Source organism: Colossoma macropomum, unplaced genomic scaffold, assembly GCF_904425465.1.
Source record: "Colossoma macropomum unplaced genomic scaffold, Colossoma_macropomum, whole genome shotgun sequence".
Classification (NCBI taxonomy): Eukaryota; Metazoa; Chordata; class Actinopteri; order Characiformes; family Serrasalmidae; genus Colossoma; species Colossoma macropomum.
In genome coordinates this window covers 39,820,925-39,928,310 of record NW_023494802.1, presented here as the reverse complement: position 1 = coordinate 39,928,310, position 107,386 = coordinate 39,820,925, and the positions used below count along the sequence as shown (strand labels likewise).

At 38.7% G+C, this 107,386-nt stretch overlaps 4 protein-coding genes and 3 pseudogenes across 5 annotated transcripts; all 7 read right to left on the bottom strand.

Annotated features, from left to right (window-relative positions):
- Window positions 1-7,640: 7,640 nt before the first annotated feature.
- Window positions 7,641-16,975, bottom strand: LOC118822217 (cytochrome P450 2B4-like). Of its 2 annotated transcripts, XM_036591156.1 has the most exons (10): window positions 16,929-16,975; window positions 16,527-16,757; window positions 13,976-14,135; window positions 13,659-13,811; window positions 13,349-13,509; window positions 12,943-13,116; window positions 12,533-12,674; window positions 12,123-12,310; window positions 11,456-11,597; window positions 7,641-7,923 (listed from the first exon to the last, which is right to left on the bottom strand). In XM_036591156.1, exons 2-10 carry the CDS (start codon window positions 16,719-16,721, stop codon window positions 7,733-7,735), a joined length of 1,506 nt encoding a protein of 501 aa, XP_036447049.1. In that variant the 5' UTR covers window positions 16,722-16,757; window positions 16,929-16,975; the 3' UTR covers window positions 7,641-7,732. The 2 variants fall into 2 exon arrangements, with proteins under 2 accessions (XP_036447049.1, XP_036447048.1); XM_036591155.1 differs by lacking the exon at window positions 16,929-16,975 and having other exon boundaries at window positions 16,527-16,806.
- Window positions 16,976-19,812: 2,837 nt separating this feature from the next.
- LOC118822210 (cytochrome P450 2B4-like) lies at window positions 19,813-27,832 on the bottom strand. The gene is made up of 9 exons (XM_036591149.1): window positions 27,638-27,832; window positions 25,568-25,727; window positions 25,305-25,457; window positions 24,798-24,958; window positions 24,416-24,589; window positions 23,979-24,120; window positions 23,564-23,751; window positions 22,232-22,373; window positions 19,813-20,525 (listed from the first exon to the last, which is right to left on the bottom strand). The coding sequence occupies exons 1-9, from the start codon at window positions 27,830-27,832 to the stop codon at window positions 20,335-20,337; spliced, it is 1,506 nt and encodes a 501-aa protein (XP_036447042.1). The 3' UTR covers window positions 19,813-20,334.
- A 3,812-nt stretch (window positions 27,833-31,644) lies between these two features.
- On the bottom strand, window positions 31,645-41,638 carry LOC118822222 (annotated as a pseudogene).
- Window positions 41,639-44,110: 2,472 nt separating this feature from the next.
- On the bottom strand, window positions 44,111-54,229 carry LOC118822211 (annotated as a pseudogene).
- A 249-nt stretch (window positions 54,230-54,478) lies between these two features.
- Window positions 54,479-64,437, bottom strand: LOC118822208 (cytochrome P450 2H1-like). The gene is made up of 9 exons (XM_036591147.1): window positions 64,170-64,437; window positions 61,711-61,870; window positions 61,386-61,538; window positions 60,738-60,898; window positions 60,319-60,492; window positions 59,829-59,970; window positions 59,446-59,633; window positions 58,841-58,982; window positions 54,479-55,107 (listed from the first exon to the last, which is right to left on the bottom strand). Exons 1-9 carry the CDS (start codon window positions 64,362-64,364, stop codon window positions 54,917-54,919), a joined length of 1,506 nt encoding a protein of 501 aa, XP_036447040.1. The 5' UTR covers window positions 64,365-64,437; the 3' UTR covers window positions 54,479-54,916.
- A 5,617-nt stretch (window positions 64,438-70,054) lies between these two features.
- On the bottom strand, window positions 70,055-82,924 carry LOC118822934 (annotated as a pseudogene).
- Window positions 82,925-90,960: 8,036 nt separating this feature from the next.
- Window positions 90,961-103,816, bottom strand: LOC118822224 (cytochrome P450 2C15-like). Its single transcript, XM_036591163.1, has 9 exons — window positions 103,586-103,816; window positions 99,896-100,052; window positions 98,781-98,933; window positions 95,866-96,026; window positions 95,554-95,727; window positions 95,155-95,296; window positions 94,739-94,926; window positions 92,244-92,385; window positions 90,961-91,599 (listed from the first exon to the last, which is right to left on the bottom strand). Exons 1-9 carry the CDS (start codon window positions 103,778-103,780, stop codon window positions 91,409-91,411), a joined length of 1,503 nt encoding a protein of 500 aa, XP_036447056.1. The 5' UTR covers window positions 103,781-103,816; the 3' UTR covers window positions 90,961-91,408.
- Between the last annotated feature and the right edge of the window lie 3,570 nt (window positions 103,817-107,386).

Genomic DNA, 107,386 nt, shown 5'->3' with positions numbered 1-107,386 from the left:
GGACTGTGGAAATGTTCCACTGATTTGATTCCAGAGGAGGCTAAGGTAATGTAGGGTTCATCAAACTTTATAAAGCCAGGGGCCCCTTCCAGTATAGAAATAAATCTATGGACCCCGACAGATTCATTCTATTAATAAAAATCCAAATAATCCAATGATTTATATATTCAGCACATCAGGCAAATTTGTACAATCATATTTATTTGGTAAAAGTTGGTGCTCTTCTCCAATTTCATGTGGCTTTTTTGCTTTTAGTAATCTGCTGAGCTACTAAATATAAAGCCCTCAGCCACAACTCAAAAGTTGTGTCCAGACTCAATTTAATTATTTTACCTTGGCTTGACAACCTGAGAACCACCTGAAACACTACAGTAATAATCAATCAGCAGTCAATGTAACGTGTGACGTTAATGACAAGGGTGGCAAGTATTGAAGCACAAGTACTTTGTTACTGTTCTTAAATAATTTTTGAGGTATTTATACTCTACTTCAGTAATTCTGTCACTTAATACTTTTTACTTTTACTCCATTTAAAAGAAAATCTGTGCTTTTTACTCACTACATTTTCAAAACAGGCTTGTTACTTTAGTTTTAATGATTATCTATTTAATGTCTGTACTTATTTTTTTAAATAATCAATTGTATAAGAGCACTAAATTAAGTGCAAATTGGCTCCCTACTGGATGTGAAGCTGGGGAAGAGTGAACCCGTTACTGGCTATGTCACGGCTTGCAGGCCCCAGCAGTGAGCACACGTTAAAAGGAAGAAAAATAAACGGATGAGGCATTCAATTCACAGAAGGTGACAGCATCTAGCCAGCCAGCCCCCCATCTCAATTAATACAGCCCCAGTTGACTGACTGTAACTGAGACTCGTACCATGGATAGAGACTAGATGAAGCTGAAGTTAGCTTTATTTCCCATTCCACCTTAAATGATGTAGCGGTCACATTCAGATGCCTGTGTGGACATTACTTCAGTGCATCGAGTCATTACAGGTAAGACATAAATGAACCATAAATGTGTTTCAGGCACGCCGTGACAATATGCTGTAGCCTACAATGATTAGGTTTAAGTGTTTAAGGTTGTTTTGTTCTTCCTGGGCTTCACACATCAGCTGGTTTTTTTAACTTTCGCCTCACAGCAGGAAGGGCCTGGGTTTGATTCCCCGACCAGGCGACCAGGGTCCTTTCTGTGTGGAGTTTGCATGTTCTCCCCGTGTCTGTGTGGGTTCCCTACCACAGTCCAAAGACATGCAGGCAGGCTAAATGGACATGCTAAATTGCCCCTAGGTGTGTGAGTGTATGTGTCTGTCTGTCTGCCCTGCGATGGGCTGGCGACCTGTCCAGGGTGTATCCTGCCTTCTGCCCATTGAACACTGGGATAGGTTCCAGCTCCCAGAAGGATAAGCGGCTTAGAAAATGTGTGTGTTGTCTTCATTTGGGTCGGCCTGCTGTTGCAGTAACCTGTGATTGTGGCTGTATATCAGGTTTTAAGTTTGTACATCTTTAAATTTGTGGCTGTAACATTAAAATCTGACAGCTGGGATGTACAAACTTTTTAAGTTTTTTAATTTGTCATTTTCTCTGTGTCAAAGTTGTGTCTGTGCTGAGTGGAAATTGCTGTGTGTTGGTTGTTTGTGTAAAATCCAGCTTTCTGATTGGTTGCTGTTGTTTTGTGTCAGGATGGAAGTTTGGAATATGTAGGGTGATGATTACACTGATATAGTGTGTGTAGTAGTGTGAAATTTGAGTGTAAATACCTTTCACATACTAAATCACCCCCTTATCACACACTTGCACACACGGAACTCCCTGTAGCCTATTCACTTTTACACACACACACACACACACACACACACACACACACACACACACAACCTGTAATCTCATTATCTTTGGACTCATTGTCACTGTTCACCTGTATTCCCTTCAGCCCAGAACTCTCACTGGGAGACCTGATAATAGAGTTCATTTATTAAAGCTGTGGTTTCAGTAACACTTCAGTATAGGATGATATTATAATGATCTTTTTAAGCCTTAGCACCCAGTAGCTGCTAATTAACTGGTTGTTTATTACTACTTTATTAGCCAATAACTTTTAAGGTTTTGCATATAATTTTTAGATGATTTTATGTCTTTATTAACCCTTAAAAAACAGAATCTAGTAACCTATCAATCCATTAACTGCTAATTAACTGGTTAATATTTTCAATAGTAATAATAGTAGTAGTATATCTTCTAAGCCGCTTATCCTTCTGGGTCATGGGGGAAGCTGGAGCCTATCCCAGCAGTCATTGGGTGGAAGGCAGGATACACCCTGGACAGGTCACCAGTCCATCGCAGGGCAGACATAGTAGTAGTAAAAGTAGTAAAATGTACTACTTTATTAAGCAGTAATTACAAACAATTACACGTTTTACAGAACAATTTTATTTTAATATTACATCAAATCTTGTGCCCAACCTTTAATTGATTATTGGGGTCTATAAGATGCTTACTTTCTTTTGATTCTTCTGAATACCTCAATCATAAATCATAATTGTAGAATCTTAAGTGTCTTATTCATTTTACTTGTCACAACTTAATTTTTTTAATTAAAACTGAAACTTAAAATTCATTTTGTAGTTTATTTCAAAGTTTAAATGAAAAACATTTTAATGTGTTTTCAGATGTTTGGTCTCCAGTGTAAGAATAGATTTGGCCTTTTTTTCATCAACATTTGTTTTAAACAGTATAAGTTCTCTGTTAGGAAAACTTAATAAAAAATAACCATAACCAAATAACCATAGGTTAAATTTAATGTTTACATTTAAAGTTCTCTAGGTTTCATTATATACATTTAACAGAATCATACTTGTTTCAGAGAAAAAAAAGTTTTAGTGCAACATCAAACTGGTGGTAGACTCTTTGTGTAGAGAAAGATTGGAGAAGAATTCCAGCCAAACTGCACTAACAATGTTTTTCCAATGAACATTCAAAAACAAGTACTGACCTGAATGGGAACTGATGGGACTAAATCATGACACCAAATTCTTTACAAAGTAAAATTCTTAAAAACAGCAATTCACCCACCAACATACCATTCTACTTTACACTCTGGAGAGCTTATTGGTGACATAATTGTGCTTGGTGATTTTATCTTTACCTGTAAAGAATTCACTAAATTGACATTGGCCTTAATTGGAAAGTGTTACCAAGGACAGAGGACATCACCCACCATCGGGGACTGTAGGTACCAACCACAAACACCAAAAACAAAAATACTGGAACCTGTAAAATGAAAAAAAGACAGTTACAGTTTTCTGCTGCCACAGGTTTTGGTCATCTCTGAGAGGTAAGGATGTCAAATCTGGGGATGTTTGTCTTTCAGTGATGTCAGTAATTAGATCGTTAACTCAGAAGTGCACAAAGTTATTTTGAATGCAAACCTGTAGAATGCCCAAATACTTTTGGGGACTAATGTATAAACCGTATATACTGTATAAACATATGGTCAAACGTTGTCTGGTTCTATGAATTTAGGGCTGGTTGACACATCATGAAGTGTCCTACAGTGTTAAATGTAGACAGGGACTTGATTAGCTGATGCTTATAGCTTAATCACAATGTTTTTCACTGTTAAAAAACTTGTAAATTCAACATTGTGAAAAAACACTGTAATCCATTTGTAACAGCAATTACATCACAATTAGTTACACTGTGGTTGCATGGATGGTTAACATTTAACACTAAATTTCTTAGAGACACCTTATAGAAAGTAAGACCAACCAGGAGAATCATTCAGATTTGCTGGACATAATCAAGGCATCATTGCTTTTACAGTCAGGTATTGGCTTCTGTTCAAACCTGAGCCTTTCCAGAACATTTACAGTGATTGTGCTAAATAGAGGTTGTGCAAGTAGATTACCACATCAGTCTTGCTGAGACTTCAACTCTGGTGGGTTTTCATACTTCACACCTTCCCATTCAGTGACCTATTTTTGGATCCAAAACATTAGAAAGTTTATGTGTGGAATCTTAAAATTGAATAAATCATTTCTCTTCCCCAGGAGTCTGAATTCGAGTTGAGGCCAGAATCTCTGTAATCAAACAACTCTTCAATTTAGTGTTTTTTTGGTGTTGGATGGTCGACATCACAAGAAAATGAGTCCTACTCCGGCTGTCCCAGTGCTGATACTCATATAAATCTTATTTTTCAGATAGCACTGTTGCACACAGACCCTCAGGTAAACACCAGCAGCAGACTCACCCAGAGAGAACGGCAGAAAGGAGTCATTTTTGCAGAACTGTCCTGCGTCTGGATACTTCCAGTGCTGTCTGTCAGTCATGATGGCCAGTAAGTTGACCGTGATTTCAGATCCCTGCCATGGGAAACAGAATTCCATAAATAACACATGTATTAATGTCAATTAAATGTCTTGAACAGTGGAAGGGGCACTCGGTTTTCATTTTTGTAATTTTAGTCATAAAAAGAAAAGAGGTAGATATAAATAAATATAAATTGCTCAACAATTTGTGAAATATGCAAGAAAGCAAGACATGATAAAAGATCTGTGATGACATTTCATTGTGTCTTGCTGCCTTGATATTACATTGTCTATTTTGTCTGTGTACACATCGTCTTGTTTTCATGCCACAAAAATTTGTTATTTAAAGTTTAAAGTTTAATATAATTAAACTTTGTGTCTTTTTGGCAGCTTCTGGTTTAGTAACCCTGTGGTTGCACATCCATTCATACTTTAATTCATGTATTCAGTCTACACTGCCTCTGTCCCTTCATCACCTTGGCCAGGTGGTATCCTTGTAGATCTCGGTCAAAACCCAGCACTCAAACAATCTCTTCATGACAGCACTCTGACAGGTGGTTAACCAAGTGCAAGTATGGGGAAAAAACAAGATACCCATCACTTTACTTCTTGCAGACACAACAGTTTTCCACATTCTCCAAGGACCTTAAGTTAATTCCATGGCTATATTCAATTAAAGTATTTTCAAAATTGGAAAACAATCAATCTGATGTATGCCAGTGGATATACCACCTAAAAAAAAAGGAAACTGACCGATCTGATGAAGGCCATTTGATCTTTTGAGAGCTGGGGCAGCTGGGGCAGGTTACTCACAAAGGGCAGTGGTTTGGGTAGCGGCTCCTGGATGAATTCAACCTGAAGATCTCTAGCAGAAGCAGAGAGAGCAGACCACCCAGCAGGGCCAAGCCCACTGACGTCCAGTCCAAATATTTCAGCACAGACTCCATTCTGAGAGAGATGCAGGAGAGCTCAGTTACTCATACCTTTATACCAGAAGTGGAGTGGGGTGAGAGAGAGAGAGAGAGAGAGAGAGAGAGATTTTTTTGATAACAACCATTTATCATTTCCAAAGAGGTGCATCATGATGGGCGTGACTAGGGAGAAGTTCTCTTACTGGTTCTCAGGGCTCCCCACAAGGTTCAGAGTTTTTCTTGCATTGCAAGTTGTAGAAATAATTGTGGACCATATTGAGGAACCTGCAATTTGAAAAACACTATTCTAGAAAATAAATGTTTCTAAATGATTCATAAATATATGTAAGTAACATGTTTAATTGGTGTAGAACATTTATATTATTTTAGAGGTTCCTTACATTTGAAAAATGTCCATTTTATTAACCATATTAATATGAACCCACACACGTCTTCTGACTTTGCTCTTTTCTGCGGTGTAAATGGCAGTGAAGGCATCTTGCCTGATATATATATATATATATATATATATATATATATATATATATATATATATGTATATATCGCTGTTGTCAGAAGAAAACCTCGTATCTCCAAAATGGTAACTTTACAGGAGAAGGAAAAAATATATTTTACTTTTAACATAAGTCAATGGAACCAGGCTTTTTCCAAGTCATTTGGGCCATTTCTTTTAGTCCATTCATCATGAAATTTACATGCGTGTTAAGGGCAGAAGGACTTTTCAAATTATGTCAAAAACTGGAAAATGTCAAAAACAGTGATATATATACACACACATACATATATATATATATATATATATACATATATATATATATACATTATATATATATATATATAAATATATACATTATATATATATATATATATATATATATATATATATATATAATCATTGTTGTTATAATAAAGAGACTCAAACAAATATCAAATAATCTACTTTATTATCAAGAAGCAAACACAGCAAGCATAACAGGCAGTGTAAATCTTAAGCAACTTAGCAAATGCGTGGATAAAACTTCTGAAAGGATATTAGTAATTATTTAAAAGAAAAACATGTACGTTAGATAAAAGTTATACAAACATTATTTAACTATTATAGAAACAGCATACACTTTAAACTCTATAAAAACTGTAATGGATCATACATAAAAAGACTAACTACTGTGCTTATTATTTTGGTAGACATTTATGTGCATTAACCACAGACTGGTCCTGGTACTAAAATACAAGAAGTCCTCCAGGTCTAGTATTGAATGTTCACACAAGGACCTCAACCAGAAAAAAATTTGGGCAGCCCTGGTTGATTGGTGATTTTCTAAGAGTGAAGAAGTTAATGCATCCTCTGCATGGAATAAATTTGACCCTGTAGATCAAGGGTTCAGCTTAATGTCTTGTTCAATCTCAATCTAATGTGCCCAAAATAGTAACTCATAGTCTTCTTCTATGGGAAATCGCCAGTGTTGGCCCCTGTGATAAACAAATATGTTTAACAAAAACTTGTTTTGCACACATTTCCCCCCGATCATCACTCTATTCTCTGAATTACACAGTCATTAAAGAGTCAGAATTATACAGTATTGCAACATGCATGCTGAAACTGCAACACACTGCAAAATACAACAAAACAATACAAGCAGAATGAAATAAAAGCATAGATGTCTTTCTTTTTTAAATCCTGTGGGGGTGAAAAATGATTTAGTTTTGGCCATGATCCAAGCTGCTGGCATTAACTGCATTCATTTGCTTTTCAAACTTTGGCTCTAATCTTTGGATTTCACTCATTAAAGCTGTGGTTTCTGTAACACTTCAGTGTAGGGGGACATTATAAGGGTCTTTAAGCCTTATCAAGTGAGTAGCTGCTAATTAACTGCCTGCTTACTGATACTTTATTAAGCAGTAAACAGACTGAACGAAGCACTTTTTAGATCATTTATATTCCTGTATTATACATTTTAAGCTTTTGCACATTATTTTAAACATCCATTATTTTGCTTTTATTAAGCCTGAAATGCAAGAATCCAGTAACATATCAATTCAATATTTGCTAATGACCTGGCTAATATTTTTAGTAGTCATAATAGTTGCAGTGAAAGTAGTAAATTACTTCATTAAGCAGAAACTATGATCAATTAAACATTTTATGAAGCATTTTAAATTGTATTTTACACCTTTTTTTGCAGAATCTTACATATATCTTTTCCATTTGTCTTGTCAGAACTTATCTTTGTTTTGAGTCCAAATTTAAACTCAGACGTTTGAGCTGCAATATAATATTATAGAACTGGCCTTTTTTTCTCGACATTCCTTTTAAACCATCTAACTCCTTTGTTTTGGTGGAATATCATGTTTTGTACATTCACCCCTGATTGGTCCTCGTAGAAAGAAAGAGCCTGATAATGTGTTCTTATTGAGATTTATTAGATGTGTTAAAGAAGAGGAACTTCTCCTGGGGTGATGTTGCCCATTCACATGTAAAGGGCAAACTTGATTCAGTGAGTGGTCTCTCTGCTGTGGCAGATGGTATTGAAGGGGAATGGAGAACGAACTGTGCCCACAATGCCATCCATGTTTGGGCGTGAAGCTCCAGCAGGCCATGAGAACTTCAATCGCTGGAGCAGAGAGGTGAAGAAGATGAAGAGCTCCATCTTTGCTAGAGACTCACCCAGACACACCCTTGGACCTGCAGGACATGCATTAATAATAATGATTTCACTGCCAGATTGTTTAATTAGCAGAATCAGCAGACTTTCTGGTGGACCAATGATGTTTTGGGCCAGTTACTGTGGGCTTACATATACAGTAGTCACAAACAATATTTGGACACAAACTATTGGTTAAATTTAATGACGTTTTCTAGGTTACTTTAAAACAGAATGATATTTGTTTCAGAAAAAAAATACATTTTAGCACAAAATCAAACTGATGGTAGACTGATGATAGTTTTGACCTGAATGGGAACCAATGGGACTAAATTATGTCACTATACCAAACTCTTTGCAAAGTAATAATTCTACAAGAAAAAAAAAATGCAATTCACACATCAACATACCATTCTACCTTACATTCTGGTGTGCTTGCAGGTGACAAAATTGTGCTTGGTGACTTTATTTTCACCTGTAAAGAGTTCACTAAATTGACATTGGCATCAGTTGCAAAGTGTAACCAAGGGCAGAGGAAAACACCCCTTGTGTACAATTAGGTCCTGTTAGTACCAATCATAAACAGGTACCAAAAACAAACACTGGAACCTGTTTAATGAAAAAGCACAGTTCCAGTTTTATGCTGTCTATTAATCTCCATGAGGTGGAGATGTCAAATCTGGGGCTGCTTATCTTTGTGTGATGTCAGTGATGGGATCAACTCAGAAGTGAACAAAGGCGTTTGCATTGCAAATCTGCAGAGAAAATATAGACCGCCCGGTAAACAGAGAGCTTTGCTTTATGACTCAGGTCCCTCTTCACCACCACAGTCTGCTACAGCAACCATGTTACTGCTGCCACCTGACCCAGCCTGCGGCTGATCTCACGATCCTTCTTTCCATCACTCGTGAACAAGACCTGGAGATACTCAAACTCCTCCACCTGTGGCAGGTCCTTTCCCTTTACCTGGAGTGGGCATGCCATCCTTTTCCAGGCTAGGACTCAGACTTGGAAGATTGTGAGATCAGCCGCAGGCTGGGACAGGTGGCAGCAGTATATATATCAGTCTATATACCAACCTTCACCTATTATCATGAGCTCTGGGTAATGACCGAAAGAATGAGATCTCAGATACAAGCGGCAGAAATGAGCTTTGTTTGCAGGGTGGCGGGCTACACTCTACTTGATTGAGTGAGAAGCTTGGTCACACTGGAGGCATCCATGTGATGGATCCAAAAAGACATCATCCCCAAACAGCAGAGACACCACCCTCCAGCTTGCACACATAATGCCCTCCTGACATACGCCTTGACACCCTGTGCATAAATATCATGAACAGGAGTGGAGACAAAGCACCTTAGTGGAGTCTCACACTGAACAAGCCTCTCTGAATGCAGAATTTATGGAGACAACTCTAATTCCGGGAGCACAGAGACTGAATGGCCCAGAGTAGTGGCCCCGACACCCCATACTCCTGGAGGACCTCCAACAGGATATCTCGGGAAACACAGTCATAAGCCTTCTCCAAGTCTACAAAACACATGTAAACAGGATTGGCAAACTCCCATACACCCTCAATAATCTGCGTGAGGGTAAAAAGGTGGTCCATTGTTCCAGGGCCTGGGACGGAATTCGTATTCTTCCTACTCAATCCAAGGGTTGACTGTCGGTTGGAGTCTCCTTTCCAGTGCCTTGGCATAAACCTTCCCAGGGAGGCAGATAAGTGTGACACCCCAGTAATTGGTACACACTCTCTGGTCCTCTTTCTTAAAAATAGGGACCACCACCCCCATCTGCCAGTCCAAAGGTTCCTGAGTTTCATGTAATATTGCAGAAGCATGTCAGCCATGACAGCCCCACAACATTCAGAGCCTTAAGTACTTCTGGGTGAATCTCGTTTACCCCCGGTGCCTTGCCACTGAGGAGCTTGCCAAATACCTCAGTGACCTCCACCAGAGAAATACAGTCTGACACCCAAGGAGCCTCTGGCCCTGACTCCCATGACTGAGGCAAGTCTATCAGGTTTGAGAGTTCCTGAAAGTGCTCTGTCCACCAACTGACAATATCCTCATTTGAAGTCAAAGTTTCTCCACCCCACTGAGTACAGCTTGAGTAAAGCCACTCTGAACACTCCTGAGTCGCCAGACAGTTGTCCAGAGCCTCTTTGAAGCCAACCCAAAGTTTTTTCAATGGCCTTGCCAAACTTCTGTCATGTTCTGCACTTTGCTTGAACTGCTGCCGCCGCCTTCTTTGCCTGTTGGCACCTATCCGCTGAGTTGGGAGTTCTCTGGGCCATCCAGTCCCTCAAGACCTCCTTCTTCAGCTTGAAGGTCTCCCTCACCACCGGTGTCCACCAGGGGATTCTTGAGTTGCTGCCCTGACAGGCACCAACAATCTTTTGGCCACAGCTACGCCTGGCAGCTTCCATAATAGAAGTTTACAAAAGAGTCGACTCCATGTCCACTCCATGTCCACTAGCTCCTCCGAAACATGACAAAATTTCTCTAGGAGGTGGGAGTTAAAATCATTCCGAACAGAGGCCTTTGCCAGCCATTCCCAGCACACCCTCACTATTCACTTGAGCCTACCAGGTCTAACCCCCAGCCTTCCCTGCCATCTGATCTAGCTCACCACCAGATGGTGATTGGTTGACAGCTCAGCACCTCTCTTCACCCAAGTGTCCAGAACATATCGTCCCAAGTCAGATGAAATGATAACAAAGTCAATCATTGATCTTTGACCCAAGAAGCTCTGGTACCAAGTACACTTATGGAATGTCCTTGTGTTTGAACTTGGTATTCGTTATGGACAATCCATGACTGGCACAGACGTCCAATAACATTCCAATGACCATTCAAGTCCAATAACCATTCAAGTTTACTTCAGGCAGGCCATTCTTCAGATTTACCCACTTCCAGGTTTCCCAGTCATTGCCAACATGAGTATTGAAGTCTCTCGGGCAAGACTATGGAGTCTGAGGGCAGGTACCTTTCCAGAACCCCAACCACTCGCTCCAAGGACGCTGCATACTCCAAACTGTTGTTTGGTGCAAAAGCACCGAAAGTCTGAGTTTATCCACCGGGACAAACTCCAATGGCATGGCAGCCAGGTACTTGTGAGTATCCTCACATCCACCCCGCGCTTCTCACCCTGTGTAACTCCTGAGGAGAAGAGGCACCAACCCCTATCAAGGACTTTGATTCCAAAGCTGACAGTGTAGGTGGAGGTGAGCCCAACTATATCTAGTTGGTACCTCTCAACCTCCCGCACAAGCTCCAGCTCCTCCCCCTGCAGTGAGCTTACATTTCACATGCCAAGAGCCAGTGTCTGCTGCAGGGGTCCTTGGCGGCATCTCCCACCACCTATACAGCACTGCACCAGAAACAACTGTTAAAATTGATTTCATCATTTCTCTTCACCAGGAGGCAAAATTATAGTCTCACACAACTCCCTGACTAAAAGCAAGTCCTACTCCAGCTGTCCCCAGTGTTGATGCTCAAACAAATCTTAATGAATTTTTTTTCTACCACTGTTGCTCACTGACCCTCAGGTAAACACCAGCAGCAGACTCACCCAAAGAGAACGGCAGAAAGGCATCATTTCTGCAGAACTGTCCTTTTTTATCCAGAAAGTTTTCTGGGTTGAACGTGTCTGGATACTTCCAGTGTTCTTTGTCAGTCATGATGGCCTTTAAGTTGACCATGATTGTAGATCCCTGCCATGGGAAAGAGAAACAAATAATTAACACATGTATTAATGTCAATTACATGTCTTAAACAGTGGAGGGCCACTCAAACATTTCCTTGAGAAAAGAGACTGATATAAATAAATATAAATAGCTATGGAATTTGTGAAATATGCAAGATGGCAAAAAATATTAAAAGATGTGCAATAACATTTCAGTAAGTTTGGCCCAGATAATCTGAAAACTCATATTCATTCATTGAATTGTTATTAATTTCTCTGTTTTGCATTTGAAAGCTTCATCTTGTTTTCAAGCCACAAAAAATATTATCTTTTTATAGTTTAATTTACTTTGTTTATTTTTTTTGGCAGAGCCTGTTCTCATAACCCTGTTTCTGCGGTTAAGCATCCATTCATACTTAAATTGATTCATACTTCCATTGATTCAGTCTCCCATCCATTAAGAGATCCATGCATTCAGCTTGTCATACATTCAAATGTCTATCCATTCAGCCTGTCATGTATGCAGTCCACAATCCCTCTATCCCTCCATCACCTTGGGCAGGTGGTATCCTCGTAGCAGTGCTGGTTCAGTGGTTTGGTGAATCAGGCCAAGAGGAGTGATGCTAGCACAGCGCTGGATTTCATAAACAGTGGCGTAAGTGTATGGGAGCTGTGGGCGGTCTTCCATGCAGGGAGAGCGGTCAAAACCCAGTACCTGAACGATCTCCTCATGACAGCGCTCTGACATGGTCACATTACACAAGCATGGAAAAAAAGGACAAAAAAGTAGGTGATGTTACAGGACATACAAGACATAACAGTGTTCTAACTGGGTCATTAACCAATTAGTAAAACAAAAATATCAATTGAAAAAATGAAGTAACAAAAGGAATAACAAGCCTTACACCACACCTAGTGTAAAAATGAGATCAGGTCAATGATATTGGTCACCAACAATCATACCTTGCACGTCAGGGTGGTCCATCATGTAAATGAGGCCCCATCTGAGGGTGGTCGCTGTAGTTTCCGTCCCAGCTACGAACAGGTCAAAGACTGACCTCATCATGTTCTCCACATGGAATGTAGAGTCTTCCTTTGCCTCTTGCTGCTCAACAAAAGAAAAGTTTAAATTCTGTTACTCAGAGCTACCAAAGGATACTGAAGGCGGCTCAAATGATTGATTCTATATAATCTACAATAGAAAACTTCAACTCCGCTGTCCCCACATTGTCAACCTGAAAATAATGCATGTAGAAAATGCTCCACACCAGTCTTTTGAGTGCACAGATAACTAGGCCTACTGGATGAGTTACTGTAAAGTGCAGGGTCTCTCTCTATTTTCTACACTGCACTCAAAAGAAAAAGCATCTCACCTTGGTCATCTGGATCAGGTAAGCGTCAGTGAAGTCCCGGGGGTTGTCTGGATCCAGAGTCTTCTTGTGCTCCTCGACAATATCAAGGAGAAATTTTTGTAAGGCTTTGAAATTATGCCATATCTTCTGTTGCGGCCCTGGAAAGTATTTTATAATCGGGAACAAGTTGAAGATCTGAAGATGAAAAGGAAGAATTGATGTTACATTTCATCCTTTAAGTTTAAGCATTTTAAGCACATCATGACAGGATTTTTTTTTGTCATTGTGTAATTTCATTGTAGGTATATACCAGGAAAAAGACCTGGAATTAATTTAGAAGATAAATTATATTGTTTTGTTCTCTAGTAGTTTTTCTACATGACCTGTGAAAATGAACGACATCACCTGGAAAGCTCCTAGTAATTACCTGCAACACAGATGTTCCTCCAAGCCGAAAGCTTTCATTCAGAATTTCAAGCAGCTTAGCAAAGCGCTTGTTGTCGTACTCAAAGCGGTCTCCAAAGATGATGGAGCAGATTATGTTAGAAACAGCATTCATAAATTGGTGGATGGGATAAAAAGGCTTCCCTTCAAGAAGAATTGCAGAACAGTGTGTTTGATTAGAGAAAAGGCACAGAGACAGAACACAATGCCTACCATTGTAGCTGTATATCAGATAAAGATAACCTGATCAGAGAACTGCACTAAGAAGGCATAGACAGTAACTCATCACCCACCTTCTTGTTTGAGCATCTCCTTGATCAGGTAATGTGCCTCCTCAGACACACGCTCCTCCACAGTTTTCTTTCCTAGACCAAAGTCACGCAGTGTGTGCAGAGCAAAGCGGCGCTGCTGCCTCCAAGAGTGACCATAATTGGCTGCAATAATACCTGAGAAAGGCAGAGAGAGGAAAGGAGAAGTAAAAGACAGAGGATGTATCTTTCCCTGGAGAAGGAATGGCACACTTTTTTTTCATTTTTATCAAAAAATTAAGTACAAGTAGCAGTAAATGTATATTAAACAAGTATATCAACATGAGTCATGCCCTACTAACCATAGCCTTTGGTGATCCACTCTTGTAAAGGTAGAAGAGGCCTTCCTGAAAACACGGTCCCATTCTGAACAAAAGCTTCCTTTGCAAGCTGCATGTTGTTCAGAATGATTGTTGGCTTCCTGCCCAGGTATATGGAGCACATCTCACCATATTTTGGCAACTGGAGGGGTGGAAAATGTTTACATCACCTACAGCTTTGGAATGGACAAGTGTATGTGCTGATGCAGCTGTTTCCACATAAGATTTATTGGCTATGTTTAAGTTTTAACTCTTTAAGTTATTATTTTTTGTAGTGTTTAAAAAATCAGGTATTGATTGGCAGGACTATTTTTGACTTCGTAGTCAAACCTTGAGAGGATAACATTTTGAACAAGCATCTGAGAGGCCGATGTAGAGAGAAAGTGTAGAAACCTCCAAGTGTTTTAGAGGAGAAACCTGCATGATGGAGTGAGGTTTGCAGTATGAGCAAAGATTGATAACTGAACATTTACAATTACATCAAGGCTTTGTGCATCTTAAGATGGAATGACCAATGAATGCCCAAAGGAGATGGCAAGATCATAGAATGCAGAGATGTATAGCAGCTCCTTGCTGGAGTTTACTTGCTGCAATCCATGATTAGATGTCAGGCAGACATGCGTAGATGCAACTATAAACCTAAGTGTAAGAAGCTGGAAAGGATTAGTTGAGTGTCGTCATAGTAGTGGTATGAGATGCCATTGACAGCATGTTACATTGCTAAAACATCGAGTGTAAAGGAAAGAGAAGAGGACTCAGCACAAAGCCTTGTGGAGCACATATGAAGAGTCGGCATGTAGTTGATGTGGACGACATCAATGTTACCTAATAACATCCTTCCATGTAAGACTCAATCCAGTTCCATGCAAACATGTTGATTCCGGTTTGCAAAGGTGCTGATTCCAATATGCAAAGGTGGTGATTCCAAAGTTGTTGAGAACAGGCTGGAGAATCTTATGACTGACTGTGTCAAAGGCTGCAAAGCCCAAAAAGAATCAGGACTGTTGAGAGTTTAGCTGAGCTTCCTGTGTGGAGCTTCTCCACATTTGCTACCGGAGAAGTTTCTGCAAAGTGCACCAGTTTGAAGAGGGACAAGCTGGGGTCCTAGAGCTGGTAATGAGTGAAAAATAAAGATTGCTGATCATGGACAACTTATTAAAGACTTTGGGAAAGGAAGGAAATGAGAGATATGAATAGCTGCTGTTGTTAAAGCTGTCTTGAGTGGTCATCTTTAGAATGGGTACTAATCTGGTAGTCAAGATGGCAGATGGTTCACAACTTGATGACAAGAAACTGTTTGTGTTGGAAGTGATTAGGAGTAACATACTGCAAGATTTCACAGGTCTGGAGCGATGTGTATTGGGGTCCAGTGGGCAGGTGTTTGGATGATTGGATGTCGGTAGCTGTAGGATGCTGTCTCTGGAAACTAGGTTGAACCAAGTGCATTTCAGCAGAATCCAGATCGTTACATAAATATGAGACTTACTGAGTTGAATATGGCTCAATGACTTTACTCCTGTAGCCATGAATTAGCTTTTACACACTCAAGACAGGGCCAGCCTCAGCTAATATAGCTGATGAGATCCTCAAACAGAGCGCAAACGACTGGCAAGAGAGATCTGTAACAGTGTTATGCCACTGATAAATACTGTGCAATAGTCCTGTACCTCAGCCATTAACATACCCCTGGCTTCAAGTATAACTTGCCATTTGCTTTTAACATATCAGATAACTGAAGAGTCAAGGTTGGATGCAGCCCTCCTCATGTCCTCTTCACTGTCTGTAAAGTGACCGACCAAGTCAGACGCTCGTGGTCAAAGTGAAAAATGAGGCGTCATTATCAAAGGGTTGGGCAAAACTCAATGTCATATAACAGGCAAAGGTCAAATCCAGAAAGGCTAACAAAAAAAGAAAAACAGTCATCACAAAACCAGATCCAAAGAGCAAAAAGCAATAAGTAAAGTCAAGAGTTCCAGGCAAGATCATAAACAGATGAAAGGCAAATAGACAAAACGCTCAGTAGCTCTCAAAAGAAGAAGCAAAATCTCTAAGCTAAAAGTTAATGAATCATATGAACAGAAGCACAGGTGACTGTGAGCGCTGATTGGAGCTCTGTGGAGAGTCATAAGTGATGTGGTCTCATAGTTGTGTCTGAGCCAGCGGGATGCGTGACACTGTCACAGTGATATGGAGGGAAGGCTTCATTACTTCTCCTTGTGGAAGTTATTAAATGTCTTGTAAAAGGTCTATGGAGCCACATTTGAGCACATCAGGATAAAAGTAAGTTTAAAATTGCAAGTGTAAAATTGCATGTGTTGCATGTTAAAATGCAGAATGTAAACTAAGAAAGCCCAGCACTAACATCTGGCAGACACAACAACAGTTTTCTACACACTCCAAGGACCCATAGTAAATTTTCATGGCTATATTTAATTACAGTATTTTAAGCTTAAAAGTGAGTTTCAAAAAGAGAAAAAAATATCAGTCTGATGTGTGTAAGTGAATATGCCACTGCAAATAAAAGGAAACTCACTGATCTGATGAAGGCCATTCGATCCTTTGAAAACTGGGGCAGGTTACCCACGAAGGGCAGTGGTTTGGGTCCAGGGGGGCTTCGGTTCCTGGAGGAATTCCACCTGAAGATCTCCAGGAGAAGCAGAGAGAGCAGACCACCCAGCAGGGCCAAGCCCACTGATGTCCAGTCCAGATATTTCAGCACAGACTCCATTCTGATTACAGTGCAGAAGAGCTTAGTTGCTCATGCCTTTATACCAGAAGTGGAGTGGGCAGAGAGAGAGAGAGAGAGAGAGAGAGAGAGATAGAGAGAGAAACAAACAAACATTCAAACATTTTTTTCACCTTTTCCATATAATTGTGTCACGATGGGCGAGACTAGGGAGAAGTTCATACCAGAAAATATGTCTTGTAATCTTACCTGATAGGAGGTCAGAGAGCTTCCAGTGTAATAAGGCACTGCAGACAAAGTTCAGGAACAAACAAAGCATTTGCAGCTGTTGGAACATCGTCAACTTCTCTGCATACAGAGACTGATAGCTGAGTTAACTGTTCCTCTACACTCTAGAACAGTGGTTGTCATATTGTTTGTCTCCCCAGACAATTTTCTTTAATTACTATTTTATCTTATAACAGTTTGCATGTTTCCACCATGAATGGTGGTAAATTAGTTTTTTTTTTAAAACATACAGTGCTAAACAGATTGCTAGTAGGCACCTTTAAGCTGATCTCAGAGTAGTTTTATTTATATTATTTATATTAAGCTCTTATGCTTTTTTCAGTCACCTGAGTTTACATACTCAAATCTTAGCTTGGTGCAGGTTAAACTGCTTCTAAATCAGACTGGAAGCACAACAGCCCCTTCCAGTGGAGGACTGAGGAAATGTTCCACTGGCTTGATTCCAGAGGAGGTTAAGGTAATGTAAGGTTTTTACAATGTAAGGTTGTAACATTATGCAGCCAGGGACCCCTAGCAATGTGGAAATAAAACCCATGGACCCCGCACAGATTTATTCTATTAATAAAAAATCCAAATTATCCAATGATTTATATATTAAGCACATCAGGCAAATGTATTATCATACTTATATGGTAAAAGCAGGTGCTCTTCTCCAATTTCATGTGGCTTTTTTGCCTTTAGCAACCTGCTGAGCTACTAAATACAAAGCCCTCAGAGTTATACTCAAAAGTTGTGTCCAGACTTAATTAAAATTTTTTAAGTTGGCTTGACAACCACCTCAGAACAACCTGAAACACTACAGTAATAATCAATCAGCAATTTATGTAATGGGGTGAGGTTAATTACCAGGGGAGGCAAATAATGAAGAACAAGTATGTTGTTACAGTTCTTAAGTATTTTTTGAGGTATTTATACTTGAGTAATTCTCTCACTTAAGACTTATTATTTTTGCTTCGTTTCAAAAGAAAAATCTGTCCTTTCTGCTCTCTACATTTTCAGAACAGGCTTATTACTTTAGTTTTAATGATCAATATATCTATTTAACATCTGTACTTATCTTTTTAATCAATCAATATTATAAGGGCACCCAATTAAGTGCAAATTGGCTCCCTCCTGGATGCGAAGCTGGGGAAGGGGTGGGGGGGTGGGTACTTCACAGCTTACAGGCCCCAGCAGTTAAAAGGAAGAAAAATAAACGGATGAGACAATCGAATCCACAGAAGGTGACAGCATCTAGCCAGCCAGGCCCCATATCAATTAATACAGCCCCAGTTGACTTACTGTAACTGAGACTCGTACCGAGTCTACCGGATAGAGACTCGTACCGAGTCTACCGGATAGAGACTAGATGAAGCTGAAGTAAGCTTTATTTCCCGTTCCACCTTAAATGATGTAGCGGTTACATTCAGATGCCTGTATTACTTCAATTACTTTACTGCATCAAGTCATTACAGGTAAGACATAAATAAACCATAAACGTGTTTCAGGCCTGCTGTGGCAATATGCTTTAGCCTACAATGATTAGGTTTAAGTGTTTAAGGTTGTTTTGTTCTTCCTTGGTTTCACACATCAGCTGGTTGATTTAACTTTCATGTTGTCTTCATTTGGAGCAGCACGGTGGCGCAGTGTCACCACACAGCAAGAAGGGCCTGGGTTTGATTCCCCAGCCAGGCAACTAGAGTCCTTTCTGTGTGGGGATTGTTCTGCATGGGTTTCCTCCCACAGTCCAGAGACATGGAGTCAGTCTGTCTGCACCATGATGGGCTGGCGACCTGTTCAGAGTGTATCCTGCCTTTCGCCCACTGACCGCTGGGATAGGCTCCAGCACCCCCCGTGACCCAGAAGGATAAGCGGCTGTGAAAATCTGTGTGTGTTTGTGAAATCTGTGTGTGTTGTCTTCATTTTGATCTGCCTGCTGTTGCAGTAACCTGTGATTGTGGCGTCTTTAATTATCAGCTTTTAAGTTTGTACATCTTTAAATTTGTGGCTGTAATATTAAATTCTGATAGCTGGGATGTTTTAATTTGTCATTTTCTCTGTGTCAAAGTTGTGTCTGTGCTGAGTGGAAAGTGCTGTGTGTTGGTTGTTTGTGTAAATCCAGATTTCTGATTGGTTGCTGTTGTTTTGTGTCAGGAGGGAAGTGTTGGAATATGTAGGGTGATGACTGCGCTGACGTGGTGTGTGTAGTAGTGTGAAATTTGAGTGTAAATACTTTTCACACACTAAACCACCCCCTTATCACACACTTGCACACACGGAACAGCCTGTAGCCTATTCACTTTTGCACACACACACACACACACACAATATGACCTGTAAAGTCATTATCTCTGTCACTGTTCACCTGCATTCCCTTCAGCCCAGAACTCTCACTGACCTGATAACAAAGTTTATTTATTAAAGCTGTGGTTTCAGTTACACCAGTGTAGGGGAACATTATGATAATCTTTTTAAGCCTTATAAAGCCAGTAGCTGCTAATTAACTGGTTGCTTATTACTACTTTATTAACCAATAACTTTTAAGGTTTTCCATATAATTTTTAGATAAATAGTTTTTTTTTAACTCTTAATTTTTATTAACTCTTAAAAATGCCAGAATCCAGTAACCCATCAATTCATTAATTGCTAATTAACTGGTTAATATTTTCAGTAGTAATAATAGTAGTAGTACATCTTCTAAGCCGCTTATCCTTCTGGGCCGTGAGGGGAGCTGGAGCCTATCCCAGCAGTCATCGGGTGAAAGGCAGGATATACCCTAGACAGGTCAACAGTCCATCGCAGGGCAGGCATAGTAGTAGTAAAAAGAGTAAAATGTACTACTTTATCAAGCAGAAACTACAAACAATTACACGTTTTACAGAACAATTTTATTTGAATATTACATCAAATTTTGTGCCCAACCTTTAATTGATTATTGGGGTCTATAAGATGCTTACTTTCTTTTGATTCTGCTGAATAGCTCAATCATAAATGTAGAATCTTAAGTGTCTTATTCACTTTGCTTGTTTTTATTAATTAAAACTGAAACAAAAAAATACATTTTGCAGTTTATTTTGAAGGTTAAATGAAAAACATTTTAATGTGGTTTCAGATGTTTGGACTCCTGTGTAAGAATAGATTTTTTTTTCATCAACATTTGTTGAAAACAGTATTTTCTTTTCTTTGTTAGGAAAAATTAATAAAAAAATAACCACTGTGTCTATCATTATGGTGGAATATTGTGTATTGTACATTTACCCCCTGATTGGTCCAGGTTTAAAGAAAGACCTTGATAATGTGTTCTTATTGAGACTGATTAGATGTGTTAAAGAAGAGGCAGTTCTCCTGGGGTGATGTTGTCCATTCACATGTAAAGGGCAAACTTGATTCAGTGAGTGGTCTCTCTGCTGCTGCAGATTGTATTAAAGGGGTATGGAGAACGAACCACGCTAACAATGCCATCCATGTTTGGACGTGGAGCTCCAGGAGGCCATGAGAACTTCAGCCGCTGGATCAGAGAGGTGAAGAAGATGAAGAGCTCTGTCTTTGCTAGAGTCTCACCCAGACATACCCTCGGACCTGCAGGACACATGAACACACAAATCATCTCAATGGCACGGGATTGGTCAATCAAAGAATCAGGAGAATTCCTAGTGGACCAGTAATGTTTTGGGCCGGTTACTGTGGGCTAACATATACAGTGGCCCCAAAAACTATTTGATTGCTTTAACCATTGGTTAAATTTAATGAAGTTCTCTAGGTTTCTTTACATACATTTAACAGAATTATACTTGTTTCAGAGAAAAAGAGTTTTAGTGCAACATCAAACTGATGGTAGACTCTTTGTGTAGAGAAAGTTGGAGAAGAATTCCAGCCAAACTGCACTAAGAATGTTTTCCCAATGAACACTCAAAAACAAGAACTGACCTGAATGGGAACCAATGGGACAATGAGAATATGACACCAAATTCCTTTTACAAAGTAACAATTCTAAACAAATGAGCAATTTAAACACTAACATACCATTCTGCTTTACACTCTGATGACCTTATTGTCCATATAATTGTGCTTGGTGAGTTTATTTTCACCTTCATAGAATTCACTAAATTCACATTGGCTTCACTTGCAAAGTGTTTGTCAAGGACAGGGGAGAACCCCCACCATTAGATACTGTCGGTAACAGTCATGAATAGGTACCAAAAACAAAAATACTGGAACCTGTCTAATGAAAAAGGACAGATTCAGCTTTCTTCAGTTTTTTTTTCAGAAGGTGGAGAAGTAAAATCTGGGGATTTTTGTCTTTCTCAGAAGTACACAAAGGCATTTTGAAAGCAAACCTGCAGAATTTTGCAAAGAAACTGCTGTAAAGGCAAACTAGAAAGTGGGTCAGAAGGGTAATGATCTCAATCATTTGCCTTTTGAAAGGTTTTAGAACATTGTTTTTAAAAGAAATGCCATTTGGTTTGACATTTCCAAATGCATGTCCAAATACTTTTTGGGAATAATTTATAAACCCACACATATGAACACAAGAATGCTCAGACATTGGACTATTAAAATTTAGTCTGGTTCTATGACTTTGGGGCTGGTTGACACATCATGAAATATCCTACAGTGTTAAATGTAGACAGGAACTCTAACTAGTGTTTATAGCTTAATGACAATATGTTTCACTCTCAGGAGCTGTAAGTTGATCACTGTAAAAACACTGTAATCCATCTGTTACAGCAATTACATCATGAGTAGTTACATTTTGGTTGCATGTATGTTTAACTTGTAACACTAAATTTATTAGAGACACTTAATATAAAGTGAGACCAACCAGCAGAATCATTCAGATTTGCTGGACATAATCAAGGCATCATTGCTTTCCCAGTCATGTATTGGCTTTTGTTCAAACCTGAGCCTTTCCAGAACTTTTACAGTGATTGTGCTAAACAGAGCTTGTGCAAGTAGATTCCCACATCAGTCTTACTGAGACTTTAACTCTCACACTTAACACCTTCCCAAAAAACACTAGAATTTTTTTGTGTAGAATCTTGAAAATTTAATAAATCATTTCTCTTCACCAGGATTCTGAATTAGAGTTGACGCCAGAATCTCTGTAACCAAACAGCTCTTCAATTTAGTATTTTTTTGACACTGGATGGTTGGCATCACATAGCTCTTGGTCTGAAAATGAGTCCTATTCTGGCTGTCCCCAGTGCTGATGCTCACATAAATCTTATTTTTCATGTAGCTCTGTTGCACACGGACCCTCAGGTAAACACCAGCAGCAGACTCACCCAGAGAGAACGGCAGAAAGGCGTCATTTTTGCAGAACTGTCCTTTTTCATCCAGAAAGTTCTCTGGGTTGAACGTGTCTGGATACTTCCAGTGGTCTTTGTCGGTCATGATGGCCATTAAGTTGACCGTGATCTCAGTTCCCTGCCATTAGAAAGAGAACCAAATAAATAAGACATGTATTAATGTCAATTAAATTTTCATGCCACTAAAAATTTTAAAATAATTTTTTTTTTTGTAGTTTATTTTAATTAATTTTGTGTCTTTCATGGCAGATTCTGTTTTGGTAACCCTGTGGTTGCATACCCATTCATACGTTAATTTATACTTCCACTGATTCCTCCTCCTATCCATTAAGCAAACAATACATTCAGCCTTTCTTGTACAACCCCATTGAATACTAGCTTTTGAACGGTGCACTGATAACAAGCTGAGTGGTCTTTAGCCCGGAGGACACAGTGTCCATGATTTCCCAAAAGAATGTCAAATGTTGATTAGTCAGACCACAGAACACTATTTCACTTCGCCTCAGTCCATTTTAAATGAGCTCAAGCCCAGAGAAGGTGGCAGCATTTCTGGATCTTGATTATTTATGGTTTCTTCTTTGCATTTTAGAGTTTTAACTTGCATTTGTGGATGCAGCGATGAACTGTGGTCAAAGACAGTGGTTTTCAGAAGTGTTTCTGAGCCCATGCAGTCATTCCCACTACAGAATTATGTCTGTTTTTAATGCAGTGCTGTCTGAAGGCCCAAAGATCACAGCCAGCAAATACTGTTTTTTTGGCCTCGTCCCTTACATACAGAGATTTCTCCAGATTCTCTGAATCTTTTCATGTTATTATGTACCGTAGATGATGAAAAGCAAAAGTTCTCTGCTGTTTTACTTTGAGAAATGTTATTCTTGAATTTTTGCAATATTTGATCATGCAGTCTTTCACAGAGTGGTGAACCCCTCCTCATCTTTACTTCTGAAAGTCTCAGCCTCTCTCAAATGCTCTTTTATACCCAATCATGTTCCTGACCTGTTGCCAATCAATCACCAGGTGATTTTTTAGCATTATACAACTTTACCAGCCTTTTGTTTTGCCCTGTCTTAACTTTTTTGGAATGTGTTGTTGGCATCAAATTCAAAATGGGCAAATATTTTTCAAAAAAACAATTACATTTCTATGTTTCAACATTTGATATGTTGTTTTTGTACTATTATCAAATAAAAAGGCTTTAAATGATCTGCACATCATTGCATTTTGTTTTTATTTACATTTTGCACAGCGTCCCAACTTTTTTGGCAACAGGGTTATATTAAATCTACAATGTCTCTATCACTTCATCACCTTAGGCAGGTGGTATCCTCGTAGCTCTGCTGGTTGTGTGGTTTGGTGCACCACGCCGAGAGGAACAATGCTTGAATAGCGCTGGATCTCATAAACAGTTGCACAAGTGTATGGGAGCTGTGCACGGTCATCCATGCATGGAGAGCGGTCAAAGCCCAGCACCTGAACAATCTCTTCATGACAGCGCTCTGACGTGGTCAACCAGGCACCAACGTGGGAAAAACAGAGGACACAAAACATAGATGATGCTACAGGACATACAAGACATAACAGTGTTCCAATCAGGTCATAAAGAAGTTTTTAATACAAAAGTATCAACTGAAAATATAATGTATGAAAAGGAATAACATTTGTTCAACCACACCTAGTGCACAAATGAAATCAGGTCAGTGGTATTGGTCACCAACAATAGTACCTTGCACATCTGGGTGGTCCATCATGTAAATGAGGCCCCATCTGAGGGTCGTCGCTGTAGTTTCAGTTCCAGCTATGAACAGGTCAAAGATTGACCTCATCATGTTCTCCACATGGAATGTAGAGTCTTCCTTTGACTCTTGCTGCTCAAAACACAAAACGTTTAAATTCTGTTGCACAGATGGTTTTAAAGGACAGCTGCTTTTAAAGGCTGCTCAAATGATTGATTCAGTATAATCTACAGTAGAAAACTCAACTCTACCATTTCCTCATTGTCAACTTGAAAATAATCCATGTAGAAAATAATCCACACTAGTCTTCTGAGTGCACAGATAACTACTGGATGTGTTAAAATAGGTGTGCTGGAGAGCTGGACAGTGTGCAGCAGTTAGGGTCTCTCCATTCTCTACACTGTGTTCAAAATAAAGAGCAGCTGACCTTGGTCATCTCAGTCAGGTAGGCATCAGTGAAGTCCTGGGGGTTGTCTGGATCCAGAGTCTTCTTGTGCTCCTCCACAATTTCAAGGATAAATTTTTTTAAGTCTTGGACATTGCGCCAGACTTTCTGCTGCGGCCCAGGGAAGTATTTTATAATGGGGAACAAGTTGAAGATCTGCAGAAAAAAATAAATTTAAAACTTTAATTTTTAAAATTAAAATTTTAAAATCATTATGTAATTTCATTTTAACTATATACCAGGAAACCAGGAAAATGACCTTGAATTAGTTTAGAAAATAATTTGTATTGTTTTGTATTGTGGCGGTTTTTCTACATGATTTATCAAAATGAATAACATCACCTGGAAAGTTCCTGGTAATTACCTGAGCCACAGTTGATCCAGTAAACTGAACGTTTTCATTCAGAATTTCAAGCAGCTTAGCAAAGCGCTTGTCATCATACTCAAAGCGGTCTCCAAAGATGATGGAACAGATTATGTTGGAAACTGCATTCATAAATTGGTGCATGGGATAAAAAGGTTTCCCTGCAAGAAGAATTGCAGAATAATGTGTTTAGTAAGGCACAAAGACGAAGCACTGACCATATGATTTTTTTTTCTGAAATGTCATATATTTCAAATATTCATGTTATATTTACCATATCATTTGTAATATTTATCAGCCAAAAAAAATTATATTATATTCATTCAAACTGTCATTAGGCAGTAATTTCCTATGAAACAAACTACATAATTTGAAATAAATGCTAATTTAAAATGACAGACAACACAATGTAGTAATTCTAGTGCTGCTGCCTGCCACTGTAGTTGTACATCAGACAAAGATAATCTGACCACAGAACTGTGCCACAGGCAAGGACTCATCACCTACCTTCCTGTTTGAGCATCTCCTTGATCAGGTAATGTGCCTCCTCAGCCACACGCTCCTCCACAGTTTTCTTCCCCAGACCAAAGTCACGCAGTGTGTGCAGAGCAAAGCGGCGCTGCTGCCTCCAAGAGTGACCATAATTGGCCAAGATGATACCTGAGAAAGGCAGAGAGAAGTAAAGGGAGATCAAAGGACATAGTGAGAAAGGGTGCAAAAAAGTTTCCCCAGAGAAAGAAAATCAAATATATTAAGAATGTGACACTAACCGTAGCCTTTGTTGATCCATGCTTGTAAAGGCGGAAGAGGCCTCCCAGAAAACACGGTCCCATTCTGAACAAAAGCTTCCTTTGCAACCTGCACGTTGTTCACTATGATCGTTGGCTTCTTGCCCAGGTATATGGAGCACATCTCACCATATTTTGGCAACTGGAGGGGTAGAAATGTTTACATTACCCACAACTTTGGAGCAGACAAGTGTATGTGCTGATGCAACAGTTTCCATGTTTGGTTTCACATGCATTTATGCCATTTATCAAGCCCAGTTATCCATAGCAAGTTGCAATATTGCTTTGTTTTTCACCCACAGAATGTTTCCTTAGACAGAGTCTAATAAAACCCTTGAATTAAGATACTATTGGAAATGAGAGCTGTTACCTCACCAAAGATACACAATACAGAAATAAGATTTCACTGATTCCAATGTTGGGAAAATCTTATGGCTGACCGTGTCAAAAACTACAGAGATCAAAAATAATCAGGATCATCAAGAGTTTAGCTGAACTTCCCGTGTGGAGCTTCTCCACTTTTGCTACAGGAGAAGTTTCTGTAAAGTGCACCAGTGTGAAGACAGACAGACTGGGATCCTTGAGCTGGTTCTGAGTGAGAAATAAAGATCTCTGATTACAGACAACTCATTAAAGACTTTGGGGAAGGAAATACATGAGAGATACTAATAGCTGCTAAGTGGTCTTGAGTGGTCTTCTTTAGAATGGGTACCACTCTGGCAGGCTAGAGGACAGATGGTACACAACTTGATGACAAGAAGCTGTTTGTATTGGAACTGATTAGGAGGAATGGACTATGAGATTTCACACGTCTGGAGCAATGTGTATGGGATGGTGTCAATGGGTCCAGTGGGCAGGTGTTTGGAGTACTGGACGTTAGCAGCTGCAGGATGCTGTCAACCCAAAGTGTCTTGAAGCTGAGATCTACCCTGCCCAGAGTGTGTTAAGCTGTAGAGATTCTGAATCAAAGCATAACCCACTGGCTAGAGAAATCTGTAATAGTGTTATGCAAGTGAGGAATGCTAGGACAGGACTTCCAAGTCAGTACTGTACTGCTAAACTATCTAAATCTTGGCAGTTGCACTCAAAATGTCTATCCACATTTATATGTGTACACACTTCTGTGTACTGATTTTTATCAATCTGGAAAATAAAGAAGAATAATTCTTTTCTATCTAGCTAAATGCTACTGTGACAATAATGAGGCTTTGGGATATATATTGCTGAAGGAAAAGAAACATGAGTGCCCATCTTAACTGCAGCTAGCTATACCTTTACTACTCAGATAGACCAGGCTATGAAATATAACCAACTGAGGTCTTAACCCAGACTGGCCAGACTCCAACCATCACTTATGTGATACACCACCACTGGTGATTCTGAACAAAGGAAGCAGATAAAGAGATTCCTGAGCGTCACACATGGATACTTCCAGGGGTAAATCACATAAGGAATGACCATGGATCAACTTCTCCAAGCCCTCCCTCCTGGGAAAAGAAAGGCTGTGAGCCTAAAGAATAAGGGTTGGGAGAAGGTGGGATGGAGCAGTGTTTTCCCAAGGTTCTGTACAACAGCCATAAACATACCCCTGGTACCCCCCTTCAAGTGCAACTTGAAGCCATTTGCTTTTAACTAAGCAGATAACTGAAAAGTCAACAGTGCTCTTCATGTCCCCTTCACTGTCACAGTGATATGGAGCGAAGGTTACATGGTTTATTGTAGAGGTCTTTAGATCTCTTGTAAAAGGCCTGGGGTGCCACATTGAGCATGTCAGCGTATATAGCAGAGGAAAGGTAGCGTTTGGTTGCATATACGATGGTGAACTTTGCACTTGTTGTAAAGTTTGCATTTCACAACCTAAATGCAGAATGTAAACTAAGAAAGCTTAGCACTGTACTTCTGGTAGACACAACAGCAGTTTTCTACATTCTCAAAGGACCTTTTGTAAATTTTCACAGCTATATTCAATTACAGTATTTTCAGCTTAAAAAAGAGTATCAAAAAGAGGAAAACGTGAATATACCACCTCAAAAAAAAACAAAGGAAACTGACCGATCTGATGAAGGCCATTCGATCCTTTGAGAGCTGGGGCAGGTTACCCACAAAGGGCAGTGGTTTGGGTCCAGGGGGGCATCGGTTCCTGGAAGAATTCAACCTGAAGATCTCCAGCAGAAGCAGAGAGACCAGACCACCCAGCAGGGCCAAGCCCACTGACGTCCAGTCCAAATATTTCAGCACAGACTCCATTCTGAGAGAAATGCAGGAGGGCTCAAATGCTCATACCTTTTAATCAGGAGTTCAGGGAGGAGGGTGTGTGTGTGGGTGGGTGTGTGTGTGTGTGTGTGAGAGAGAGAGAGAGAGAGAGAGAGAGAGACCATCATTTCTATAGAATTGCTTCACGATGGGCGTTACTAGGTAGACATTTATAAAACGTACCTGTTAGGAGGTCAGAGACCTTTCAGTTTGGTAATGCACTGCAGACAAAGTTCAGGAGCAAAGAAAACATTTGCAACTCTTGCAACGTCAGGAACTTCTCTGCATACAGAGACTTACAACAGAGTTCACTGTTCTTTTACAGTCTAGAACAGTGGTCCTTATACTGGTTCTCAAAGCTCCCCAGACAGTCCATATTTTTGCTCTGTTCCTATGCATTGCAAGTTGGAGCAAAAATGTGGACCGTATGGAGGAACCTGACATTTGAAAACTATTATTCTAGAAATTAAAGGTTTGTACAAGATTCTAGAACATATGTAAGTAAAATGTTTTATTGGTGCAGAACTCCACATATGTGTTGGTTCGTTAAACTTAGATAGACTGATTATTAACGTTTTATTTAGGAGCCATTTTACCTTATAATCACCTACATATACCTTCCCACCATGAATGGGTTTAAAAAGTAAAAAAGTAAAACTTGCTTGACCACACAGAAGTGCCAGGTGGACCCTGAAGCAGGCAGTACATGCAAGAATATCCTTGATTTTTTTACAGGTCAGTGAGATCTTTAAGAAAAGTGGACAAAACTTTCTACAAGTTGATCTAGGTACAACAAAAGGCAGCAGCAGCATTGAAAGTGCCTCTATAGACACACACATTTCAGATTTTTCCTTTTACCCAATTTAATTGTGACCAATTCCCACCCACTATCATCCTCTAGCAAGACAGGAGGGTGAAACCTAGCAAGTGCTTTCTCTGAGACACATCAGCATCACATCTCTTTAAGCTGCCACTAATGCAACATCACTGGACAGCTGAACATGCTTGCAGTAGAATTGCCAATTCTGTTACATCAGTTAACAGATACAGGCATTGGCTGGCATTGTGCTGAGTGATGGGGGAGAGGAAGAAACATCCTACCCACCCAGAGAGAGAGAGACGACAGGGCCAACACTTGGATGGAAGTACCTGAAGATAATCAGACTACTATCATATAATCTACTTTATGGACAGAAAACAAACATGTGAAATCTAAGTAACCTAGCAAATGCTAGGATGACATTTCTGAAAAAAAACAACATACACCACATAAAACTCATACAAATATTATTGATGTGTTATAGAAACAACACACACTTTCAACTGTATAAGTTCTCTGTTATGTATAATGGATAACAAACTAAGTATTGTGATAATTATGGTCCTGGTCCTAAGACCTTGCTCTTACTGAGATTAATTAGATGTATTACAGCAGAAGAAGTTCTCCAGGTCTAGAACTACACGTTCACCCAGAGACTACTCCCAGACAAAAGTTTGGGCACCCATAGTTGTTGTTGTTGATAATTTTCTAAGTGCAAAGAAGCTGTCACATCCGCTGCATTGAACACCTTTCTGAACAATTTTAACACACAGTTAACACATATTTGCTGATTTCAACATATTGAAAAATAAAAAAATACAAAATGTGGCATGTGTAAAATCCTGGGCTCCCTTCCATTTGGTCTCCTGCATCCAGTTAGTTTTGTAGCCAGCAACAAATCTTTCTATTCTTGCTTTTGAATGTTTCCTTGCAGGCCGCTTCTGTTTCAGAAGCATGCCTAACATTGAATGCCGTTTCAAAACTTTAAATTTTCTTGAAGTTCCTCATGCTTTTTTTTTATTAATCAAGCCTTCCTTACCTTGCCTTACCTTTATTCCTGCTGTAACATGACAGAACAGACGATGGGTGAAATCAGGAAATGCTTTATTTGTTTAAATGTTACAAAAAGGGCCAAACAGAACAAAGAGAAAAACAGGCGAAAGATCCAAAAGGGAAAGGCAAAATGGCAAAGTCCAAAAGTTCAAAAACACAGTGAGATACACAAGAAAGCAAAAACAGAATTAAACACTCTGTAGCTCTACAGGGAGAAGCAATACCTACATCTAGTCACATGACAAACAGATCAATTTTCAGGTAAAAGGGAGAGCAGTTGGTGGATGGTGGTGGTGCCACAGGCACATGATCTCCCAGGGAGCTCTGGGAAATGGAGTTCACCAGTGAGTCAGAGACGAAGGGATGCATGACACCTGTAACCTTTCCTGTGCCACTGACTGCAACAAATACAGGATAATCCCACCATTTTTTTTCAATATTTCTGCATAATGGTTGAGATACAGACATTCCGACTGGTTTGGTGTGAAATGTTCCATTCTAGAGAAACTTGCTGTCTGTTCATGGGGGTGGTGATAGGAATCAGATGTCTGATGAAGGTCATGCCTACAAATCTGATCAACTTCATGAAGGCCATGGGATCTTTCATGAGAGAGGGCACATTTTCGATGAAAGGCTACAGCTCTTGTGGCCAGGGGGGGCATGGGGGTGGGGGCAGAGTGGTGGTGTTTACCCTTCTGATCATGAGTTCAGCTCAAAGTTTTGTTTAATCTCAATTTGAAGTAGTAACTTTGAGTCTTAGCATTTTTTCTCTATGGGAAAAAAGAATGGCATTTTGAAACTGCCACAGTCGGAATTATACAATATTGACACATGCATGCTGAAACTGCTACACCTTGCACAATACAACAAAACAATACAGGCAGGATGAAATAAAGGCATAGATGGCTTTCTTTTTCAAATCTTGTGGAGGTAAAAATGATTTGATTTTGGTACCTCTTTTGAGCTGTTCTATTTGTTTTTGCATTAATTTGCTTTTAATCCTAAGATTTTGAACATATGATCCAGAGATGGGGCAGGAGAAAGCTGAAAAGTAACCAAAACACACACATAAGAGGCATTTTTATCTTATTATGGAGAGTTTACAGACAGACTTAAAACCAGCAGTTGTCATACAACCCCAATTCCAAAAAGTTAGGATGCCATGCAAAATGTAAATAAAAACAAAATGCAATGATGTGCAAATCATTTAAACCCTATATTTAATTGAAAATTGTACAAAGACAACATATCAAATTTTGAAACTTTTGTAATATTATTTTTAAGAATTTTTATTTATTTATTTATTTTTTTAAATATTCAGACATATTGAATTTGATGCCAACAACACATTCCAAAACAGTTGGGATGGGGGCAACAAAGGTTGGTAAAGTTGTGTAATGCTAAAAACACCTGGTGGTTAATTGGTAACAGGTCAGTAACATGACTGGGTATAAAAAACATCCCAGAGAGGCTGAGTCTTTCAGGAGTAAAGATAGGAGGGGTTCACCACTCTGTGAAAGACTGCATGATCAAGTAGTGCTACAATTCAAGAATAACGTTTCTCAACGTAAAATAGCAAAGAACTTTTGCTTTTCATCATCTACAGTACATAATATCATTAAAAGATTCAGAGAATCTGGAGAAATCTCTGTATGCAAGAGACGAGGCCAAAAAACAGTATTTGCTGGCTGTGATCTTTGGGCCCTCACGCGACGCTGCATTAAAAACAGACATGATTCTGTAGAGGAAATCACTGCATGGGCTCAGGAACACTTCTGAAAACCACTGGCTATGAAAACAGTTTGTTGCCGCATCCACAAATGCAAGTTAAAACACTAAAACACATAGGAGAATCCATATATAAACAGCATCCAGAAATGCTGCCACCTTCTCTGGGCCTGAGCTCATTTAAAATGGACTGAGGTGAAGTGGAAAAGTGTCCTGTGGTCCGGGCGTATAAGGGAATTGTGTAATATCACATTTGTTTGGTGAGAGCAGGTGCTCTTCTCTAATTTCTTTTAGTAATCTACTGAGCTACTAAATAAGAAACGCTCACTGTTTTACTCAGACGCTTTGGCCAGACTCACTTTAATTATTTTAAGTTGGCTTGACAACCACCTGACAACTACCTGGAACACTACAGTAATCATCAATCAGCAATCAACATAACAGGGTGAGGATAATTACATTAAATGAAGTGCTATTTTATGAACAACACTGTTCTGTAACATGATTGTAACCTGATTGTTACCTACATTATGAGAGTACTTACATTGTATCTACACAGGAAACGCCAACTCTCCTGACATTTAGCTAGTGGTAGTAATACGCCTGTTAAAACAGCAGTTCAGCCTATTACACAGTCTGTGTTCTTCAGTGTATTTGGTCATACAGACAGAAAGGCACACAGATGGAGAAGCGACAGGCAGACCGACAGAGAGACAGACAGATGTCATAATCTCTGTACTCCCTGTCACTCTTCACCTGCATTTCCTTCAGCCCTGAACTCTCACTGAGAGACCTGATAACAGAGTTTATTTATTAAAGCTGTGGTTTCAGTAACACTTCAGTCTAGGAGGACAATATAATGCTCAATTATAAATTGAGCCTAATCAGGCCATTAGCTGCTAATTAACTGGTTGTTTATTACGACTTCGTTAAGCAATAAATACGCTGAGTGATGTATTTTTCAGAGCACATCATTTTAGATATCTGTTATTTTGCATTTATTAAGTCTTAAGAAGCCTGAATCCAGTAACCTATCAATTCAATAACTGCTAATTAATTGGCTAATATTTTTAGTACATGTAGTAAAATTTACTTTATTAAGCAGTAATTACAATCAATTAGACATTTTACAGAACACTTATTTGCTTTTGATTCTTCTTAATATATGCAGAAAATTAAATGTCTTTTTAATTTTACTTGTCAGAACTTTTCTTTGTTTTAAATCAAAATTTTAACTCAGACTCCAAAAAACATTTTGTAGTGTATTTCCAAGTTTAAATGGATAACAAAGCCCCAATTTTTCATGTGGTCTCAGTCATTTGGATCCTCAAGTAAGTATTACAGAACTGGCCTTTTGGTCTTATATCATATACATCATTTGTTTTGGTGGAATGTCATGTATTGTACGTTTACCCTGATTGGTCTAGGTATGAAGAAAGAGCTTGATAACTTGATCTTGTTGGGATTGATTAGATGTGTGAAAGAAGAGGGAGTTCTCCTGAGGTGATGTTGTCCATAAACATGTAAAGGGCAAACTTGATTCAGTGAGTGGTCTCTCCGCTCTGGCATATTGTATTGAAGGGGCACGGAGAACGAACAAATCCCACAGTGGCATCCATGTTTGGGCGTGGAGCTGCAACCGGCCATGAAAACTTTAAGCGCTGGAGCAGAGAGGTGAAGAAGATGAAGAGCTCCATCTTTGCTAGAGACTCACCCAGACACACCCTCGGACCTGCAGGACATGCATAAGCACAAATTATCTCAATGCCGGATTGGTTAATCAGGAGAGTCGGGAGATGTACCAGTTGGCCAGTAAAGTTTTGGGCTGGTTACTGTGGGCTAACATATACAGTGGCCACAAAAATTGTTTGGACACTTTAACCATTGGTTCAGTTCAATGAAGTTCTATAGGTTTCTTTATAAAGAGTTTTTATAGAGTTTTAGCACAACATCAAACTGATGGTAGACTTGTGTGGAGAAAGCCTGGAGAAGAATTCCAGGCACTATACAATGCACTAACAAATTACACCAACAGTGTTTTTTTCCAATGAACAAGGGTTGACCTGAATGGGAACCAATGAGCTTACATCAGGTCACCATAACAAACTCTTTACAAAATAATAATTCTAGAATAAAAAGCAATTCACACTTCTTATCATACCATTCTACTTTACACTCTTGTGAGCTTATTGGTGATATAACTGTGTTTGGTGACTTTATCTTCACCTGTAAAGACTTCACAATATTGATATTGGCTTCAGTTGCAAAGTGTTACCAAGGACAGAGGAGAACACCCACCATTAGGTACTTTTGGTATTAACCATGAACAGATACCAAAAACAATAAAACTGCAACCTGTCTAATAAAAAAGCACAGTTTCAGTTTTCTGCTAACAAAAGATCTGGGAATCTCTGAGAGGTGAAGATCAACTCTGGATCTGTTTGTCTTACAACAACGTCAGTGATGGGATCATGAACTTAATAGTGCACAAAAGGCATTTTAAATGCAAATCTGTGGAACCTTTTGAAAGGTCTTAGAATGTTATTTCTAAGAGAAACGTCATTTAGTTTGACATGTTGCTCTATAAGGCAATAAACTTGTTCAAAATAAGTAAAAATAACCACATATTTGGGGGAATACTGTATAGATCCACACGTATGAATACAAGAATGCTCAGACACTGGAGTTTTCAAATTTAGTCCGGTTCTATGACTCTGGGGCTGGTTGACACATCATGAAGTGACCTACAGTGTGAAATGTAGACAGGAACTTTGTTAGCTGGTGGTTATACCATCATGGTGATGTTTTTCCCTCTCAACATCTGTAAAATCAGCACTATAAAAACACTAATTGATCTCTAGCAGTGAATACTTTACCAAATACACATTGTGGGTGCACACATTGTTAATATGTAACTCTAAAGTTATTAGAGACACTTAATATAAAGAGGAACCATCCAGAATCTTTCAGATTTGCTGGAGGCAATTAAGGCGTCTTTGCTTTCCTTGTCATAAAGTGGCTTCTGTTCAAATGCAAATCTTCCTGTTTGAGTAATAAGCATTTAAAATTGTTTACTATGTTTGGAGCCAAAACTTGAGAGAGTTTGTGTGGAAAAACAAATGGATTAAAATTGATTCTATCATTTGTCCTCACCAGCAGTCAGAATTTCTACAGCTTTTTATTTTAGTGGGTTTTATTTTATTTACTTATTTATTTGGTGTTGGATGGGCTCACATAATTCGTAGTCATAGCCTACTCCGGCTTTCCCCAGTGCTGATGCTCACATAAATTTAAATATATTTTTCACGTAGCTCTGTTGCACACGGACACTCAGGTAGACACCAGCAGCAGACTCACCCAGAGAGAACGGCAGAAAGGAGTCGTTTTTGCAGAACTGTCCTTTTTCATCCAGAAAGTTCTCTGGATTGAACGTGTCTGGATACTTCCAGTGATCTTTGTCAGTTAAGATGGCCATTAAATTGACTATGATCATAGATCCCTGCCATGGAAGGAGAAATATATAAGTAACACAATATCAATTTTATACAATATATATAAATATATATATAAATTGTTTACACATTCTGAAATATGCAAGACAGCAAGACATGATAAAAGTTCTGTGATGACATTTCATTATGTCTGGCCCAAATTTGCCTCTATTCTCTATCTTGTTTTCATGCCATGAAAATGTTATTTTTTATAGTTTAATTTGAATAAACTTTGTTTCTTTTTTTGGCAGAACCTGTTCTGGCAACCCTGTTTCTGTGGTTACACATCAATTCATACTTCCATTCATTCATACTTCCACTGATTCCTCCTCCTATCCATTAAGAGTTCCAAACATTCAGCCTGTCATACATTCAATTGTCTCTCTATTCAGCATGTCACGTATTCAATCTACAGTCCTTCTATCCATTCATCATCACCTCGGGCAGGTGGTAGCCTCGTAGCTCTGTTGGTTGTGTGGTTTGGTGCATCAGGCCAAAAGGAAGGATGCTAGCATAGCGCTGGATTTCATGAACAATGGCGCAAGTGTATGGGAGCTGTGGGCGGTCAGCCATGCAAGGAGAGCGGTCAAAACCCAGCACCCGAATGATCTCTTCATGACAGCGCTCTGATGTGGTCAATGAGGTGCAGGCATAGGACAAATCACAGAGGACACAAAAATGAATGATGTTACAGGACATACAATAGATAAGTGTTCTAACTTCATCATGAATAAATTATTAATACAACAATATAAAGTAACCAAAGGATATGATTCCTAACACCACACCTAGTGCACAAATGAAATCAGGTCAATGGTCGCCAACGTACGTACCTTGCACATCGGGGTGGTCCATCATATAAATTAGGCCCCATTTCAGGGTGTTTGCTGTAGTTTCAGTCCCAGCCAAGAAGAGGTCAAAGATTGACCTCATCATGTTGTCCACATGGAATGTAGAGTCTTTATTTGACTCTTGCTGCTCAAAACAAGAAAAGATTAAATTCTGTTACACAGATGTTACCAAAGGAGTGAAGGCAGCTCAAATGATTGACTGAGATTAATCTACAGTAAAAATTTCAACTCTACTGTCCCCTACATTGTCAACTTGAAAATAATCCATGTAGAAAATAATCCACACCAGTCTTTTGAGTGCACAAATAACTATTGGATGAGTTAAAATAGGTGTGCTAGAGGACTGTAAAGTGTGCTGGCTACACTGCTTTCAAAATAAAGAGCATCTCACCTTGGTCATCTCGATCAGGTAGGCGTCAGTGAAGTCCCGGGGGTTTGTCTGGATCCAGAGTCTTCTTGTGCTCCTCCACAATTTCAAGGATAAATTGTTTTAAGGCTTCGACATTACGTCGTATCTTCTGCTGTGGCCCTGGAACGTATTTTATAATGGGGACCAAATTGAAGATCTATAGCAAAAAGAATAATAACAAACAAAATTTCATGTTCTGATGTTTAATTTAACTTTGCAGTTTATTTAAACATAATCACTTCAAGCACATCAGGACAGGGATTTTGTTGCATTCTATAATGTCTTTGTAGGTATATACCAGGAAACCAGGAAAAACACCTGGAATTCGTTAAGAAGATAATTTGTATTGTTTTGTATTGTGGTGGTTTTTCTACATGCTTTGTGAAAATGAATGACGTCACCTGGAAAGCTCCTGGTAATTACCTGAGCCATAGTTGATCCAGCAAACCGAACGTTTTCATTCAGAATTTCTAGCAACTTAGCAAAGCGCTTGTCGTCGTACTCGAAGCGGTCACCAAAGATGATGGAGCAGATTATATTGGAAACTGCATTCATGAATTGATGACTAGGATAAAAAAGTTTTCCTTCAAGAAAAATTGCAGAACAGTGTGTTTGATGAGAGAAAAGACACAAAGACAAAAGACCCTGACAACATGATTTTTTTGTTAAATGTCATATATATCAAACATGTATGTATCTATCAGCCAAAATATTTGACTCTTATCTTACTCTCAGTAGGACTTTTAAAATATTCATTAGATTCAGTATTACTGAACTACAGTAGTGGTCTGATGGGCAAAACTGAGCTCATTATACATTAACTTGCCCATGTTGATTTAAGCAAATATCCATTTAAACTGTCATTAGGCTGTAATTCACTCTGAATCAAACTACTGACTATGAAATAAATACTAATTTCAAATGACAGACAAAATTCTAATTCTAATTCTAGTGCTGCTGCCTGCCATTATAGCTCTACATAAAATAAAGATAACCTGACCACAGAACTACACTAAGGAGGCATATACAGCTCTTCATCACCTACCTTCTTGTTTGAGCATCTCCTTGATGAGGTAATGTGCCTCCTCAGCCACACGCTCCTCCAAAGTTTTCTTCCCCAGACCAAAGTCACGCAGTGTGTGCAGAGCAAAGCGGCGCTGCTGCCTCCAAGAGTGACCATAATTGGCCATGATGATACCTGAAAAAGGCAGAGAGAGGTAAAAGGAGATATAAAGATAGAGATGGTGGGAAAGTATATACAAATGTATATCTATGGTGAAGGAATGACACTAACATTTTTCTATTTTTTCATAAAAAATTAATACATGAAGCACAAGTGGCAATAAAAATAAATCAAACATGTTAATGAGTCACTCTCGACTAACCATAGCTTTTGTTAATCCACTCTGTTAAAGGCTGAAGAGGCCTCCCAGAAAACACAGTCCCATTCTGAACAAAAGCTTCCTTTGCAAGCTGCATGTTGTTCAGAATGATCGTTGGCTTCTTGCCCAGGTATATGGAGCACATCTCACCATATTTCGGCAACTGGAGGGGTGGAAAATGTTTACACCATCTTTGGAATGGACAAGTGTATGTGCTGATACACCAGTTATCACACTTGGTTTCAGATGTGCTTGCAGTTTATTACCGGCTTTCCTCAGTTCAGTCACTTTTTCTGTTCTAATAAATCTGAATCAGTTCATCACAGTTTTGATTTTTGAATTTACATTTATGGCATTTAGCAGATCCAGTTATCCATAGCAATTTACAAACGTGCTTTGTTGTTCACTCATGGAATGTTTCCTTAGATAGTAAAAATAGGAGTCCAAAAACACCCTTGAACTAAGATACTCCTGTGAATGAGAGCTGTTACCTTTACAAAGATACATAATACAGAAATAAGGCATATGCACTGAAATACAAGTCATTTTATGAAGTTCAAATAGGTGTTTGTATAAATGCCCTACAAATAGTCGAGGCTTCATTCAACATTTGGAGACAGCGATGAAAAGCCAAGCGAGGTTTGTCCTACCACATGGTTGCCAGGACAGAGAAGGGTCTTAAAGCTTTTCTTCCAATCATCTTTAAGTATAGCAGGACAAGCTAAGTCATACTTGAAACTCAAAGGCCTTTTGTTATGGATTCATTTATCACTTTTAATATCAGTTATTTAAATGCAGGTCCATTTTTAGCTTAGTAAGCTCATAAGATATTGAACAAGCCCCAGAGGCCTATGTAGACAGAAAGTGAAAAGAGAAGAGGATCCAGCACAAAGCCTTGTGGGACACAGATGAAGAGTCTGCATATAGAATTTGCATGTAGTGGATGTGGACCCCATTAAATGTTACCTAATAACATCCGTCCAGGCAAGACTCAAACCAAGAATCTCACAGAGTTGACAATGGCAAAGACATTAATTCAAATGCGTAGAAGAAGGCAATAGTGAACAACTCCTGTACTTGACCAAGAAAACCACATAGATAGACACAACAGAACGATTGGCGAGGTAGTGCTAGAAGATGGGATTCTCAGGTTGGAAGGCACTGAAGAAGAACTGAGAACTGATTCATCCAAGTACAGCTTATGCGAATGACGTGTCAAAGTCCTCAAGAAGTCTAGTTAAAGTTGACAAGTGAGAAAAGAGAATTCAAGGCTGTGAAAACAAAATCACAGTCAGAACTTAAAATGTACAAACTATGAATCATGGCAAGCTTAAAGCAGGGAAGATGGAAGTTAATCGGTAACCCTTTCTTTTACAGTCCCCTAAGTTCTAGGTATTAACCAGGTAATTGTGAGGTACAAACTGCAAAGAACTAGGTAATTATTTCAGGTGACAAGATGGTAAGTACAAGGATAGTCTAAATTAATTACACTGAAATGTCTCACAGGTTCTAGGTATTACCCAGGTAAAGGTAAGGTATAAATTTCAAAGTACTGGGTAATTATTTTAGGAAATTAGATGGTAAGTGCCGGAATAGTCTAAATGAATTACTATGAAATGTCTCACAGGTTCTTGTGTTTGACACAGGTACTAGATTGTCATTATTAGAGAGAATGTATCTATGTGTTATAATGCATTTACCTGGAACTTCCAAAGAATAAACAGGATGTGAGTAGGAGCTCAGCTCAATCGAATCTGTAGACTCTTAAATAGTATGTATCTGTCTATTACCTAGATACTAAACTGAAACTGAACTGTAAAAGAAAGCAGGGACTCTTTCTATGGTTTTACTGAGTTCTTACCAATTCAGAAAAAAATGCCACTTGTAACGCAAGTGTAAACGGACTGTAACAGAAAGCAGGGTTTGTCACAATGGTAATACCTGTTTATTGAGGCCTTTTGACAACTGTCTTTTGACACAATAATTCCTGTACATTACAATGTACAATATTAAACTTTACCAGGTATCTATGGTCAAACTGTATTGTAAAAGGAAATGGTACAAATGACAGTGACTTTACTCTGTTCTTGAAGCTTTTCTATTGCAAACCATACATACATAACTGAACATTTCAGTATATTTGGTAAGTGCAGGCAACCTGCCCTGTAAAAGAAATCTTTTATCTCAGACAAAATATTATTCACACTTAAGTACTCTGACCTGAGAAGTGAAAATACCATTTAAACATTATTCTACAAATTATGTGAAAAGAAATAAATAGTAATGCTTATGTTCACTTATTTACCAATGGCTTTCTAGATTTTTCATCCTCAAACCTTGTAACATGCCCTTATGTCTTTTAATAAATGGCCAAGTATTCCATTCCTGTGTTGTCTTCCCAGCCAATAATGCCACTCTATACATTTTAAATTCATTTTTAGAGACTTCTCTGTCAAGTTGCCTCTGTACCTATAGATGTCCTCTTTGTAACTTCACAATGATGACACAGTGGAGATTGCAACCAGAAGAGAGGTCAAAATAAGAAGGACAAAGATCTTTTGAGAGAAATAAACCATCCAGAGAGCTGCCAGGAAGAACAAGGACCAATACTCCAAAAACATCTGTGAAGATATTGAAAATGGGAACAAACATGGAAAAACAAGGATTGTTTGTCAAAAGGTAGAGGAGATCAAAAATAAATTTCAGCCACAAGTCACTAATCTGAGAGATGTCAATGGACAAAACTTCACAGATGGAATACACAGAAGACCACTACAAAAACGTCAATTGCAAGACACTTTTGTTGATGCTGGCTACACAGAAGACCCTTTGGTGGTAGAAGATGAAATCAGACAGGCCCTGAGATCATTGCCAAAGAAGAAAGCCACAGGAATCAACAACATTGCAACAGAAATATTTCAAGACTCTCAAGAAGATGCTCTTAAAGTATTTACAACTCAGCAGATTGGAAGAGGTCAGTTTATATCTCAATACCAAAGAAAGAAAACAAGAAAGAGTGTTGTAATCTGACAGAACTAACCAGAGACTTGTGGATGGAATTGGAAAAAGAGGCTTTACTGGTTAAGCCATTATCCAAACTCGTTGTCAGGCATGGGTCAGATTCAAAACAATCCAAAAATACAAAAAGCCAAACAGAACGAAGCAGGCAAACAAGATCAAAAAGGGCAAAAGGCAGAGTCGTAAATCCAGAAAACACAGTCTGATACACAAAAGGCAATACAAGAAAACCGCTTATTAGCTCAGAAGAACAAAGCAATACCTTGCAATGTGCTAACTAAGGCCTGGCCTTTATATACCAACTACTCTAGGTCACATGGAAAAACAAGACAGGTGCAGCATATTAGTATTATGGTGAAGGAGACCGATGATTTGTTGTGGATGGTGAGTCATCAGTCACGTGATCTGCAAGGGAGTTCTAGGCGTTGGAGGGAGCTATTATGAGCACACCAGGATAGACAGCAGAGGCAAGGTAGATGTGGTTACATAAATTATGGTCAACTTTGCACTTGTAAAGTTTGCATTCCAATCTAAATTCTAGATGCTAATTTTACACTTTTTGTAAATGTAAAATTACAGAGTGTTGCATGTCAAAATGTGGACTGCAAGCTAAGAAAGCCCAGCACTATATGTCTGGCAGACAGCACAACAGTTTTATACATACTCCAAGAACCCATTGTACATCTCAGCAATATTCAATTACAGCGTTTTCTGCTCAAAAATGAGTTAAAAAAAAAAGATCTGATATGTGCTAGTGAATATACCATCTCAAAAAACAAAAGGGAACTGACCGATCTGATGAATGCCATTCGATCCTTTGCGAGCTGGTGCAGGTTGCCCAAGAAGGGCAGTGGTTTGGGTCCAGGGGGGCTTCGGCTTCTGGAAGAATTCAACTTGAAGATCTCCAGCAGAAACAGAGAGAGCAGACCACCCAGCAGGGCCAAGCCCACTGACATCCAGTCCAAATACTTCAGCACAGACTCCATTTTGCGAAAAGTGCAGGAGAGCACAGACACTTATACCTTTTAACCAGGAGTGGAGCAGAGAGAGAGAGAGAGAGAGAGAGAGAGAGAGAGAGAGAGAGAGAGAGAGAGAGAGAAACAAACAAACATTTTTTTCACCTTTTCCATTGAATAGCGTCATGATGGGCATGACTAGGGAGAAGTTCATACCAGAAAATCATTCCTGTAATCTTACCTGTTTAGATTTCAGAGAGCTCCCAGTATAATAAGGCACTGCAGACAAAGTTCAGGAACAAACAGAACATTTGCAGCTGTTGGAACATCATAAACTTCTCTGCATACAGAGACTGACAACTGAGTTACACTCTAGAACATGATTCTCATGCAGGATCTCAGGGCTCCTCAGACAGTCCAGATTTTTACTCGCACTGCACGTTGGAGAAAAAATGTGGACCGTATGGAGGACCCAGACATTTGAAAGCCACTGTTCTAGAAAATAAAAGTTTCTGAATAAGTCTTGATCATATGTAAGTAAAATGTAAGTAAAAAAGCAAAATTTTACAAAATTGCTTATAAGTCTTTCAGATGTCTTCAAAATTTATTTACTGGAGTGGTGGTAGGATATTATATATCATTGTGGATATTAATATTATATATCATTGTGGATATATGATAGCATTTTTTTATATATATAAAACTGTCTGTTCCACTCAGACCAGCACAACACACACTAACACACCATCACCACGTCAGTGTTACTGCAGTGCTGAGAATAATCCACCACCCAAATAGTACCTGCTATGTGAGGGTCCATGGGGGTCCTGACCACTGAAGAACAGGGTAAAAGGGGGCTAACAAAGTATCAGAGAAACAGATGGACTACAGTCTGTAACTGTAGAACTACAAAGTGCACCTATATAGTAAGTGGAGCTGATCAAAATGGACAATGAGTGTAGAAACAACGAGCTGGTCATAATGTTATATCTGATCGGTGTATACACAAGACATAATTCAGCATCTATCAGAGTCAGATGCGCAGCAACTATCTGTCCAATACTCAAAACCTATTTCAGTTGAAGAGGTCTTCATCAGTATTAGTAGAACGCATTATTATACAAACATCTCTCATCTCTCATCTCTAATAATAATCTCCCAATAGTGTTGTGTGGAGCAGAAGCGCTCCTATTAACCTCCTGCACTCGCTGTGATATACATGCGTGCACAATTCAGAGTTTACTGGGAGTTTACTGATGTTCATTACAACAACAATAACACACGTTATAGACAATGTAATATTGATTAAAATAGAACTTATTAAGGATTCTTAGTTGTCAGACAACGTCGTCATAACTTTCTGAGTAATTCATTTCAACATTGTGACAATGTAGAAAAGCACCAAGCGGACGACGCTGTGGGCACCAAAACAGTACATTGTCACAACGTAACTTTGTTTGCAGGGCCGTTAGGAATAAAACCTGATGGTTTTGTTTCCTAACGGGAATTGGCTTGATAGTTGCCATTAGAGGCCTTTAGGAAACGAACAAATGTATCTGGAATCTGTCCCAGAAGACCTGATTAAACCATCAGAATCCTTTACACTGTGATATCAACCCATCAGGAAAACACAGAATACCATTAGTGACTACTGAAAACCACCAGGAACCAACAGACACTTTTACTGGCTTCTATGTCTTGTTTCAATGGGGAGTTGCATTTAATGTAACTCTCTAGCTGTGTTATGGACGAAAAATGGATTAAGTGATGATATCGCTAAGCAGAAGCAGCCAAAAGTCATTGTGGCAGAGAGTGCATGTGCATGTGACATCACTGGGGCTGAGAGTGCATCTGTCTGAGAGTGCATGTCTGCAGCCAGAGTCTATTGGAAAAATGACCAAAAAACCCCTAACACAAATAAGAAGCGATTTCAGTCAGTCTTAATATGGAGGAGTTAGAGATGTACTTCAAACCAGTAGTTTTAATATGAAATAATAATTACAAATTTTCATGGTCAAAATGCTAAAAATGCCGTGAAGCTGTGAAGATAAACTGTGCAGGCAAACCCAGGCAAAAGTCAGGTTTGAACTCCTCGCTCAGAACTTACACAACACCGTCTAGCAATGTATTGTTTCTTATTAGTCCATGTTATTAACATTATATTAATTAAAAGATTCCTCCAAATTAAAATGGTCTCGTTTCTCCCAAACATAAAGTAATTTGATGTAAATGAGTTTTTAAAACACAGAGTGCTAAAAAATGTCTAGCAGGCATCTTTAAGCTGAACTCAAACCAGAGTTTAAATACTAAAATCTTAGGCTGGTGCAGGTTAAACTGCTTCTGGACCAGACTGAAAGCACAGCAGCGCCCTCCAGTGGAGGACTGTGGAAATATTTCACTGATTCGAAACCAAAGGAGGTTAAGGTAGCGTATGGGTTCTCAAACTTTATACAGCCGAGGACCCCTACCAGTGTGGAAATAAATACATGGACCCCCACAGATTTATTCTATTAAAAATTAATACAGATAATACAGTGATTCAAATATTAAGCACATGAGGCAAATATGTTTCATCATATTTATTTCTTGAGAGCAGATAATCTTCTCAAATTTCATGTGGCTATTTTGCTTTTAGTAATCTGATGAGCTACTAAATATGAAGCCCTCAGCATTTTACTCAGACATTTTGGCCAGACTTGCTAGACAGCTACCTCGCAACCACCTGGAACACTACAGCAATCATCAGTCAGCAGTCAATGTAACAGGGTGAGGAGTATTACATTATATGAACTGCTATTTTATTAACAACACTCTTCTAATAGTAACAGCGATGTTATCTGATTGTTACCTACATTATGAGAGTAATTACATTGTATCATGTATTACACATGTGTAATTACAAAAGAGAAAGTATGCTATTACAGCTCTGAAGACACACCTGTGTAATTACATGAGTAGAAAATGAATGCATGTGTATTTATGTAAGCTTTACTACTGTAATCCATCTGTATCAGTGAATTCACCAGTACCAGTTACATGTATTTTGTCATACAGACAGACACATCATATGACCTCTAAGGTCACTCTTCCCCTGCATTCCTTTCAACCCAGAACTCTCACTGAGAGACCTGATAACAGAGTTCATTTATTAAAGCTGTGGTTTCAGTAACACTTCATTGTATGGGACATTATAATGATCTTTTTAAGACTTATCAGGCCAGTAGCTGCTAGTTAACTGGGTGCTTATTACTATTTTATTAAACAATATATAGATTGTAATGTTATATATGTCTTTTTCAGAGCATTTTTATTCATCATACATCATTTGCACATCATCTTAGGTGTCAACTATTATGGCTTTATTAAGCATATCAGTTCAGTAACTGCTAATTAGCTAGGGAGTAATTACTACTTTATTAAGCAGTAAGTACAAACAATTAAACATTTTGCAGAGCGCTTTTGTGTATTTCACATCAAATCTTGTGCCCAACCTTTAACTGGTTATTGTGGCCTATAAGGTGCTTGTTTTCTTTTGATTCTTCTTAAAACCTCAATAATAAATCATAAATTCAGAATCTTAAATAAATCTTTTTATTTTACTTGTCTTTCTTTCTTTTCTTCATTTGTAAAAAACATTTCAGCTCGAAGTTGTAGTTGATTTCCAAGTTTAAATAAAAACAAATCACTGATATTTAATGTGGACATATGTGCCACAATTTAAGTATAGAACTGGCTATTTTTTCAACATTCTTTTTAAACCATATAAACACACTTAGGAAAAGTGTATAAAAAACACTTGTGCATATTATTATGCTGAAAGAGCAGGAATCGTACATCCACCCCGGTTGTTTGTAGTTTGAAGAATTCACATGTAAAGGGCAAACTTGATTCAGTGAGTGGTCTCTCTGCTGCTGCAGATGGTATCGAAGGGGTATGGAGAACGAACCACGCCCACAGTGCCATCCATGTTTGGACGTGGAGCTCCAGCAGGCCATGAGAACTTTAAGCGCTGGAGCAGAGAGGTGAAGAAGATGAAGAGCTCTGTCTTTGCTAGAGACTCACCTAGACACACCCTCGGACCTGCAGGACATACATACACACAAATCAACACAATGCTGCCGGATTGGTCAATCAAAGAATTGGAAAAAGTTCCAGTGGACCAGTAATATTTTGGGCTGGTTACTGTGGGCTGACATATACAGTGGCCACGTTAATCATTGGTTATATTTAATGAAGTTCTCTAGGTTTCTTTACAAATGCTAACAGAATGTCATTTGTTTTAGAGAAAAAGAGAGAGTTTTTGCCCAACATCAAACTGATAATAGATTCCTTATGTAGAGAAAGTATGGAAAAAAAATCCAGGTGAATGAATATTCAAAAACAAGTATGGACCTGAATGAGAACAAATGGGACTAGATTATGTCACCAGAGCAAACTCTTTGCAAAGTAACAGTCCTAATTAAAACTGACACATACCATTCAACCTTACATTCTGGGGAGCTTACTGTTGATATAGTTGTGCTTGGCGATTTTATTTTCACCTTTAAAGACTTCACTATATTGATATTGGCTTCAGTTGTAAAGTCTTAGCAAGGACAGAGGAGAACACCCACCATTAGGTCCTGTGGGTACCAATCATGATCTGGTACCAAAAGCAATAAAATATAGCGTTGCATCACATAGCTGTTGGTCTGAAAACAAGTACTTCTCTGGCTGTCTGCAAAGCTCATGCTCGTATAAATGCACTTGGATCTTCAGGTAAACACCAGCAGCAGACTCACCCAGAGAGAACGGCAGAAAGGCGTCATTTTTGCAGAACTGTCCTTTTTCATCCAGAAAGTTCTCTGGATTGAATGTGTCTGGATACTTTCCAGTGCTCTTTGTCAGTTAAGATGGCCGTTAAGTTGACCATGATCTCAGATCCCTGCCATGGTAAAGAGAAATATATAACAAATATGCATTAATATCAATGAAATGTCTTGAACAGTGGAAGTACACTCAAAGTTTTCATTTTTCTTTAATCATAATAAAAAGAAAAGAGACGAATACAAATACATATGAATTGCTTTACCATTTCTGAATTATGCAAGACAGCAAAGCATGATGACATTTCATTAAGTCTGGCTCAAATAATCTGAAAAGTCGTGCCCATTCACTACATTGGTATTCATTTCTCTGATTTGCTTTTCTAATTTCGTCTCATTTTCAAGCCACAAAATTGTGATATTTTTGTTTTTAATTTACTTAAACTTTGGGTCATTTTTTTGGCAGAACCTATTCCAGTAACACTGTTTCTGTAGTTAAACAACTATTCATATTTCCACTGATTAATCCTCCATCTATTAAGAGTTCCAAACATTCAGCCTTTCATGTATCCAATCTACAATCCCTCTATCCCTTCATCACCTTGGGCAGGTGGTATCCTCGTAGCTCTGCTGGTTGTGTGGTTTGGTGCACCACGCCAAGGGGAACGATGGTAGCATAGCGCTGGATTTCATAAACAGTGGCACAAGTATATGGGAGCTGTGGGCGGTCATTCATGCAGGGAGAGCGGTCAAACCCCAGCACCTGAATGATCTCTTCATGACAGCGCTCTGACATGGTCAGCAACAGAGGACACAAAACATAGATGATGTTACAGGACATACAAGACGGTGATGTTCTTTTTGGGTCAGTAACAAATTATTAATACAAAAATATCAATTGAAAATATAAAGTAACAACAGGATTTCATTCCTTACACCACACCTAGTGTACAAATGAAATCAGGTCAATAAGGTCACCAACATAGGTACCTTGCACGTCAGGATGGTCCATCATGTAAATGAGGCCCCATCTGAGGGTATTTGCTGTAGTTTCCGTCCCAGCCAAGAACAGGTCAAAGATTGACCTCATCATGTTCTCCACATGGAATGTAGAGTCTTCCTTTGACTCTTGCTGCTCAAAACAAGAAAAGTTTCATTTCTGTTACATAGATGCTACCAAAGGATAGTGAAGGCAGCTCAAATGATTGACTGAGATTAATCTACAGTCGAAAACTTCAACTCCACTGTCCCACATTGTCAGCTTGGAAATAATCCATGTAGAAAATAATCCACACCAGTTTTCTGAGTGCACAGACAATATGGATAAGTTAAAATAGGTGTGCTGGAAGACTGTGAAGTGTGCAGTGGTTAGGGTCCCTCCATTCTCTACACTGCTTTCAAAACAAAGAGCATCCCCTGAAGTTTGACCTCTCACCTTGGTCATCTCAATCAGGTAGGCATCAGTGAAGTCCTGGGGGTTGTCTGGATCCAGAGTCTTCTTGTGCTCCTCCACAATTTCAAGGATAAATTTTTTTAAAGCTTCAACATTACGCAGCATCTTCTGCTGCGGCCCTGGAAAGTATATCAAAATGGGGACCAAGTTGACGATCTGCAGAAAACAAATAAAAAATTAAAAACTTTAAAGTTCCATTGTTTTATTAAATTTCTCAGTTTGTCTAAACATAAGCACTTCAAGCACACGATGACAGGGATTTTTGTCATTATGTCATTTTTAATATATTGCAGAAAACTAGGAAAACACCTGAAATTAATTTAGAAAATAAATTGTATTGTTTTGTATTGTGGTGGTTTTTCTACATCCTATGTGAAAATAAATAACATCACCTGGAAAGCTCCTGGTAATTACCTGCGCCACAATTGATCCGGCAAACCGAACATTTTCATTCAGAATTTCAAGCAGCTTAGCAAAGCGCTCGTCGTTGTACTCGAAGCGGTCTCCAAAGATGATGGAGCAGATTATATTGGAAACTGCATTCATGAATTGATGGATGGGATAAAAAGGCTTCCCTTTAAGAAGAATTGCAGAAAAATGTATTTGATGAGGGAAAAGTCACAAAGACAGGCAAAACTGAGCTCATTAAACATGAACTTGTCAATGTTGATTTGAACAAATATTCATTCAAAATGTCATTAGGAAATAATTTACTCTAAAACAAACTATTGACTAAAACTATTGAAATAAATACTAATTTCAAATGACAGACAACACAATGTAGTAATTCTAGTGCTGCTGCCTGCCTCAGAACTGCTCTAAGAAGGCATAGACAGCTATTGATCACCTGCCTTCTTGTTTGAGCATCTCCTTAATGAGGTAATCCGCCTCCTCAGCCACACGCTCCTCCACAGTTTTCCTTCCCAGACCAAAGTCACGCAGTGTGTGCAGAGCAAAGCGGCGCTGCTGCCTCCAAGAGTGACCATAATTGGCCATGATGATACCTGTGTTGGGCAGAGAGAAGTAAAAGGAGATAAAAAGAAAGAAGTAAGGGTTCAAAAAAGGTATAGGAAGGTGTAACTTTCCCTGGGGAAGGAATGGCACACTAACGTTTTTTCCATTTTTTCAAAAAACGAAGTAACAGTAAAAGTAAATCAAATGAGTTAATGAGTCATGTGAGACTAACCATAGCCTTTGTTGATCCACTCTGCTAATGGTGGAAGTGGTCTCCCAGAAAACACGGTCCCATTCTGAACAAAAGCTTCCTTTGCAACTTGCATGTTGTTCAGTACGATTGTTGACTTCTTGCCCAGGTATATGGAGCACATCTCACCATATTTCGGCAACTGGAGGGGTAGAAAATGTTTACACTACCTACAACTTTGGAATGTACAAGTGTATGTGCTGATGCAACAGTTTCCATGTTTTGTTTCAGATGCATTTTCAGTGAATTATAGTCTTTCCTCAGTTCAGCAGCTTTTCTGTTCTAATAAATCTGAATCAATTTGTCACAGTTCTGACTTGTAAATTTACATTTAGCAGGCCCAGTTATGCATAGCAACTTTCAAAAGTGCTTTGTTTTTCAGTCACATATTGTTTCATTAGACAGTAAAACTATGAGTACAAAAACACCCTTGAACCAAGATACTGTTGGAAATGAGAGCTGTTATCTTGAAATAGATAAACAATACAGAAATAAGGTTTTCCACTGCAACAGAAGGCATTTAAGAAGTTCAAATACTTGGTCATTTAAATGCTTTACACGGAGACAGGTCTTTATTCAGCATTTAGAGACAGCGGGGGACAGCCAGGAAAAATTTGTTCCACCACATGGTTGCCTGGACAGAGAAGGGTCTTGAAGCTTTTCCTTCAAGCACCTTTAAATATTGCAGGGCAAGCCAAGCCATAATTGAAGATCAAAAGGCTCTAGGTATGGATTAAGTTTTGACTTTTAAAAAAGGGCATTTTTATTTAGGGGCAGGTCCATTTTTGGCTTAGTATTTGATACTTAAGATGATAAGATATTGAACAAGCATCTGAGAGGCCTATGTAGAGAGAAAGTGTAGAAACCTCCAGGTGTTTTAGAGGAGAAACCTACATGACTGAAGAATGATAACCGGCCATCTACAATTACACCAACCCTCTGTATTTTTGATCTTCAGATGGAGTGACTGATTAATGCTATAAGGAGATGGGAAGATCATGGGATCCAGGGATATAAAGCCCTTCCTTGCTGGAATTCATCTTCAGACAATGGGTTGCATTCCATGATTAGATGTCAGGCGGATGTGCCTAGATGCAACTGGAGAAAAGAGAAGAGGACGCAGTACAAAACCTTTTGGGACACAGATGAAGAGTCTGCATGTAGTGGATGTAGACCTTGTCAATGTTACCTAATAAAACATCCCTCGAGACAGGACTCAAACCAATTCCATGCAATGACGCTGATTCCAATGTTGGTGAGAACAGACTGGAGAATCTTGTGGCTGACTGTGTTAAATGCTGCAGAGATCACAAAGAACCAAGACCACTGAGAGTTAAGCTGAATTTCCTGTGTGGAGCTTCTCTTTGCTACAAGAGAAGTTTCTGTAGAGTGCACTGGTTTGAAGACAGACAGGCTGGGATCCTTGAGCTGGTTAAGAGTGAGAAATAAATTTGCTAATTATCAATTTAACTCATTAAAGATTATGGTGGAGGAAAGAAATGAGAGATACAAATAATGGCTGATGTCAGAGCTGTCTTGAGTGGTCTCCTTTAGAATGGGTACCACTCTGGCAGTCTAGAATCCAGATGGTACACAACTTGAAAAGAAAAAGCTGTTTGAGTGGAAAGTGATTAGGAGGAACGGACTGCAAGATTTCATACATCTGTACTGGATGGGGCCAGTGGGGTCCAGATATTTGGTTAACTGGATGTCAGTAGCTGTAGGATGCTGTCTATGGAAACAAGAGTGTCTAAGTTGAACTAAGTGTGTTACAGCACACTTCAGATCCTTGGATCTATATAATCTAACTTTATATAAACCCTGAACCCTCTTCCTAGCATGTTACATGAATCTGAGACTTACAGAGTTGAGTGTGGCTCAATGGCTACAGCAATAAATGATGTTACTCCCGGTTGGCTTGTACACACTCTAGACAGGGCAAGTCTCAGCTTATTGAACTATTGAGATCCTAAATCAGAGCACAAACTGGCAAGAGAGACCTGTAACAGTGTTATGCAACTGAAGAATACTATGACTGTCCTTCCAAATTAGTATTGTATTGCTAAACTATCTAAATCTTGGCAGTAATTAGCTAGTGCTCATTTTAATGTGACAACAATGAGGCTTTTGAATATATATTGTAGAAGGAAAGGAAGAATGAGTGTGCATCTTAGCTCCATTCTTGACCAGTGAACTGCAGCTAGCTGTAGCTTTACTATTCAGATGGACAAGGCTATGAAATATAACCAGTTGAGATCTTAAGTGACCAGACTCCAAACATCACTCATGTGATGTGCCACCACAGATGATTCTGAACAGAGGAAGCAGATAAATAAGTTCCTGAGTGTCATGGATGGATACTTCCAGGGGCAATCTCAGAATGAATGGCCATGGATCGATTTCTCCGAACTCTCCCTCCTGAGAAAAGAAAGGTTGTGAGCCTAAAGAATCAGGGTTGGGAGAAGTTGGGATGGAGCAGTGCTTTCCCAAGAATTTAACAAAGGTCCTGCACATCAGATATAAACATACCCCTGACTTCAAATGCAACTTAGCCATTTGCTTTTAACTAATCAGATAACTGAAGAGCCAAGGTGAGATGCAATACTCTTCATGTCCCCTTGACTGTCACAGTGATATAGAGAGAAGGTTACATTGTTCCTCTTTAGATGCCTTGTAAAAGAATCCAGAGAGCTCCGTTCACCAGGATAGACAGCAGAGACACGGTAGATTTGTGTTACATAAACAGTGGTGAACTTTGCACTTGCATTTCACAACCTGAGCTCTTTTTGTAAGTCTGAAACTGCAGAGTGTGTCACATGTTAAAATGCAGAATGCAAATTAAGGAACTTATGCCAGCACTTTACCTCTGGCAGACACAACGTCAGTTTTCTACATGCTCCTAGGACACTTTTTTAAATTTTCATGGCTGTATTCAATTACAAATCAATGAATGTATTTTCTGCTTAAAATGAGTATCTAAATGGGGGAATTGTCAATTTGTTGTATGCCAGTGAATATACCACCTCAAAAACAAAAAAAACAAAAAGGAAACTGACCGATCTGATGAAGGCCAATTGATCTTTTGAGAGCTGGGGCAGGTTACCCACAAAGGGCAGTGGTTTGGGTCCAGGGGGGCTTCGGCTCCTGGAGGAATTCAACCTGAAGATCTCCAGCAGAAGCAGAGAGAACAGACCACCCAGCAGGGCCAAGACCACTGACGTCCAGTCCAGATATTTCAGCACAGACTCCATTCTGAGAGAAATGCAGGAGAGCTTAGTTGCTCATACCTTTTATCCAGGAGAGAGAGAGAGAGAGAGAGAGAGAGAGAGAGAGAGAGAGAGAGAAAGAGAGAAACAGCCTTCCACCATTTCTATAGAATTGCGTCATGATGGGCGTTACTAGAGAGAAGTTCATACCTGAAAACAGATCTAGTAATCTTACCTATTAGGAGGTCAGAGAGCTTCCAGTGTAATGAAGCATTGCAGACAAAGTTCAGGAACAAACAAAACATTTGCAGCTGTTGGAATGTTGTGTGACTTCTCTGCAAACAGGGACTGACAACTTAACTCTTCCCTTACACTCTAGAACAGTGGTTGTCAAACTGGTTCTCAGGGCTCCCAAGACACTCCAGATTTTCTGCTCGCATTGCAAGTTAGAGAAAAATTGTGAACCATGTGGAAGAACCTGCAATCTGAAAACCACCACTCTAGAAAGTAAAGGTTTCTGCTTAATTATTGAAGGTATGTAATAAAAATATTTAAGTGGCTTAGAACCTTTAGATTTTGAGGAATTTCTTTAACCTTGAAATATATTCTTCATTCCACCAAATTTACAAAGTTGCTTATAATAAAACAGTTGTTGAGATGTTGTTGATATTTCTTTACAGTGGAGGTGAAAGGAACCAGGGGTCACAGTGTCTACAGTGCAAATATAGTCATTTTATTAAAATCCACAATGACCAGTGATCCAACATGTCTTCTGACTTTTCTGTCTTCTGCAGTGTAAATGGTCATCAAGACATCTTGATTGATTGACCAATTGACTGAATGATTAACTGATTTAATTGTTATGTAAGTTGGTAAAAAGTGGTAAATCTGAAGAAATTAGGTTTACTTTAGCGACTATTTTACTATATAACAATCTGCACATATCTTTCCACCATGAGTGGATTTTAAAATGTAAAACTTAAATTAACATAGAAAGGCAGAGTGGTACCTGAAGCAGGCAGTACATGCAAGAAGGTCCTCAATTTTTTTGCAGGTGAGTGAGATCTTTAAGCAGAAGTGAGCAAACAGATCCTACAATTTGATCTAGAGACTACACAAGGCAGTAGCAGCATTGTAAGTACCTCTATAGACATACACATTTCAGATTTTTCTTTTTACCCAATTTAGTCATGGCCAATTCCCACCCAGAGCAACAGAGAAAAGGCTTGGATAAAATATCTGAAAGAATGGAATAATTCTTGAAAAAAAAATGCATGCTGCATAAAAAATGATATAACCATGATTTAACTATTATAGAAACAGCCTACATTTGAACTGTATGAGAACTTTGGTATCTATAATGGATAAAAATTGAATGGTCACACAAAGACTCAACCAGATAAAAGTTTGGGCACCCCTGGTCAAATCACAATTTTTCTTTATTTTTTTTAAGTGTGAAGATGTTAATACATTCTCTGCATGGAACAAATTTGACATATGTCTACACAATATAAATGTACAGTTAACACGTATTTGCTAATTTCAACATATTGGAAAAGAAGAAAATATAAAATGTGGCATGTGTGAAAATCTGGGGTTCCTTCCAGTTGGTCTCCAGCCTCCAATTAGTTTTTGTAGCCAGGTAAATGTCTTTCTATTCTTGCTTTGGGATTTTTGTTTTTATTTTTCCTTGCAGGCTGTTTCTAGTTCAGAAATACTCCTAAGGCTCAATGTCATTTCAAAAGTTGAATCTTTAGTTTCTTGATTATTTAATTTACTTTACCAGGCCTTGCCTTACCTTTATACATGCAACCTTTCCTGTGCCACTGGGTGCAACAACCCCAACAAAAGGATAATGAAAGAGCCAGAATTAAACGATAGATAGATAGATAGATAGATAGATAGATAGATAGATAGATAGATAGATAGATAGAACATCCTGCAACTAATTGACTTTTATGTTCACACACACACAAACACACACAGTAATGTGACCTGTAATGTAATAATCTTTGTCACTCTTTACCTGCATTCCCTTCAGCCTGGAACTCAGACCTGATAACAGAGTTCATTTATTAAAGCTGTGGTTCCAGTAACACTTCAGTGTAGGAGGACATTATAATGCTCTGTTTAAGACTCAACAGGCCAGTAGCTGCTAATTGTAACTGGCTGCTTATTACTACTTTGTTAAGCAATAAATAGAGTGAAGGATGTATTTTTCAAAGCATTTTTGTTCATGTATTATACAAAGCTTTTGCACATCATTTTAGGTGTCAAATATAATGACTTTATTAAGCCTATCAGTTCAGTAACTGCTAATTAGCCAGCTAATAATTAATCCTTTATTAAGGAGTAATTACAAGCAATTAAACATTTTGCAGAGCGCTTTTGTTTGTGTTTTCCTCATCAAATCTTGTGCCCAACCTTTAAGTGATTATTGGGCTTTCAGGTGCTGAATTGGCCTTTTTTTCAACATTCATTTTAAACCATATAAATCCTTTGTTAGGAAAAGTGAATAAAAAATAATTATTATGCCTATTATTACGCTGGAATGTCATGTATTGCACATTCACCACTCATTGGTCCTTGTGTGAAGAAAGAGCTTGATAATGTGTTCTTATTGAGATTGAATAGATGTGCTAAAGAAGAGGAACTTCTCCTGAGGAGATGTTGTCAATTCACATGTAAAGGGCAAACTTGATTCAGTGAGTGTTCTCTCTGCTGCTGCAGACTGTATTGAAGGGGCACGGAGAACGAACAACGCCCACAGTGCCGTCCATGTGTGGGCGTGGAGCTCCAGGAGGCCATGAGAACTTTAAGCACTGGAGCAGAGAGGTGAAGAAGATGAAGAGCTCCGTCTTTGCTAGAGACTCACCCAGACACACCCTCGGACCTGCAGGACACACATACACAGAAATCATCTCAATGCTGGATTGGTTAATCAAAGAGTCAGAGAATTCCCAGTGGGCCAGTAATATTTTGGGCTGGTTACTGTGGGCTGACATATACAGTGGTCACTGTATATTGTTTGGACACTTTAATTTAATTAAGTTCTTTAGATTTCTTCACAAATTTTTTGATAGAATGATACTTGCTTCAGATAAAGAGTGAAAGACGTTTATCACAACATCAAACTGATAGTATACTCTTTGGTGTAGAAAAAGCCTGACTGCACTAAGAGTGTTATTCCAAAGAACATTCAAAAACAAATATTGACTAGAATGGGAACCAATATGACTAGATTATATGAAAAACAAAACAACAACTCACACATCAACACATCAACACATGCAAAGTGTTAGTGTTAATGTTAGGACAGAGGAGAACACCCCTTTAGTACCATTAGGTCTTGGTGTTACCAATCATGAACAGGTACCAAAAACGATAAAACTGGAACCTGTCTAATGAAAAAGCACAGTTTCAGTTTTCTGCTGCCAAAGGTTCTGGTAATCTCTGAGAGGTGGATATGTCAAATCCGGGGATGTTTGTCTTTCAGAGATGTCAGTAATTAGATCACTAACTCAGAAGAGCACAAGGGCATTTTGAATGCAAACCTGCAGAATTCTGACAGACTCAGTCAGACAAAATCCAAAATCCAAGAGAAGAGGCTTTAACACAAAAGAAATCCCCAAGAATTGTCGCCATGGTACAGGCATGGGTCAAATCCAAAATAGCAAGAAGGCAAACCAGAGCAATCATAACCACTAGGGCAGAGACAAAAGTCAAAAATGAAAGATCCAAAAGAGGGTCCAATAAACCAAAAGGGTAACCAAAAAACACAATAGAAATGCTCAGTAGTTCTGCAGTAGAAACAATACTCTGGTATGCCATAGAAACGAAAACATGATTAACCGGAGTCTCAGCGGTCTGAAAAGCTGTAGAGATGACAGAAAACGGGACGAATCTTATGCTGCTGGAAAATCGATCCACTATGTTGAGTATGATAGTAAGGCCCTGAGTGACAAATCAGAGCAATGTTAGACCAGGGTCTATTTGGAATGGACAGGGGCATCAGTATACCGGCCAGCAACATTCTGGGGGTTTTACATCGTGAACAGACCAAACAAGAAGAAACAAACGCGTGTATGTCTCTGTTAATCGTCTCCCACCAGTACAGATTAGCAAGCGGTTGTTGGGTTCCAGTTCACCTGGATGACAAGAAATAAAAGAAGAATGAGCCCATGTAATAAGTCGATCTCTAAACTGTGGTAGGGCATCATTTTTTTTCTGAGGGACACTGTACAGGTATTTCCATGTTTCCATCTCCTCATCTATCTCCCAATTAATAGAAGAAATACTAATGTGAGGAGGCAGAATGTTCTCTAGTGTTTCTTCATTCTCGATCTCTTCTAAACTGGTAAATTCTGGAAAGTGCATCCGCTTTAGTGTTGCAAGATTCTGGTGATATGTAATATTGAATTTAAACCTGGAAAAGAACAGAGACCAGCATGCTGGACGGGGGTTAATATTTTGCAGTACTAAAATACTCTAGGTTTTTATGATTTGTCAGAACAGTGAATGGTTGATTAGTACCCTCTATCCAATGCCTCCATTCTTTAAGAGGGCTGTCAAGGGTGCTGCTTTACTACTAAAATTATGTATAAAGCATCAGTAAAAATTAGCAAAACCCAGGAAACGCTGCAGTTCTTTAACTGAGGCAGGTTGAGGCCAGTTCACGACCGCTTCCACCTTGTGGTCATCCATTAAGACACTGTTCTGACTGATTATATAACCTAAGAAAGACACAGGCTGCATATGAAATTCACATTCCTCTCCCTTTACATACAGGTTAGAAGTCTCTATAGGACCAAACAGACTTGTTTTATGTGAGTATCTAAGTCAGGGGAGTAAATTAGAATATCGTCTATGCAGGCAATAACAAAATGACCAATCACGTCTTGCAGAACATCATTACGAATGCCTGAAACACAGAAGGGGCATTAGACAAACCAAAAGGCATGACCAGGTATTTATTGAGCGTCAGGAACCAAGAAAGATGGGGATTATTTGCTAATTGTGAAGCGCACTGGCACACGTTCTAATAGGTTCAGTTTCTTGAATGATGGATCCTGGTTCCACGGGCTCTCCAACCATTACAGCAATACATAAGGGAACCTTCAAAGGCGTCACAGCAATCTTTAGCTGCTCTACCAGTCTTGCATGAACAAATTTTCTCAGCTCTGGAATCGATAAAGGGCTGGAATGACAAAGGAGAGATTTTGGCAGTAGATAGTCACGGGCAAGAGCAAAGGCTTTGAAACCAACCCCTTTGTGTGAATACTCACCATATTTCCAGGGGTCGGTGCCTTAAATCTGTGCGGACGGGACACTACAGTCTCGTAGAACATGACCAGCATCTCCACAGTAGAAGCAAAGCCTTTCTTTCAACCAACAAAGTCTCTCCTTGGCCGACAAACGGGATGACTCACATTGCACTGTTTTTTCTGGCTCTTGAATCTCCTGAGGTAGCATGGCTGGTGGATTAATTCCTCTCTTGTTTCCTGGATGTCATCGATCACGAATAAGTTGATCAATCCAGATAGTGAGAGAGATAAGTCGATCTAGTTTTAAATCATCATCCCTACAAGCTTGCTCTGTGAGAATTTCTGGGTTTAGTCCTTGTCGAAACATCACTATGAACGCTGGTTCATTCCATCCATCAGTTGAGATATTAGGAAAGAAATTTTAGCTTGATCAGAGCTAGGAGGAGAATTACTAAAGAATATGGCACACTGGAGAAGAAAACCATGGCACTTCTCTGAATTACCGTCAAACCTGTCAGGCTTGCTAACCGGAAAAAAACGAATTAGATATCTTGACAGGCGTGGACACATTAGCCACATTATCCCTCTTAATTGACATACCTAGAGCTTGGAGTTGTGAAGTGAGCTCTTTCACATTGGTGACCAGCTGTATGCGTTGCATTTGCTGTTCTGTCTGTTGTTGAGTTAATGTTTTTAGAGAGTAAGTAACATGTTAGCCGAGCATATGACCCTGATTGGTAACGGCCTTCTGGAGAGCTTCATGATCAGGTGTCTGCATCGATGGCAAGGTATTCTGTAACGTGACAGACCCAGTCAGACGCTCACATTAAAATCCAAGAGAAGAGGCTTTAATACAAAAGGAATTGGTGTGGGTCAGATCCAAAATAGCAAGAAGGCAAAAAGAGATCCAGAAGAGAGTCAAACAAACCAAAAGGGCAAGCAAAAACACAATGGAAATGCTCAGTAGTTCTAAAGGATCTACATTATCTCTCAAGGAGTTCTGGGAAATGCAGTCCTTGTGTGAATCGAGGCCAGAGAGATGCGTGACATCTGCAAAGAAATTGCTCTAAAGGCAAACTGGAAAGTGGGTCGGAAGGGTAATGATCTGAATCATTTGCTAGTGTTTATAGCTTCATCACAATGTTTTTCACTCTCAAGAGCTGCAAGTTCAACACTGTAAAAAAAACCACTGTAATTCATCTCTTACAGCAATTACATCATGAGTAGTTACATTTTCGGTGTTGGATGGTCTGCATCATATAGCTCTCAGTCTGAAAACGAGTGCTACTCTGGCTGTCCCCTGTGCTGATGCTCAAATAAATCTCAATACATTTTTCATGAAGCTCTGTTGCACAGACTCACCCAGAGAAAATGGCAGAAAGGCATCATTTTTGCAGAACTGTCCTTTTTCATCCAGAAAGTTCTCTGGATTGAACGTGTCTGGATACTTCCAGTGCTCTTTGTCAGTCATGATGGCCATTAAGTTGACCATGATTGTAGATCCCTGCCATGGGAAAGAGAAACAAATAAATGACAAACGTGCATTAATGTCAATTAAATGACTTCAACAGTGGAAACGCACTCAAAGTTTTCATTTTTGTTTTTTTAATCATAATAAAGAGAAAAGAGACCAGTATAAATAGATGTAATTTGCTCTGCAATTTGTGAAATATGCAAGACAGCAAGATATGATAAAAGTTGTTTGATGACATTTCATTAAGTCTGGCTCAAATAATCTGAAAACTTAAGTGTTTGTTTAATGCATTAGTATTAATTTCTCTATTTTGCATTTGTAATTTCATCTTGTTTTCAAGCCATCTTGTTTATTAACCCTAATCTGTGGTTACACATCCATTCATACTTCCAAAGATTCATCCTCCCATCACATTCAGACTTTCATACATTCAAACGTCCATCCATTTAACCCATCATGTACTTAATCTATAATGCCTCTATCCCATCATTACCATAGGCAGGTGGTATCCTCGTAGCAGTGCTGGTTCTGTGGTTTGGTGCAACACACCAAGAGGAACAATGCTGGCATAGCGCTGGATTTCATAAACAGTGGCGCAAGTGTATGGTAGCTGTGCTCGGTCATTCATGCATGGAGAGCGGTCAAAACCCAGCACTCGAACGATCTCTTCATGACAGCGCTCTGATGTGGTTAACCAGACGCAAGCGTGGGAAAAAGCACAGAGGACACAAAAATTATATGATATGCAGTGTTTCAATTGGGTCATTACAAAAATATCAAGTGAAAACATAAAGTAAAAAAAGGAATACCATTCCTTACACCACACCTAGTGTACAAAGAAATCAGTTCAATGGTATTGATCCCCAACAATAGTACCTTGCACGTCAGGGTGTTCCATCATATAAATGATCCCCCATCTGAGGGTATTCGCTGTAGTTTCTGTCCCAGCTATGAACAGGTCAAAGATTGTCCTCATCATGTTTTCCACATGGAATGTGGTGTCCTCCTTTGACTCTTGCTGCTCAAAACAAGAAAAGTTTAAATTCTGCTACATAGATGCAATCAAATGATACTGAAGGCTGCTCAAATGATTGATTTAGTATAAATTTAACTCCACTGTCTCCACATTGTCAACTTGAAAATGATCAATGTAGAAAATAATCCACACCAGTCATTTATTTTTTATTTTTATTTTTTTTTGTGATTCATTTTTTATTATTTGACCACACTAGTTATTTCAGTGCACAGATAACTATTGGTCAAAATAGGTATGCTGGAGAACTGTAAAGTGTGCAGCAGTAAGTGAACCTTCATTTTCTACACTGCTTTCAAAACAAAGAGCATCTCCTGAAGTTTGACCACTCACCTTTGTCATCTCAATTAAGTAGGCATCAGTGAAGTCCCGGGGGTTGTCTGGGTCCAGAGTCTTCTTGTGCTCCTCCACAATTTCAAGGATAAATTTTTGTAAGGCTTCGCCATTACGCCGCATCTTCTGTTGCGGCCCTGGAAAGTATTTTATAATGGGGACCAAGTTGAAAATCTAAAGAAAAACAAAATAAATAAATGATACCTTTCATGTTCCACTGCTTCAATTAATTTTGCAGTTTGTTTAATGTAAGCACTTCAAACACATCATGACAGGGATTTCTTGTCATTGTATAATTTCTTTGTAGGTATATACCAGGAAACCAGGAAAAGCACCTGGAATAATATTGTTTCATGCTCTGGTGCTTTTTCTACATGATCTGTGAAAATGACATCACCTGGAAAGTTCCTGGTAATTACCTGAGCCACAGATGATCCAGCAAACCGAACGTTTTCATTCAGAATTTCTAGCAGCTTAGCAAAGCGCTTGTCGTCGTACTCGAAGCGGTCTCCAAAGATGATGGAGCAGATTATATTGGAAACTGCATTCATAAATTGATGGATGGGATAAAAAGGTTTTCCTTCGAGAAGAATTGCAGAATAATGTGTTTGAGGAGGGAAATAGCACAAAAACATAACACTACCAACATGATTTTTTGTGAAATATCATCAATATCAAACACTTATGTACCTATTAGCTGAAAAATTGCTTCTTGTCTTACTATTAGCAGGACTTATATATTTTATTATTATTATTATTATTATAGACTTATTAAATATTCATGAGATTCAGTATTAGTCGTCTGATGGGCAAAACTGGGCTCAGTAAACATGAACTTGTCAATGTTGATTTGAACAAATATTCATTCAAACTCTCATCATGCAGTAATTTACTCTGAAACAAACTACTGACTATGAAACAAATACTAATCTCAAATGACAGACAATATGATATGTTAATTCTAATTAATGCTGCCTGACATTGTAACATTGTATTTATACATCAGACAAAGATAACCTGACCACAGAACTGCACTAAGAAGGCATATACAGCTATTCATCACCTACCTTCTTGTTTGAGCATCTCCTTGATGAGGTAATGTGCCTCCTCAGCCACACGCTCCTCCACAGTTTTCCTTCCCAGACCAAAGTCACGCAGAGTGTGCAGAGCAAAGCGGCGCTGCTGCCTCCAAGAGTGACCATAATTGGCCATGATGATACCTGAGAAAGGCAGAGACAGGTAAAGGGAGAGAAAAAGAAAGCAGTAAGGGTTCAGAAAAGTTATAGGAAGGTGTAACTTTCCCTGGAGAAAGACAAGCACACTAACATGTTCCCCATTTCTTTCAAAAAATGAAGTAGCAGTAAAAGTAAATCAAAGTCATGCCACACTAACCATAGCCTTTGTTGATCCACTGTGCTAAAGGTGGAAGAGGCCTCCCAGAAAACACGGTCCCATTCTGAACAAAAGCTTCCTTTGCAAGCTGCATGTTGTTCAGTACGATCGTTGGCTTCTTGCTCAGGTATATGGAGCACATCTCACCATATTTCGGCAACTGGAGGGGTGGAAATGTTTACACTACTTACAACTTTGGGATAGACAAGTGTATGTGCTGATGCAGCAGTTTCCACATTTGGTTTCAGATGTATTTTCAGTGAACTAGTCTTTCCACAATTAAGCAGCTTTCTCTGTTCTAACCAATCTAAATCAATTCATCACAGTTTTGACTTTCAAATGTACATTTATGGCATTTACCAGCATTTAGCAACTCACAGAATGTTTCCTTAGATAGTGAAATATAGGAGTCCAAAAACACCCTTGAACTAAATTACTGTTGGAAATGAGAACTGTTACCTAGACAAAGATACATATATAGAAATGAGACATTTCCACTGCAAATTTTAAGAAGTTCAGATAGATGGTCGTTTACATGCTTTACATAGAGAGAGGTCTTCTTTCAGCATTTAGAGACAGTGAGGGAAAGCCAGCAGAAATTCATTCCACCACATGGGTGGCTGGTCTTGAAGCTTGTCCTCCAAGCATCTTTAAATATAATGGGACAAGCCAAGCCATATTTCAAGCTCAAACAGTACACGGTATGGACTTTTAAAATCAGGTATTGAGGGGCAGGCTCATTTTGGCTTGATATTCAAGCCTTGAGAGGATAAGACATTGAACAAGCACCTGAGGGCCTATGTAGAGAGAAAGTGTAGAAACCTCCAAATGTTTTAGAGGAGAAACCTGTATGACTGAGGCAGCTTTGCAATATGAGCAAAGAATCATAACTGGCCATCTACAGTGACACCAAGGCTTTGTGCATCTTCAGATGGAATGACCAATAAATGTTTAAAGGACATGGCAAGATCACAGGACCCAGGGATGTATAGCAGCTCCTTGCTGGATGGTGAACTGCAATGAATGATTGGAGGTGGAAAGAATTAGTTCTGAGTCATCTGCATAACGGTGGTATCAAATGCTGTTAACAAGATGTTACATCGGTAAAGTATTAAGTGTAAAGAGAAAAGAGAAGAGGACCCAGCACACAGCTTTGTTAAACACACATGAAGAGTGTGCATATAGTGGATGTGGACCCCGTCAGTGTTACCTAATAACAACATCCCTTCAGGGATCACACTCAAACCAATTCCATGCAAAGGCACTGATTCCAATGTGCAAAGGTGGTGGTTGCAATGTTTGGAGAATCTTGTGGCTGACTGTGTCAAAAGCAACAGAGATTAAAAAAAAAAAATCAGGACCATCAGGAGTTTAGCTGAATGAGTGTGTTAAGCTGTTGAGATCCTGAATCAGAGCACAAACTACTATCAAGAAAGATCTGTAACAAGGTTATGCAACGGAAGAATACTATGACTGGACTTCCAAATCAGTATTGTATTGCTAAACTAACTAAATCTTGGTAGTTACACTCAAAATGGTTATCCACATTTATATGTGTACACGCTTCTGTGTACTGAATTTTATCAATCTGAAAAATTAAGGAAAATAATTATTTTCTATTGAGCTAAATACTAGCTAGTGCTCATTGCACTGTGACTACAGTTTCTTTTGGATATATACTGTAGATGAAAAGGAATAATCAGTGCCCATCTTAGCCCCACACCTGACCAGTGAACTGCAGTAAGCTATAGCTTCACCATTCAGGTAGACCAGGTCATAAAATATAACCAACTGAGATCGTAACCCAAAGTGGCCAGACTCCAAACATGACTTTTGTGATGTACCACCACTTACGATTCTGAACAGAGGTGCCTCTAAGGAAGCAGATAAAGAGGTTCCTGAGAGTGTCAGATGGCTACTTCCAGGGGCAATCATAGAGAAACTGGCCATGGATCAATTTCTCCAAACCCTCCCTTCTGGGAAAAGAAAGGCTGTGAGCCTAGGTCCTGTACATCAGCCATAAACATACCACTGGCTTCAGGTACAACTTAGCTATTTGCTTTAAACTAATCAGATAACTGAAAAGACAAGGTTAGATGCAGCCCTCTTCAAGTCCCCTTCACTGTCACAGTTATATGGAGAGACAGTTACATGGTTTCTTGTAGATGTCTTGTAACAGGCCTAAGGAGCCACATTGAGCATGTCAGCATAGATAGCAGAGAAAAGGTAGCATTTGGTTGCGTATACTTTGGTGACCTTTGCACTTGTAAAGTTTGCATTTCACAACCTAAATGCAGAATGCAGACTAAGAAGGCTTAGCACTGTACTTCTGGTAGACACAACAGCAGTTTTCTCCAAGGACCTTTTTTTTGCATTTTCAAAGCTATATTAAATTGCAAATCAATTATGCATATCAAAAAGAGGAAAAAGTGAATATACCACATCACCAGGGAACTGACCGATCTGATGAAGGCCATTCGATCCTTTGAGAGCTGGGGCAGGTTACCCACAAAGGGCAGTGGTTTGGGTCCAGGGGGGCTTCGGCTCCTGGAGGAGTTCAACCTGAAGATCTCCAGGAGAAGCAGAGAGAGCAGACCACCCAGCAGGGCCAAGCCCGCTGACGTCCAGTCCAGATATTTCAGCACAGACTCCATTCTGAGAGAAGTGCAGGAGAGCTCAGTTGCTCAATCCTTTTAACCAGGAGTTCAGGGAGGAGAGAGAGAGAGAGAGAGAGAGACCACCATTTCTATAGGATTGCGTCATGATGGGCGTTACTAGTGAGATGTTTATACCAGAAAATAGATGACATAATCTTACCTGTTAGGAGGTCAGAGACCTTCCAGTTTTTTAAAGCACTGCAGACAAAGTTCAGGAGCAAAGAAAACATTTGCAACTGTTGCAACATCAGGAACTCTCTGCATACAGAGACTGACAACAGAGTTCTCTTACAGTCTAGAACAGTGGTTCTCATACTGGTTCTCAGAGCTCCCTAGACAGTCCATATTTTTGCTTTATTACTATGCATTGCAAGTTAAGTTGGAGCAAAAATGTGGACTATATGGAGAGAGAGAGAGAGAGAGAGAGAGGAGAGAGAGAGAGACAGAGACACCATTTCTATAGGATTGCGTCACGATGGGCGTTACTAGTGAGATGTTTATACCTTACCTCTTAGGAGGTCAGAGACCTGGAGGTTCTTTAAATCCTTTGGAGGTGAACAATGATTCATTTTTGGTACATGTTCTGAGCTGCTCTCCTTTTTTGCAATCATTTTTTTTTAAAACTTAAAAAAATCAGATGGATTTAAAATCAGCAGTTTTCATAAATCACCAATTTTCATGGTCAAAAAGTTAAAAACACCATGAAGCTGTGAAGATAAACTGTGCAGACAAATCCAGGCAAAAGTCTAGTCTGAGTTGAACACTCAAAACCTACAAAACACTATCTAACAACATATTGTTACTTATTAGTCCGTTTTATTAATATTAATTCATGGATCCTTCCAATTTAAAATGCTTTAGGTTTTCCTACAGAGAAAGTTGTTAGATATAAATTAGGTTTTTTTAAAAATGGCTAGCAGGCACATTTAAGTTGATCTCAGACCAGTTTTATGTATCTTATTCATATTAAACTCGCTTATTTCTGTACACCTGAATTTACATACTCAAATCTTAGGCTGGTCCAGGTAACCTGCCTCTGGATCTGGACTGAAAGTACAACAGCCCCCTCCAGTGGAGGACTGTGGAAATGTTCGACTGATTTGATTCCAGAGGAGGTGAGGTAACCTAGGTTTTCTCAAACTTTAAACAGCCAGGGACCCCTCCCAGTTTGAAAATAAATCCTTGGACCCCCACAAATCTATTCTTTTAAAAAAATAATCCAGATAAAAAATATTAAGCGCATTAGGCAAATATGTACCATCATATTTATTTGGTGAGAGCAGGTGCTCTGTCTTGCTTTTAGAAATCTGCTGAGCTACTAAATAAGTGCTTTACTATGAAGTTTTGGCCTGACTAGTACTGTAATTCATCTTTAACAGTGAATTCAATAGTACCAGTTACAGTGCTGTTACACGTGTTGTTAATTGTTAACACAGTTGTTATGAGTATTTAATAATAATGTGTTCTTTGATGTATTTTGCCATACAGACAGAAAAACACATGTATGGGTAAGTAGATAGGCAGGCAGGCAGGCGGGCAGATAGATTGACAACTCTTCAATAATCAATAGAATTTGGGTAACTTGTTGATTGAGTAGCTAACGGAGCAATTCCTTTTTTGCATCGGGACAATGCAGAGCTGAACAGCATTCTTCCTTCATTAAATAAAATCATCATTTGAAAAATAGCGTTTTGTGTTTAGTTATGTTATCTTTGTCTAATATTAAAGGTAGTTTAACATTTAAGTGTGACAAATATGCTAAAAACAGATGAATATTTAAAAATTAAAAGTAAAAATGAAGTGACCCTTATTAGTCTCACAATGGGGAAATTTCACCTCCACATTTTAACCCTCTATGCAGATGGGAAACACCACATACACACTAGTGAACACACACTAGGGGGTGGCGAGCACACTTGCCTGGAGCAGTGGGCAGCCCTATCCGTGGCACCCGGGGAGCGGTTGGGGGTTAGGTGCCTTGCTCAGGGACACTTCAGTCACATACTGTCGGATCAGGGGATTGAAGCGTTGACCTTCCGGTCACAAGGCTGGTTCCCTAACCTCCAGCCCATGACTGCCCCCAATTTATATGTATGTTTGTATGTATGTATGAACATACATACATACAAACAAATATACATTGAGTGTTTTGATCTAGTAAATTTGAAAATAAATACATTTTACACACTATACCAGCTCCACATAACACACCCTGAACACCCTGTACCTAATTCACTTTTACACAAACACACGCACATCTTATGACCTGTAATGTCATAAACTTTGTACTCTCTGGCACTTTTCACCTGCATTCCCTTGAGCCCTGAACTCTCACTGAGAGACCTGATAACAGAGTTCATTTATTAAAGCTGTAGTTTCAGTAACACTTCAGTGTAGGAGACATTAAAATGCTCCTTTAAGCCTTTTCAAGCCAGTAGATGCTAATTAACAAACCACTTACTACATTATTAAAAAATAAATTGTTAATTAGATTAAATGAAGCACTTTTTTCAGGGAAGTTTTCTTTATTATACATCATAAACTTTTGCACATCATTTTACATGTCTATTATTATGCCTTTATTAAACCTTAAAAAGCCAGAATCCAGTAACCTATCAGTTCAATGACTGCTTATTAACTTAATTATTGATAATTATTAATACTTTATTAAGCAGTAACTACAATCAAACATTTTACAGAGCACTTTTATTTGTGTATTTCACATCAAATATTGTGTGCAAACCTTAATTGAGTATTGGGCTCTCTAAGGTGTTTATTTTCTTTTGATTTTTCTTAAAAGCTCAATAATAAACCATAAATGTAGAATCTTAAATATGTCTCTTTCATTTTATTTGTCACAACTTTTCTTTGTTTTAAATTTGAAACTCAAAATTCATGAAGTAAATGAAAAACATTCCTGATTTTTAATGTGGTTTCAGATGTTTGGACCCCAGTGTGATGTGTTAAAGAAGAGGAACTCAGAAGCGCACAAAGGCATTTCTAATGCAAACCTGCAGAATTCTGCAAATAACTCACTCTAAAGGCAAACTGGAAAGTGGGATCAGAAGGGTAATGATCTGAATCATCTGCATTATAAAAATGTCTTGGAATGTTGTATTTAAAAGAAAAGTTCAATAGTTTGCCTTCTAAGACAATAAACAGATTCCAAATAAGTCAAAAATGTCCAAATACTCTTTGGGACTACTGTACAAACCCACACATATGAACACAAGAATGCTCAGACACTGGACTGTTCAAATTTTGTCCAGTTCTATGACTCTGGGGCTGGTTGGCACATTATGAAGTGTCATACAGTGTGAAATGCAGACAGGCATGGCGTTTATAGCTTCATGGCAATGTTTTTCACTCTCAAGACCTATAAATTATGTCCTATAAAAACAACACTGTAATCCATCTGTAACAGTGAATACATCACAACACTTACATTGTGGGTGCATGTATTGTTAATGTATAATTGTAAACTTATTAAAGACACTTAACACAAGTAGGACCGACCTGCATAATCTTTCGGATTTACTGGATGTTATCAAACCACCACTGTTTTCCTATAGTCATATATTGGCTTCTGTTCAAACCTGAGCCTTTCCAGAAGTTTTACAGTAGTTGTGCTAAATAGAGCTTGTGCAAGTAGACTGTCTCATCAGTTTTACTGAGCCTTCAAATCTGGTGTGTTTTCACACTTAACACCTTCCCACACTTTTTTTGCACTTAACACCTACCTCTGTTTAGTCAGTATATAAGCCCGGGCTTTAGTCTAGCTCATTGTGAGGTATTGCTTCTTTCAATAGAGCTACTGAAAGATACAGTGAAAGATGTGTGAATTTCATTTGCAGTCTGTAGCCTTTTTGGGTTATGTCATTAACCCCAGTGGTGTCATGTTGGATGACCATAAGGTTGACACTGTGTGAACTGGCCCAAGCTAGCTTTGGTCAAAGAAAAACACTTTTTAGGATTTGTCAGCCTTTACCGACACTTTATTAGAAACTTCAGCTGCATTGCTGCACCTGTCACTGCCCGTCTGAAAGGTTCCCGTAGAAAACTGGCTTGGCTTCCACAGGCCGAGAGTGCTTTTGAGACACTAAAAGAGATGTTTACCTCTGCACCAGTATTAAAACAACCTGATCCTTCTGAGCCTTTCGTGGATGCTTCCAAAACTGGGATAGGAGTGGTCTTATCTCAACGTACCGCAAATCACCCTAAGTTACTCCCCATTTCTTTTTACTTGTACAAACTCACACCCATGGAACGTAATTACAGAGTAGGGGATTGTGAGCTCTTGGCCAATAATTGGCTCTTGAAGAATGGAGACATTGGTTAGAGGGTGCTAATCACCCTTTCGTTGTGCTTACAGATCCCAAGAATCTAGAGTACCTGCATACAGCTAAACATCTCACCCCTCAACAAGCACACTGGTCATTATTCTTTTCTAGATTCAGATTCAGTGTTTCTTTTCAACCCAGATTGCACAACACAAAAGCAGACACTGTATCTATAATCTATCAAGATAAGGAGGTAGGAGAGAATATCTTTCCGTCATGTTAGCATTTCTTCTAATCCCTGAACAGTGTAGGGATAGACTTGTAACTTGGGCCCATTCCCCACTCATCTTGGGTCATCCAGGTGAGACCAGAACTAAGCAGCATTATCGAATTGCTACTGGTGGGAATCCATGAACGTGGACATTTATAAATTTGTGTCCACCTGTTCAACATGCTTACACTGCCAGTAAACTCATGCCCTTGCCTGTGCCTGCTAGAGCCTGGTCACACATAGCCAGTGTCTTTATCACTGACCTGCTAGAATCACAAGGATTCACTACTATTCTTACTATTGTAGATAGGTTTTCTCACAGTGTACGTTTCATTCCATTTGCTTCTTTACTTACTACATTTCCAACAGCCAAAACATTAGTTAACCAAGTCTTCCGGTACTTTGGGATACCAAAGGATATCCTGTCTGGCAGGGGTCCCCAGTTTACATCACAGGTTTGGTCTGCTTTCTTCAAGCACATAGGAGTTTCAGTTAGTCTAATTTTGGGGTATCATCTGCAATCTAATTACCAATGTGAATGTGTGAATCAAGAATTAGGGAAATTCCTAAGGATTTTTTGTTATAATAACCCTACTGACTGGTTCCAGGTCTCTGCCCAAGGGATCTCCCTAGGATGGTTTCTCCTAGCTGAAAAGCTGGCCATGGAAGGACCCCATCTGTCCAGTGTTTCAGTGCTAGCTCTTTGTGAGGTAATGCTTTTTTCGATTAGAGCTACTGAGCGTTTCATCCTGTGTTTATTTCTTGCCTGTGTATCGGACTTTGTTTCTGTATTTTTCACCCTTTTGCCTTACCCCTTTTGGATTGTGTTTGACTTTTTCTGTCTTTGTTATGTTTGTCCCTTTTTTGGATTTGGCTTGTGCTGGATTTGACCAACGTTGACCATGAGTAATGATTATGTTCAAACTAGTAAAGCTTCATTTCCTGATTTTACCCGCAAGTGTCTGGCCAGTTCTGTCTCATTATAGAGAGTTGACTCCAGAATACTTGGAATCAAACAGCTCTTTAATTTTGTGATTTTTTGGTGTTGGATGGTATGCATCACATAACTTCTGATCTGAAAACGAGTCCTACTCCGGCTGTCCCCAGTGCTGAGGCTAGTATAAATCTACCTCTGTTGCACACGGACCCTCAGGTAAACACCAGCAGCAGACTCACCCAGAGAGAATGGCAGAAAGGCGTAGTTTCTGCAGGACCGTCCTTTCTCATCCATAAAGTTCTCTGGATTGAACGTGTCTGGATACTTCCAGTGCTCTTTGTCAGTTAAGATGGCCATTAAGTTGACCATCATCTCAGATCCCAAAAGAAACAAATAAATAACACATATGTAATAATGTTAATTAAATGTTTTGACCAGTAGATGTGCACTCAAAGTTTTCATTTTATATATTGAATCCCAATAAAACAGAAAATAGATGGAAATTGCTATAGAATATGTTAAATATGCAAGACAGCAAGACATGATAAAAGTTGTCCAATGACATCTCATTAGGGCTGGGCCAGATAATCTGAAAACACAAATATTCTTTCGTAACATTGGTATTCATTTCTATGTTTTGCCTTGGTAAGCTTTGACTGATCTTCTTTTATTTATAGTTTAATTTATTTACAATTTGTATCAATTGTTTTTGGCAAAGATTGTTCTTTGGTTATACTTGCACTCACACTTCCATTAAATTTATATTCCTATTGATTCAGCATTCCATCCTTCATACATTCATAGATCCATTTATTCCATCTGTCTTTTATTCAGGCTACAATGCCTCTATCCCATTATTACCATGGGCAGGTGGTATCCTCGTAGCTCTGTTGATTGTGTGGTTTGGTGCATCACACCAAGAGGAAGGATGCTGGCACAGCGCTGGATTTCATAAACAGTGGCGCAAGGGTATGGGTAGCTGTGAGCGGTCTTCCATGCATGGAGAGTGGTCAGAACCCAGCACCCGAACGATCTCTTCATGACAGCACTCTGACGAGACACAAAGGACACAAAAAACTAGATGATGGTACAGCATCATTGTCACTGACCAAATACTGATACAAAAATATCAACAGAAAGTTTAAGGTAACAAGATAAATACCATTCTTTACATCACACCTGGTGGAAAAATGAAAACAGGTCAAGGGTATTGGTGACCAACAGCAGTACCTTGCACATCGGGATGGTCCATCATGTAAATGATCTCCCATCTGAGGGTGGTCACTGTAGTTTCGGTCCCAGCCAAGAATAAGTCAGAAATCGACCTTATCATGTTCTCCACATGGAATGTACAGTCTTTCTTGACTCTCGCTGCTCAAAACAAGGAAACATTCAATTCTGTTACATAGATGCTACCAAAGAATACAGATGGCTGCTCAAGTATTGATACTTATAATCTACAGTAGAAAACTCAACTCCGCTGTCCCCACGTTGACAACTTCAAAAAATAATCCACACAGAAAATATTCCACCTTATAAAACGAGTGTTCTGAGAGCACAGATAACTAATGGATGAATTAAAATAGATGTGCTGGAGAAATGTGAAGTGTGCAGTAGTTAGCGAAACTCCATTCTCTACACTGCTTTCAAAACAAAGAGCATCCCTTGAAGTTTGACCTCAAACCTTGGTCATCTCAATCAGGTAGGCATCAGTGAAGTCCTGGGGGTTGTCTGTGTTCAGAGTCTTCTTGTGCTCCTCCACAGTTTCAAGGATAAATTCTTTTAAGGATTGAGCATTATGCCAGATCTCCTGCTGTGGTCCTGGAAAATATTTTATAATGGGGAACAAGTTGAAGATCTGAAGAAAAAAAAGGAGCAAGAATTTCATAATACATTTCATCATTTAAGTTTGCAGTTTGTTTAAACATAAGCACTTCAAGCACATCATAGCATAGCTTTTTTAGATAAATCATATTGTTTTGTGATTTGGTGGTTTTCTACATGATCTGTGAAACTGACATCACCCGGAAAACTCCTGGTAATTACCTGCGCCGCAGATGATCCAGCAAAGCGAATGTTTTCATTCAGAATTTCTAGCAGCTTAGCAAAGCGCTTGTTGTCATACTCGAAGCAGTCTCCAAAGATGATGGAGCAGATTATGTTGGAAACTGCATTCATAAATTGGTGGATGGGATAAAAAGGCTTCCCTTCAAAAATAAATGCAGAAGAATGTATGTGATGAGGGAAAAGGCACAGAGACAGAGCCATGAAAATATGAGTTTTTGTCAAAAATCAAACACTCATGTATCTGTCAGCCAAAAATGCCCTCTTGTCCTACTGTCAGTACGACTTTTAAGATATTAATGAGATTTAACATTAATCATTAATGAACTATTTATGTAGTGGACTGAATAAGCATTAACTTGTCAACATTGATTTGAACAAATATTCAAACTGTCATTAGGCATTAATTGCCTATAAAACAAACTCCAGAATATGAAACAAATACTAATTTTAAAAGACAAACAATACAATGCATTGACTCTAGTGCTGCAGCCTGCCATTGTAACTGTACATCAGACAAAGATAACCTGACCACAGAACTGCACTAAGAAGGCATAGACAGTAATTTATCATCTACCTTCCTGTTTGAGCATCTCCTTAATGTGCCTCCTCAGGCACACGCTCGTCCACAGTTTTCCTTCCCAGACCAAAGTCATGCAGCGTGTGCAGAGCAAAGCAGCGCTGCTGTCTCCAAGAATGACCATAAGTGGCCAACACAATACCTGAGAAAGGCAGAGAGAAGTAAAGGGAGATAAAAAGACAAAGATGGTGGGAAAGAATGTAAAAAAAATTGTCTAAGTATGTGCATCTTTCCCTGGAGAAGGAATAAAACTTACACTTTCCATTAAAAAAAAAGTACAAGTCGCAGCAAAAGTAAATCAAAGTCATGCCACACTAACCATAGCCTTTGTTGATCCACTGAATTAAAGGGTGAAGCGGTCTCCCAGAAAACACGGTCCTATTCTGAACAAAAGCCTCCTTTGCAACCTGCATGTTGTTCAGTACGATTGTGGGCTTCTTGCCCAGGTATATGGAGCACATCTCACCATATTTCGGCAACTGAAGGGATGGAAAATGTTTACACTCCCTACAGCTTTGGAATTGTCAAGTGTATGTGCTGATACAACAGTGTCCACACTTGGTTTCAGGTGTGCTTGCAGTAAATTATATTCTTTCCATAGTTCAGCAACTTTCTCTGTTGTAATAAACTTGATTCTATTAATCACAGTTTTGATTTTTAAGCTTACATTCATGGCATTTATGACACCCAGTTATCCATAGCAATTGCTCTGTTTTACACTCACAGAATGCATTCTTAGATTGTAAAAATAGGAGTCTAAAATTATTCTTGAACTAAGATACTGCTAATGAGGGCTGTTACCTAGACAAAGATGCTCAATACAGAAAAAAGGCATTGCCACTGCAATACAAAGCAAGACAAGCAATTCAAGTGCTCTAAAAAGAAAGAGCTTTTAGAGACAGCGAGGAGCAGCCAGGCAAAATTTATTCCACCACGTGTTCCTGGACAGAGAAAGGTCTTGAAGCTTCTCCTCAAATCAAAAACGATGGATGGAATACACAGAAGACCTCTACAAAAGAGATGCCAATTGTAAGACACTTTTGTTTATGTTGGCTGCATAGAACAACCTATAGTGCTAGAAGTCAGACAGGTGCTGACATCATTGCCAAAGAAGAAATTATGCATCTATCTGGCTCTGATATTCATAAAGACTCCATTTCCCAGAAATCTCTCAGAGATCAAAAGACCAATGAACTTTTAGAATTCACCCGTCACCATTCCCGTTCACCTCAATACTGATCTGTTTGACCTGCTCTATGTATTATATGACTAGATCTAGCTTAATATTTAAGCCTGGGCTTTAGTGTAGGTTCTTTGTGAGGTATTGCTTCTCTCTGTAGAGCTACTGAGCATTTCTGCCTGTTATATTGCCTTTGTGTTTTCTTGATCGTGTTTTTGGACTTCCTGACTTTCCTTTTTGTCTTTGCCCTTTGTATCTGGTTGCCTGATATTGTTTGTTATGTTTGTCATTCTCTGTATTTTTCACCTGTATACTGACTAAGAGTATTGGCAAATCCTTTTCAAGTAAAGCCTCATTTCTTGTTTTTTACCATGAGTGTCTGCCTGGTTCTGTCCCATTACAGAATATCTCGCCTTCAATGCAGATGGCGGACTATGAGGCAGGCCATTGCTAATCAGGGGCCGGATAACGCCAACGAGTTTTGGCAGTTTTGGCAACCCTGAGAAATGCCAGTTTTTTTTTTTACTTTAGTGCTCAATTTTCTTTAATAACTCTCTTCTGAGCTCTGATCAGACCCTGATCAGATCCTTATTAGTATCATGTCTGAGTGATCAAGCTTACCACTATCAAGGCTACTGTTGTCTGGCCCAAGGCCCAGAACTATTTCTATGAACAAAATTTTCATATGGTTTTTGATCACCCTCATGATGGCCAAGTCAATGGTGAACTTTTAACAAAACTCTACCAGGGTAATCATTTAGTTTCAGATTAGTCGCTAGAATTCTGTACCTGGGCAGCTGGTAATGGATGGAATGAACCAGCTTTATTGGTTGTTTCAACAAAGAATGAATCCTGAAATTCTTACTGAGTTTGCTTGAAGAGATGACAACTTAACACTCGATCAACTCATTCACCTAGGCATTCGTCTTGACCAACTTTTTTATTATTGTAGACATCAAAGTACTAAAAGAAGCATTAAACTACCAGTATCAGTGCCTAGTGAAACCAACAAACCGGAAGAAGCCATGCAAGGTGATTCATCATGCCTGTCACAAGAGGAGAGGCTGTACTTGTACTATGGCAGTGCTGGTCACGTTTTGCATGACTGCCGGGCCTGTCCGCATACACCTCAGGTGCTGACTCTGGAAAGCATGTGGAGTAGTCTCCACTCTAAAGTAGTGAGTATTCCCATAAAGGGGTTGGTTTCCAAATCTTTCCTTATGCATGTTACTGTTTATTGGCAGGAGACTTCTCTTGTTGTTGCAGCCCTAATCAATTTGGATGCGGAGGGAAAATTCATTCATGCTTGGCTCATGGAACAGCTTCAAATCCCCCTGATGCCCCTGAGGACCCCACTACAAGTGGCTGCACTGGAGGGAGAACCCATTGGAACTGGATCCATCACAAAAAAAAATAAAAGTGATCTACATGATGAACTGATTTTGTTCTTAGTGTTAGAATCCTCTGAATTCTTTGTCATTCTAGGTCTTCCCTGGCTAGAGAAGCACAACCCTCCATTTCCTGGACCAATCATGAGTTAATCTCCTGGCCAGATTTTTGCCTACAAAACTGTATCACTTATCCATCTGTTACCGTGAGATCTACCTCTATTGAAGGCCCCAATATGGACAGCCCCGGAGCATTCCTAAGGAATACACTGACATTCTCAAAGTCTTTAGCAAAGAAAATGCCAACATGCTATCCCCCTCAACCATCTGTATGATTCCTCCATAAATCTCATAGATTATGCTTCTCTAAACAAATCTAGAGTATACCTATTGATAGAATCCAAACCCGGGAGACTCGATCTGTTTGTTGGACAGGTGAAGCTTATTTGTTGCGCGCGCAGGTTCCAGACATCCAGCCAGCCCCCTTATACAATGGGCTGTCACACTTTTATAGCTGGACTGATGCCAAGATTAGACCCAGCGTATACAGGACAAGTAACAGGTGTGACAACATGACCATATAAGGAGAAAGACAACAATAGGCAACCTAAAATACAACTTCAAAACACACACACACACACAACACAGCACATTAACTTCCTTCACTATTAACTCAGAAGGAGGAATGTGCTATGAATACATACATTCGGGAAGCATTAGACCAGGGTTTTATAAAACCTCACCAGTAGCTTCTGGCTTCTTTGTTAAGAAGAACAATGGTGTCTCCACCCCTTGTATAGACTACCAAGGCCTGAACCAGATTACTTAGAAATATCTGCATTCACTTCCACTCATTCCTATAGCATTAGAGCAGCTGGGAGGGGCACAGTACTTCACGTAATTGGACCTGCACAGTGCTTACAATCTGGTGAGAATTAGAGACGGTGACAAATGGAAGACTGCCTTCGTCAACACTAGACTGCACTATGAGTATTTAGTCATGCTGTTCGGCCTGTCAATTGCTCCCTCCTTGTTTCATGCTTTCATTAATCATTTATTTCATTGCATGATTGGAAAATTTGTTATTGCATATATAGATAATATTCTCATCTACTCTCCTGATCTAGAAACCCATGTACAACAGGTCCGTTCAGTCCTCAAACAACTTCTAGAGAACAGTCTTTGTGTAAAAGGTGAAAAGTGCAGTCTGTGTCCTTTCTGGGTTATATTATTAGTGCTAACGGAACTGCTATAGATGACTACAAGATAGATGCCATAGTTAACTAGCCCAAACCCACTACCATAAACTTTACGCATTTTTTATTTGCATTTTATTCCTAATTTTAGCAGTATTGCTGCACCCCTGACAGCCCTCTTAAAGGGTTCCCCCTGAAAATTGAGTTGGTCTCCACAGTCTGATAGTGCTTTCCTTACCCTCAATGAAACATTTACATCTGCCCCGTGTTAAAACATCCTAAACATCAGAACCATTCATTGGCGAGACTGGGGAGTGCACTGTCCTGTCTTAAAAATCTGGAGAACCACCTAATTTACACCCCATAGCATTAACACCCACAGAATGCACTTATGGCATTGGGGATCATAATCTCTTACAGTAAAATTAGCCTTAGAGGAATGGACATACTGGTTGGAAAGTGCTAATCACCCTTTCACAGTCCTGACTGATCATAAGAACCTCAAATATCTCTGTACCACTAAATGACTAAATTCTTGTCAAGCACACTGGTCCTTATTCTTTTCTAGGTTCAATTTCAAGATTTGCTTTTGCCCAGGATCCTGCAACACTGAGGCTGACTCATTATCCAGAGTTTATCAAGGACAGGAGGAGATAAACAGAAATCAGAAACCTGAGAACATTCTCTGAAGACATTCTGTCTGATAGGGGACCTCAGTTCACATCACAAGTCTGATCAGCATTCTTTGAGCACATTGGTGTATCTGTTAGCTTGACGTCAGGCTATCATCCACAGTCTAATGGACAATGTGAGTGAGTAAATCAGGAATTAGGAAAATTCCTGAGGATTACTGGTCATAACAAGGAATCATGAACCAGCCATTCAGAAGCCATTCAGAACCCAAACAGAAGAGAAGATATTCTGGAGAAACACTATCCATATGGTTGCTAGGAGTCAAAAACAATAATAATAAAATGACAGCAAGACTTTGTGCAACTTCAGACAGAATGATACTCAAAGAACATGGCAAGATCACAAGATCCAGGAACGTAAAGCAGCTCATTGTTGGAATTCATCTTCAGATGGTGAGCTGCCATCCATGATTAGATATCAGGCAGACGTGCCTAGATGCAACTGGAAACTGAAGTGTCAGAAAGTGGGAAGGATTAGTTGAGTGTCATCATAGCAGTGGTATGAGATGCCACTGACAGGAGATTACATCACTAAAATAGCAAGTATCATGAGAAAACAGGATCCAGCACCATGTCTTGTGGGACACAAATGAAGAGTCTGCATGTAGTGGAAGTGGACCCTGTCCATGTCACCTAATAAAACATCCCTCCAGATAGGACTAAAACCAATTCTATGCAAAAGGCAGTGTTTCCAACATGCAATGGTGGTGATTCCAATGCTGTTGAGAACATACTGGAGAATCTACTGGCTGACTGTGTTAAAGGCTGTAGAGATCAGGACAGTTGAGAGTTTAGCTGAACGTCCTATGCAGAGCTTCTCTACCTCTGCTACAAAAGAAGTTTCTGTAGAGTGCACAGATGTGAAGACAGACAGGCTGGGATCCTTTAGCTTGTTCTGAGTGTAAAATAAATATTACTGATCATTGACAACTAATTAAAGATTTTGGTAAAGGGAAAGAAATGAGAGATACAAATTGCTCCTGATGTCAGATCTGTCTTAAGTGGTCCTATTTAGAATATGTACCACTCTAGCAGTCCTGAAGGCACACAACTTTATGACAACTAGATGGTACACAACTTGATGAGAAGAATCTGTTTCTGTTGGTAGTGAATAGGAGAAGCAGACTGCAAGATTTCACATGTCTAGAGCTGTGTGTATTGGATGGGGTCCATGGAGTCCAGTGGGCAGATGTCCAGATTACTGGATGTCAGTAGCTGTAGGATGCTGTCTGTGGAAACAAGAGTGTCTAACTTAAACTATGTGTGATACAGTAGAGTCTAGATCCTTGAATCTACACAGTATAAATATATAATCCCTGAACCCAGTGTCTGTGATGGACTGGCGACCTGCCCAGGGTGTTTCCTGCCTTCTGCCAAATGACCGCTGGGATAGGCTCCAGGAGGATAAGCGGCTTAGATAATGTGTGTGTGTGTGTGTGTGTGTGTGTGTGTGTGTTTGCATGTGAGTGTGTGTGTGTGAACCCAGTACTTAGCATTTTACATGAATCTGAGACTAGAGATGAATATGGTTCAGTGCCTACAGGAGTAAATGACATTACTCACAGTTAGCTTGTACACACTGGCCAGAATGTGTTGACCTGTTGAGATCCAAAATCAGAGCACAAACCACTGGCTAGAAAGACCTGTAAGAGTGCTATGCAATTGAAGAATACTATGGCTGGACCTTCAAATCAGTTAAACGCAAACTGGCAATTCACATGTAATGTGTGGACACTTCTGTGCACTGATTTTTATTAAACCAAAGGTGAACAAGTCCCCTGCTCTCTATGGTAAATACTAGCTAGTGCTCGTTGCACTGTAACAACAATGAGACTTTTGGATATTAATTGTGAAAGGAAAGTGAGTATCTCTCATGGATGGCTACTTCCAGGGGAAATCACAGAGAGAATGGCCATGGATCAATTTCTCTGAGCCCTCTCTCCTGAGCAAAGAAAGGCTGTGAGCCTAAAGAATCAAGGTTGGGAGAAGGTGGGATGGAGCAGAGCTTTCCCAAGAATTTAACAAAGGTCCTGAACGTCATCCATAAACATACCCTGGCTTCAAGTATAACATAGCCATTTGCTTTTAACTAGACTATCAGACAACTGAAAAATCAAGGTTAGGTGCAGCACTCCTCATATCCTCTTCACTGCCATGGTGATATGGACAGATGGCTTTATTGTTTCTCTTCGTAGAGGTCTTCATATGTCTTGTAAAAGGATCCAGGGAGCTATTTTTAGCACACCAGAGCAGACAGCAGAAGCAAGGTAGATTTGTTTTGGTGAGCTTTGCTTTTATAAAGTTTGCTTTCCACAGCCTGAATTCTAGATTCTAATTTTACACTTTTTGTAACTGTAAAATTGCAGACAGTGTTTCATGTTAAAATGCAGAATGCAAACTAAGAAAGCCCAGCACTACACATCTGGCAGACACCACAGCAGTTTTTACATTCTCCTGAAGGATCTTTTGTAAATGGTCATGACTATATTCAATTACAAATCAATTAGAGTATCTTCTGCTTAAAAATGAGTATCAAAAAGAGGAAGAAGATCAATCTGATGTGTGCTAGTGAATATACCACCTCAAAAACAAAGTAAACTGACTGATCTGATGAAGGCCATTCGATCCTTTGAGAGCTGGGGCAGGTTACCTACAAAGGATAGTGGTTTGGGTCCAGGGGGGCTTCGGCTCCTGGAGGAATTCAACCTGAAGATCTCCAGGAAAATCAAAGAGAACAGACCACCCAGCAGGGCCAAGCTCACTGATGTCCAGTCCAACTATTTCAGTACAGACTCCATTCTGAGAGAAATACAGGACAGCACAATTGCTCACACCTTTTAACCAGGAGTGGAGGGGTAAGAGAGAGAGAGAGAGAGAGAGAGAGAGAGAGAATATTTTTGAAAACAACATTTTGACATTTCCATAGAATTGCATCACAATGCGCATTACTAGGGATAAGTTTTCCATAGTAATGCCCATAATCTGGCCTGTTATGTAAGTCAGAGAGCTTCCAGTTTGGTAAAGCACTGCAGACAAAGAAAACATCTGCAGCTGTTGCAACATCGAGTGACTTCTAAGCAAACAGAGACTGACAACAGAGTTAACTGTTCCCTTACAGTCTAGAACAGTGGTTCTCATAATCTCAGAGCTCCCCAGACATTCCAACAGTCCTTTTAAGATCCAATTGTGCACCTTAAATAGGTTTTTCCAGGTGGTACATATCTGTACCTTTTCATATCCTAATGTTTTAAAACAGAACAATAAATTAAAAAGCCTGGAGATGAGACAGGGTGTGACTTAAGGTACCCTGACTTAATCATGTTCCCTGACTTAAGGTACTAAGATGTATCCTTGAGGGTACCACCCCAGTGACAAGAGGGGCACTGCCCCAGTGACAGTTTAGTATCTTTTTTCTGATAGTGTATGGAAGAACCCACTGTCTGTCATTTCTGAAATGATTCATTAACTGTTGAAAGTTTGATTTTAATTTTTTTTTTTTTTACTTTCTAAGACAAGGAGAAATGTTGGTTAGCAGGCTAGCCTGTTAGCATCCGTGTTGCCCTTGCTTTTTCTTTCAGTCCACTGCTGCTCTTATAATCATGCTACCCCAAAGCTTTGCCATATCCCAATAACAAAATCTTGGAAGTTTGACAGTGAAGTGGGTAGCTGTGTGATTTTTAGTTAATAATATTATATGCAACTTGCCACAAACACATGCAGAAGTCCAGTACAATGCCATTGCTAAGCTCATCACATGTGAACATGTTAACTATTAAGACAACTGTTCAGTTTAATCATCCCTCAAAGCAGCTCAGTAACACTGAGATTAATAACTGACTCATCACAACGATTTATACACTGGCTTTAGCAGGAACTTCAGTGGTTGTAAAGAAGCTGTTTAATGAGATCTTCTTTAGAGTACATCTTTGCACACCTTGCTGATTTTAAATTAGTAAACAATCGTTGATGAATAATAATTTTACAGACACTTCATTTCTGTATTCTAAATACATATTCCCAATACTGGTGTTCCATTACATCCCAACCCTGCCAGTGTGATAGTGACGGCTTTATTAGACACTCTTTTATTTGTTCCATATACTCAAGTATCCATTAGACAGAACTAGGATTACTGCCTGATGACAATAAACCACCCCACAGTGCATCAGAACTCAGAACATGGAACGTCTATGCAAACCTGTAATGTTACAAATGACAATAAATACAACTGATATTATTGATAATCACAAGTTTTGGAGTTCAGTGCCACGGCTCGCTTATAAGATAATCCAAAGTCCAATTGGACGGATGTTAAGAAAGCACAAAGATGGTCCAGTTAGAGGAACAATTAAGCCCAGCTGGTGACGGATCATAAAGAGGGAAAAACCAGGACCATCACATTACACCTCCACCAGCCACACACACCCACGAGTGCAGTGACTTTGTCTGTGCTCCATCCTAAAAGATCAACTTTATACTACAAACCCTGCTGAGCCTCACAAATGACATGGCTACCAATGACAAGCTACTATGTCGCTAGCATTAACCACTAACAAAAAACCTAGCTTCAGCTTACCCTGCCACAAGCCTGCTTGTCTGTGCTCAATTCAAATGGTCCAACATCACACTACAAATCAACCTGAGCCTCAGAAATCCACTTTACGTCCACTGCTTCAGTACAGTGTGCTAGCTATGCTAACACTGACAGGATTTTAAACCAGCAAAGTATCAACATCTAATGATGTTAGAATGTCACGTCAAATTAACTTTAAGGTTATGATGTTTACCAGACCTCAAGTTTTGGTCAACATACCTCTGAAATTTCAACGTTAACTGTTGTCTGTATTCTACGTCAATGTGACGTAACCAGATATCTATTGATGTTGGTGGCCAGCTGGGTAAGCAAGAGCTTGCTCTTATTGAGACTGATTAGATGTGTTAGAGCAGAAGAAGTCATCCAGGTCTGGTACTGAACATTCATCCAGAGACATACCCAAACAAAAGTTTGGACACTCAAATTGTAAAATTTTGTTGATTTTCTAAATGTAAAGAAGTTGATACATCCTCTGCATGGAACAAATCCAACATATTTCTGCACTATTTTAATGCACAGTTACCACATTTTTGCTGATTTTAACATATTGGAAAAGAGAAAATGTAAAATGTGGTATGTGCAAAAGTATGGACGCCCTTCCAATCAGCCTCCAGCTTCCAACTGTTTTTTGTATTGAGCTAACAGCTTTCAACTTTTCCCTACAGACTGATTCTAGTTCAGAAATATTCCTAAAGCTGAAATGCCACTTCAATTATTTAATCTTTAGTTTCTTAACGGAGTTCTATCAAACCTTGCCTTCCTTTTATCCTGACAACGTTTCCTGAGCTTTCACAATGCATAAGGGCAAATCCACCAATTTTTCAACATTTCAGAATAATTACATGGCTGAGATATAGAAATTCAGAGTAGTTTTACGTGAAATGCTCTCTTCTAGAAAAACTTACTGAGGCTGTTCAAAGTGGTGTGATGCTTATGGCTGTGCTCTCAGAGACCGTCTTAAGCACTTGGTCATGGTGCCAGCGATAGCGCTCATCTCCAAAGGCCTTTTGGGCAGCCGCTGAGGAGGTGTTCCAAGGATCTTCATTTACAATGCTGAGGGCAGGAAGGTGTCTCACTTTTGCCCCAGACATGAAGCTGGACTTGGTAGGACATTGTAGACAGCTTGGATCCTGATGTGAATGAAGTCTGCTTGCCGGATGTTGGATCCGGTGATCTTTAGTTGCAGTACATTTTCCCATCCCAGCTGTCCCATCCCTAGCATCCTGCTGGCTTGTACCTCCTCCATGCCTGCCCTTGCTTCCTTCTGAATGAGATGCCACTCTTTGCCCAGCATGTTGTTGACCCTTGTCACCAGGAAGTTGCCTATGCCTGTCGCTACAGACCCCATTAATGCCATCTGCCTCAGCAGACTCATTTCTTGCCAGTTCAAATCTGGTTGGTTGCAGATGGCACTTGATCCCTGGGTTCTCTGTACTGGAGAGCTTCTCACGTCCGTGAAACCATGAACTTTTCAGCAAGGCCACTATTTGGGAGCTGCAAGGTGTAACTGATGCCGTACAAAGTCAGGTCTCAAGTTCCTCATTTAAAAAATAGAAGGTTATTAAATGTACATGAGTTTGTTAAAACACAGAGTGCTAAACAGATGGTAGCAGTCACTTTTAACCTGATCTCAACACAGTTTTATGTTTCTTATTTATGTTAAGCGTTTTTTGTTCACCTGAACATACATATTTAAATCTTAGGCTGGTGCAGGTTAAACTGCTTCTTGATCAAACAGATCAACACAACAGCACCCTCTGGAGGACTGTGGAAAGTTACACTGATTGGATGCCAGAGGAGGTTAAGGTAATGCAGTTCTCAAACATTTTGGAAGGGACCCCTATCAAAGTGGAAATAAATCCAATGACCCCCACAGATTTATTTAATTAATACTATCTAATGATTCAAATTTTAAGAACTTTCAGAAAATATACCATCATATTTATTTAAAGAGACCAGGTGCTTTTCTTCAATGCCATGTTGCTTTTTTTTGTGCTTCGTTATCTGCCAAGCTACTAAATGGGAAGCCCTCAGCATTTTTCTTAGAGGTTTTGGCCAGACTTTCCTTATATTAATTTGGCTTGACAACTACCTGACAATCACCTGAAACACTACAGCAGGTGAGGGTAATTACATTACAACTGCTATTTTATTAACCACAGTGTTCTGTTTATAACAGGATTGTTACCTGATTTGTATCTACAGCATGGAAACAGGAAACAAGAAATGCCAACTTTTCTAACACTGAGCTATACATCGTTGTTGCATACATTGTTAAGGTGTAGTTGCACAGTTATTAGTAACACAATACATTTTGACCAACCAGTCTGTGTTTTTTTATTTATTTTATCATAAAGATAGACAGACAGGCAGATAAACAAATAAATAGATAGATAGATGGATAGATACATACATACATACATACATACATAGTGTTTTGATCTAGTGGAACCACATTTGAGTACAAACACCTTTCACACACTATGCCACACACACACACCTCATATGACCTGTAATGTCATAATCTTTGGACTCTCAGGCACTTTTCACCTGTATTCCTTTCAGCCCAGAACTCCCACTGAGAGAACTGATAACAGAGTTCATTTATTAAAGCTGTGGTTTCAGTAACACTTCAGTGTTCAGGGACATTCTAATGTTTTTGCCCTTATTAAACTTTATAAAGGCAGTAGTCAGTAACCTATCAATTCAATATCTGCTAATTAACTGGTGAAAAATTTCAAAATTCAAAAACATTCTTTGGTTCATTTCCAAATTAAATGAAAAAAAAAACAATGTTTTATGTAATCTCAGACTATTTGACCCCAGTGTTAGTATAATAGAAATGGCCTTATGAGTCCTCTGTTATGAAAACTGAATAAAAAAATAATTATTGTGCCGATTAATATGATGGAATGTCATGTATTGCACATTTACCCCTGGTTTGTCCTGGTATAAAGAAAGAGTTGATAATGTGTTCTGATTAAGATTGATTAGATATGATAAAGAAGAGGAAGTTCACCTGGGGTGATGTTGACAATCCATGTTTAAATTCTAAAGATAATTCAGTGAGTGTTCTCTCTGCTGCAGTAGACTGTGTTGAAGGGGTATGGAGAATGAACCAACCCAACAAGGCCATCCGTGTTTAGGAGTTGAGCTCCAGCAGGCCAAGAGAACATTAACCGCTGAAACTAAGATGTGAGCTCTGTCTTTGCCAGAGACTCACCAATGAATTTGCAAGACCAAAACTAAAGTGCAACTTGTTCCTTCTTGATTATCAATACTTGTTATAAAATGCTTACAAATGACCTTGACACAGCTTCCAAATCACTAGCTACATTTAATTTATTAACCAATTTGCAAGACCATAAGTAAAGTAGAACCTGCCTTAAGTAAATGCTTATAATAATATTTCCATGTTATAAACTATTTAAGATTGACATAAACTCTCACACATTTTTCAGCAAAATAAAAAGAAATACTGTAATTTAACTAAACTTTAGCGTGTTTGGTCATTATGATTTCAGATCATAATTAGCTGTTCATATTCCTTGATAAACATGTCACTTAAAGATATTTCAAGCATGCTTATAACTGAAAGATTACAACGAATTAACATTTAACTCATTACTTGACAAAGAGTTAATTAATTTATAGAAAACCTTGTTAAAACACTGAATACATTTAGAATTTGAAACACTTATAACACATGTATAAGCTTGCTTACAAAGTGTTTCGATTTGATGTGCACAAAATGTGTACAGGACATTGAAAACACATCATGTTAATTTTATGTTTACCAAGTTGTTCTCATTAAATATGGGGAAAAATTATATCAATCATTTATTTAGAGTAGTTAAACATTAAAGTTGACCCCAAACATAACAGGAGCGTTAAACTGCTTATAGATCATCCTGAAAGCACAACAGCACCCTCATGTGGAGGACTGCGGAAATGTTTCAGTGATTTGATACCAGCGGAGGACAATGTAATGTGGTTCTCAAACTTTTTGTTCTCAAACTTATTCCCTTTCAGCCTAGAAACAAATCCATGGATCCCCACAGATCTATTCTCTTGATGCACTCCAATGTTTCATTAGCCATTATTGTACATTAGGCAAATATGTACACAGGTATTTGATGAAGCAGACACTCTTCCCCAATATCATGTGTCTTGAAAACTACCAGCAAACCACCTGATGACCACCTGAAACACCAGAGCAATCGCTTACTAGCAATCAACGCAGCAAAGTGAGGGTAATTACATAGTATGAAATGCTGTTTTTCTAATAACTGTTCTGATTGTATCATGAGGTGTGTAAAAACCTACATTAAGAGAGTACTGATATTGTGTCTGCACAGGAAATGCCAACTTTACTAACATTTAGCTAGCTGTAGGAACATGCCTGTGAAAAACAGCAGTTCACAATGTAATTACACATAACATATGCTGTCACAGCTATGAAGATACACTTGTGTAATTACATGAGTAGAAACTGTTGGGACGCATTGGATGAGTCGCTTGTAGTTATATCATCGTTGCATGTATTGTTAATGTGTAGCTACATAGTTATTAGAGGCACTAACAACCACTCTGATTTTTACAGACACACAGGCACACAGGCAGATAGACAGATAGGTTGTTTTGATCTAGTAGAATCACATTTGACATTTCACATGCAAACACCTTTCACACACTACACCACCCCCTCATCACACACACACACACACACACACACACACACACACACACACACACCATATGACCTATAATGTCATAATCTTTGGACTCTCTGGCACTCTTCACCTGCATTCCCTTCAGCCCAGACCTCTCACTGACAGATCTGATAACAGAGTTCATTTATTAAAGTCATGGTTTCAATAACACTTACGTAAAGGTGGACATTATAATGCATTGGTAATGCTATTATTAAGCCTTATAAAGCCAATAGCTGGCTGCTTATTGCTGCTTTTTAAGCAATAACTAGACTAACTTAAGAGGGATCCAAAGCATTTCCATTTGTCCAACATAATCTTTTGCACATCTTTTCAAAGTGAAGTCAGCTTTACTGTCATTTCTTTTCATCACAATGTGTTGAGAGAGGAACAAAGTGTAGTTTCTCCAGGACACAGTGTTACATTTAATATAGAACAGCAGCAGACAGCAGTGCAGACAGACAATAAGTCAAATAAACACAAACTATACAAACACTAAGCAATAAATTCTTATGTACAACATGTACAATAACTATACAACTATACAGCCATAATTTACAGGACAGTAGATAATCAGACCAGCTGATAGTCCACAGCAGCAATAAAAGCTGTGTATTTTTATCAGTGCATTTTTAATCAACAATAGTCTTTACGAATATAAACACGAAGATCAATAAAACTGCAGATTAAAGTGACTGTGCATTTAAAGTAGACATGGTTAATGTCTATTTAGTTTATCAAGCCAGTTATTATTAATTGTTTTGTGTAAGCATGTATGCTGGCTTTTTTGTTTGTGTCTCTCTCTCATGGTCTCTCTCTTCACAGGTGTACCTGCTCTGCAATCGGTCATGTGAGGAGAATCTCTTACCAATCCGAGGCCTTGCTGGTGCAGTTGGGGAGGGGGGGACTTAAGCATTCAAGATGGCTGAGAGAGAGAGAACATTTCGCATGTGTGCTGTGTTTTTAATCTCTTGTGTAGGGATAGTTTTAGGTATTTTACCAGCACTTCTTTTAACTTAGCGTACAAGACTAGTTATGGCCTTTTTGAAGCATCATCACAGTTTAACCAACTGTATTGGAAAATGGTTCAGTGTTTTGAAGCATTTGACACCTGGCTCAGTGCTGCTATCTGTTGTCCAGTTCAGTTTCCTACAGTGACTGTTTCCTACTGATTGTGCTTATTTGCACAAATAAACCTTTACTGCAATACAAATGTGTGAATTTGATCATTTGAACATTAAATAAAAATACCACTGACATATGATTCCCCATCTCATATGAACTATGGACAAAGAAAATAATATTAAAATTAAGGTTTTTTCCATTACATTGGCTTGTCTTCATGCATACATCATAAACTTCCCAAGTAATGAAGACTCATAATATTTGTGGTAATGTAAATAATTATAATCCTGTCAAGAAGCATTGAAGAGGTGTTATTTGAGTAGTATAGCGTTTGGTCACATATCATACATTTCACTTTATTTTGTCTAAATGAAAGGGATCCTATATTTAATACTGAAAAAAATCTCTGTGGTGTTTTCTGTTCGTGTACATGTGTAACGAGGCAGAATAACTCAGACGCTCGCGGTTAAAAAAAGAGAGTGAGGCTTTAATGTTAGAGTCGTAATCCAATATCGTGGTCCAAAAGCAGGCGAAGGTCAAATCCAGCAAAGGCAAGCAACACAAAAAGACAAACATAAGGCGAACAAAGTCCAAAGGGCAAAGGCAAAAGGGCAAAAGTCAAAAACAGCAAACAGAGTCGAAAACCGGAAAATTACAATAGAAGAATATAACACTGAGTACCTCTTGGGAAAAGAAGCAATACCTCGCAATGAACTAGACTAAAAGCCCGGGCTTTATACTAAACTAATTATATGAGAACAGGTGAAATCAGTTAATACTCTGGTGACAGAGAGCGGTGATTGGAGCGAGATGGAGGGCTGAGAATCATGTGATTTCCCTGGGGGTTCTGGGAAATGGAGTCCCTAGAGACCTCAGAGCCTGAAGGATGCGTGACAACATGTCACACAGTCATCCTCTTTCGAGGAAACCCTCAAGTATTTTTTTCTACATGCTCTTGAACTTCCTCTGGGTACATTAGGTTCAGACACAAAAATAGGCCAATTATAGATATGTCTTTTTATTTGTGGATCAGTGTACAAACAATGCAAGAATATAATATTTAAATATAGTATAAAATAGTTGAAATATGACAACTGAAAACAACAGAAATCATTTTGGAGTTCACTAGTTTAACCCCATGGAAGAAGTCTGGGGTATTTGAATCATTTTCAGTGACGCAACAAAGCTTAGTTGGTGATTATCACGTGAATCCAGCGTTTAAAGTGAGGCACTGCAACATTGTTTCAATGCGATTCACAACACAAAGTGCCAACACTGCTTTGTTGCTCTGGTATCAAGTGTAACATCTTTATACAAGACTTTGTCTCTTGTGTTTGGGGGAAGTACTTTAGTTGTGGTAGTTTACCTGCACACTTGATTATTTGTACCACCTGGGGTTTCAAACAGGTTAAAGGGGCACCTATACATTCACACCATGTAGAAGTCTATTCTGTTTAGTTGCCTAGATCAGAAGGTGGGCACTGCCATGTGTGCTTTTGATTGCTGGCCAAGGAAGTGTAGTGTAGGTAGCTTTTGTTTCCTTTTGTAGGTTAGCTAAGTACTTTTTGTTTCAGAATTGGCAAGCATGGTTAGGTTTTGTTCTTTTCGTTGGTGCTGTCCACAGTTTTATTCTTCCAGTGTGGTACTAGATATCATAGCACACCATTTTATTGTGGTTGATTTTAATCACATGGCTTCAAAAGCTCTATTGGTCAGTTCCTCAAGCTTTTAACTGATCATCACCAGTTCAGTCTCTTTATGTTGCTGATCCTGCAGTGCCGCAGACAAAACACGGTGTCATAATATTAACTGGCTAATAATAACTACTTTATTAAGTTGGAACTAGGGTGAATTAAGCATTTTTTGTATATTACACATCATAGTCTTGTGCACAACACTTACCTTAGCAATGGTCTCTATAATGTGCTTACTTTCATGAATTCCTATTCATACCTCAATAATAAATCACCACCAGTTAACTTTAAGTAAAGACAAACTGAGCCTCTTTCCTTAAGTGAAGATTTCTAATCAATATTTACTAAGAATCATGATTTCCAAAAAGAAATTCAAATTTTGATTTGTCAGACCACAGGACACTTTTTCGCTATGCCTCAGTCCATCTTAAATGAGCTCGGGCCCAGAGAAGGCAGTGGTGTTTCTGGATCTTGTTTATATATGATTTGTTCTTTGCACGGTAGAGCTTTAACTTGCATTTGTGGATGCAGCAATGAACTGTGTTCACAGACATTGGTTTCCAAAAGTGCTCCTGAGCCCATACAGTGATTTCTACTACAGAATCGTGTCTGAGGGCCTGAGGATCATGGCCACCCAATATTAGTTTTCAGCCTTGTCTCTTGCATACAAAGATCTCTCTGGTTTCTCTGAAAATGTCCAGGTTCTTTGCTGTTTTACATTGAGAAATATTATTTTTGAGTTCTTATAGTATTTGCCCATGTGATCTTTCAAAGTGTGGTGAACTCCTCCAAATCTTTACATCTGAAAGACTCAGCCTGTTTGGGATGCTCTTTTTACACCCAGTCATGTTACTGACCTGTTGCCAATTAACCTAATTAGTTGTGAGATGTTCCATCTGGTGTTTTTTTTAGCATTACACAACCTTACCAGTTTTTTGTTGCCCCTGTCCCAACTTTTTTGAAATGTTTCAAATTGGGCATGTTTTTTTTTTTTTCAAGAGAACAATATTTTTTTTCAGTTTCAACATTTGATATGTTGTCTTTGTACTATTTTCTTTTAAATGTATAGTTTAAATGAATTGCACATCATTGCATTCTTTTTTATTCACATTTTGCAGAGCGTCCCAACTTGGTTCTATGTGGTTTAAATGAAATTGTATATTAGGTCATCAATATTGTCAAAATGAAAATTCTCCGAATAATCAAATAATGAACTTTAAAAACAAGAAGCAGACATAACAAGCATAACAGGCAGTGTGAATCTTAAAGTGATCAAAGCTCTAAAGTGATAAAAGTTCTGGAATTATAGTAAAAATATTTACAGTATAACACTTTGAATGAAAAGCAGAATCTTTTAAATATTGCACTGAATTTCAGGATTTCTTTATATTTGGTACAGTATGTCCCCATTTTGCTTTAATGAAATGAACTCCACAAGTTTGTGCAAAAGTCTCTGATGAGTAAATCCAATCCTGAAAGTTCCTGAACACAGGCTTCAATTGAAAAAATAAGACTCAAAAACACAAATCTGACTTTCCTTAACATGGTCAGTGCTACAAATTTGCTGCACTATTTAAGATTGGGGATTTGGAGACTCTGGTGGAAATGTGTGATTGCACACAATGTGTGGAAGAACATTTTGTAACATGGGTTGTGCTTCTGACCCCTTCCCCAAGTGGATGAATTTGATGATTGAAAGTGTGTTAAGAAAGAATTCAAAGAGAACTAAGTCAAAATATAATGAAGAATGCATCTTCTGAGGATGTAAATGAATTATCTACTATTGTTATTTTACCATCATTAGTATAATGTTGATTTTGCATGTGACACTAATACATAAACTCATGATGTGGTCAGAATAACATTCAATCTGACATCTCTGACTTTTATATGTTTATTTCAGGCTTTACATGGCAACTCAGCTTTACATTTGAATGCTGACCTAGAAATAGCGCATAAACTTTTTTTTGTTTTAATATTTTTTTCTTTCTGTGTATTTCCAGGTTTAAATATTAAAAAATCCCAGATTTTCTATGTGATTTCAGAATTTTAGACCCCAGTCTAAGCATTACAAAAATAGCCTTTACATACATTTCAAACTGTATAATTCCTCTGTTAGAAATACCTGATAAAATGTAACTATTGTGCTCATTATTTTAGTGGAAATCATGTATTTACCCCATGTACATTTACCCCAGGTTGGTCCTGGTGCAAAGCAAAAACTTGATAGTATACTCAGATTAAGATTGATTACATGCATTAGAGCAGAGGAAGTTCTCCAGGTCTGGTACTGAATGTTCAGGTATAAAGACTGAACACATCGGTGATTCAGTGAGGGGTCTGTCTGCTGCGGCAGATTATATTGAAGGGCAATGGAGCGAGAACCAAGAACCCAGCACCATCCATGTTGTACGGTGGAGCTCCAGGAGGCCATGAGAACTTAAACTGCTGGAGCAGAGAGGTGAAGAAGATGAAGAGCTCCATCTTTGCTAGAGACTCGCCAAGACACACCCTCGGACCTGCAGGACACACACACACACAAACCATCTCAATGCTAGCGTGGCTAATCAGAGAAGTTTCTATGTTGTTTTTTTGTTGTTTTCTTTGTGTATGTTAGCCACTGTGATAATCCAGATAGGAATGCTGTTTATTTTCACTGTAGGTGAAACCTGAACTCAAACAATAGTGAGAGTAGGAAATGAAGAAGATAAGTGAATTAGCTAAACTAATCTGAACACAGTGATAAACTAAGTTGCTAAGCTAAACTGCTAAATTAACAATTTTCAGAAATAAAAGCAATTTTCCTGATAACGTATTGGCTTCGGTTCACCCCTGAGCCCTCTAAGTACATTTGTGGGAAGTGGACCTGGCACGTCATTTCAGCTCTAGATTGTGTTCACACTTAACCCCTTTCTGTTTAACTACCGATTTTTGGAACCAAGAATCAAGAAAATGATTGTGTTCAACTGAATCTTGGAATCAAATCCAAATTAGAGTCGACTTTAGAATTTTTCCAATAAAAAATTTTCGGAGTTTAGTGCTGTTCGGGGGTTGTCAGGTCTGCATCACATCATTTCTGGTCTGGGAATGAGTCACACTTGTACATTCTTAATCAATCTCTATTGCCCATGGACCCTCAGGTAGACACCAGCAGCAGACTCACCCAGAGAGAACGGCAGAAAGGATTCATTTTTGCAGAACTGTCCTTTTTTATCCAGAAAGTTCTCTGGGTTGAACGTGTCTGGATACTTCCAGTGCTCTTTGTCAGTCATGATGGCCGTTAAGTTGACCATGACCTCAGATCCCTGCCATGGGAAAGAGAAACATATAAATAACACACATGCATTGAAGTAAATTAAATGGCCTGGCTGTGCAGTCAGAGATGAGCTGCGAAGTTTTATTTTTTGTATTTTCGGTCATATTAAAAAGACAGAGAAAGTTGTAAATAATTATAAAATTGCTATACAGTTTTTAAATATGCAATGTAAGGATCAAAGTTGTTCAACAATATTTTATTGTTTATAATTATTATGATATCTAGTATTTGGAAGTATTGGCTTTTTTTATGCCACAAAGATTTTAGCCCAAAATAAGTGTCAGCAAAGACAAACTGCACTACTTTCCACACTGAACCACTGAAAAAGCAAAGATGCCTGAATAGTCACGTGTGGGGGTACTTAAAATGATCAGATGATAAAAAATGTGGTACAGATTACTGATTATCTGTTAAAAATGTAATTGCAACCTAATACAAAGATTTACTATATTAAAGGAATGTAATATTTTAATGTAATACTTTCCATTACTTTTGAATTACTTAACTTTTTAAAGTACAACCCCATTTTGAAGTTGGGATGCTGTGCAAAATGTAAATAAAAACAGATTGCAATGATAGGCAAATCATTTAAACCCTATATTCAATTGAAAATAGTACTACATATTGACATATAAGACAACACATCAAATGTTGAAACTTTTTTAGAAATTTTGTTTTTAAAAAATAAATGCAAATTTTGAATTTGATGCCAGCAACACATTTCAGAAAAGTTGGGACAGGGGCATGATGTTTCATCACCTGATTGTCTTGCATTGTCTTGCTCAAATAATCAAGGCCTTCCCTGAAAAAGACGTCGTCTGGATGGTGGCATGTGTTGCTCCAAAACCTGTATATATTGTTTAGCATTAATGGTGCCTTCACAGAAGTCACCCAAGACATGTGCACTAATGCACCCCTATACCATCATGATAGTGGCTTTTGAACAATGCACTGATAACAGGCTGGATGGTCCCTCTCCTTATAGCCTGGAGGATGCGGTGTCCATGTTTTTTTCTAAAAACAATTTCATATTTTGATTCGTTAGACAACAGGACACTTTTCCACTTCGCCTCAGTCTATTTAAATTGAGCTCGGGCCCATAGAAGGTGGCGTTTTTTCTGGATCCTGTTTATATATGACTTCTTCTTTGCATGGTAGAGTTTTAACTTGCATTTGTGGATGCAGCGATGGACTGTGTTCACAGACAGTGGTTTTCAGAAGTGGTCCTGAGATCTTGCAGTGATTTCCATTAAAGAATCATGTTGTGTTTTTAATACAGTGCTGCCTGAGGGCCCAAAGATCACTACCAGACAATAATGGTTTTTGACCTTGTCCATTGCATACAGAGATTTCTCCAGATTCTCTGAATCTTTTAATTATATTATGTACTATAAATAATGAAATCCCCAAGATTTTTACTGCTTTATGTTGATGAATGTTATTCTTAAATTGTTGCACTATTTGCCCGTGCAGTCTTTCACAGATTTTTACTTCTGAAAGACTCTGGGATGCTCTTTTGTAACAAATCATATTACTGACCTGTTGCCAATTAACCTAATTAGTTTTAAAATGTTCCACCCATTTTTTTTTATTTATTTATTTTTTTTTTTATAATTACACAACTTTACCAGTCTTTTGTTGCCCTGTCCCAACTTTTTTCAAATGTGTTGCTCAAGTTAAAAATGAGCACATAATTTTCAAAAAATTTCTCAGTTTCAACATTGGATATATTGTCTCCGTACTATTGTCTATTAAATATCGTGTTTAAATGATTCGCCTATCATTGCATTCTTTTTTGATTTACATTTTGCACAGCGTCCCAACTGTTTTAGAATTAAAGACAAGAAAAACACAATTTCAACAAGACTTTTTCAACAAAAATTTAACCTAATACAAGGCATACAGGTGAATTGCTCTGATTTATGAAACAAAATGACAGATTACAGGTGACTTATTTATACTTATCTATTTATACATTGTTTCAGCCTAGTGGATGCATTTTAAAGTGCAGTAATGAACATATTTAAAACCATGGTTGAAGAAAAGTCTGTAAAATTCTGTTTGGGCCAGTCCTAATTTTTCAGTTTTCTGAAACTAGCATTAGTCAGTCATAAAACTCAAAAAAGCTGCAGTAAAAAACAGATAAAACTCTAATATGCGTGTCAAAATATATTGGCAAAACATGATCTAATAACCCCACTTTTGTGGCTATACCTCCATTCATACTTAATAATTCATCTTTCCTTTGATTGAGTGTTCCCATTCAGCTTTTAATACATTCATACATAGTTCCATTCAGGCTGTCATGTATTAAATCCACAATCCCCCTATCCCTTCATTACCTTGGGCAGGTGGTATCCTCGTAGCTGTGCTGGTTCTGTGGTTTGGTGTGCTGCACCAAGAGGAACGACGTTAGCGCAGCGCTGGATCTCATAAATAGTGGCGCAAGTGTATGGGAGCTGTGTACGGTCACCCATGCAGGGAGAGCGGTCAAAACCCATCAGCCGAATGATCTCTTCATGACAGCGTTCTGACATGTGGTCAAACAGCCACATGAGAAAGAATGTGAAAAAACAGAAGGCACTAAAGAGAGATGTTATAGGACATACAGCAATAACAGCTTTCTTACTGAGTCATTAACCAATTCGTAATACAATAATGTTCAGGTCATGGACGAACAAAAGGAATACCATTTCTTAAACCATGTTTAGTGAACAAATGAAATCAGGTCAGTGTTATTGGTGACTTGTAGCAGTACCTTGCACGTCGAGGTGGTTCATCATGTAAATAAGTCCCCATCGGAGGGTATTTGCTGTAGTGTCTGTCCCAGCAAAGAAAAGGTCTGAGATCGAAGTTATCATGTTCTCCACATGGAATGTAGAGTCTTTTTTTGACTCTTGCTGCTCAAAACAAGAAATTATTCAATTCTGTAAGACATCCACCACTGTAGAATACTGAAAGCTGGTTGGATGATTCAGTTAGTATTAAAACTTCAACTCCACAGTCACAAATGTTCACAACTAGAAAATAAATAACACAGCCACCATTTAACATCACAGATAACTAATGGTTACAATTGGTGTTCTGGAGAACTGTAAAGTATGCAGCACTGTCTTTGTTGCTGTCAAAGAGCATGTCCTGAAGTTTGACCTCTCACCTTGGTCATCTCAATCAGGTAGGCGTCAGTGAAGTCCCGGAGGTTGTCTGGGTCCAGAGTCTTCTTGTGCTCCTCCACAAATTCAAGGATAAAATCTTTTAAGGCAAAGGAATTATGCAAGATCTTCTGCTGAGGCCCTGGAAAGTGTTTTATGATAGGAACCAAGTTGCAAAGCTGCAAAAAAAGTAAAAAGTATTTCATTCAAAATTAAATTGCATCATTTAATTTTACAGTTTATTTACACAAAATCACATCAAAATGCCCTTTTTTTTTAAAACACCTGACTTCACCAGGAAAGCTTCCACTAATTACCTGCGCCACAGCTGATCCAGCAAGCTGAACGTTTTCATTCAGAAGTTTCAGCAGCATAGCAAAGCGCTTGTTGTCATAATCGAAACGGTCTCCAAAGATGATGGAGCAGACCACATTAGATACTGCGTTCATAAGAAGGTGGATGGGATGGAAAGGTTTTCCTTCAAGAAAAATGGCAGAAGAGTGTATTTGATAAGGAACATACAAGGACAGAAACCTAACAGTAGAACTTTTTTTAATGTCATCACTATGAAATAGTTACATGTCTGTCAGCAAAAAAAAATGGAGGGAACTCTTGTTTTACTGTCAGCAGGGATGTTTGAAAAATCCATGACATTTACAGTTTCTGAACTACAGCATAGAGTGGTGTGATTAACCAAATTCAGCTTATTAAGCATTAACTCCTTTAAAGTCCTATTGGAGCTTGATTTGTTTTACCGAGGAGGTCTGGTAATGTAATTTGCATGTAAATTTGACTGGGATAAAGGATCTGCATACTTTTCCCAAATTACCCCAAATACACTACATTGAAACATCATCATGTGGACATTTATGTCAGCATTATGTGATAAGTGCCTCACTTCTGAACAATAACAACATGTTTTTGCAGTTAAATGGGCAAATAATAAAAAATACAACACTAGAGGAGTTAGGAGATTTCACATCTTCATTGTGGGCTGACGCACATTATCATTGGCAATTCCAAGTAATGGTGCATAATCAGAATGTACTGGACAGAATGGGATTGTAAAATCCCAAATTGTTGTGGATTTCAGTAGTCTGGTCATAACCTTGAGGATTACGGAATTGGGTTGGATCAAGCTCCATTTTAGCTATTAGTCTTGTCTTCATATTGTAAAAAAGGACAAAAATGGAGGCTCCGATTTCTATTACCCAGTTTTATTATTTCATTACTGTGATGTCGATTCAAATAGGACTACTATTAGGGAGATCTAAATTTCAGCAAATTCACTCCAGAAGGTTATTCATTTCGGAATTTGCAGACTTGTTGAAAACTATGGACAAGGCAGATTCTTACAGAATTAAAATCATGAATCTTGTCAGTAATCATTCAAATTGTAACACCTCCCCAGGTAAAACTAATCCAGCTCCAATAGGGCTTGAGTTCATTTGAACAAAACTTCATTTAAACAATTAGACAGTAATTGACAATGAAACAATCACATTAACAAAGAAATACCAACAAATGACAGACAATATGTAGTGGTGTAGAAATCTGAAGCACAAAAAAGGCATCCTACATATTTTATTATTTTTATTTTGTTTGTTAAATTAGAATAGAAAAGAGAAATCTCTATCAATTATTAGTTTTTTTCAATATAACAGAACAAAACTAAAATCAGGAAAAGCTGCTATGTAGATTGCCCTGTAGATGGCACTTTATATTGACAGTCATAGGAAATCTGCAGTTCTGGCGAAGGTCAAAAGCAAAGCAATAAAATGCATAACCAGAAGAGCTTACACACTAAATCGTGTCTGGTTCCCTTGTTATTTACAGGTGAGCAAAACAGCTGATGACCTTTAAGTATGTTTTTTTTAAAGTAGCATAGAGTAAGTAAACAGAAGTTGAGGCAAATATGAGAAGTATGTTAATCACTGTTAATATGTTTTTATTTGATGTTTTCTAGCTATTTAAGGCTGGACCAGTTCATTCAGTAAGCTAAAACTTGTGTGGAAAACAAGAAGAGCACAAGCTGAAGTACTTTGCTTGAGTTATAAAAATAGCTGGGAACATGCTTAGAGCTTATTTAAAATTCACAATGGATTAATATGTGAAGCAGTCTTGGAGTGGTGTCTTATTTTGTTTCTGTAATTTATCCTTAACTAAGATGGTGCTGCACATTGTTAGAAATTGGTGCTGCTAGTGAAAAATGAAAAAAATCTGGTAACACTTTCTATGAATGTCACGTTTGTAAGCATCTATAAACACATTTATAACATGTTATAATGCCTTCATATGGCATTATAAACATGATTATAAACATTTATAAAAATGAATTACACTGGATTACACTTTATAGCCATGTTTATTATACATTATGAATTGTTAATATAATGCATTAGAAGTAGTGTTGATAACATGTTATACTGTCAGTGCCAAAGAAGTCAGTCCCAGCTTGGAGAGCGTAAAGACAAATACCAAGCTAACGGTGGTGTACATTGACTTTCCCACATTGAATAAAACACTGATGGCAGCTCTAGTTTAAACTCTGACATTTGAAGCCTGTAATGTGCTTTATTGGGTATGTTTTAGTGTTTCAGTAAATCCTTCAGTAAATACTCCACTCTTAACACCGGAGGAAGCTTTAGTACAGTACACTTCACTTTACTTAGAGCAGACAAATACGACTTATAAGCTCTTATAATTTGTTATGATCAGTACTTATAATGTATTATGTTAACAATTCATAATGCATAATAAGCATGGCTATAACGTGTAATGCATTTTTATAAATATTTATAGCCATGTTTATAATGCCTTATGAATGCATTATAACACATTGTGAATGTGTTTATAGATGCTTACAAAGGTGACATTCATAGAAAAATCTTTTACCCTTTTGAGAGTCATACCATGTTAGAGAATGTACATTAATGATATGTGTTTATCCAGATGTTACAACAAAAATTCTTTAAAAACAGTTTATTGTAAGTCAGAACTAAAAGGTGAATGGTGAGCATGTTAGTTGATTATTGAAATATTAGGTTGTTTAAACATTTGGATTTCTTTTTTTTTAAAGTTTTAATAGAACCTGTTAAAAAAAAAGGCAAAGCAATTAAACGCATAACCACAACTCCTTTCACACTAAAGGGTAACTGATTTCCTTGTTCTTTACAGTTCACCCCAGCTCAGGTGTCCTTTGTCTGAAATTGGCATAACTAATCTTTCCTACCTTCTTGTTTGAACATCTCCTTGAGGAGGTATTGCGCCTCCTCTGAAATATGCTCTTCCACAGTTTTCCTTCCCAGACCAAAGTCACGCAGTGTGTGCAGAGCAAACCGTCGCTGCTCTCTCCATGAGTGACCATATTGGGCCATCACAATACCTGAAAGCGGCAGAGAGAGATGTAGAGAAGAAAAAAGAGATAACAGAAGAGAATGGAAAAAAAGTTGTAAAGAGATGGAATGGCACACTTAGATTTTCTATTTTTTTCCAAAGATAAAGTAAAAGTATCAGTAAAGGTCAATCACAGACGTTAATGGTCCAGATTCATAAAACTTCACAGTAGAGTAAATAAGAGCTATTGATTGGTGTGTCAGTGTTCTAGGCAAGAGCCAATCAAAGTTGACATCTAAACTGACATCTAAATGAGGTCATACCACCACCATAATAAAGAAGCACACCAAGTGATGCTCTGGTTGGCTGCCAAAATGGATACAAAAATATGACGTTCATGAAAATGATAACATCTTAAAATTCAACTTTCAATTATATGAATGACATTAGGAATTTCATTTCTCTTTGGTGAGAATTCAAGCCTTTTTCCATTTCATTATAATTTGCAGTAACAGTTTTTAGTAACATGAATTAAAGTTTAACATGTGGTCATTTTTTGCCCACAAGAATTAAAATGTTGAAATTCTAATTACTAATTTAATTTGCACATGTAATAATACAAATTTCAAGAGTAAATATTACATTTGGAATAGCAAATATTCAGTTTTACTAGTAAGAAATGTCATTTTTATTTGATTAAATTTGAATGTCTTTGTAAAATCCACTGTCAACTGAAAAACAGGGTTAAAAGCTAAAACTGTTTAGAATAAAATCAAATGCAGTTAGAATCGAATGCAATTAGAATCTCAACAAATTAAAATATTCTTCATTTATTTGGCTTCCAAGCTAAACCTTTACATACGCAGGAGAGGAATTCGCCAAACATTTGATGCCGGAAGAAGAGGCTGTTTTAAATTTATTGCCTCTTAAATCTATTAATCTGAACTCTTGTCACAGTAAATCTGGTAGTAAGTTTTATGAATTTAAGCCAATGAGTCATGCAATACAAACCATAGCTTTTGCTGGAGCGTATTATTGGCATGGATGGCCTTCCAGAGAACACGTTCCCATTTTGAACAAAAGCTTCTTTCGCAATCTGCATGGTATTCAGCATGATCGTTGGCTTCTTTCCAAAGTATACTGTGCAAATCTCACCATATTTCGGCATCTGAAAGGGTGTAAAATGTTTACTGTACCTACAATGTTGGGATGGACAAGTATATGTGCTGATGCAACAGTTGCCACATTTGTTTTCTGGTGTGTTTGCTGACTTCAATATGCAAGTGGCCAATTATAGTCTCTTCACAGTTCATTGTTTTCTTTAACAACCTGATTCAGTTTTGATTTTTGAATTTCATTTATAGCATTTAGTAGACATTACCTTTCTCCACGCTGTGGACTGGGGTTCAATTCCTACACTATACCAAAGAAAGTCTTTGAGCAAGACTCCTAATGCTACCTTAGCCTTCTCATGTAAAAGGATCAAATTGTAGGTCACTCTGGTTAAGGGCATCTGCCACATTCCATAAATGTAAATGTAAATGTGCAGATACCTAAATACAAAAATACTCAATATAGAAATGAGGCATTTCCTTTGCATTACAAGACTTTGTACTAGTACTAGAGAAGATGCCATTTAATTGTTTCACAAAAAGATAAGTCATCAGTCAGCATTTGAAGACAGGGAGGGACACTGTTTGGACAGCCAGGGCAAGTGTGTTCCACCATATAGGTGACTAGACAAAGAAAAGTCTCCATGCTTGTCCATGAGGCACCTGGAAGGATAATAGGCAAGTCAAGTAGTACTTGAAACTCAAAGGGCTTCAAGTATGGATTGAGTTTTGGCCACTGCCATCAGGTTGGGAGTGGCAGGTCCATTTTTGGCTTAGTAAGCAAGTACTGAGATGGCAGAAGATTGAAGAAGCACCTGGGAGGACTACAGAGAGAGAAAGTATAGATTCCTCCAGATGTTGTGGAGGAAAAATCTGCATGAATGAGTCAGGTTTGCACAGAGTGAGCAAAGATTGATACCTGGTCATCAAGAATTACACCAAGTTTTTCTTACACCGAGTTCTCAAATGAAATGGTAAGATCACAGTCTGTAGGTCCAGACATGTATAGCAGCTCCCTAGCTGGGATTCATCTGCAGGTGGTGGGCTACCATCCATAATGAGATCTCAGCAAAACATGCCAAGATACGACTGGAAACCTAAGTGTTAGAGGGTGGGTAGGAAAGGATTAGCTGAGTGTTATCAGCATAGAATTGGTAGAGTAAATGTATAGAGAAAGGGAAACAGGACCCACCACTGAGCTATGTGGGACACCAATGAAAAGTCTGTATGTTTCCCTCCATGTTACCTGATAACATAATACATACTACACCCTTCCAAGTAGAACTCAAACTAATTTCATGCAGAGGCAGTTATTATAATGTTGGTGAAAACAGATGTCAACTGTGTCAAAAGCTGCAGAGAGGTCAAAAGAATTAGTGCCAATGACAGTTTGGCTATTTTCCTGTGTTGATAGCAGTTTTTATAGGGTCCACCAATTTGAAGCAAGAATGGCTGAGATCATGAAGCTGGTTCTGAGTGAAAAAAAGTGATTACAGACAGCACTTTTGAGACTTCTGGAAAGGATAGATAATACTGATAGCGGCTGATGTCAGAGCTGTAGAGAGTGGTCTTCTTCAGAATAGGTACCACCCTGGCAGTCTTGTAAGCAGATGGTAATGACTTTATGATAAGGAGCTATAGACTGATTTCTCAGAGCTCTCTCTCCAAAAAAAGAAAGACTGTGAGCCTAAAGAACCCCAAAACACCTCAACAAATATAATGATTATCCTAGTCAAGGGTTGAACTAAACAAAATGAGAATGTGCCACCACCTCAGAAAGAGTTTCCAGGGACCCTCATGGATAGGTCAAGTTAGTGATTCAGGAAAGCCTATTGTATTATGTGGCAAAACGGCAAGGTGGCAAAAAGACAGGTTGGGTCTTGCAAACTCAAGGTCCATACACCATAGTGGAAAAGGTGGTATCAGAGAACATCTCATGACAAAGTCCTGGATACATGCTTTCTAGGGAATTTGGAGTGTTCCCAAAGATTTGAGTCTAATTTCACCTCAACAAATTATCCCCTCTCAGGGCTGACAAGAAAATCCTCCGTCTTTTGTAACCCTTACTTGCCTTCCAATCATGGTGCAAACTGCCAAGTCAGATAGTTGACTGGGAGCGGTGCCATCTCAAAAACTCAATAACAGTCCTGTGTGTCATAAACCTGCCCTGCTGGTATGCAGCCCACGGATTAAGAAGCTTTGCTATCAGATGGCTGGCAGAGGAACACTAGTACTAATGGAAAGGTAGTCCTTTCATCCTTGTCACTGATCACGCATCTTTGCAGTGGATGAAGAAAGCCATATAATAATGCAAAACTGCCCTGTGACCTGGTTAATTGCTAATGGAAGGTGAAGAAATGTGATGACGATTGGCCTTGCTGCCCTTCACAGACTTAATTGTGGTCACTCTAGAGCCCCTGGCCCCTCTCCAGGTTGCTGAGGTGCTGGGAGATATTCAACTGCAGAACCACTGGTTTGGATGGTAAACTCTCACATGGTGAAAGTTTACCTGCCTACGTATTATCAGCCCTCGTTGGTAAGACATAGGCAGGTGCAGTTATGGATTGTTCACTGTGGCTTATTTCAAGTACAAGTTTGCCATTTGCTTCTTAACAAATCAGATAACCGAAGAGGCAAGGTAAATGTCTTCAATTCCCCTTTGCTGCAACAGTGATACGGACAAAAGACTACTTTGTCTCTCCTCTCTTAAAGTTCATTAGAGAATCTATTAGACATCTTGGGAGCAACATTGAGCTCACCAGGACAGATCAGGGTCAAGGCACCTCATGTCCTTGAGTGTGCTCCCAAAAACTGCTAGGGGCACACACTGATTGGTTCTTCTAATGCAGGGGTGTCCAATCTTATCTGCAAAGGGTGGGCGTGGCTGCAGATGTTCATTCCAATGAAGCTATACCTGATTCTGTTTGTTTAAACAGCTGATCATGAACAACTGACCATGAACAAATTGTTGGAAAGAAAACCTGCAGCCACACTGGCCCTTTGTGGATAAGTCTGGATACCACTGTTTTAATGACTTTAGCCAGTAGTTATCAACTTTATTGTTCTCTTAAGTCAGCTTTCTTGCTTGTCAAAAAAGAGGGCAATAATTTAAAATAAAATAAAATATGAAAGCACTCTCCACAATAATCTACACAATAGCAGCATGTGGTGAGCTATAGTGAACTTTGCACATGTTCTAGTTAGCATTGCACAAACAAAATTCTAAGTGCAAATTTTACACTTGTAGTAGATTTTATATTCTATTTATAGAGCATTTATATACTTTCTTACCTGGGAATGTTTGTAAAGCTTTCATTCTTCATCACCATGGAATGCTCTCTTCATTTCATGGTGGCGAAGGATGAAATTTTGCAAACACGTCCATGTAAGAAAGTCTAGCACTATACTTGCTGCAGACTCAACAATTTTCTAGAAATTTAAAGGACTTACGGATATTCAACTATTCACATCTATATTCTATATTCATTTACAAATCAATTTAAATATATAAAATATGTATGAAGAAGCAGAAACTGATCAATCTGATATGCTAGTAAATGTACCACCAAAGGAAAAAAAGGGAACTGACCGATCTGATGAAGGCCATTCGATTCCTAATGAATTGGGGCAGGTTACCCACAAAGGGCAGTGGTTTGGGTCCAGGGGGGCTGCAGCTCCTGGAGGAGTTCAATTTGAAGATCTCCAACAGAAGCAGAGTGAGCAGACCACCCAGCAGGGCCAAGCCCACATACATCCATTCCAAATATTTTAGCACAGATTCCATTCTGAGAGAAGTGCAGGATGGCACAGTCACCCACAGCTTTATACAGTAAAATCAGGAGGAGACACACAGAGAGAGAGAGAGAGAGAGAGAGAGAGAGAGAGAGAGAGAGAGAGCTGTTTGTATTGAAAACAGCCATTTGATCATTTCCATACAACTGCGTCACAGTAGGTGTTATCAGGTATAAAAAAATGTCTTCTAATCTCATCTATTAGAAGGTCAAAGAGTTTCCAGTTTTGTGAGACACTGCAGACAAAGTCCAGGAACACATAAAGCATTGAAAGTTGTTGCAACCTCATGAACACATGAAATACAGAAAGTGACTATTTAATTTTGAATTAACTCCCACACACTCAAGAACACTCAAACTGGTCCTCAGGGACTCCTCGCCAGTTCACATTTTTGCTCTATCCCTATGCATTAAAAACCCTGAGAACTGTTTTGAGGACCACTACTTCTTGGAAATCTTGAAATGGTGTAGAACATTTATAATATGTGGAGGTTCCTTGAGCTTGAGTGAAAAGCAGATCTCATGTACAAAAATTATCCAACTGACTGATAGGTTCTTTAGAGAACCCTGGCTTTGCTACAAAGAAATCTCTTGACACGGTTATGTAAAAAAAATATAGATCTGTGCTCCTTGAGGATAGAAACTTTGGCTTTTCTCAGTTGAATGTGAAATATCATTAATTTTGCGAAGTTCCTCATATTTCAATCACTGAGATGTAAACACAGTCATTCAGAGTTTGGTGTGAAATGGTTAATTGCAGAGAAATTTACAGACTCAGATTTCTTTACAGGGATGGTGATAGGAACAAGGGGTCTCCAAGACTGCAACACAAATGTAGACAGTTTATTTACCATCCAAAACCACCAGTGAACTTGTCTTCCAAGTAATGTGTTTTGTTTGGGGACTATTTTACCTTACAATACCTTCCATATCCCTCTCTACCATTAATGGATTAAAAAATCTGCTCAAGACTATCATAAAGCAACATCTCAGACATACAATACCTTTCTGTAAGGGAGCTTTTAGAAAGCATTAAACACTTCAGATATCTGATTTCCATCACCAATACTATAAACGATACTAATTTAGTAAGTTTCCTAGACTGGAGCATTTTACATTAAACCACTCTGAATGACTCTGAATAAGCAGTATTTGGCCTGACACTCTCTAGTAATTTACCCCACAGTAATCAACTATTGTCATTGCTTTTTTTATCTTTTCTTTTTATGTGTATTTCTTTTCTGTGTATTTAAAAACCTCACTTCATAGTAGCAAAATCCTTATTTTCTTCCTATATAATGTCTCAATAGTAGAGCAAACTCCATGTCTGGGCTTAAACAAATATAGCCTTACCTGGAAGGGTGCCTTCTTCTACAGTTTATTTGTACGAAAATAACTGTAAAGCACAGGGGTGGAGTCATTGCTGTTTAGAGCTACTTTTCTGTGCCTTTTCTCAGGGCCTGATCAGCTTTCTCATCATAGAGCTGCCATGGATTGTAACAAAGGGTACTTGAGGTCATCTATCCAAATGCTGAAGCCGGATTATGACATTAGATGTTGCAACAGGACAACAGCTTTAACTTTAGACTTTACTTAAAAAGTGTGGCTCAGAAACAAGAAGAAATAAAGAGTTGTGAAATGACCAAATCACAGCCCACATCTTAACCCCGTAAATGCAGTAGGGTATGTGAAACAGGCAGTACTTGCAAGTAAGTACTCCAATTTGACACAAGAGAATGAGCTCTGTAAGGAGGAGTGGGCAAATACTCCCAGAAGTTGATGTAGGAAAGTAAAAGGGAAAGCCGGCAATTAAGCTTAGAGGACATACTTATTTTTTCCACAACAGATATTTCTGTATGTATATACATACATATATATGTATATACATACCAGCATGTGTTTTGTCCAACATTCAGTCAGCACTGGGTTGCCAAATAACACAGAATTGTTTAGACGGTAATAATTCTAACAATTAGAGCACCAATCCAACAGGCCCATATGGAGACAGTTAAAAAACAACTGGAATAGCTATAATGTTCTCATTATCTGGAGAAAATTTAAAAGAAATTAAAAAAGTATAGGAATAAAGCAACTGGTAAAAAGAGTAATGCAAGCTATAACAATAGTATACAAAATGAAATAAATAGGTGTAGTTAACTCACCATATAAAGATGACATACAGCAGCTATAAACATACCTTTCTAGAGTTTACACCAAATTAGATTCTAGAGGATTTACAGCATCTTTGAGATGTCACACATGCCGATGTTAAAAAGGAAAGAAGAGAAAAGCTTTGCATATTTATGCTTCGATGGTCCTTGGGTTGGGTCTGAGAGGCTTTGATGCTAGAATCAGTCACTGATCAGATTTCTCTGGGAATCACAGATGAAAACCAGTGCACCATTTAAAGAGCCAGAAGTTTGCATGTGTTTTCTTGCTTCTGACGAGAAAGGTGCTGATTGAGCTCAGAGTGGGGCCAGAAGCACCAACCTGGATGTTGGCAACAAGAAGTCAGGAGACCCCCAGTTCACAACTCAAAAGAAAATTTGAGCTGCTTCAACTTTTAGGTCTCCCAGACCCTCATGTGTTCCTCAATGGTGATTGGTTGTCTTTTACTGTGGGTGTCCAGGGTGATAAGTCAGTCTCACCAGACATTTTATGATGCTTAACATAAAGTTTGTATTGTGACGAAATCGTGCAATCAGTGTGTCACATAACCTTGAAAATCACCCCAACATTTCCGGCATGATTTTACAACTAAAGGTCAAACTGGAATAACCACCACTGCACTCAATCTTGATTGAGCAAGAACAATGTGCTTACTCTATGCAAACACAAATGTGGTGATATCAAAGTAAAACAAACATGTTATAGTGAGCCAAAAGTCCAAGCTACACTTTGTGGGCAATAATGACCACAAATGATGCCTGAAAGGATAACGTACTTAACTGATTTTGCATTACATTTATGACTTTATCACAGATAAAGAGGAATAGGTTGTAAACTCTGGTTTATCTGGGTTATTAGCAGTCCTTCTCACATGCCTGACCACCAGTTACAGCAAAAGCACTTCTCTCCACCAAAAAGGTGGAAACCATAACGGGACCTCATAGTAGTAAATTTTTCCTATTTTTTAAGCAAGTTAACTATGGGTCAAATTGTAATAATGGTGTGGACCACCACAGCACTCAAAGCATAACACACTACTGGGCAAAAACAATAAGTTTACGCCATGCAAATATAGGGGTGGTAACTTCAAAGTAAAACAAATATTTTAATAGTGAGCTTAAAGTCCAAGCTACACTTTATAGAAAATAATGACCATAAACGCTGTCTCAGAGCATGACCTACCTAACTGATTTAGCATCATTACATTTATGACTTAATTACTGATAAAAGGGATTAAGTTGTGAACACTGGGCTATTAGCAGGTATTCCTCACATGCATAGACACACACACATCTTTTTGGCATGTTTGCTGTACGTGGTGTTGTATCTTGCCTGCAGGACTTAATTTTTCTGTTTTGGCTCAAATTTAGAGGAAACTATTCTGCGTTAGAAAGAAATAGTTATTCTTTCTAAATTAGTGTCTTTTTGGA

What these genes read in the sequence shown, in the direction of transcription:
- LOC118822217 (XM_036591156.1), bottom strand. Translation starts at nt 16,721, where the DNA reads ATGGAGTCTGTGCTGAAATATCTGGACTGGACATCAGTGGGCTTGGCC. An exon ending in GTGGATCACCAAAGGCTATG is followed by an intron (nt 13,812 to 13,975) that starts GTTAGTAGGGCA and finishes TGCCTTTCTCAG; the next exon opens with GTATTATTGCAGCCAATTAT. An exon ending in GGACCACCCTGACGTGCAAG is followed by an intron (nt 12,311 to 12,532) that starts GTATGATTGTTG and finishes TGACCATGTCAG; the next exon opens with AGCGCTGTCATGAGGAGATC.
- LOC118822208 (XM_036591147.1), bottom strand. Translation starts at nt 64,364, where the DNA reads ATGGAGTCTGTGCTGAAATATCTGGACTGGACGTCAGCGGGCTTGGCC. An exon ending in GGAACACCCTGACGTGCAAG is followed by an intron (nt 59,634 to 59,828) that starts GTACTATTGTTG and finishes TAACCACATCAG; the next exon opens with AGCGCTGTCATGAAGAGATC. An exon ending in GAGGATACCACCTGCCTATG is followed by an intron (nt 58,983 to 59,445) that starts GTAATGATGGGA and finishes TTCCCATGGCAG; the next exon opens with GGATCTACAATCATGGTCAA.
- LOC118822210 (XM_036591149.1), bottom strand. Translation starts at nt 27,832, where the DNA reads ATGGAGTCTGTGCTGAAATATTTGGACTGGACGTCAGTGGGCTTGGCC. An exon ending in GGAGATGCTCAAACAGGAAG is followed by an intron (nt 24,959 to 25,304) that starts GTAGGTGATGAG and finishes TTCTTCTTGCAG; the next exon opens with GGAAACCTTTTTATCCCATG. An exon ending in CTTTCTGCCGTTCTCTCTGG is followed by an intron (nt 20,526 to 22,231) that starts GTGAGTCTGCTG and finishes TGTGTCCTGCAG; the next exon opens with GTCCGAGGGTATGTCTGGGT.
- LOC118822224 (XM_036591163.1), bottom strand. Translation starts at nt 103,780, where the DNA reads ATGGAATCTGTGCTAAAATATTTGGAATGGATGTATGTGGGCTTGGCC. An exon ending in GGAGATGTTCAAACAAGAAG is followed by an intron (nt 96,027 to 98,780) that starts GTAGGAAAGATT and finishes TTTTTCTTGAAG; the next exon opens with GAAAACCTTTCCATCCCATC. An exon ending in CTTTCTGCCGTTCTCTCTGG is followed by an intron (nt 91,600 to 92,243) that starts GTGAGTCTGCTG and finishes TGTGTCCTGCAG; the next exon opens with GTCCGAGGGTGTGTCTTGGC.